Here is a 131,263-nt window from a genome sequence, read left to right as displayed (position 1 = left end):
TCCTGCAGCTCATGACTCTCACACTGTGAGTGACTTGTTCTGTTAGCATGATAAACACATGCTGGAGAGGAACAGCACTAATTATGACCCTGTCACCTTCATCAGCTCCCCACTAATTGTTTTGGCTTTTTTTAATCTCAGCGCTTGGAGATGAAACATGATGTTTGGTTCTGCAAAGGAGTTGAAAAGAAAAGAGAAGAAAGAATTGCATTTTAAAATAGAAGCATCAGGTAGATCTTTCTGTTGGATTTGAAATTCAAATGACAGAAATTATAACTTTTTTGTGTGTTATTAAAATAAGGCATGGGAGGTTTTCAGAGGACTTTTCTGGGACTGCCCAGATCGAGTCTCAGTCCACTGCTTCACCTTGGGTTGTGCTCTCAAGATGATCCCAGCCCAGGGCTCTCTGTGTCACAACACAATAAAACTTCCCTAAATCTCTCCAGGTGCTGCCAGACAGCTCAGAAACCTCCTCAGTGATAAATCTCTTCCTCATTTTTTGAGGATAAAGGGTGATATCTCCTTATTATGGGCTCTGTGGATCCTGGGAGAATAAGGATTAGGATTCAAGCCTGCAGGAAAAAAAAAAAAAAAAAAAAAAAAAAGCCAAACCCAAATGCATCTTTTGTCCCTCTAGCTCTCCAAAACAGCAAGTCAATGGAGCAGAATCTGGATTTTCTGCTGGGAATTGCTTGAGACTGATGAACAGATTTTTATGGACTCCATCAGACCTACACTCAAAATACTGAATATTTCACAAAATGAGAATCAGGTTTGGTTAGGGGCAAAAAAATCTTTCCAGGTGCTCCTTCATCCCCTCACAAGGAGCAGATTGTGTGGCTGCACCAAGACCAGAATTAAACCTGCCAGTGAGAGCCACTACTGATTTCCATGGCTCAGAAATGTTCTGACAATTAAGATTTGTGTCTCTGAAAACTCTCAGCCAAGCTTGCAGGATGCTGTTCCACCTGGGGAGAGCTCTTGAGATGGAGAAGGTTTTCAGCCACTTGAGAATGTTCTGTTTCCAGTATTCCCAAAGGGGGAGTGAGGCACAGCTCAGCCTGTGACAGCTCAGCTCTCATCACAGACCATCACACAAACTGGTTTTATTTTTTGTTTTACACTAGTTTCTAAAGGAATATTGGAGAAACCCATGGATCTCGCCCAGTGCTCCATCCTCTGTGCACTCACCTTTGGTAGGTGCTGAGTGTTGTTTTAGTGTCCAGATGTGCATCCCCACCTGCAAAGAGCAGCAAAAAAAATATCAGTGCAAGGCCAGGCTCTGCCCACCCCTGAGAAGTTTGGTGTGGAAAACAACTTAATTGGGGTGTCCAGGCTAGGTACAAACACATCCATGGAAAATCAGCCGAGGAAATGAAGCCAAATACATAAATATGAATGAAAGATAAAATTATGAACAGTCCAGGGTCTGATTTCCCACGGCTGCCCTGAGTAATTTCCACCAGCAGTTGTTTCAGCAGCCTGTGAGAGGAAATTGGCTGGGTGAGAGAGCTCAGGGTTGTTCCATTGTGCAGGTTTCTGTTCCACCACATGTTTATAACCAAGAGCAGATGCCCAGGTCTGCTGAGCTGGGCTGTGCAAGCAGCTCTTGCTGCCACTTCTGGAAACATTCCCCTGTCAGAGGAGGATGGAGGGCAGTGGGTGTGGAGAACAGGAGAAGCTGAGTCCTTTCCTATCCATCCTACACTCCACAGCCTGGGGATGAGGGGCACAAAGAAGGTGGTGAGTGAAATGTGGAGTCAGAGGATGGTTTGGGATGGAAGGACCTTAAACAAATCCAATTCCACCCCTTCCACTGGCCCAGGCTGCTCCACCCACCCAGCCTGGCTGTGCCAGACCAAGACTGGCTGGTCTGAGCTGCCCAAAGGAATCCCAGGCTGCTGACCAGGAGCCGGGAGCTGCTCTGGATGTGGAGGGAGCATCAGCTCCCCCCGAGCCGGGCGGGTGGGGAGGCAGAGTCATGAATAAACATGATTTGCTCTGCGACTGACGCACGGCAATCAAAGGCAAACTCGTTTAGAGTTTGAAATCCGGACTTTAATTGCCAGCCCACGTTTACCTGGCTGTGTAGGCAGGAGGGAGAACTCTTCACCCAGCTGCATGGGGATGCTGGCTCTTGGCAGGGGAGGGATTGCTGGGAGCTCTTCTTTTCATTTCCAGCTCAAAGCACAAGGACGGTCCTTCCTCTTGCTTGGCACACTGAGGTCATTAAATAAAGAAAAGACCCTTTACATCTGCAAAGTAATTAAACAGCAGCCATCCCCATGCAGAGGAGGGATGTCTATCTTGGTCATTTTATTTCTCAGCTTGAAAACATTCCGATTATCCAGGGTAATCCAGGAGTGGGGAAAGAAAACTCTCATTCGTGGGTTTCTGGCTAATCCAGCCCGAACTGGTACAATCACCAAAAGCAAAGTTCCAGCAGGGCATTTTCCAGGGATCAGGGAGTTGTTTGCACACAGCCTGCTTGGATGCAGCTGCAGTAAATGAGAAAAATGCTTTTGCTCTGCAATATTTTTAGTAAAATCGATCCTCGCTCTCGACAAAGATCAAAGAAATCGAATCTGTACGGGGAGACCCGGAGCCCTGTGGGCTCAGATTAATTCCACTCCCTCATCCCCATGGCTCTGGCAGCTCTCCATCCCATGGGAGAGCAGCCTGCTGAAGCTGCTCTGTAACCTCATTAACCAGCTGACAGCAGCCCAGTCCATATTTCTATAACTTCTTTTTCATTGCCCTTGGCGGCCAACGAGCCGAGCAAACCGACTGTCCCTGATTGATTTGCCAGGAATAATCCCATTATTGTGTCCCTGGCCAAACCCAGCACAGTGCCCTGGGCTGGGAAGCCATCTAGAGGAGCAGGAGATATTCTGTCATTTCAGGTGGGGGGGTTAATTCTGTTTTCACACCCACACTGGCAGGGATGTTTGGGTTTTTGGCCAAACTTTCTGCCCCTCTCTGGGCAGCACACCCTGCTGTTCTCTCAGGTGCCACTGACCTTCCTTCCCCCTCACTGGGCTTGGGCTGGCCAAGCTTTGGGACCAACATTAATTTCGAGGTCACAGATGAATGTCAGAGGTGTTGGTAAAATAAAATAACTCCTAATAGCTACTACAGTGAGTAAAAAAATCAACTTAAAAAAAAGCCTGATTAGTCACAACCTGGACTTCTGTTCTCTTTGGCTTCTTGCTGATGTTTAGACAAAACATCTGAGCTGCCTCTTCTCCCAGCTTGCTTCCCTCTCCCTGCTGGCTCCTGGCAGATTGCTGTGGATCAGTTCAGCTCCACAGGCAGCCTTGGGGAGGAGAGGGGAAGATTAATTGAAGACTTTATTTCTTCTCTTTTCATTTGATCAGCCAAGTGGGAGAGGTGGGCCGTGAATCAGAGCCCCCAGGCTGGGTTTGTGTCAGGTCCAGGGTGATTTTGGAGCAGGCAGAGCCCATCCATCTCAGCTCCTCTGCCATCCTGACCCAGGCAGGAGCAGCACAGGGGAAAGTGGCTCTGAGAGCAGAGGGGAGGGTCAGGAATGGCTCAGCAGGAGGGTGAGGATGGGGAACAGGTCTGGGGGAAGTTCTCCAAGGGGCAGCAGCAGCTGGAGCCAGACGAGCCAAACTCGGTGCCCAGACTGTGCTGGGAGCAGTAAATCAGCCAGAGAGAGCATCAGAGAAATGAGCTGTGCCTGCAGGAAAGCTGGAAAATCCCAGAGCTGGGAGTGACCACTCAGAGAAAGCTTTTCCTCCTCACCTCCTGACATGGAGCTTTATAAAACCACAATCAACCACAGTTCCACCAGCTCTGCCCTCCAGGCTGCTGCAGACCCAAAATCCCTTTAAAGCCCCCTCAGAGCCACAAGCATCACTCCTGGGTGCAGCAAAATACTAAATATTTGACAAAATGAGAATCAGGTTTGGTTAGGGGAAAAAAATCTTCCCAGATGCTTCCTCATCCCTCACAAGGAGCAGATTGAGCATCACTCCTGGGTGCAGCAAAATATTAAATATTTCACAAAATGAGAATCAGGTTTGGTTAGGGGAAAAAAAAAATCTTCCCAGATGCTTCTTCATCCCTCACAAGGGGCAGATTGAGCATCACTCCTGGGTGCAGCAGTGGCTTCCAAAATCCAGGGCTTTGCCCAGTGGAGCCTGAAAGCAGAAACCCCAAAACGTCCCCGTTCTGCCACAGGCAGTGCTTTTCTCACAAAGTTGGTGTTGGTTTCTGCTCCCACTGTTTTATCTCCATTCCAGAGCCTGGTGCAGCACAGGAAGCATCTCCTGTGTTTTCCTGCAGGTGGAGGGGCAGTGAGGAGCATGAGGAGCTGCCCTCTCCTTATTAATCTGCAATTAGTCACCAGCTCTTAACAAACCCCTGCCTGGGGCTGGAGCTCTCAGAGAACACTTCCCTCAAATGGAGGATCTCCTGCCTTCTGTGTCCACCCCAGTGGTGCTAAAGGTTTATTTGAAACAATTATTTTTGTTGGAGAGCCCAGACCAGCCAGGGTTAGCTCAGACTGACTGCAGCCCAGAGTAGACAACAATAAATTCTCCCCGTGGTGGTGAAGTGGCAGAGGACACGAGGAGGATGTGACTCACACATCACAGATTTCTCTAATTTCCCTTTAATATGTTGAAGAGTTTCATCTGTTTCCAAATGTTTCCCACTGCCATCATCCCATGAAATTTCTTTTTTAATTGGTGAAATCTTCATGATTTTTTCCCCCTCAGGTTCTCGTGCAAACACACAGATCCATGTACAACAAGGCTTTAGTTTCCTGTGATAATGGCCCAGAAAATTCTGTTTATAAGCTGACTAAATATTATTATCCCAGCTGAAAGGATGCCAGGAAGGGTCAGGTTGGAAGGGACCACCCGGTGCCACCTCCCTGCTCATCCCAGAGCACAGGATGGAGTCCAGATGGCTCTGGAATGTCTCCAGCGATGGAGATTTGATGGAAGCACTCCCCATGGCTGTGCCTGCTGCAGGAATGTACCTTTGGGACAGAACAACCCAGCCAAAGTCACGTTTGGAGCATCAGCAGCACCGTGAATTCCAAACTCGCACAAAGCAACGGCGCAGCTGGGACAGAAGGTTTGTTTGTTTATTGGGAGAGGAAGGAGTGGCTGGGATGGGATCTAAACATTCCAGGGGGGCTCTCAGAGGTGGGTTTGTGTGGAATAGAACATTGTGTGTTTAATAGAGCATTTGTGTGTTTAATAGAACATTTGTGTGTTTAATAGAATGTTTGTGCGTTTAATAGAACAATTGTGTGTTTAATAGAACAATTGTGTGTTTAATAGAGCATTTGTGTGTTTAATAGAGCATTTGTGTGTTTAATAGAATGTTTGTGCGTTTAATAGAATGTTTGTGCGTTTAATAGAACAATTGTGTGTTTAATAGAACAACTGTGTGTTTAATAGAGCATTTGTGTGTGGGACTGAAGATTTGTATATGGAATAGAACATTTGTGTGTGGAATAAAATATTTGTGTGTGGAATAGAACATTCCTGTGTTTAACAGAACATTCCTGTGTGGAATGGAACATTTGTGTGTTTAATAGAGCATTAGTGTATGGAATAGAATATTTGTGTGTGGGATAAAACATTCCTGTGTGGAATAGAACATCTGTGTGTTTAACAGAACATTCCTGTGTTTAACAGAACATTCCTGTGTGGAATAGAACATCTGTGTGTGGAATAGAACATTTGTGTGTGGGATAGAACATTCCTGTGTGTAATAGAACATTCCTGTGTGGGATAGAACATTCCTGTGTTTAACAGAACATTCCTGTGTGGAATAGAACATCTGTGTGTGGAATAGAACATTTGTGTGTGGGATAGAACATTCCTGTGTGTAATAGAACATTCCTGTGTGGGATAGAACATTCCTGTGTTTAACAGAACATTCCTGTGTTTAATAGAACATTTCTGTGTGGAACAGAACATCCTGCAAGCAGAGGGGAGTTGGTGCCTCTGTCACAGCAGTTCCCCACTCAATCTCCCGGTCTGGCACTGCTCCCACCCCAGAGCTCAGCCCCATCCCCATCCCCAGCTCTGATCAGGGCCTTTCCTTCTTCAAGGCTCTGTCAGGAGCTGCTCTCTTGGCAGTGAGTGGGGATTCTCCCCAGGATTGTCTCTCTCCCCATTTCCAGCTCTACCAACGGGACAGATTCTCTGCCTTGCTGCCGTGTCCAGGCTGGAAGAAAACAAACCCAGGACGCCCAGCCCGTGGAGAGGAGCCCAGAGGAGCTCCAGAAACACCAGCCTAATGGGCTGGAAACTGCAGACAGATGCTGCCAAGCTCCAGATAAAATCATTTCACATAAACAAGGGCTCTGCCACAAGGGCTCCAAATCCCACGCAGAGAGGACTTGAGAAGATTTTTTTTTTTTAAATCCTTTTCTGCTCAGTTGAACTCCTCCCAGGCACTCTGGTAGCAGTGACATGGAGACAAGCAAGTGTTTTATATCTTGGAAGCCACTCACATCCTCCCTCACCTCCCTGCTCTGTCCACAGAGCTCCAGCCCCATTACACAGACGATTTATGTCTGTGCTTCTCATCTTTAGGCTGCCAGCAACTTCGGGAGGGTTATTTGTCCTTAAGTACTTGTAATTCTTCCTCTGCAGGAGCATAATCAGTCATTATCAGCGGCGGTTTCAGGCTCTAATCATAAAGCTGTTATTTCTGCTTAATCCTAACCTTGCTAAGTATTAATTTGATGTTTAATCCCCCTGGTATCTGGCAGTATTGGCCTGTTATTATTGTTGTTATTGCTGTTGTTTATGTGACAGTGAAAAATCAGCACTGTAGGAGTCATATCCTTAATTATTTACCATTTATTTGCCAGATCTCAGTTGCTCTCTTGCCACCCTGAGTGTCTCAGGGCAGTGTCACTCCAAAGTGTGAAAGGCACAGGTGACACTTTCAAGGAGGAGGGGACAGGAACACCACACTCTGTTCTTTTAGTCCCTCCACCACCCTTTAAAAACAAACAAAAAAATAAAATAACAGCAAAGCATTTAAGCCTTCAAACACGAGGTGACAAAGGATCAAACGCTGCACACCTCACCTGGAGAGAAGTGACAGAGTGACAGAGACGCTGCAGGAACGATCAGCAGTGCCACAATTAACCAGTAAGGACCTGCTGGGATCAACGGGGTGATTTCACAAGTCCAGCCTGCAGGAGCTGGGTTTGCCCACGGGTCTGCCCTAAATCAGAGGCCCAAAGGCTCTTTTTGGAGCAGTGATGCTCTGGAGATGCTGCCCAGCTTGGCAAAGTGAGTGTGAGGGCAGAGCTGAGCCTGCAGAGGAACAAAAATCCACCCCCAGGGATTTTTTTGGGAGCTGCTGCTCCACCCCTGCCCCTCAGCATCCCCCCTGCTGCTGCTCAGGAATTCCAGCCCTCAGTGCCAGCCTGGCTCTCGTTTTCACGGCTGCAACAATAAAAAATAACCCAGGAAACGCACGTGGGGACCTTCACATTTATCTGTACAGTAAAACTGCACATTTATTTCACTGTAAATTACCTGAGGCTGAGGGAGAGCAGCCAAGGCAGGCAGAGCTGGGCTCTGCTCTCCCTGCTGGCAGCAATTCCTGGTTTCTCTGGCACAAAGAGGTGACAATTTTGATGCCACACGTGCCCAGCAGCACACCCCAGCTGTGGCACCAGAGCTGGGCAGGGAAACCAGAAAGCACCGAGTCCCTTTGCATGAATTATTGCAGCCTTTGTTCTGTGCCTTACATGGGAGGGAAGAAAAAGCCCTCCCTGCCAGCACTGCCTAAATTTCCAATGTATAACTCTGAAAGCTTAATCATATTCTTTTCACAAAGCTTTATGGTTTATATATATTTGGGTTTTTGTTACTCTTTTGTATTCACCCTTTTCGCTGTCAATTTAAGCTTAATATTATTAAAATTGCTCTGGCTCGCTCTGCTTAAAATTCGGCAGTTACAGGATTTTTTGGGAAGAAGAAGTGCTAAGTCAAACGCTTTCTCCTATTCCTTGTTTGTCTTTAATGACTCATTAGATCATCACCTCTGAAATGAGGAAGCAATAAACCGGCTCTGAGGAAAGCCTGGCAGGCAGCTTTGGAGGCTCAGGGCTGTGCTTTTGGGAGCTGGGCTTTTTTTGGGACACAAATGCCCTCCTGAGGAGATGTCAAAGGGCACAATGGGTTAAAAACATCATCCTGCTGCGGGAAAGGGCAGAATTCCGCTTTATTTGCAGGGTGAAGGGGATAAATCAGCACTAGAGCCTCTCCACCTTGCCCAAGAGGGATCAAATTTGACTTTTAAAGGGAGAATCGGGGAGCAGCAAAGCGCTGCAGGCGCAGAAATCCGTGAGAGCTGCGCCTTTTGGCCTCGTGGAAATGCCTTTATTATTATTATTATTATTATTATTATTATTATTATTATTATTATTATTATTATTATTATTATTATTATTATTTCTTATTTTATTTTTTTCCCAGGGGGCGGCCAGAGCAGCATCCCCGGAACAGCAGCTGCTGCTCTCTGCACGCCGGGCACGGAGAGGCTGCGGGGAACACGCCAAAAGCCAAAAACCTCCCAAAAAAACCTTTGTTCGCTGCCTCTCTGGGTTCCACAGCGATTGCCAAATCCTCCCGCGGTGACACACGATGAGGACAGGCAGCCCCGGACCCAGCAGGGGTGCCCAAAATCCCTCCTGCCCCCCAAAATCCCCGCGGGAAGGAGCCGCTCCCCGCAGTTTGGGAGCGCGGATCAAGAGCGGTGTTTTTCTTCGCCTGCAAACACTGACTCATCACCTCGCATATGAGAAAATAAAAAAGAAAATTTCCCCGGCGTTGGGGGAAATGGTGTTTTCTTCCACCTGCGAAGCGTCTCTGTGATGCTGAGAAATCCGAGCTTCGGGCTCAAACACAGGGACTTTGTCACAGCGCTGTGCTCGGGGTGATTTATTGGCAAATAAAAAAAAAAATATTTATTGCTTCTCAAAGCTTGAGCGAGTGAGTGAGGAGCGATATTGCTGATGTGGGGATGTTGTGCTTGGGGAGTTTGAAGCAGCCAAAAAATAAAAAATAAAATAAAAAAAAAATCCCAGTTGTGTGCTGCCCGCGGGTTCATCAGCGTTTAATGAGGCAGATCCGGCTGGAGGGATCGGGCTGAGTCACTGCCCCGAAACGCTGCCGAGTCAAACTGCTGGAAAAACCGAATTAATGATTAGAAACTTCAGCCAGTTCACTGTATGTGTGTTAGCGTGGCATCTCTGAGCTTTACTGCTACACTGAGAGGTGGAGAGAAGAGAGAAGAGAAGAGAAGAGAAGAGAAGAGAAGAGAAGAGAAGAGAAGAGAAGAGAAGAGAAGAGAAGAGAAGAGAAGAGAAGAGAAGAGAAGAGAAGAGAAGAGAAGAGAAGAGAAGAGAAGAGAAGAGAAGAGAAGAGAAGAGAAGAGAAGAGAAGAGAAGAGAAGAGAAGAGAAGAGAAGAGAAGAGAAGAGAAGAGAAGAGAAGAGAAGAGAAGAGAAGAGAAAGAATATTTGGGTTTCCAGGACCTCCTAAAATATGTGGCTATTTTTGAGTCACGATGGCAACTCTTTTAAACCAAGCACCTTTTAGCACAGCACAAAAACTCTGCTGGACCACAGGGGTGACACAATGCAGCAGGTCCCGAGGGCTCAAGATCCTGTTCTCCCATTCTGGCACTTTCTAAATTAAATCCCTTTTATTTATTTGTTTTATTTTATTTTTTTTTTTCCTTTTCCAGTAAGCAAGGGCTGCTTTGCAAATCTGAGCATTCTCGAGCTGCAGGAAGCTGTGATTCCCAAACTGCTGCAGAAATGAAACAGAAAGAGGAAAGTGGAATTTTTCTCTTTTTTTGAGCTTTAGGTGATCCTTCAGGGAAATATCGAGGCCGCTGCTTTAAAGGGCTGAGGAACTCCCCCTTGTGAATTTATAAATAAGGAAATAAATAAGAAATGTGGAGGAAATAAATAAGAAAGGCTGGTTTGGACCTTTTCTCCTCTAAACGTTGTGCCTTGCAGCATTGCTGCTGGTAAGCCCTGGCACGAGAGGGGTTATTTCTCTGTCAAGATGAATTAAAGATGTTTCACTTTCAGCCTGCAGAAATGCAGAGAATTCCAGGTGGGAAGGGAGTTCCTGGTGCTGAAGGAGGATTCTGGCTGTGAGGGGATGAGGGAGAGCTGCTTGGGCCTGGGCAATCTCTGAAGCGATTTTCTCTTTAACCCAATCTATATTTTCTAATGGCTTTTCATAACTTTGTAATTGCAGGCAGCGTATTTATTTCCATAAGTAGTGGCTGTAATTGCAGAGAATGAAAACGTGTAATTATTTAATTAGGATCCATAATGAGGCTGTGGGAGGGAGCTTGCAGGCAGATGTTTTTGGTGAGCAGCACTGGCCAAGACTTTGTGGAGGAAAGTCAGGATACAGGAGGATGCAAACAGGAGCTGGGCACAGGAAAAATGCTGCTGCTGGCTGGGGAAACCTTTATTTCTGTGCCAAAGGAGGAGCTGGGGTTTAGAAATGTCCCACTCGAATATCCCAGAGCAAAGACTGGCAGGAATATCCTGGAAACTTTTCCTGAGCTGGGCAATGACAGATTTCCAGACAATGCTGGCAGCTTAACTGCCCGGGGACAGCAGAGTTTTAATTTTATGGGGTGTTTAGCAGCCTCTAAAGACCACCCAGAGACCCGTAGGTCTTGGCAGGTGGATAATTTCTGGCAGGACAGTGATTTCAGCTCCATTTGATACCTTCTGAGCCAGAGCCCGGGCAGGGATGCGTCCCCAGGGAAGCACAGAGTGAAAAAAACCACACAGGAAAATCCTGCTGCCCCTGCGAGGATTTCAGTGAGCAGGGAGAGAAAAAAAATCCAACCCAGCACCAGTTTTACTGCTGGGGTGAAATCCTGGGAGAAACAGCTGGAGAGGAGAGGAGAGGAGAGGAGAGGAGAGGAGAGGAGAGGAGAGGAGAGGAGAGGAGAGGAGAGGAGAGGAGAGGAGAGGAGAGGAGAGGAGAGGAGAGGAGAGGAGAGGAGAGGAGAGGAGAGGAGAGGAGAGGAGAGGAGAGGAGAGGAGAGGAGAGGAGAGGAGAGGAGAGGAGAGGAGAGGAGAGGAGAGGAGAGGAGAGGAGAGGAGAGGAGAGGAGAGGAGAGGAGAGGAGAGGAGAGGAGAGGAGAGGAGAGGAGAGGAGAGGAGAGGAGAGGAGAGGAGAGGAGTTAATGGGGTGGAAGCTCTGTGCAGCAGGCTCAGGGCTCTGCAGGGACTCCTCGCCGCTGGATTTGCTGAGGCTGGAATGTTCCCTGCAGGAAGGTGGCACCTCAGGGCTGTCACACATCTCGTTCCCTCTCAGTGGGGATCGCTGGATTTCCCCTCTGGGGCCGCTCAGTACCTGAGAAACCGCAGAGAGCTGCAGGGCTGGGGGATTTTTGGCTCTGAAGAGGGAGGGGCTGGGCAGAGCAGCTCCTGCACACAGTGATGCTGCAGGGACCCGCCAGCCCTGGTGACATCAGCCGTGACTTCATCCGGTGAGTGGCCACCGAGTGTCACAGCCCGGAGCCCTGTCTGGGCTGGGTGTGAGGCCAGACTGCTCCAAAGTGCCACCCCAGCCTGACCCCCCTGCAGCTCAAAGCTCTGATTTCAAAGCAGGGAGGGAGGGGACAACAAAGCAGAAATGTCACCCAGCGTCCTGAAAAACCTTTTCCTTTTCCATTTCTGGGATTTGGGTCCTCAGCATCTTGCAAGGGCAAAGCTTCAGCTGACAAGTGACAAATAAACTGTTTGGAAATGGCAGAAAAAAGAGCATAAAATTAATTTGTCTTTAATAATTCTTCTTCTTTGACTTGTCTCCGAGAATAAATCTCTCAGGATATCTTTGTGCTGGAACATGATACAGAGAATGGAAACATTTCATCCCTGACATCCTTAACCTCTCTATTTATGGGGTGATGGATGAGAATCCAGGGCCCTCCTGGCTGTCCATGCTCTGCAGGAACACGAACAGAGGGACATCAAACCCCTGCCTCTCACCTGTGACACGGGGAAGGTGACAATGCCCAGCTCAGGGCGAGCACTGAGGTGTCCCCATCACAGTCAGGGCATCAGTGGGGTCAGGACATTTCTCCCATGTTGCATTTAGGGTGAATGAGCAGGAAAGGCCTTTGCAGGGTTTTACAAAGATGTTTATTTCAGCCACGCATGGATCCAGGGCTCGGGGAACAAAGGGGAAGGGGCTCAGAGGGTCCAGGCTGAAGCACATGGGATAAGCAGGGAGGGGAGAGCATCAGGCACCAACCAGGGGACGTGGGGTGGCACAAGGGTGAGGTTAGGGCAAGGGCCAACAGGGAAACAGAGTGGGAGTGACCGAAAGGCCGACAGACAGGGAAAGGGCACGGGGTTTGTTCTAATTGGGAACTGGTCTCCACACCCCCAGCTACTCTGGGGCAGGAGAGGAGCAGTGTGCCCATCCCCTGGCTCTGGGGGGGTTGGCACCATCCCTGCAGGGAATTGCCTCGGGATTGTCTCTGCTCCACACGGTGCCAGCTGCTTTTTACACAAATTATTGGATCAGGTTATAGCAGTGTCTCCATCCAATTCCTTCCAGGGAGAAATGAGTTTTCCTGAAATTGCCTTCTCAGCTCCATAATCATTAGCCAGCAAATTGCCTTGGGAGAGAGGCTGGAGCAGGGCAGGGGTGAGGGCTGCTCTGCATGGGGAGATGGAGCAGGAAAATCATCTCGGGGCTGTGCTGGGACCCCAGGGATGTCCCTGTGCTGGGCTCACCCCCCATGCTGTCCATACCCTGTTAAAGGCTGTGAACCCCCTTCCTAAAGAGAGGAATGTTGGATTTGTCTTTACAAGCTGTGGGTCTGCTGGTGAATAAAACCAGCACTGAGAGAGAAAAGAAACAATGGGATGGATTCCACTGATGGATGAATGGAAAAAGATATTTGCCTTTATAAACAAACTGTGGGTTTGATGATAAATGAAATTGGATATTGGAAGATGGAAGAAGCAATGGGGGAAAACTATGAATTGTATAAGAATTAAAAATTAAAAGGAAGGGTTGTACATTAGAGGGGAATCTCAGGTGTCAGGTGTTTGGGAAGTCTGTGCCTCTCAAGTACCTCAGCCCATGGGGAAAGAGAGAGGGAAATTGGGATAAAAGGAGGCTGCATCCTCCAAAAATTGGAGAGATCCCAGGAGAATGGCCCATGGCCTCTCCCTTTATTCGAATAAAGCAAAAGGACTCCTCTGTCTCCTTTCTGGACACAAACCTCTGGTGTTTGTGGATTAATTTTCCTGACAAGGAGGAAGCTTTGCTGCTGCTCCCCTCCCCAGCCGCACCCCCGCGGAATTTGGGGAGAGCTCTCCTCCCCGGCACCGCTCTCACTGCGGGCTGGATGCAAAAATTGATCTGCTCGGAATGGGTTTGGAAACCAGCAGGGCAGCACAGGCTGGGGGATGGTTTCTAGCCCGTTCCTGATGAATCCTTTTGGATCTGCCCCGGTTCCTCACTTCCCCTGCGAGGACCAGTCCTCGCCGCGTTTTGCTGCGGGGAAGGTGTTTGTGTTCTGCTGTGCTCACACCTCTGTTCCACTTTGCTTAACTCTGAAAACATTGAGTTTCTGGCAGGTTTTTGGAGGGGAGACCAGTCCAGCAGTGGCCCCGGGCTGGGAGGAGCAGCCTGGTGATCCCTCCCTGCTCGGTGCCCAGCAGAGGATGCTCGGGCTGGGCTCTGTGCCTGGGCTGCTCCTCCTTTCCCACTGGTGCTCCAGCACCATCTACAGTCCTGCCCAGGATGCTCCGGAGCCACAGGGTGCAGCACAGGCACAGGAAAGGGCCAGACGCCGAGCCAAGGTGTGATTTTGGGGTATTTCCAGATTTCTAAACTCTAAATGAGACAGGGGGCTTGGAGAAAAAAATCCAAACCAACCCAAAACCCTCTGTTCTCACAGCAGCTGCCCAGCCAGGGTGGGTTTGTGGCACAGCACACCTGGTGTTGCTCAGAGAGAGCACAAACCCCCACCTGAACCTGCAGGACAGGTCATGAAACATTCATGGGAGCTTCTTTTGTTAAATAGTGTTAAAAATTCATTGGTGCTTGGAGCACCAAGGCACCAGCTGTGTCTGTCAGGGATGGAGAAGTTAAGGGAAAAAAACCTTTATTCCATGGGACAGCTCTTCTAGTTTGTTCAGCTGCTCTTGTTTTGGGGGAGGAGGATGAGGGGAAGCAGCAGCCCGAGGGATTTCTGTTCCATCAGAGCTCTGCACTGGTAAGAAAATCCTCTCCTGCCCCAACACAGCCCAGCCAAGGGGTGGAAACTCCATTTTCAGCAACAAGAAACCACCTGGAGAATAGGGAGCAGGCTGAGAGCTGCTGCCTGGCCTCTGCTGCTCCTTGTGTGCCCCAGGCAGGTGAAATCCAGCCCCTGATTCCTGGGGGGATTCACAGAGCCATCGGGCCCCAGCAGCCCTCACCTGCCCTTCACGTGTCACAGCTTGGGCAAAAAGCAGCTCCAGGTTTTTCTCTGATTTTTTTCCCCCCACTTTAGGAAGTTCTGATCCCCAAAGGACTCGGAGGGCACTGCAGGCAGGGCCCCCTCAGCAGCTCCTGGGGCTTCTCATGTGGCAGGAACGGGAGGGGACAGGGGGGCAGCAGGTGGGAGATGGCCCTGGGGGCTGAGACAGCCCCACAGCTGCTGCCCTGGCTCGGTGCAGCCCCAGGGAGGGGCACAGGGACACCTGGAGCAGCAGGAGGAGGGGGGTTTGGGCACAGGGAGAGCCTTCAGCGCATGCACAGGAACCTGAGCTGGGCTCTGAGCTGCTGCCATGCCGAGCAGGGATCCCAAACCCAGCCCTGGCACCGAGCTCTGCCGGCTCTGCTCCTGTCCCGCAGCCCCAGCACGCAGAGGATGAGGAGGGGAGCAGCAGGCACACAGCCCTGCCCAGGGCACGGTGGGTGAGCTGCTGTGGCTTTGGGAGCAGGGTGGGCTCTGGGTGCTGGGCTCTGGGTGCTGAGCCCTGGCAGAATCCTGGGCTCAGCTCAGCTGATCCAAGCGAGCCCTGCAATCAGTGCAGGACCTGCCAGGGGCTTCACCAGGGGTTTGGGAGAGCTGTGAGAGACACACAGACACTCTGTGCCTCCCTTCCAGGTCCTGCTGGGGTGAACTTTGGGGCTGTCTGCACTGTCAGGAGGCTGCTGCTGCTGCTGGGGGTGGCCGTGCTGCTGGCAGGGATGGCAGCTGGGACGTGGCTGCTCGGTCAGTGCCCCTCCAGGACAGCCCTGCTGCCACTCAGAGAGGGATTTTGGGGTGCCAGCAGTGGGGTGGGGGGACAGGGGCTCCCTGCTCAGCCCTGGGGTGGGGCAGAGCTGTGCTCCCTGAGAGGCTCAGGCACCTCTTGCAGGGGGCAGGACTGTGCCCAGCTTTGGGCGTCTCTGGGCTGTGTGAGCCCACCCTCAGCAGCTTGTCTGTCTCCTGAAGTGAAGCACAGGAAGGAGCCCCAGGCAGAGCAGGATTTGGACACAGTCCCAGCATGTGATGATGGTGAGGAGGAGGAGCCCGTGGTCCGGGGGGCTCCCAGCACAGGTTTGCATCTTTGACTGATGTCACAGTGGTGGGAGAGGGGAGCCAGGCCTGGCAAGGGCAGGAAAGAGGCTCTTTAAAAATCACTGTCTGCTGCATTCTGCAGTTCTGCTTTTCTCTGAACCCCTCAGTGCTGCAGCTTCACTGCAGCAAAAACAACTTCTTCATGAGTCCTTTGCCTGTGCCCCTCTGACTGGGTTCATTTACAGTTTCTAACTCAAGTGTTTTTTTTCCTGGGGTTTGGGGTGGTTTTTTTCCTCTTTGGCTGTGCACAGAGGTTGGGAGCTCACAGGTTTTCTGCTTTAGTGTCTTTCAGGATCGACAGGGTGAATTCCTTGCTGCAAGCACGGGTGGAGGCACATCCTGGCTGGCTGCTGGTGTGCCACAGGCACTGGGACCCCTCCCTGGGCACCCTGCTCTGCCAGCAGCTCGGGTCCCTCAGGTGGGCACAGCACTGGTGCTATAAGCAGAGGGCAGTGAATAATAGCAGCAATGACTTCTTGGGTGAAATAAGCATTTTATTGAGAACTGAACCATATTTATAGAGTGGTTCACAAACTTAAAGTAGGACAGTAATTCACTGGACAATAGGAGAAAACATCTCCTGTCACAGACATCACAAACTGGGAAAATCCTCCCAGCCTGAGAAAAAGAACTCAGAACCTGAGAAAAGGCCTGGCTGAAATCTGCCTGAAATCTGAAATCTGGGCAGCTGCTGCTGCCCTTTCCAGGGGGATGGTCTTGGCAAAAGCAGCAGGGGGGGTTTGTCAGGGCAGCAGAGCTAGGCCACACCATCCATCCCCTGGGGAAACTGGGCTGGGCACCTGCAGGAATGGCTCCAGAAGGTCCTGGCAGCCAGAAGGTTCATTCCCAGCTGGCAGAGCAGGACTGTGACACCCCCTGGCAGGGTCCCACCCTGACCCTTCCCAGGACGTTTCCCGTGTGTCCCACAGCGTGACCCAGCAGGAGGGAGTGGAGCTGGCGGGTGTGCAGGTGAGCGCTGGGCAGCAGTTCCTGCAGGCGAGGCCCCGGCAGGAAGGCAGCCTGGAGGACATGTGGCAGGTCAGGTAAGGGCAGCCGTGGGGCCAGCAGGGTTTGCTGGAGCCTTTTGTGAGGCTGAGCCCCAGGGTGTGTGGCAGCTGTGCAGCAAACCCCCTTTGAGAGCTGCTGCAGCCGCCCTGGAGCTCCCCAGGGGTTTTGGATGGTGTTTGTTCTGACCAGAGCCTTGCTCCCCCACAGCAGCAGCTGCCAGTCTGGCCGAATCGTGGCTCTGCAGTGCTCAGGTGAGCGATTCCCTCCTCTCCTGAGTGCCCAGGATCTCTGCTGGATGCAGCTTCTCTCCCCCATTTCCCCGCTGCCCTCGCCCTGCAGCAGGAAGGGCTGGAGCTGGAGCCTCTTCCCCCGTTCCTTGCAGAGTGTGGGCTGCAGGCGGGGGCTGCCAGGGTGGTGGGGGGCACAGACGTGTCCCCCGGGCGCTGGCCCTGGCAGGTCAGTGTGTGCCAGGGCTCCCAGCACCGCTGTGGGGGCTCCGTGCTGGCCCCCGAGTGGATCCTCACGGCACCTCACTGCGTGCACAGGTACCCCGGGCTCCCTGCCCCTGCTCCCGGATCCCTGTGCCCATCCCGGGCTCCCTGTGCCCATCTTGGATCCCTGTGCCCATCCCTGGGTTCCCTGTCCCCATCTTGGATCCCTGTGCCCATCCAGGGCTCCCTGTGCCTATCCCGGGCTCCCTGTGCCCATCTTGGATCCTTGTGTCCATTCCCGGGCTCCCCCATGCCCATCCCCGTCTCTCTGTCCCCATCCCCGGCTCTTTGTCCCCATCCCCAGCTCTCTGTCCCCGTCCCCAGCTCTCTGCCCCCACCCCCGGCTCTCTGTCCCCGTCCCCGGCTCTCTGTCCCCATCCCCGGCTCTCCGTCCCCGTCCCCAGCTCTCTGCCCCCACCCCCGGCTCTCTGTCCCCGTCCCCGTCTCGCTCTCTGTCCCCATCCCCGGCTCTCCGTCCCCGTCCCCGGCTCTCCGTCCCCGTCCCCGGCCTCCGTCCCCGGCTCCCTGTCCCCATCCCCGTCTCTCTGTTCCCATCCCCGTCTCCCTTTCTCCATTTTGGGCTCTCTGTGCCCGTCCCCGGCTCTCTGTGCCCGTCCCCGGCTCTTTGTCCCCGGCCCCGGCTCTCTGTCCCCGCCCCCGGCTCTCTGTGCCCGTCCCCGGCTCTCTGTCCCCGCCCCCGGCTCTCTGTGCCCGTCCCCGGCTCTCTGTCCCCGCCCCCGGCTCTCTGTGCCCGTCCCCGGCTCTCTGTGCCCATCGCCGGCTCTCTGTCCCCGTCCCCGGCTCTCTGTCCCCATCCCCGGCTCCCTGTCCCCATCTCCGGCTCTCTGTCCCCGTCCCTGGCTCTCTGTCCCCGTCCCCGGCTCTTTGTCCCGATCCCCGGCTCTCTGTCCCCATTTCCGGCTCTCTGTCCCCGTCCCCGGCTCTTTGTCCCCGCCCCCGGCTCTCCGTCCCCGTCCCCGTCTCTCTGTCCCCATCTCCGGCTCTTTGTCCCCGCCCCCGGCTCCCTGTCCCTACCCCCGGCTCCCTGTCCCCATCTCCGGCTCTCTGTCCCCGTCCCCGGCTCCCTGTCCCCATCCCCGTCTCTCTGTTCCCATCCCCGTCTCCCTTTCTCCATTTTGGGCTCTCTGTGCCTGTCCCCGGCTCTCTGTGCCCATCCTCGGCTCTCTGTGCCCATCCCCGGCTCTCTGTGCCCATCCCCGGCTCTTTGTCCCCGCCCCTGGCTCTCTGTCCCCATCCCCGGCTCTCTGTGCCCATCTCCGGCTCTTTGTCCCCGCCCCCGGCTCTCTGTCCCCATCCCCGGCTCTTTGTCCCCGGCCCCGGCTCTCTGTCCCCATCCCCGGCTCCCTGTCCCCATCTCCGGCTCTCTGTCCCCGTCCCCGGCTCTTTGTCCCCGTCCCCGGCTCTTTGTCCCGATCCCCGGCTCTCTGTCCCCGTCCCGGCTCTCTGTCCCCGCCCCCGGCTCCCCGTCTCCATTTTGGGCTCCCTGTCCCCGCCCCCGGCTCCCTGTCCCTACCCCCGGCTCCCTGGCTGCTGGTTGCCCCGCACTCACTCAGTCCCGCCCCGCCGTGTCCCAGGCAGCCCCCAGCCCCAGCCTGGCAGGTTTTTGCGGGAATTGTCGCCCGCAGCTCGCTGGGGCCCGAGGCCGGGGTGCCGGTCCGAGAAATCATCGCGCACCCGCTCTACAACGACAGCAGCCTCGACTACGACATCGCCCTGATGAGGCTCCGAGTGCCCCTCAATTTCTCAGGTCAGGGGCTGTCCTGGTGTTTGTCCTGGTGTTTGTCCCGGTGTTTGTCCCCTCTGAGCTGTCCCCTCTGAGCTGTCCCCTCTGGGCTGTCCCTGTCGCCCAGGTGCCATCCGAGCCGCCTGCCTGCCGCCGCCCCCGCAGGACCTGCTGCAGGGCACGCCGTGCTGGGTGTCGGGCTGGGGCTCCACCACACCTGGCCAAGGTGAGCTCCCCCCTGAGCCTTTCCCCAGCCCTGTCCATCCCTTCCATCCCAAATGCTCGCCCTGCCTCCATCCCATCCCAGCCATACCTCATCCCTTAAGGCAGTGACACCTCCCCTGCTGTCCCCTCCTGTCCCCTCGGTGTCCCTGTCCCCAGCACAGATGGCCGGCACGCTGAAGGAGGCGCTGGTGCCCCTGATTGGCACCCGGAGGTGCAACAGCTCCTGTGTGTACAAGGGGGAGCTGACAGGCAGGATGCTGTGTGCAGGACACCTGCAGGGACGCGTGGACGCCTGCCAGGTGGGGCTGGGGCTGCCCTGAGCTTTGGGTGCTCCCCAGGCCGGGCTGGACGGGGTTTGGGGTGGTGGCACTGGGTGCAGCAGCCAGAGCAGCTGTGACTGTGCTGTCCCCACAGGGGGACAGTGGGGGGCCCCTGGTGTGCTGGGATGGATCCACGTGGCGCCTGGTGGGAGTTGTGAGCTGGGGCCAGGGCTGTGCTGAGCCCAACCACCCCGGGGTCTACACCAACGTGGCTCAGCTGCTGCCCTGGATCCAGCAGGTCACCCAGGTGAGCCCAGCTCTGTGCCCAGCCTGCATTTGTCCTCTTGAACTCCTTCCCTGCTGCACAAGCCTTTAGGACAACCTCTTTATTTATTTATTTTGTTTCCTTTTAAATTGATTTCGTTAGATGCACTAGAAATCAGGCAAGGGCACACTCCACACAGCAACGCTCTGCCCTTCCCACGAGTGAAGAACAGCCCAGGACTGGCTCCTCCTGCCTCACTGTAACCCAAACAGACTCCCAAACATGTTCAGTATAAATAGTTTATTAAAGAAAATAGCAAATTACAGTTCTGTGAACAATCAACAGAGAAGAGTTTTTCAAAACAGACATTTTTGGATCACTGTGTTTGAAGGGGCAGGGCATCCCATGAGATGCCAGTGTTCTGGGGAAAATAAAAACAGAAGGGTTCTGCAAGGACTGGGGTGACATGAAAGCCTCAGCCCCTGCACAAATGCCTGGAAATGGGAACAGGAGTGGGACAAAAGTGCCAGTGACAAGGAGACAACAGCAGACAACAGACTGAAACACTAAACTCTGACTGGAACTCCTCTAGTCACTACAGGGCAGGAAGGACTTTGCTCCACATGTGCAGCATCTTGGTCTCTGGGCTAAGCTCAGTGAATGCTCTGAGTTTTTCAATTCAAAGAAATGTACAATAATCCAAGTGTCAAGCCTTTTGTGACTTAAAGCTGTGAGTGCACCTTTCATTCCCTTTTTATACTGGTTTACATTTCTCTCATCATTCCTGAAGGACAGAAAACACAACACCAGAAAGACACCAGGGTTACACAACATAAAGGAACGAGCTGAACTGGCTTCTACAGACACTGAGAAGTTCTAAATCAGCTTGAAGATATTTTCCATGAGGAATAAGAGAATTTTCCTACTTGTGAGAAATCCTGTGCCCACATTCAGAACAGGATCTCCCTTCCCCACATATCTTTCTAAAGAATCTTCCCCTCAGGGGAAGCTGAGGTGGGAAAGTTTGGCACTTCTGGAGGGATATCAAAGCTCTCCAAGTCTGTGGGTTCCATGTGTGGTTTGAGGGACAGAGGAGGTCACAGAGGGGCTGCAGCTCCCCTGATGTAGAAGTGCATAGAGAAGTCCCAGCTGAGCACTGACAATGCCCCTGCAGAGCCTGAGCCCAGCCTGAGATGAGGTTACACAAACACTGAGCCAGGAAATGCTCCTTCCCCCCAGCCAAGCTCCAGGAAGCTCTTACTTGCATTATAAATAAAAAAAGGGGAATCTGTGGGAGGATAAGTTGAAAGGTCAGTACAGAAGGGAATCTCTCCTGATAAATTACAGCTGTGCTGATTACTGAGTGGAAATACCTGTGCCTGCCCAATGAGTTTGGGTGTTATAAATGTGGATCACCTGGCCACTGGTTACAGTTTGAGTCAGAGCTCAAACTAGACTGACAGCCTGCTGCAATTTGGGATGGAGTGTGCTGGGAGGAGGAAGGGACATGTGGTCCTGCAAGGGACAGACAGGGTTAGGCTCTCAGGTAAGGGACAGCCTGGGGTTTAGCCAGTTATGCAGAAGGAAGAAGGAAACTTGCAGAGAGGAGAGAAGGAGTCAGAGCTGTGTGGAGCTGCTTGTAAGAAAATGACTCAGAGTTGTCAGAGAGAAATACACTGAAAGAGGCATGAGAGGTTTCTAATAAAGGACTGGTGGTGAAGCCAGTCCAGCCCATCTCAACATAATTGCAACACTTACCCAACCCCAAAGTTTTTCAGACCAGTACAAATAAGAAAGGTGGAATAAAAAAAAATAAAATTTGCAGGTGTCAGTTTACACCTGCTGTGTCACAAAATGCAGGTGTGAAGTCACTTGATCTTGGCCAGTGCTGCTGCTCTCCTCTCTGTGTTCTGGAACAAAGCTCGGATCAGGCTCTTCACCTCAGCTGCTGAAAACTCCTTTGCCAGAGGCCCTTTGCCATCTGCCCACCTGGAGGGAGACAGGGAGAGCTTTATGTCACCAGCCTGCCCAGAAATGGCACCTCAAGCAAACCTCCAAAGAACCTGTGCCAGGACTGATCCTGACCCTTGTCAGCAGCTCCTGCCTTTCCTCTGAGCTCCAGGAGCTGATCCTGACCCTTGTCAGCAGCTCCTGCCTTTCCTCTGAGCTCCAGGAGCTGATCCTGACCCTTGTCAGCAGCTCCTGCTTCTCCTCTGAGCTCCAGGAGCTGATCCTGACCCTTGTCAGCAGCTCCTGCCTTTCCTCTGAGCTCCAGGAGCTGATCCTGACCCTTGTCAGCAGCTCCTGCTTCTCCTCTGAGCTCCAGGAGCTGATCCTGACCCTTGTCAGCAGCTCCTGCTTCTCCTCTGAGCTCCAGGAGCTGATCCTGACCCTTGTCAGCAGCTCCTGCTTCTCCTCTGAGCTCCAGGAGCTGATCCTGACCCTTGTCAGCAGCTCCTGCTTCTCCTCTGAGCTCCAGGAGCTGATCCTGACCCTTGTCAGCAGCTCCTGCTTCTCCTCTGAGCTCCAGGAGCTGATCCTGACCCTTGTCAGCAGCTCCTGCCTTTCCTCTGAGCTCCAGGAGCTGATCCTGACCCTTGTCAGCAGCTCCTGCTTCTCCTCTGAGCTCCAGGAGCTGATCCTGACCCTTGTCAGCAGCTCCTGCCTTTCCTCTGAGCTCCAGGAGCTGATCCTGACCCTTGTCAGCAGCTCCTGCTTCTCCTCTGAGCTCCAGGAGCTGATCCTGACCCTTGTCAGCAGCTCCTGCCTTTCCTCTGAGCTCCAGGAGCTGATCCTGACCCTTGTCAGCAGCTCCTGCTTCTCCTCTGAGCTCCAGGAGCTGATCCTGACCCTTGTCAGCAGCTCCTGCCAACTCCAGCTCCCTGGCACAGGTCTGGAGAAGCAGCTGGAAAGGAAAACACCTACTGATCCACAATTTCTTGGAGGTTGGCCTGCAGGATGATCATCAGCTCCTTGAATGTCATCCAGTTCTGCACATAGACTGGAACTTCCTCTTGGTACTTCTTATTTTTGTCTTCTTCAAGCAGAGGGGTGAAAACCTGGGGTCCTTCCTCCACCATGGTCCTGCAGAGTGAGTACAGCCTGTCTGCATCCTCTGCAGAGATGTCCTGGAGTGGGCAGAACACGAACAGAGCACAAGTGAGGTTTATTTTTGGAGTGCCAAGTGAAATGGAAAATTTGGATTATGAACATTTTTTGTGGACATGTGATTGTGATTTCTGTGTGAATGAAATGTGATTCACACATTCTGTGTGAAATGTGATTTTGGGGAGAGTTTCTGGAGGTGACAGATGCTGTCCCCAGCACCCCCCATGGCTGTTACCTCCAGGGCCACAATCCTGGTGACAATCTCTGCCAGGGCTGTGTTCAGTAAGGTGCCCATGGCCTTGCAGTACACGTTCACAGGGAGCACATCCTGCCACACCATGCCCAGCCTCCTCAGCTGGTGCAGCACCTGCAAGGCAACAGCTGAGTGTGACAGCAGACAGAGCCTGGCAAAGGCACCAGGTGAGTACAAATGGAGCAATCCTGCTAAAGACACAGCCAGGATAAAAAACCCCAAAGCATCACAAACAGCTTGTTGGCAGTTCCACAGCTGCCAGGGCTGGGATGGCACACTGCAGCCTCCCCAGGGTGCCTGCAGGCACTGGGATGTTCTCTCCCTTCCTTACCTGCTTTATGGCTTTGTTTGCTGCACGGTAATTCTCCTCATCATCCATGTTGGAAAAATTCCTGGCACTCGAGAGCCTCTCCAGGATTTCTCCCTTCTGCACTCGCATCTGGGCCAGAAAACACTCCACCCCTTCAGGAGCAAAACAAACAGAGAGAAGCAATTAAGCAATTACTAAATTTGCTCTGCCTATTTATGACTGTAAGTGCTGCAGAATGAACTTGCTATAATGTTTTATTTTTAATCAAATTTCCAGTCTCCAAACAATCTCCCAGAGCCAGTTTAAGCAGTGAGCTCTTGTGCAGCTTGTATTGCTACAACACTGCTGGAAAAAAGAGTAGCAGAATAAATTATCAACTTATCTCTGTAGAATAACTCATGAAAATATCAAAGGATTGAGCAGCAGATCTCAACACACAGTGCTACATCTTGCTGAACACTGAACTGTCCTTGGGAATAAGAAGGTTTCAAAGAGCCAAAACTTCCTAAATCAGAAAATGCTTTTGCCACTTGTCCAAACACCGCCAATGCAGCGCTCGCACTGAGGAGCAGCCACAGCTCCATGAAACCTGCCAGCAGCAGGTGCCAGGCTGAACTCCCAGTGCCCCACAGGCCCAGAGCAGCAGGGGAAGGTGGGGAGGTACCCAGCCTCCTGAAGGCAGGCACCAGGTCCACGAAGGTGACAGCCACGCTGCTCAGCACGCCGGCGCTGCTGTAGCGGAACTGGTGGCCCAGGGTCAGCAGGTGGTGGGCGATGTACATGCAGTTGTTGTGGTGGATGGCAGCCAGCTGGGGCAGCTTCTGCAGGTTCTCCCTGGCCCAGCAAGAAGGGAAAAGGAGAAATGGGTTTATTTACAGCTGGTTCTGTGGAAGAAATGGTTGTGTCTATCCTAGAGAAACGCACGGTCTGTCAGCACATGGTGCTGGCTGACATCTGAGTAAAAACATTTAAACTCTCCCCACCCCACAGGAACTGGCAAGAAAAGAGTCTGAAATGGCACTGAGGCATCTGTGTTATCCCACACTGTTCCCAGCCATGGACTTTCAAACAGGAATATGTTAGAGCAAAGTCACAGTGAGGAAAAGAAGCTCTCTGACAGGATTGTGAACTTTCCATCCTCACTGCTGCTCTCTTTTTCACAGGAAAAACATCATGAAAAATCTGTGCATCAGACCTGAGGTCAAAGTTACATGGCTGGAAATAAATACAGATGTGTGAGAACTGCACCCACACCCTTGATCATAAGGCTGACCTCACAGAAACTCCCAAGCAGCTGCTTTGCACAGGTATGGTTTAATAACAGAGTGAACAGCTGATTTCTGCTGATGGAGCCCCTGGCTGTAATGGACAAGTGGGACTGTTTCCCCAGCAGTATTCCCCCTCAGAACAGGAAATATGGACACACTCACCTGTGGTATGTGGGCACCACCTCACAGAAGAGCTGGAAGATGTCCCTGACACAGTTGAAGAGCTGCAAACAGCTACAAGAGAAAGAGGCCTCCTGTCAGCCTGGCATTAATGTCCTGCTCACTGCTGACCCCCAACCTGCCCACAACAAGGTTTTATGAGCAATGAAGCACTGGCACAAAGAGGGGATTGTCAGGATCAATGACAGCACTGTCAACACTCTGGAAAACTCACAAGGGCTGTGGTGCCTTGAGGTTCAGTGTGGAAGGGAGACTCTGAGAGCCCAGAACAAAGGGGACACTGTCCCTGCCCCTCCAGGTGTGCAGAACTCTCAGCCCCCTCTCTGCCCCTTGCTGTTACCTGAGCAACTCTCCTGCTCCAGGGCTGTGGGCTCTGCCTGCTAAAGTGAAGTTTATGTGGATCCTGTTTGTTTTTCCCCAAGAGCCCTGCCAGCTGCAGGGCTGCTGTTCTTTGCTTTCACCAGCACAAAGACACAAGAACACAGTGAGGCCAGCACTTGGTTTTGGGAAAGAGAGCTGGGTCTGATTTTTCTAAACACCTGAACTGCAAGGGCTGCTGAACCTGAAGGAAGAGCCTGCAGCAGTGTCAGTGTCCTGCCCAAACCCAGGGCTACATCCTCTAGCCAAAACAAGAGCAATGACTGAGTCTAGTTTTGAGTATTTTCTTTCCTTTAAAGTCTTTAAGCGCATTACCAACTGCTTGGTGCTGCTGGAGGCTGACACACAATCACTAAACAAATAAACATTGATTTGATAAATCATGCTAACTGCTGAATGCCAAAGAATTGCTACCAGAGGTCTGTGCTGGCTGTGGCCTCCAGCAGGGTGTGATAAGCCAGCTCCACGAGCTGCTGCACCGAGGAGCTGATGCGGCACGTGGGCAGGGACAGGGTGAGAGGGCTCAGCCTGCTCTCACTGCCCACATCCACCACCCCACTGGGCAGCTCTGAGGCTCTCTGCATCTTCAGCTGGTCTCCTGAGCCAGGATCAGGGAGCTCTGGGAGGGTGACTCTGGAATCAGGTGTGATCTAAGGGAAAACAAGAGAGGGTAACAGAATTTGGGGCTCTGAAAGGAGAATCTGCAAGATTAAAAAGCACTGAATTGGCAGAGATTTAAACACAACACTGCAGCACTATTAAAAAATATTTAGGTTGTTTTCCAGATGGATAAACTGTGTGAGGAACCCCCAGTCACCTTCACAGTGTTGTGTATTTCTGAGGTCATCAGGTTCCTGGCTGCCATGATCACATCCTGGCACTTCTTGTTGGCAAAGTGGGAATTGACATTGCAGGCGTATTTCAGCAAGGCAGTCGTGTCTTCCTTCAAAAACTGCATCTTCTTCAGGGCCTTCTCAAATTCCTCTGTGGATTTGATCACCTGAGGAGAGCAGATGTGTTGTATGTTAGCAGAGAACAGGGAACAAAGTAAAACTGGGTATAAAAGCCAAAAGCAAAGGATGAATGAGGTTTTGGACAACATTAAGCACTGGGCTCTGTGTTCAAACCTGAGGGGGTTTTTGGGACCCACCTCTTTGTACTGCTCCAGTTTGCTGCTGTTGGTTGGGATGGATTTCACCAGGCAGTTGTGGATGAGGCAGTCTGAGAGCTCCTCCCAGATGAGCTCCCCCAGCAGCTCTGCCAGGGTGACTCTGCCTTCCCCAGGCTGCTCCAGAGGCACACCTGCATTCCAGAGAAGAAAAATGGGATTTTAATACAGCTGCTTCCTGGGCCAGACTCTCCATCTGTTCAAAAGCTTGTCCTCCATTTTCCTTGCACATAATGCTGATTAACAATCAGATATTCTAGAAAAGAACAAGGTACTGATCACAACTAATTCCAAAACAGAGGAACTACCTACTTAGCAGGTATTTTTGCAGAACTTCAAAAACCAGCTTGATCTTGTCAAACACCTCCATAGGAGAGGCCTCATCCAAGGCAAGCTCCTGGGACCTGAACCTCAGGATGAACACATCTGGCTGCTCCTCTGAGACTGGCTCCAGAGATGGGTGCAAGATCAGCGGCCTCAGGATGTACTGCAGCAAAAAGTGGCCTGAGGAAAGGCAAAAACAGAGGTTTTCCAACAGCAGATTGCTCCAGTGAGCTCCAGCCCTGACTGTTCTAGATTTAGAGACTGCAAGAAGGGGAAGGAACAATCCCTTGATCAGCTCTATCTGGGACTTACTAATGAGGTAAAACTCTTCAAGCAGCAGGCTAGGAAACCACACAGTCATAGATCAAAAGTGCACTGAATTGTCAGCAAAGGAGAAATAATTCCAGGTAGATAACAGGATAAATATTTCCCTATTAATAAAAGCTACAGCCTTCACCTCAGTGGGAAACACAAGCCAGGAGAGGAAGAAGTTTTCCAGTGTCCTGCTGGAGTGAAGTGGATCTCACTATCCCTGTTAAAACAAGCCTGAACAATCCCCCTGAGCTGCTGGGGCTGGTTCTGGGGTCTGTCTTACCAAAATCTTTGAGTTTGTAGTGCAGCTCTCCCAGGACAGCCAAGGCCTGCAGCACAGCCTGCACGGGTGGCACAGCAGAGTCCTGGTCCTGGGCTGGCACCGTGTGCAAGTGCAGCTCCGAGAGCACCACGGCCTCCAGGCTGCTGCTCCCTGCACCAAAGCACAGCCAGGCTGTCACAGGGCCACAGCAGCAGCAAAGACCCAGCCCTCCCCAGAGCTAGAGCTCCCCCAGCCCCCTCAGCCCAACAGTTCTGCTGCATGTCCCACCTTGCAGGTGAAAACAGGCACCTCAGTGGGGCAGGAAGGGAGAAACAAACCCTGTGAGCACCTTTGGAAGGGGGAAGCTTCCACACTATGAGCTTCTGCCACTCCTGCCAGAGATGGTAGATGATGTTCTGTGTCTGCACTATGAGCTCCTTGCCCAGGGCCTTCAGGACCTTCAGCTCAAAGCCCTTTCGGGACTCCAGGGCCCTGAGGCTGCTCCGAGCCTGGCAGGGGAGAGCAAACAGTGAAAGCTGCCAGTGACACCCTGGAACTCACTCAGGCCACTGAGCAAGGGCTCACTGGTACCTTCTCCAGCTGCTGGGCTGCTGTCACATACTGCTCCTCCAGCAGGGCAGAGTGGAACTCCTTGAGAGCTGTATCAAACTGCAAAGGCCAAACACACACAGCTGTCACTGCAGCTCTGCCCTGGCACTGCACCCAAATGTGTGAGCTGCACACACTCATCCAAAACAGAATCCCACAAGAATGTCCCACACTGAGCAGCAGGGTTGTTTTGCTCCCCCTCTGTATTTGAATAGTTTAGGCTATGGTTTATAGCAGGTGCACCAGCCTATCAATTATTAGCTGTTTTATCAAACACTCTGGAACTCATCAAGGCTACTGAAACATAAACTGTGCTAAACTGGGGGAGAAGAAGCTGAAAAACAGAATGCCAAGATAAAGAAGGGCTGTGAAGCACAGGACTGTAACCAATCATATTTCCTCCAAGGTGCATGCAGAGCTTGTGGACAAGATAGAGGCACCAACCAAAAAATGCATGACAGCATGGACAGTAGTTTTAGAATGTACAGGTAGGGTACAAGGTAAACAATAAATTGATTTCTACATAATGCCATTGATTTGCTCAGAAGTCCTTTGTTCCTGCACCCCTCCTCACCTCCTGCAGCTTTCTCAGGACACTCAGGACCAGCGTGTCCTTCTCCAGCTGCTGCTTCAGCTCTGTGAACTCAGCACCAGCAACGTTTAGATCTTGCTGGACCTAAAATAACAACATGGTTCAGTTCACTGACAGCAGCTGTTAGCACACACATTTTCCTCTTTAAATTTCATTCATCATTTATTTCTGTTCGTAGAATAATTTGGTGAGGAGGGAAAAAACTCCATTCTTTTTATTCCTGTGTCACAGCCCCTGCCACAGCCAAGGCTGGTCCTTCTCTCTGAAGGACACTGTGACACTTTTCCACCCACACAAGAGTGACAACCCTTAATGACAGCTCTTAATGTACACCCTGGTGTCACCTCAAGACATTCTTGACAGCTGATTTATTAAAAGGACACACTCTGGGCAGTGCAAGAGCCTGGCCAGGGCTACACCCAAATCAAATCCAAGATCCAAGCTGGTCATGAGTTTTACACTTTTGTAAGTTTTGGTTCATCTACATAATGGGGACAATAATCCAACCACAGCCCCACACTGTGAAGTCCCAGCCCCCTTTCCCTTGCTGCTGTTTCTGTTTTTTGGGTACCAGTGTCCTTGATTCTCTATCCAGGAAGGGACTGTTTTGTCCAATCACCCTGTGAAGAGAAGTTACTAACACCTGACATGAACTTTCATAGTTACACATTAAGCAGCAGAGATTCTGAGAAATATTAAAGCTAAAACCCAAGGCAACATTATCACCCAGGAATCTTAATCACAAAGTCACAGAATCTCCTGAGCTGGAAGGGACCCCCAGGATCACCGAGTCCTGCCACAAGCCCCAAAATGCCCCCATGGAAGTGTTGTCCAGACACTCCCTGAGCTCTGGCAGGTTTGGGGCTGTGACCAAACACCCCATGATGAGATTTGGGATGAAATGGAGCAGAACGTCCCCCTGGAGTCACCTCGTTCTCGATGTGAGCCTTGAGCTGGTCGATGTTGTCGGCCAGCCCCTCCACCTGTGTCACCAGCTCCTCTGCACCCCGCATGCTGGGCAGGAAATCCACGTACTTCTTGTTGATCATGGTGCACACCTCTCCCTGAGGGCAGCAGGACAGCATCACCTCGGGGGCAGAGGGACAGGGCTGCTGGGATGGGGGGACAGAGCCTGGCAGGGCTGGGGAACCCCCCGAACAGGGCTGGGCACCCCGGGATGGAGCAGGGCTGGGGATTCCCCTGAACAGGGATGGAGCAGGGCTGGGCAATCCAGGATGGAGCAGGGCTGGGCACCCCCTGAACAGGGCTGGGCACTCCGAGACGAACCAGGGCTGGACACCCGGGCTAACCCAGGCTGGACACCCGGGGCTGACCCAGGCTGGACACCCGGGCTAACCCAGGCTGGACACCCGGGGCTGACCCAGGGCTGAACACCCAGGGCTGACCCGGGTCTGGACACCCGAGCTAACCCGGGGCTGGACACCCGGGCTGACCCAGGCTGGACACCCGGGCTGACCCAGGGCTGGACACCCGGGGCTGACCCAGGCTGGACACCCGGTCCAAACCAGGGCTGGACACCCGAGCTGACCCAGGGCTGGACACCCGGGCTGACCCGGGCTGACCCAGGGCTGGACACCCGGGCTGACCCAGGACTGGACACCCTGGCTGACCCAGGCTGGACACCCGGGGCTGACCCAGGCTGGACACCCGGTCCAAACCAGGGCTGGACACCCGGGCTGACCCAGGGCTGGACACCCGGGCTGACCCAGTGCTGGACACCCGGGCTGACCCAGGCTGGACACCCGAGCTGACCCAGGCTGGACACCCGGTCCAAACCAGGGCTGGACACCCGGGCTGACCCAGGCTGGACACTCAGTCCTGACCGGCTCCACGCAACGCCGGCCCCGCGTTTCTCCCCGCGCCCCCTCCGCTCCCCGTCCCTTGCCTTGAGCTCCTCGACGCGGCGGGACAGGCGCCCCACGCGGGCTCCCAGGTGCTCCTTGTCCAGCCGGCCCGAGTGCTCCAGCACGGCCGCCACCAGCGAGCCCTCCCGCGCCGCCATGGCTGCGCGCGCTACGGCGGCCGCGAGGGACACGGGGCCGCGCGCGGAGCGGGATGGGCGGGCCGCGGGTTCGAGACTGAGCGGGGACAGCCGAACACGGGGGGACGGGACCGTGGTTTTGGGGACACGGAGATGCCGTGGGGATCGGGGACCGTGGTTTTGGGGACACGGAGATGCCGTGGGGATCGGGGATCCCGCGGTTTTGGGGACACGGAGATGCCGTGGGGATCGGGGACCGTGGTTTTGGGGACACGGAGATGCCGTAGGGATCGGGGACCGTGGTTTTGGGGCACGGAGATGCCGTGGGGATCGGGGATCCCGCGGTTTTGGGGACACGGAGATGACAAGGGGGGTCGGAGACAGCGGTTTTGGGGACACGGAGACGCCGTTGGTGTCGGGGTCCCCACGGTTATGGGGACGCAGAGATACTGGGGCGCTTGGGGACCCCGTGGTTTTGGGGACACGGAGATGCCGAGGGGATCGGGGATCGCGGTTTAGGGGACACAGAGATTCTGGTGGAATGGGGGACCCCGCGGTTTTGGGGACATGGAGATGCCGAGGGTCTCTGCAGCTGCTGCAGGGGTTCATGACTGCAGGGGGACAGGGTGATGGTGGGGGGTTCAGTGGCTTCTGCAGGGTTCCGTGGGTGCTGGAGGTCTCCATGGATGCTGTGGGGTCTCCATTGCTGCTGGGAGGCTCTATGGATGCTGAGGGTGCTCCGTGGATGCTGTGGGGTCTCCATGGATGCTGTGGGGTCTCCATGGATGCTGTGGGTGCTCCGTGGATGCTGGAGGACCTGTGGATGCTGCTGTGTTCTGTGGCTGTGCAGGGATCGGCGGTCCTTGACTCCTGGGGGTCCCCGGCTGCTGCAGGACCCGAAGCTCAGCCCCACACATCCTCACAGCGCATCTCAGCCATCCGCGGCTGCCGGGGGAAGGAGGATCAGCCCCCGGCATCCGGTACCGCCGCAGCCCGGGCGGGTGGTGCCGCGTGGTGAGCAGCGCTCCCTCCCCACGTCCTGTGAGAGAGCGGGGACACAGGCAGCAGCGCCGAGCCATGGCCAGGGGACCCGTGCTGAGTGCCTGGGCACTGCTGGCCAGCCTGGCCGTGGCCAGCTGGGGGGTCCGAGGTGAGTCCGAGGTGTGGGGTCAGTGGCTGGACACGGATGTGCTGGGAAGGAGCCCCAAGGCTTGGTGAGGTTGTCCACCAGGGAAGGTTTGGGATGTCGATGGGGATAAAGGAATCAGGGTAACAAGGATGGGGGAGGCTGCTTTGCCCCGAGTTTTTTTGGGACAGCCTGATGTGATTCTGCATCCACATGAAGGAGCTCCGAGCTCTGCTCTCTCTGGATGCAGACTCTGCATTTTGTAGAATCGTGGAATGGTTTGGGTTGGAGGAGCTTAAAGCCCATCTTGTTCCACCCCCTGCCATAAGCAGGGACACCTTCCACAGTCCAGGTTGCTGCAAGTCCTGTCCAACCTGGCCTTGGACACTTCCATGGATGGGGCAGCCACATCTTCTTTGGGCACCCTGTGCCAGGGCTTCACCACCCTCACAGGGAATGATTTCTCCCCAGTATCTGGTCTAAACCTGCCCTGTGTCAGTATGAAGCCATTTGCTCAGTCCCTGTCTACTCCCCATCCTCCTTTGGACAGCTCATCCCCTGGTCACTGCCCCAAGGACCCCAGAGTTCAGGAATAAATAATGTAGAGAGCCCATACGATGCTGGTTGTCTTCTGTGCTGTCCATAACTCAGAGGCGAAGCCCTCTGCTCTCCTCTCCTTCCCCAGGGCAGGTACTGGTGAAGGAGTTCAGTGGGAAGGTGTTCCTGGAATGTGTGCGGGGCCAAGGCAGCAAGAACATCACGTGGTGGAAGGATGGGAGCACTGTGGGACACGAGGCACAGCTGGACCTCAGTGGGGTTTATGACGACCCCAGAGGCCTCTACGTGTGTGAGACTGGAGGCCAAAGGAAGAGCCTCCAGGTGCACTATCGCAGTGAGTGTCACTAACCTGCTTTTCACAGCCACAGCTGCTTGGAGTTTTCACCCAAGCCAAGTCCTGGGGGAATTTCCTCTCGTCTGGGAGTGTCTCCACTGGTTTGCTGCAGGTTCTTCTGTGTGTGGTGACAGCTCTGCAGCCTCATTTAGTGCCATGAGCTGCTCCAGCCCTTCTGGGTGTGGGTCACACAGCTTGTGGGTCACACAGCAGAGCCAGCTGCTCTCTGTTGGAGTCAGTTGTAGACAGGACTTAGACATGATAGAGCTATAGTAAGAATATTGCTTACATTTCATAGATAGAACAAGATAAATTGTATGTGTAGTTTTAAACATAATCTGGTGTGTTAAGAAACTAGAATTCTAATAGGTTAAGGAATGGTCTGAGTTTGCATCTTATCTTGTTGGAAAAATCCTATATAAGAGTTTGTACTCTTATATAGAGTTGGTGCTTATATAGAATTATATAGAGTTATATAGAGTTGGTGCTTATATAGAATTATATAGAATTATATAGAATTATATAGAATTATATAGAATTATATAGAATTATATAGAATTATGTAGAGTTATATAGAGTTGGTGCTTTTAGCCATTCTGGCTTCTAGCCGTTTGCTTATTGCTGCTGCTTTGCCATTGCTTTTTGCTATTGCTTGTCTGCTTGCCTGTTGAGACTGATGTGCTTTGTAATAAATAACCTTTTAACTATTAGCTGCTTTAGAAGATTACCCACTGAAGTAGGAGCTAAGTGCTCCAGAGTAGGAGCCTAAGGGCTCTGGAGTTTGGTGCCTTAGAGCACTGGAGGTCAAAGAGAGCCTGCACAGAGTGGCAGAGCTGGCTGGGCACTCTGGCTGTGGCCCTGCCCTCAGTGTGTGTGTCCTTTTGGGCTCTCAGTGTGCCAGAACTGCATCGAGGTGGACGCTCCCACCATCTCGGGCATCGTCATCGCCGACGTGCTGGCCACGCTGTTCCTGGCAGTGGCCGTGTACTGCGTCAGTGGCCACGACAGGAGCCACACATCCCGAGGTGAGAACCCTGCCAGCTGTGCCTGGCACCGCTGGGGGCTGTGTGTGGCACCCAGGGGCTGCAGGCAGCTCTTGGGTTTGTTTGTAAGTGTTCCCCACATTGCCCTTGGGTCCGCTGATCCCTGACCTTCTTTCTTCCTTCAGCTTCTGACAGGCAGAACCTGATTGCCAATGAGCTCTACCAGGTGAGTTTGGGGGCACCTCTGTGTGTGTGATCATCTTCAGCATCCCTGGGTGTGTGTGGGGACACCTTCAGCACCCCTGAGTGTGTGTGTGAACACCTTCAGCACCCCTGTGTGTGTGTGTGAGCATCTTCAGTACCCCTGTGTGTGTGTGTGTGTGAGCACCTTCAGCACCCCTGTGTGTGTGGGGACACCTTCAACACCTCACTGTGGAGAGAGCCTTGCCAAAGGCTGATCCATCTCGCCCTCCCAGGGCTGGGCAGGTGCACTTTTGGCTCATCTCTCCATTTTTCCCCCTGCCAGCCCCTGGGGGAGCGGGAGGATGGGCAGTACAGCCGGCTGGCCCCCACCCGTGCCCGCAAGTGAAGTGGGGAGACTCTGAGACTGACACTGCCTTCATCAGCCTGCTGGTTTTTCTTGGAGTTCCCTCCAGCATGGGCTGCCTGTAGCCCTGTGCTCATTCCTCTTGCACTTCTGTATTGCTGCCATTAAAGATGAGCCTGTCCCACAGCCTGCCTGCTCCACCTGTTGTGTCCTGGTCCTGGGGAAGGCACACCTGGGGTGGGATCTGGACTCTGGCAAGGCCAGGTCTCCACTCCCCAGCCCCCAGAAACTCAGAACTCAGAAACTGCTCATGTGGTCTGAGTCCCCAAAATGGGACACAGACACCAGACCCTTGGAAGGACAAAGGAATATTCCCCTGGTGCAGGGAAGCACAGAGGCAGAGCTGTTGCCACCTTGTGCTGATCCTGCTGAGACAAGGAGTGTGTGGGATGGCACTGGCTGGGGCAAACTTGTACATTGATGTACCCCAAAAATGGTGGTAGAAGCACTGGGGTGTAGCAGAATTTAGGGTGTTTTTTTTGAAGCAAAATTCAGTCCCTGTACACCCAGAGCACTCCAAGCTTCTCCCCACTGGGGAGCTGAGCAGTCCCTGCAGCAGCACTGACTCACAGGAGGTGAGAACAGGGCCCTGAGTGGTTTTGGAGCTGCTGGGGGCTGGTGCTGTGTGTATCTCACCATCTCTGAAGGGGCTGTTGTGGTAAATGAAGCCAGCTGTGCCTCTAAACCGCATCCTGGAGCTGCTGGGCTCTGCTGCAGCTGAGCCACCCCAGCCCTGCTCTGCTGCTGCTTCCTCTGCTCAGGGGCAGGAACGGGGGTGGCTTCGACCTGAAGCGGGCACCAAAACAACCCACAGCCCTCCTTCACCTCTGCCACTGCTGCTGGGCCGTTTTTGGGGGGTTTTACTGCCTGCAGATGAAGGTCAGGCTGGGAAGGTGAGAGCAGGACGAGGTCAGAGGCAAATCCCCCTGGGAAGAATCTGCTCCCAGCCCAGGGAACCACCAGGAGCAAGTGAGGGCAGCAATTAAACTGGAGGGGAAAGCAACAGGAGCAGAGAGAAGTGTGAGGGGGAAAAGACACCAAGAACCACCTGTGAGGCTGCAGTCCTTTAATGAGAAGGAAATCTCTTTGCCAATGTGCCCATTTCTGTTCCCTGATGGCAAGCCCAAGCACAGCCCAGGGTGGGACGGTGCATCCCCGTCCTGTGGCTTATCCCAAAATGCCAGAGGCTCAGCAGAGCTGCAGAGAGCTGGGAACAAGCTGGGCAGAAGCGTTCAGCCCCAGTGCTGCTGCTTCCAGCCCGTCACCCCCGGGAATCTCAGAAGCCCCTGGGCTCCAGGCCTGCATACACCTCCCGCTGGCCTTTGCGGATGGGCTGTGGGAACAGCAGAGAGCTCAGGTCAGGAATCCTCACAGGCTCAGCTGAGCCCACACAACACGTGGGGAAAAGCACAAGAGGGCAGGGGCAGAGCACAGGGAGCTGCCAGGACAAACCCCAGTGCAGCGCCAGGAACAGGGGCTGCACCCTCACCACCTTCTTCCTCACTGCCAGGAAAACCTGGAGCTCCTTTGAGGATGAATGAGCTGGCTGTGAGCCCCAGCCCCAGCCCTGTCCCTCCCCAGCCTGCAGGGATGGAAGGCTCAGCCCTCACCTCATAGTCCGGGTTTGGCACGGGGGGAGGACGCTGCGTCTTCTGACCTGGAACAGAGGCACAGACAGGGGGAATCCTTGGGGATTGCTGCCAGGCTGATCCCAGAGCCAGGCACACCATGGATCAACTCCCATGGCTCTATCCTGAGCTCTTGGAGAGGCAGCTCCTGGGTTCCTATGTGCAGGAAGGTTTGGCACAGCAGCCGCTCCCATCCCTGCACAAAGGCAGCCTGCAGGGCACAGGAGGGAAGCAGGAGCAGTGGTTGGAGCTGGTGGGAGCAGAGAGAAGCAGAAGCAGTGGCTGGAGCTGGTGGGGAGCAGAGGGAAGCAGGAGCAGTGGTTGGAAGTTATGGGGAGCAGAGAGAAGCAGGAGCAGTGGTTGGAAGTTATGGGGAGCAGAGAGAAGCAAGAGCAGTGGTTGGAAGTTATGGGGAGCAGAGAGAAGCAGGAGCAGTGGTTGGAGGTGATGGGGAGCAGAGAGAAGCAGGAGCAGTGGCTGGAAATTGTGGGGAGCAGAGGGAAGCAGGAGCAGTGGCTGGAGCTGTGGGGAGCAGAGAGCAGCAGGAGCAGTGGTTGGAAGTTGTGGGGAGCAGAGGGAAGCAGGAGCAGTGGCTGGAGGGGTGGGGAGCAGAGAGCAGCAGGAGCAGTGGTTGGAAGGTGGGGAGCAGAGGGAAGCAGGAGCAGTGGTTGGAGCTGTGGGGAGCAGTGGTTGGAGCTGTGGGGAGCAGAGAGCAGCAGGAGCAGTGGCTGGAAATTGTGGGGAGCAGAGAGAAGCAAGAGCAGTGGCTGGAGCTGTGGGGAGCAGAGAGCAGCAGGAGCAGTGGCTGGAGGTTGTGAGGAGCAGTGGTTGGAAATTGTGGGGAGCAGAGAGCAGCAGGAGCAGTGGTTGGAAGTTGTGGGGAGCAGAGAGCAGCAGGAGCAGTGGTTGGAAGTTATGAGGAGCAGAGAGAAGCAGGAGCAGTGGCTGGAGCTGGTGGGGAGCAGAGAGCAGCAGGAGCAGTGGTTGGAGCTGGTGGGGAGCATAGGGAAGCAGGAGCAGTGGCTGGAGGTGGTGGGGGGCAGAGGGCAGCAGGAGCAGTGTCTGGAGCTGGTGGGGGGCAGAGAGAAGCAGGAGCAGTGGTTGGAGGTGGTGGGGAGCAGAGAGAAGCAAGAGCAGTGGCTGGAGCTGTGGGGAGCAGAGAGCAGCAGGAGCAGTGGCTGGAGCAGTGGCTGGAAGCAGAGGATGCCGTGGCATGAGATTTTCACCGGGCGCCCGGAGGATTTCACGGGATGCCCGCAGCGCCTCTCACCTCGTGGCCGCCGCTCCCCAGCAGCGCTGGCTCGTCCCCTCCTGCCCTTGCTGCAGTAATAGACCAGGATCAGCACCCCCAGGGTGATGAGGAGGTCTGCAGTGATGATCCCTGCCACCGTCAGGGCGTCCAGCTCCTCGCAGTTGGCACACACTGCAGGGGGGAGGCACGGCAGGTGCTCAGAGCCCCAGGTGTGGCTCACCTGAGCGCTGGCACAGGGGAAAAGAGCAAACTGAGAGGAAAGGGGAGACCCCAAAAATGAGCTCCAGGGTTCTATCACTGCCCACACAGAGCAGGAACAGCCTGGGCAGCACCACATCCACCCACGCCAGTGCAGGAGTTCAGAATGCAAGGAATTCTCAAAACTATAAAGCAAAGCCTGGAAAAGAACACAGGATTTGAACTGAGGCCTTGGGAAAATCTTCCAAGCTTAGGTACTGCAAACTTAGGTAAATTTAAACTTTACAACAGAGACATATTAAGTAGAAAAAAGCTTAGTTATAAAGTTTAAGGTATAGAAAGAATAAAATAGTTGCAAAGGTGACAGAATAGGTTTGTGTGTCCCAACCTGATTGACTGAGAAAGGTCACACTGTAATTAAACAAAATTTCTTGGTATTGGATTAAAAACATAAATATCTTGTTGGCAGTATTTTATTGGTTAATAAGTCCTTAAAAAAATCTTGTAACCATAAGTCTCTTGACTTCTGGTCGTGCTCTCAACACCTGTAACAAAAACTCACATTTTCTGTAGAAAATAATAAAAACAAACCGTGCTTTTCAAGCAACCAGAAGTCCCATCTCTCTGCCTCGTTTGGAATAAGAAAGAATCCCAAGGAATGTGATAATGTGGAAGCAAAGAGCCCACAAGGAGCACTGAAAATCGAGAGTCAGTTCCCAAAATCTGTCCCTGGAACGGGCAGGGTGAGGGGCTGTGCTCACCTCTGGCATTCAGGTACAGGTGGCGCTTCTGGGTGCCCAGGGAGCAGCTCAGGTTGGCAGGAGTGCTGTCGTGGTCCTTTATAACCAACTTCCTCTCCTTGGTGCCCTCTGCTCTCCCTGACAGCTCCCATCGGATGTCCTCGTCCTCAAAGGGACACGTGATTGTCACCGTGGTGCCAGAGATCTCCACCAGGAACTCCCCTTGGGAAGGCACACCAGTGAGAGAGGGAACCAAGGGCAGAACTCAAATATTTCTACCCATTTTTTAGTCAGCTACAGTCTTAATATCCCGCTAAATACTAAAGAATGCTAAAGAAATTTTAATATCAAAATCCACTTACCCTCCAGCTCTTCATCTGCAAAAGAGAAAATAAGGAGTGTTAAAAAATCATCTCACCATTGCCTCACTGCTTGGTGCTGTTGGAAATACCCAACACTGGTGATAATTAATGACCAATTTTTCCCATCAGTAAGATCACTGTCAATTAATGAACAACAAATCTTTCCATCCTGTAATATTTTAAAAATTCCCATCTTTCTATTTGACTCTTAGTCCTCACTTTTGAGGCATATTTGGGGTTTTTAGCATGATAAATAATTAAGGGTGGCAGTAAAATTCACTTACCCTCCTGAGCTGTGATGCCAACTGCAAAAAAATGAATAAGAAATGTTAATTAATTGAGCTTCAGATATTTCACACCTTTCCTACTGCCAGGACATCCTTTCTGAACTCAGTGCTTGAAAGAGTTGTTTATAGCCCCACATTCATGCTGAAGGCATCAGAAGTGTGCTGGTGGTGAGACAGGATGTTGTTCTGAACTTGGGAGCCATTTTTAACACAGCCTAATGCAAAATGGAAACTTTAATCATTTTCCAGCCCAGTTCAGAAAAAAGGGTTGTTATTGCAAGATGCAAACCCCGAAATTCTGCTTTAGTATCATGGAGCAAACACTGCTGGAAAATCCTGGAAAGAATTTCTGTCCTCTGCAAGAGAACTCCTGGAGTTGATTTAATGAGCTGGTGTTGATTTAATGCTGTAAAACAGTTTATCTGTGTGGTTTTTCTGCCTTGTAGGAAACAACTTGCTCCATGAGAGGCTCTGGAGCTGTAATATCAAATAAAGAGTTTTTAGGAGGTGTGAATCAGATTTGTGATTTCCTTTAAAGATATTTGTCTTTTCTGCAAAAAGTAACGTAAATAAGTGATTGCAGATTGAATTCCACAGACAGCGGGCTTGGCTGGAGAGAAGGTGACCTGATGCTGTTTTATTTTACATAGATAAATTTAAATCTGAAAAAAAAAAATAAATTAACAGGCCACTGATAAACCGCGTTTTCTATCATCACAAAGATTGGTATTTGCAGCACTTTGGCGGAGTGGTTATTGTGTTAACAACTCAATGGATTACCTTGCACACCTGCCTCTCCTCGTTCCTGGGTTCTTTGGAGCCTTTACAGGTGCTCTGCACTTCACCCTAAACCATCGGGACATTCCACCACTCCCTGATACCCCACCGAGCCTGAAGGGACCCACCCAGCATCACGAAACGCTTTCAGAAAAGTGCAGGGATGAGGGATAAAACCGAAATTAAGAGTGCGGAACCTCACAGCTCACACTGCACCGAGGTTTGGGGACTCACTTGCACACAGCAGGAGCCCCAGCAGGGGCAGGGACTGCTCCAGCCTCATCCTCGTGTTCCTGCTCCTGCTGCTCCTCTCCACCACATCAGACCGGCATGGCTGTGGCAGGAAAAAACACGGTGGCTTTTCTAGAAAGAGGCCCCGGGTTGTTTTTTCCCAGAATTGCTGCCGAGCCAAGCGGGGCTGGGGCACTCACTCTTTCCAGAGCAGCCAAGGCAGACCCAGACACGTGAAATGAGCCCAGCTCAGGAAGTGCCGAGGCTCAAAAAGTTTTCAAGGGACGTCACCGCCAGCGAGGGGCGGCTGCTGTGCTCTGCACCAGCTCTGCAGGGCTCGGGACAGTCCTGGAGCTGCCCTGGGAGCAGCAGGAGAATCAGATTTGTCATCAGCAACTTCCCAACAGCTTCTCGAAGTGAGAGCTTGAGGGGTTCCAACTGTGGCCAACGACTTCACGTGGAATCACAGGAGGGTTTGGGTGGGAAGGGACCATAAAGCTCATCCCATCCCATCCCTGCCACAGCAGGGACACCTTCCACAGGGGCAGCCCTGTGCCAGGGCCTCATCACCTTCCAGGGAACAATTCCATCCCAAATTCCCATCCAGCCCTGTTCTCTGGCAGTTTGAGCCCATTCCCCCTTGTTCTATCCCACAGCTGCTGCCCCTCTCCATCCTCCCCGCAGGTCCCTTTCAGGCACTCAGGTTGGGATGAAGGAACCAGAAGCAGCACCCAGAACCGAGCTGGGCACAGAACCGAGCCTGGGCTCCCTGCTCTTATCCCCGCTCCAGGGCGCTCCTGGAGATGTCCCAGCAGCATTTTTGGGAGGTTCTCTGCTCGGGCTCTCCCGTGGAAGTGTCCTGGCCCCACTAGAGGGGGCTCCTGGCCCGGCCAGCGCCGCTCGCCGGGCACGGAACCTCCCAGCCGGGTTTGGGGCAGCCACAGAGCCCGGGGAACCCGGCCGGGGCATCCCGGGCTCTGCTGCCCGCAGGGATGGACACAGAGGGGCTGTTGCTGTGCCCCGCTTCCTTTACTGGGGTGCTCTCTTCCCCATTCCTTTTCCTTATTAATATTTCCAGAGAATTCTGAGTTGTGAGTGAGCTCGGAACACAGTCTGGTCTTTTCTTAAAAGCTGCTGTCCAGGTGTTTTGGAAGATGAAATTGAAAAGTCTGCAGGCAAAGGTGGGAACAGGGGCTGTTCCCAGCCCTGTGCAGAAACAGGATTAGGAAGTGGCAGCAAATTGGCTGCTAAACTTTAAACACAACCTGAACAAAGCCGGAGTGATAAATATTCACTGTGGCAAGGAAACAAAAGGAGGTGATATGTGGGAATAGAAACTGAGTGGAAATGTGGGGAAGCGATGAAGGGTTAACACGGGACCAAACCATTCCCGGGAAAATGGAGATTCTTGGTGTGCCGGCGCTGCGAGCAGGGATGTGCTGGCACACACAGGGTTCCCTGCGCTGTTCCGGGGACAACCCAAGGAGCTGACGGCCCCAGTGCTGTTTTTCCATCCCCAAATCGCTGAAGGGAGCCCCCCAAACACCCAGAGGTTCGGGCACCCTCCCCTTGCACCTCTGCAAAGGAAATCGGCACCGGCTGCCACTGAAAACAGCGACCTGGGATGGCTCCTTGGGACGGGATCGTGAACCGGGCACCAACACAGCCACGGCCGCTGATTTACGGCCCCCGAATACAAACATCCTCATTTTGCCGGCGCACGGGCTCAGATTGGTTTAACACTCTCATATTTGCCAGGTTCCTCCTGCGGAATATTTTGTGTCCCAGGGAATTTCTCACCTGTGGAGCGCCCCGGCGTTTCCCCTGCTGTGCTGGACCCATTTTCCACTTCATTTTTCCAAAACCTTCCCAAGCACCAGGCTCCCAATCCTTGGCTACAACCAAGAAAAGTTCAAATCATTTTAGGGTTGTTTGATGGGACGTTTCCATCCTCTGGATGAGGGCTCTCACTGCCAGTTTTGAGCTGCTTTTTTTAGGATTGTTCGCAGGTTTTTTGCCGAACAAATGGCCCTCATTCCTTGGAGCCACCTATGAACACCTCCAGGCAAATATTCTCTTACCTCCCACAAGAGGGGAGTGGTTTCGGGTGGCGGCTGGGAGGAGGAATGATTGCAACACAAAAGAGCAGGGGAATATGGGAGGACCAGAAATTAATCTCACCTTGGGAATCTCGCTGATTTACGCAGAACTGAGCGGGGCTGGGCACACCTTGGCAAGGAGCGAGCCTGACTCGGGCAGGCCGAGCGAGGAATCTGTCCCGTTGGGCTGGGAAGACTTTGAGAAACTCATTTTTGAGCCGGTGACCCAGAACCCGGAGCGGATTTGTGTCTGCAGCCCCGGATTTGTGTCCCCGATGCGCGGCCGCACCTGGCTGGGCGCTGCGCTCTTCCTTGGGGCGCAGCTCCGAGGTAAGGAAACCTGGCCTCGCTTCCCTCTTCTGATCCCCGAAATTATTCCTAAAACAGAGGTTTTCCCCCGTCATTGCTGCGATTTTTTTCTGCTCTGAAATGGCACGAAGTGGTTGAGTTTCTCCCCCAACAGGTTCGGGCGTATTCGAGCGAAGATCACCGATCTCCGCTGATCTCCTCAGCTCGGGTTTCAACGTCTTTTTCTCTCTTGCCAGCAATCCGAACTTTACTCCCAGCTTTTTTTTTTTTTTTTTTTTTTTTTTTTTTTTTGCTACCTTTGTTCCTAAACAGTCAAGGATTGTCCAGGAGCCCCGGCTTCAGATCCTTTACACAGCAAAGGTTTCCAGACTGACAGGAAACTCACTTGAATTTTGGTTTATACCAAAACACCTGGATTTTAAGTATAATATATCCTCATTTCCCAAATGCATCAGCCCACGGATGTAATCTGCCTTGAAAAAAAATGTATTTTACTCGTATTTCTCATTTAGTTCCTTTCAAGGAGTTTAAAATGAAAAGATTTGGCACCGAATCCATGTATGAGCAGCGTGATCTCTGCCAATGAGGTTTTTCACGTGTGAATACCTTCAATGTTTTGGCATTCCACGTGTTTTTCCCTTTGAGATAAGGAATTATTTGGAAGAAAGTATTTAGTCATAAATTACTTCCAAATACATCTTGATTATGAAGTTTACGATTTACAACCCGAGACAACCCTAGATAAGCTTTTTTTTTTTTTTTTTTTTTTTTCTTGAATCACACTGGGGTGAGTTAACTTCCTAATGTGACAGGATATTGATATTTTCTATTTCCTTCACCAGCAAACCATTCATTTTTCTTATTTCTTTCCTTTCTTTTCCTTGCTCTCCCTCCTGCTGCTTGTCCCACTTCGGGGAGCACTGAATGAGCGATGCTCACTTATTTTTATAAAGCAGCAGCCACGGTGGTTGTGGGGACATTCCTTGGAAAAACAAATCCACATTTACCTCAAGGATTTCCTCTAGAATTCTTCAGCCTGACTGAATTTACCTGCAGCTGCCCAGCTGGGCTACAAATCCCCTAAAACTGGCTCTGGATTTATCAGTAAGAGCAGTTTAAACGTGGCGTGCATGGGGCTGAGTGGAAAGCGCATAAAGGGGGAAATAGCAATTTTTGGGTGGGTTCCAGCCCGGTTTGGAAGGGTTTTACTGACGGAATGCGCCTGAGACACTCGGGCTATCACTTCCCGGCGCAGATAAGGCTCCCAGGGATCTGCACCGATAAGGAGCAGTGATGAGCTCACCGCACGCGGTGATTTTCCTGATTTTCCCCCCGCGCAGCGCTGTGGCTGGCGGCAGCCGTGGAAGTTCACACCGCCAAGGAGGTGGTGGCCGTGAACGGGACCAACCAGCGGCTGAGATGCACCTTTTCCAGCAGCAGCCCCGTGAGCCAGCAGCTGTCCGTGAGCTGGAACTTCCAGCCCGAGGACCTGAGCTCTCATGAGCTGGTGAGTGAGATCTTTGTGCTCCATCCCCCCCTGCCCCGACACCCAGCAGTGAGTGGGTACGGACACGCCCCAAACCCACAAGTACATTTGGGTTTTCGTCACTTGTAGTGGTTAATCCGAGCCTTGTTTATAGACCCTGCCTAAAAAACACTCTTGTGTTTAGTCTTGGGTGATCAGAGTTAAAATATTTGTGGCTTTACAAAGCTGGACCTGCTGACGTCACAGCCAAGGTGACATCCTGTACCTGACAAGACTTCAGGAATTTTGCAGGTCCCTTCCATTCGATGTTCTGTGATTTTTGTAGGTATTTTACTACCAGAAGGAGCCCTACAAACCCCCCTCGGGGAGGTTTAAGGACCGAGTCACCTGGGACGGGAACATTGAGCGTAACGACGTTTCCATCATGATCTGGAACCTGCAGCCCAGCGACAACGGGACCTTCACCTGCCAGGTGACAAACTGGCCAGATGTCTACGGCACCATCGGGGAGGTGCGGCTGCGGGTCGTGCAGAAAGGTGAGAGGCCAAGGAACGCCCCAGAGCTCGTGTGGGTTTAACCAGAGTGGCTGGTTACATCTGTCAGATGGGAAATCCGGGACAGTTATGGGAGAAAACCTGTTGTAAGTAGAAAGCACGAGAGAAAAAAGAGGAGCCTGAGGAAAGGTTTTATTCACAGACACAGGATCCTCCTGTGTGACTCTGTGCTTCATTCCTCTGTCCCTCCCCACGCAGTGACCTTCTCAGAGATCCATTTCCTGGCGGTGGCCATCGGGTCTGCCTCGGTGCTGATGGTCATCGTGGTGACAGCCGTGTTCATCTGCCGCCAGCGGCGCAGGACAGCGCGGGACAAGAGGCTGGAGGGGGCAGACACTGAGGGGTGAGGACAGCACGGAGGGAGGGGCTGCTGGGGGGCTTGATGAGTTTAACTGCACGGCCTTTCTGGATTATTGGCTCGGACCCTGCAGGGAGCATCTCCAATGCAAACCTGCCAGCCCAATTAGCGATAATCGGCTGCGTGCAGGCAGAGCAGAGCTCAGGATGGACAAGCTCTGGAGTTCTCATCTGGCTCCTGCCCTTCTCAGCAGCTCCTCGTGCAGAGGATGCAGCTGCCGTGGTGGTGGAGGGCAGGGGACCACCCTGTCCCCTGAGCTGTGGTCACCACACGTGTGGCACGCTCACCATCCCACCTTGGCTGTGCTGTCTGTGACTCTGGACCTCCTGCTGCTCAGCCTGATGCTGATTTCAGCTTTTTTTTTCCTCTTTTTTTTCCCCTCCCATCTTTATAACAGTAAAGAAAAGGAGAGCCTGAAGATGGGGGAAGAAAAGGAACCTGTTCCATTGGAAGATTAAAGGTTTTTGCTGGTGTGCACAATGCAGGTACCCATCCAAACCTTCTCTAATTAATACCTCAGTGTTCTGTGGACTCTGCAAGACAGATTCCCTCGGGTATTTCCCTGCTATTCACAGTCAGAACTGAGGCCACAGTCACACTTTGCTGTTGAGGATCCTTCAGAGACAGCTGAACAATCACAGCCTCTTAAATGTATGAGAGATTTCTCCACCCTGGTGTTGAGGAGCATTTGTAGAAAAGCCATTGTTGCTGCTTTCCATGTTATTCCTGCTTTGTAGATGAAGAGGAATGAATTACTTCCCTTTTGTCAGTTTTGAATCTGCTTTTTGATTACTTTAACCTTTATTGTTTTAAAATTGCAGCAGGAAGACTGGCACTGTTTCCATATTCACTGTCTTTGCTTAAACGTGTCAGCATAAATTTTACCCACAGTTTCTGAGGTCAGCAGCTGCTCCTATTATTTTGGTTTTTGACAATAACCCTGAGTAATGGATGTTTGTTCTTCTTCCAATCTTTCCTCTCAGGTGCTTCCAAAGCAGCTGGTAAGAGCTTGTAATTTGGGGTGTTAGAACAAAGCTGGATTACAGACGCCCCACGCTGCCTGTGTGGTTCCTCTGCTCAACCTGAAAGTCTTGCATGGAAAGAGGGTGGCTTTACATGAGTTGTGAGTTCCCTTCAGTGGAGCAAAGCAAGAGGATCTTGCCCCATGAACAAAGAACTTTCCTTCACCCTCTCACCTGTGAAATGTGAGCACAGCTTCTCTGGAAGATGGAAGTGCCAAGACTGACTGAACAGAGGGCTGGGAGGTGTTGGAGCAGATGCACTCCTGCACCTTAGAAACCACAACGTGCCTTTGTGTTGGGTTTTGTTCCCTGAGAATCCTCCCTGACATCCTGAGAAGGAAGACTGAGCAGTGAGGCCTCAGCTGCTCCAAGAAACGCCCTTGGAATCCCTTTTCTACATTAGATGGACAGTGTTAGAGCTGGGCAAGGTGTGCTGGTTGTTGTTAGGGATGACATTCACCAGCCAGCATGGTTTCCACATCCATCTCTTGCAGCTTTGGGGGAATGTGGGGGCTGAGGAGACTTTCCTGCCTGGGTTCAGCAGCTCCCCCCGTTCCCATTCCCACTCTCACTATCCCAGTGCTCCCCTCTGCTCCCCAAAACTGGAACCCATGGAGCCCTAGGGGTGTCTAAGCAGCCCCAAAACAACCCTGTTACAGTATTTACAAATCAAAGTTTGTCTGTAAACTGTTTTTATGGCTTTACAACCTGTGATGTGCCAGCCACGCTCCCTGGCTGTTACCTGCCTGTCTGTTTTCATTTTCACTCTCCTGTGTTGTAAATAAAGGCACCTTGCTGAGAGCTCTGCTGCTGTGGAGGGGGGATGTCACCTGGGAGCCCCTGGCACCTCTAATGAGCAGATTTACACTGTCCCCAAAATTGGATTTGTTACCTGGTGTGCAACAAACAGAAATTAAACACTTCAGGGAGATGTTGATTATTGATTCCAGAGGAGCCCAAGCCTGGGTGCTCGGTGGTGTCCCACAAATCCAGCACATCCCACTGGACTTTTACCACCGTTATTTATGCACAGAAATTCAGAGTTAGTAACTTTCCAAGTACAGCCCCTTTCTGACTGTGAGTTATTAATTCAGAGTTAGTAACTTTCCAAGTACAGCCCCTTTCTGACTGTGGATTATTAATTCCCATTACGTCACCTCAGCCAAATTCTACCCCAGCTCAGGGGCAGGCTCTTCACCTGGCCACGGTCTTATTGATCTGTAGCTGTGATTTTTGGCATTATAACCAAGATAGTTCAGCTCTAGTACATGTAAACCTCAGGTGTTTTGCCCAGTTAGCAACGTACACACAGACACATATCAACATCTTGATTTATTACATCCTTAAAACTTGTCACTTCCAGTGTGTCCTTGGATAAGGGATGCAGGGGTCTGTTCCCCTGATTGTGCTTGAAAAATCTACAAAGATCTTACAGCGAGGAACAGCCTGACTTAATACAATCCTGACACAATCCTCATTTTGTGGCAACACCCAAAAAAAAAAAAAAAAAAAAAAAAAGAAAAAGGGGCAGAGAGCGGGCTGGTAGTGGCAGGAGCGGCTCGGGGGATTTGGGAACACCGCCGACTTTTCGCCCGTCCCGGAGCCAGCACAGGGTCCCAGGTGTGCCCGGGTGTGCCCACCCAGGCGCCGCGGCCATTTCGGGGCTGCCCCGCCCTCACCTGCGCCAGGTGAGCGCCATGTTCCGGGGCTGAGCCCGGCCGGGATGCGGCGCCGAGGGGCGGCGGGGGCCGGCGGCCGCCTCCTGCTCCTCCTCCTCCCGCGGGGGGCTCTGCTGCTGCTCGGTAACGTGGTGGGATGGGATGGACGGGACGGGAGCGGCGCTGCCCGCGGTGCGTCCCGCGTGGGAACCGGGCCGGGAGCGCTCGGGATGCGGCTGCGGGAGCCGAGGATGGTCCCGGGGCGGTGGGAGGCTCGGGAACGGGGGTCCCGATCTGCTCGAAGCTTTGGGGGCAGTGGGAGGCTCAGGAAGGGGGGTCCCGGCTCTGGGGGCGGTGGGAGGCTCGGGAAGGGGGGTCCTGCCGTGCTCCATGCTTTGGGAGAGGTGGGAAGCTCGGAAAGGGGGGTCCCGCGGGGTTCCATGCTTTGGGAGAGGTGGGAGGCTCGGGAAGGGGGGTCCTGCCGTGCTCCATGCTTTGGGAGAGGTGGGAGGCTCGGGAAGAGCCGTCCGGGAGCGCTGGGAGCTCGGAGCTCGGTCTCCCCGGAGCCGTGGATGTGCCCGGACGGGGATCGGGGCAGAAGCGGCTGCACACACGCGGGAAACAAGAACTGAGAGCGCTTGGCGCGGTCAGGAGACTGAGACTGCTGTGCCGAGACTTTTGACCCCGGTGCGTGTGAAATTCAGGCGCCGTGGCCAAAGACGAAGAGCAGAATTGCTTTGAAGTGCCTCAAGCTGATACTTCTCAGCTCGTCAGGGACCCAGCTGATTCCATTTCTCTGCTCTTTGTCTCCACACATAAACATCTGTGGTGGCTCTGCCCAGGTGCCTTGTTTGGAGACGGTTCCAGTCCCACGGAGCATTGATCAGGGAAGTTTTCTTCTTTCCTGAGAATTTCAGTGTTGAGGAGGGAGTCGCTGCTTTAGTCTTTGAATTTTGGCTGGCCTACACGTCTCGGTATTTTTGGGACAATTTTGCACCTCACAGGTAACAAGAAATGAATCCCTGCCTTTTGTGCCTGTTCCATCAGGTGTCTGCAATGCTCTTTCCCTGGAAATTAAAGCCAGCCCGAAAGTCCGAGCTTTTGTGGGTGAGCAAGTGCTGCTGAAATGTTCCTTCAAATCCAGCTCCCCCATCACGGAGAACCTGCTGGTGGACTGGACCTACCGCCCCCTCACTGGGGGCCCGATGGAGAGAGTAGGTGGAGCAGGGCCAGGCCTCTGGGCACGCTGAAAATGGGAATTTTCCGTTTGCTTTGCCAGGCTCCTGCCTCACTTGGCGGTTTGGGAGTCTCGTTGTTGCCTTCTTCTCCCTGTAAAATTCCTTTGGTGCTCTCTGGGTGAAAAAAAATTCTAGATAAATACAAAATAGCATAATTGTGATAAAGTAGATAAATTTGGGGGTTTGTCACAAGCATTGTGCACTGCACAGAGCGACTGTAAAGATTCAGTTGGTAGATTTGTTTCTCATAAATAGGAAATACACTTCCTGACTTCTTAATGTGTCATTACTTCTTTATTTTCACAATGCAAAAAACAGTTCGCTCTGCTTTCTTCTGTGTGTTTTATTGCCACAATTACTGCCTTTCCCTCCTTGCAGATTTTTCACTACCAGTCCATGCCATACCCTACAGAAGCAGGGAAGTTCAAAGACAGGATATCCTGGGTTGGGAATGTTGCTAGAGGCGATGCTTCCATCGCTCTCCAAAGTCCAGCGCTCAGTGACTACGGCACTTTCATCTGCAGCGTGAAGAACCCTCCAGATGTTTATCACAACGTTCCCCAGACGGTGCTGCTGGTCACAGAGCGGGGTAAGGCTCCCTGCCCGTACTGTGGCCTCACCCCTGTGTCAGATTTGCTTCGTGGGATCTTGGGGCTCTGAGCATCACGTGGGAAATGCTCCCTGAACCTCCACGCTGGAGTTGGAGCAGAGGTTACCTCATCCCTGCTCTCTGAGCTCAGTACTTTGAGAGCTCCTGAGCTGATCTGGGGCAGGGGGAGCTGTGCTGATAACAGGAATCAAAAGTGTCCCTTTGTTCAGAAGTTTCAGCCTCCGCAAATTGCGGCAGAACAAGTTAAACATTGAGGAAACGCTGGCCTAAAAATAATCCCCACATCACAAGCACTGATTGTCAGTAATAATTTCCTCATCTGCCCTGCGTGCCAGCCCTGCCCCAAATTCCCAGCTCAGCCGTGCTGCAGGAACTGTGTCGTGCCCTGCCTTCCTCTGCAGCTCCCTCCCTCCCTGCCTGCCTGGGCTGGGCGTGGGGACAGGAGCCCCGCAGCTCTGGGGACAGGAGCCCCGCAGCTTTGGGGACAGGAGCCCCGCAGCTCTGGGGACAGGAGCCCCGCAGCTTTGGGGACAGGAGCCCCGCAGCTTTGGGGACAGGAGCCCCGCAGCTTTGGGGACAGATGCCCCGCAGCTTTGGGGACCAGCTTTGGGGACAGGAGCCCCGCAGCTTTGGGGACGAGAGCCCTGCAGATTTGGGGACCACAGCTTTGGGGACAGGAGCCCTGCAGCTTTGGGGACAGGAGCCCTGCAGATTTGGGGACCACAGCTTTGGGGACAGAAGCCCTGCAGCTTTGGGGACAGGAGCCCTGCAGATTTGGGGACCACAGATTTGGGGCCACAGCTTTGGGGACAGGAGCCCTGCAGCTTTGGGGACCACAGGTTTGGGAACAGGAGCCCTGCAGCTTTGGGGACAAGAGCCCTGCAGATTTGGGGACCACAGATTTGGGGCCACAGCTTTGGGGACAGGAGCCCTGCAGCTTTGGGGACCACAGGTTTGGGAGCAGGAGCCCCACAGATTTGGGGATCACAGGTCTGGGACAGGAGCCCTGCAGATTTGGGGCCACAGGTTTGGGGACAGGAGTCCTGCAGGTTTGGGGACTGTGGTTTTGGGCACAGGAGCCCCAGAGATTTGGGGACTGCAATTTTTGGCATAGGAGCCTCACAGGTTTGGGAACAGGAGCCCCACAGATTTGGGGACCACAGATTTGGGAACAGGGACCCCACAGATTCAGGGACTGCAGGTTTGGGGACAGGTGCCCCACAGATTTGGGGATTGCAGGTTTGGGAACAGGAGCCCTGCAGGTTTGAGGACTGCAGGTTTGGGGACAGGAGCCCCACAGATTTGGGGACTGCAGATGTTGGCACAGGCTGTTTCCAGCTCTTTGTTTCACGTGGAAGGGCCACCAAGCTGTGCCCTGGCTGAGCTTTGTCCCAGAGGCTCAGCCAAGCCCTGTCTCACTGTGTTTCAGGCCTGGCCTTCCAGCTGAGCTCAGCAGCTCTGCTGTCCATCCTGGTGTTCCTCCCTTCCATCCTCGTGGTCATTCTGCTGCTGGTGAGGATGGGGAGGAAATTCCGGGTGATGAAGGAGAAAGGAAAATGTGGCTACAAGAAATCCTCCATTGAGGTGTCTGATGAGTAAGTCCTGGCTGCAGGCTGGAGCCTGTATTTCCACTCTGGGGTGTTGGCACAGGCACAAGGGATGATTTCCCCACTGTCCTTCAGCATAAGCTGGTGTCTGATCTCACCCAGCAGGCAGAAAGCTTTGGAAAATCCCCATGCTGGAGCACAACCCAAGTGCTGCACGTTCCTTTTTTTTTTTTTTGCCATTCGTGTGAGGAACATCATGGAACTGAGAAGTTTAGGGTCAGACATGTTCCACTCCTGTAATGAGGTTGATTTGAGCCTGAGTCAGCAGGATGTTTTGCATGTGTGAGCTTTGTGTGCTGCATTTTGGGCTGAAGTCTCCATAACAGCAAAGTAAACCCAACAATGCTACTGAGCAGAAATGCCAGATACTGAAGGAGCCTTGGAGACTGAACTCTCTTCTGCCCAAATCCTTGCAGAATTATTTTTTTACTACTGAAGCCTTTTAATGTTTTCATTGGTGGTAGAAGATTTGCCAGCCAAAAAGCAACTTTTGTCTTAATCTTTGTGAAGTGCCACCTTCAAAATGAGGCATTTGGCAGCTTTAAGTCCTTTTGGCTTTGCTGTGCAGACTTAAAGGCTTTTCCTCACAACGAAAAACCTTCAGTTCCATGTGGTATAACCAGAATTCACAGTCCAGAGGAGGTACTGGGATGTCTGGGGGGAAAAGTCCAACCTGATCTCGTGCTTTTCCTGCAGGCCTGAGCACACGGGCACCGCTAGCTGCGGGGGGAAAATCAAGGAGTGGTGTCTGAACTGTGTGGTGAGTGAAAGTTGGGATTTTCACCAATTTTGGGTGCTCAGGGAAGGGGCTAAGAGCAGCAGGTAGAGGGTCCAAACACCTCTGGGTGTCCTCAAGCTGTGGGGAGTGAGAACTGCTGGCTGTACTGGTGGGGAAGCTGCCATGAGATCAATGATTTTCATTGGGCTTGATTGGAACCAAAGCCAACATTTTAAGATGATAAATCAGGGTTGAAGTTGCTGCTGTGGGGTTTATTTGGGGCTCTGCCTGAGCAGCTTGGGTTGGCAGTGCTGTGGTGGGGAAGGCAGGCTGTGACCCCCCCAGCCCTCTGTGTTTTTGCAGTTTTGTGGTGGTGGTGGAGACCTTCCTCCTCTGACCTCGCTTGCATCACAAAAGGACATTGCTAAACCCCCGCGGTTTGTTTGTTTGTTTGTTTCTGCTTTTTGTTTGCCGTGCTCTCTGAAGTGGTGGCTGCCTTCTCATCCTGCTGTTTCCCTTCCCACCCCAGCAGCAGCTCCTGCTCATCGGGTGCTCCTGCCCTGGTTTTGTGTGAGTGCTGAGTGCTGGAACCGGCACCACATTCCCGAGTAATGCCTCAATTCGAGAGGGCTTTCATTCCTTCAGTGTCCTGCAGAGCAGATTTACCTCAGGGGCACCTTTGCCTCTCATGCACGTAGCCAGGACGTGAGTTAGGGAGGATTTAAATAAATATGTGTTTCTGGATTCACTCTCCTAATACCAGTGATTCCAAATGTCCTGAATGTCCAAGCCTTCAGACAGGCGTGTGCTGATGGTTTCTATTAGATACAGGATGAAAAGCAGGCAATTACGTAAGTCGTACATAAAATATTTACAGTTCTGCATTAGGCAGAGCAGGCACAGAGCTGCAGGGCTGGGAAGGAGGTTTTGGAGAGGTGCAGGAAGCAGGAAATGCCTTGGGAGGTGCAAGGGCAACTCCAGGTGACGTTCTGGGAATCAGGGAGGTGCCAGGAGGAGAGAAGGGAAAGGATGGAGCCCCAGTTCGGTGAGAAAATGCTGTCGGGACATGGGAGATGTTAAAAGTTGAAAAATGTCCTCTCATCCTTTGGGAGGAGTGGAATTGGAATGATAAAATCCTGCTGCTTTCATGTGGAGTGTTTTGTCAGGTTTGATCCTCTGCTGTCTGATACTGAAATATTTATCTGATCAGGTCCCTGAGGACGCTGCCCTCTAACCAGTCTGCATTTTTGAGGTTTCTCTAATGTGCTTTCTCATGCTTCGTATGTGACCAAACAATTAAAATGGCAAAGCCAATGGAAAATCACTTTAGACTGGAAATGTCTGGAGTGTCAGTGAGATTTCCCTTGCAGAGCTGAGGTGTTTGGGTGAGCTCCCAGCTCAGAGCTGCAGAGCTGCTGTGGTTACAGCAACCGTGGGGTTCTGAAGGTGGGGGTTTGTCAGGCTGGAAAAAAAAATAAATTTGTGCTGCTCAGGGCTGTCTCTGCGTTTTTTGGTTCATCTTCAGCTGCTGCTTCTCTTAAAATACATTTCACGTGTGGTTTATAGTGTGGTGATTGTGTCTGGGAGAAGTCAAACAGGTGTAGCATATTTATATTTATATTTATATTTATATTTATATTTATATTTATATTTATATTTATATTTATATTTATATTTATATTTATATTTATATTTATATTTATATTTATATTTATATTTATATTTATATTTATTCTTATATTTATTCTTATATTTATATTTATTCTTATATTTATATTTATATTTATATTTATTCTTATTCTTATTCTTATATTTATATTTATATTTATATTTATATTTATATTTATATTTATTCTTATATTTATATTTATTCTTATATTTATATTTATTCTTATTCTTATTCTTATTCTTATTCTTATTCTTATTCTTATTCTTATTCTTATTCTTATTCTTATTCTTATTCTTATTCTTATTCTTATTCTTATATTTATTTTTATATTATTTATATTTATATTTAGAGTATTTATATTTACATTATTTATACAACTGTATAACTATATGTATAATATACTTGTTTTTGCAAGTCCCTGGCTTGTTCCAGCACAGCAGCAGTTTTTGGGAAGCATTTAGGTTCTTGCCAGAAGCCCAGCCAAGCTCAGGATTTGGCTGAGCTCATGACTTGATTCATTTCTTCACACATAATCTCAGTTTCTCTCCATGTTCCCCGTTTAGGACACGGATGAGGAAGATCCGTACTGATGGAAGACTGAAGCTGTGGAAAAAGACTAAAGTTACAAAAAGTCCTGCTTAGATCCTTCCAGAGGCTGCTGGGCAGGTTGAAGGATGTGCCCTGCTCTTGGTGGATTGGAAGAATAATGCTGGTGGGATAACTCACTTCTATTTAAGCACAAAATAACAGTTTTCTAAAAATCTTTCTAATTTATTGGTGAAAAGAAAATCTCTTGCCCTCGGATCTGTGGGGCCTCCAGAAGCCTCAGTGCCTGCAGTGCCAACGTGCCTTGGTTTTCCTGCAAACTGGTTTGGTTCATTGGTTTGATTTTTTGGTGACATCTCTCTTTTCCTGAGCCCTGGAAATCCAGTGTTTTGAAGGAAAGGCTGCTCCAGCTCTCTGGGCACTGGCAAGGTTTATTCTCAGGTTTTTTGGGACATACTGACTCACACCAGTTTGATGAAGTGAATCTGGCATTCTCTGTCTTGGAGTGAAGAGAACCTACTGCTTTTGAAGTATTTTTTAATTCAGCTGCATCACTGGGTACCTCTCCTTCTGCTTGTAGAAGTGAAGCCCAATTCATAAAAAACAATTCTTTAAAAATATTTTTAATCAGGAATGCAAATGGGGACTCTGTTTCTGGGGACACACAACCCCATCTACCTCAGCCATGGACTCAAGCACTGCCCAAAGGAATGTTCTGTTTGCAGTAGTTGTTTTCTTCCTCCCTTCTTCTAGGACCCATTTTAGGGAAATGGTTAATTGTGCAGCATTATTTCCCCTTGATGAAGGTATTTCCTCTTTCACCAGCCTTATCCAACCATGAGTAGCAGTGGAACTAATCCACTCAATCCCTAAAAAGCTGCTTTCTTTCTGTATCAGTCAAATATTCTCCTTTTACCAATGTGCTCCAAGTTTACTGTTGATTCTGCTGTGCAATTACCAATAAATTGCATTACTCCATTCTGGGCTGTGGCTCTCTTTATTTGGCTAAAACAGCTGAACTCATAAAACTGCCACCTGAGGTGTAAAAATTGTGGGTAAAGGTTTTTAGGGAGCAGATTTGACCCGAAGGGAGCAGGTACCAGGTGCCCCTTCAGCATCAGGTGTGGTGAAGCTCTCTCTGAGAAGCAGGGCAGCTGTAGATCTGTGCCTCCAGATAAATACATTTTTCCCCCATTTACTATTTAAAATGCTTGTGCTCCCTGGTGATACAGCATCTCTGTCAGCCAGAACTTTCCTGGGAAAGGCTGGTGGTGGGATCATGCAGCCCAGGGGAAGTGGCTTTGCTGTTCCACACTCACACAACTTCCCCTGGAAAACCAAAGGCTTTTTTTTGCTGCAAAACGCTGAATTTCAGCTGTGGCTCCTTGGCCATGAGAGTGCTGGATCCTGGCAAATATTCCTGATGTGAAGCTGAGCTGCCTCCTTGGAGCTGTGGGTGGAGCTGAGATTCCTCTTTCTCTGCCACCCATGTGGAAATTTCTTGGTGCACCAAACCCACTGAGGCTGGATGGAGAACAGGGGGGTACTGGGATGGAGAACAGTGAAATATTGGGATGGAGAACAGGGGGATGCAGGGCTGGAAAACAGTGAAATACTGGGATGGAGAACAGGGGGATGCAGGGATGGAGAACAGTGAAATACTGGGATGGAGAACAGAGGGATGCAGGGATGGAAACTGAAATACTGGGATGGAAAACAGGGGGATGCAGGGACGGAAACTGAAATACTGGGATGGAGAACAGGAGCTGCTCTGGTGTTTCCAGGAAAGAGGAAGGGTGAAAATTGCCTTTCAGCATGGCCAGGGGGGTTGCACCAGAGGAAGAGCAGAGGCTGGTGTGTGTTTCAGAAGGAGGCAGCTGCCCAGCTGTGCCAGGCAGGCTCAGGGGCCCTGGCAGCACCAGGGGCAGGCACAGCCACGTCACTCAGTGGGACAGGATCTGGGGTGCAGCAGGGACAGCTCTCCAAGCAGCTCTGCTCCCCAAAACCAAAGCAGGAGGGTGCACAGGGTGTGTGCCAGGAGTCTCTGTGTCCTGGACTGGTCACTGTGACTGGTCAGGCCGGTCCCTGACGCTGGCCAGAGCCCAGCTCATCCCTGTGAGGTGCCTGCTGAGGTGCCCCATCACCCCTCTCATGAGATGTTTCTGCAGCTGGTTTCCTCTCCCTGTTGCACATCCCAATTTCGTGTTCCTCTTTCTCTGGCGTGTGAAAGTAACCAGAGACAGACTCAGGCTGAGAGAGGGAACCAGAGCTGCACATGCAACCTCCAGATGATTTAGCAACGGATTCAGATCCGAGTCAGTCACTGAAGAGCCCTTCATGCAGACAGGCTGACTTCTCCAGGCCACACTAGGTGAGTATTTTTTTTGCTGTGATATTTACTTCTGGATGGTTTTTCCTTTGTTTTTGCTGAGAATAGAGCCAGGGGAGCAGCAGTGCTGGCAGCACAAGCGCAAAAACAGGGAAATGTGAAGGCCATGCAGTGTCTGTGCCCCTTTTCCCCCAGTCTGTTTGGGAAAGGCAATTTGGATGTGTCAGCACTGGCACACACAGAACAGCCTGGTGAGTGGGTGCTGGCTCCAGCTGGTGCCTCCCAGCACCCTCTCACTGCTGTGTGTCACAGGGAGAGACCCTGCAAAAAAATGTGTTCCCAGCTAGGACCTGAAATCCTTCTCAAAACCAGGGCAATAAATCCAGCAAGGACCTGGTGGCCAATGAGGCCCAGAGCCCCAGCAGTGCAGCTTTTGGAGGCTCTGGGTATAGAAATGTCAGATTTCTGCGCTCAGACAGGACAGGATTTTGAGCTGGCTGCTATTTTGGCTGCTGCACAGGGGTGGTCTGGGAGGGTGCAGCTCTGCAGGTTTTGGCAGTGCCTCTGGCAGAGCAGGGTGCTGTGCCTGCTGCCCTGAGCTGTGCTGGCCCTGGGGCTGAGCAGGAGCTGTGTTTGTAGGTCAGGCTGTGCAGAGAAGTGTGTCACAGCAGAGCTGCACAGAGCACAGCAAACCACACAAAAACCAACCCCAGAGGGGTCCTGTGCTTTGCTTTGAGAGGCAGATGGCAGAGAATTCCAGAAGGTTTGCTGCCACTTCTCAGGATGTTTTGTTTGTGGGAAGGCAGGGTGATGAAGGTACAAAGCTGTAGCGGTTTTCTCAGCCTAGAACTGATCCAAGGGTCCCCAGCAGCTGATTCTGGGCCTGGAATCTCTGTCTGAGGCTCTCATTTGCACAGTGGAGTGAAAAGAGAGAAGCCACCAAAATGCCAGAGATGATTCAGCTCTTGCCTTTCTATTTCTCTTTCATTTCTGCAGTATTGGAAAATAACTGCTGGCAATGGCAGCCTCCATTCCAGCTTCTCCTGAGGGTTTTCTGGGCAGGAGAACTGCTCTCAGGAACTATTTACCCTAAAATGAGTGAAAATCATGGAACAGGGACAGGGCAGCAGGGCACTGACTCTTGCCTTCCTTTGAGCACTGGCTGGCACATTCCTGGTGGTGCCAGGATAAACCTACGAAAGGATTTACATATCCAGAAAATACCCATCCTTTCATAAGCAGAAAGGAGGTGTCATCTTTATTCTGAGAGATGTGGAGCAGGTCAAGCTGAATCCAGAGCCCAGACATGGCACTCTCACCATGTGCAGCACCCAGGGGCAAGAATTTAAATCTGGAGCATAGGGTCTGTGTTCAAGCACCGAACTTCTCTGATTCTGTCATGTTAAAAACATCTGATTGCTCTGGGAGCAGAGTCAACACCTGCAAACATCTCTGCTCTCACATCTGCTCAGATGTGAGCGGCTCGACCCCCAAACCACCGGAAAGATCCGTGACTTAGCTGAACACACGAAGGGGTTCAGCCTTCACCCTCTCCCCCACGCTCTTCCTTTCCAGGCTCAGATATCAAGGTGATTCGTGGCTTAGGAGAAAATGCAAAGGGGCTCAGAGTTCCTCTGACCTTTAGCTGGCTGGCAGCCCTTGGTGTCCTGCCTCAGGGGACTCTGGAGCATGTGTCACCTCTGCTGTTCTTTTCAGATGGAGATGAAGGTGTTGCTGAGCCTGACCTTGCTGCTGACATGGCTGGGTAAGTTCTAAATTTTATTCCCCTCTTCTTTCCCCTCTGCCTTTGCTCTAAGACCCATCAGTGTCTCTCCTCCTGTGAGAAGCCCATGGAGCTGCTCCTCTCCTGGGTGCCAGTCCCTCCTCTGGCCCTGGTGTGCTGCATCTCCCCTTCCTGCAGATCTCCCCTATGTACAGGCTGCACTGGATGTGTCCTGTATTGAGGCTCCAAGGCTTTGAACGAAGCAGAACTGCTTCACCAAGTCTAAACACAGGGAGAGGTTTCAAAGGTATTGATTTTGGCTCTGCTCGAGGCAGGCAGCTCCCTTGGTCTTCTCCGCTGGCAAATATTTGTCATTTCCAGCTCCTCAGCTGGTCAAGACCAACAGAACTTGTTTGGGAAGCTGCAGCACTTTGCATTCATTATTCACAGGGTTTCAAACAAACACTTGGTGCTTGGCCAGGGCCCAGCCCTGGGTGGTTGTGGACGGGCTGAGCAGAGTGGCTCGGCCGCGAGGACGAGCCTACCTGTCTGAGCAGCTCCCCGCTGAATCAGCTCAGCAAACAGCAGCCAGAGCCTCAGGTCCCTTGCAGTGCCACTGCAGGCTGAGGCAGGTGGGGTTGAAGGGCTCCAGTGACAGTTTCTGCCCCACTCACTTCAGAGAATCCTTTAGTTCAGAGAAGACCTTTAACCCCTTCCTGCCTCACGCTCTGCAGCTGCAGTGCGGGTTGTCAGCTCTGCGCTCTTTGATGTTCCCTTGGTTTACTTTTTTTCCCACTGTCCAGCTTCTCTAGAAACCCCAAGCTGTGGTTATGTGGCCAGACAAGCACCAGCCTAAGTCTGGAGCCTATGAGCAAAGGGGAAGGAAGCCAAATGGGCAGTGAGGGAGGAACCGAAATTCGTGTGAAGCGCTCGAATTGCCCCTGGCCTGGTAGAGATGAGAGCAGCACAGGTTCTCCCAGGCAGTGAGTCACAGGCACAGCCCTGCAGGAGCTGCAGGCTCTGGCTCCGAGGCGTGGAGGGCAGGGGCTGTGCTTCCCAAGTCCCCTTCGGCTGGATCACAGGGCAGCAGCCCTTGGTGTGGCGGCGGGAGGATGTGCTGCCCCACATCCCGGGCACGCCACCAGCCGGGCTCTGCAGCGGTCAGGGCCGTGAGCCCCGGGCTTCCCCGGACAGAGGACAGCGATGGGGACAGGCAGGCTGGCCCTGGCCGTCCTCCCTGGGCTCATCCTGCTCTCCTTGTCCCCAGCAGAGCGCTGCAGCTGGGCTGCAGGGGTGTTCATGGAGCCCCAGCTCCGAGCTAGGGCTGGCGACTCCGTGCTGCTGCGCTGCCTCTTCCTGGACCCCGACAGCAAGGGAGGCACCCTGCTCAAGGTGGACTGGCTGCACAAGGCAGGAGCTGGCGCTCAGGTGGGTCGGGACAGGGGTGGCAGGGTAGGGGACACGGGGCTGGTGGCAGGGGAGGGACGGCGAGGCAGCCATAGGGAGGCCATGGGGAAGCAGCCATGGAGAAACTGGGGAAGCAGCCATGGAGAAACTGGGGAAGCAGCCATGGAGAGGCCGTAGGGAAGCAGCCATGGAGAGTCTGTAGGGAAGTAGCCATGGAGAAACTGGGGAAGCAGCCATGGAGAAACTGGGGAAGCAGCCATGGAGAAACTGGGGAAGCAGCCATGGAGAGGCTGTGGGGAAGCAGCCCTGGAGAAACTGGGGAAGCAGCCATGGAGAAACTGGGGAAGCAGCCATGGAGAAACTGGGGAAGCAGCCATGGAGAGGCTGTAGGGAAGCAGCCATGGAGAGTCTGTAGGGAAGTAGCCATGGAGAAACTGGGGAAGCAGCCATGGAGAAACTGGGGAAGCAGCCATGGAGAGGCTGTGGGGAAGCAGCCCTGGAGAAACTGGGGAAGCAGCCATGGAGAAACTGGGGAAGCAGCCATGGAGAAACTGGGGAAGCAGCCATGGAGAGGCTGTAGGGAAGCAGCCATGGAGAGTCTGTAGGGAAGTAGCCATGGAGAAACTGGGGAAGCAGCCATGGAGAGGATGTGGGGAAGTAGCCATGGAGAGGCCGTAGGGAAGCAGCCATGGAGAGGCTGTAGGGAAGCAGCTATGGAGAAACTGGGGAAGCAGCCATGGAGAGGATGTGGGGAAGCCCATCCACCTGTGGCCAGGCCATAAGGAGAGGAAGTTTCCATGAGAGGATAAAGGTGCAGGGGACCCGCAGCACCACTGCTGCATCCTGGGGCTCTCCCTGAGAGTTCCGGGCTCTGTGCGAGCAGCACAACCCACGGGGCAGGGAGAAGGTGTGAACTGAGAGCTCTTGAGCAGGCACAGGCACCTGACCTCCTCCAGGTGATGCTGTCTGTCTGTGCCCTGGCAGGAGGAGATGGTGTTTTATTACTACAGCAGCCACGGGGTCCCGGTGGGCCGCTTCAGGAGCCGGGTGCAGTGGCAGGGGGACGTGTCCCGCCGGGACGGCTCCATCCGCCTGCACGACCTGCGGCTCAACGACAGCGGCACCTACGAGTGCGAGCTGCGGCTGCTGGAGGACAGCAGCATCTTCAAGAGCCAGACGGAGCTGCTGGTCAGCTCGGGACCCCGAGGTGCGTGCGCTGCTCCCGCTGCCTCCCCCGCGGCTCCGGGGGTCCCTGCCCTGCCATCCCTGCCTCGGTGTGTCCCCAGCAGGAGGAGGAGGAGGAGCGGAGCGTCCCGAGGATGCTGCGCCCCTGAGAGACTCCGGGCTGTGGCCGGCCGTGGTGGGCTGTGGCTGTGTGGCCGTGGTGGTGGCGTTCCTGGCCGGGCTATGCGTGAGGAAGAGGTACCGACACTGATTCTGGGTTTATGGGGGTGAAGGAGCAGCCCTGTGCCTGGCCCAGCTCTGCCCTGCTGGTCTCAGGTGTGGGGGTTCAGCTCCGCAGGTGTTGGTGCCATCTAGTGTCACCCTGCCCCGGCCGGTGTCCCCTCGGCTCCCAAAGCTCCCGGGCTGGGCCAGCAGCAGGGACAGCCTGGCCCAGGCATTGCAGAGGGGCGTCGGTGTCCTGGGAGAGGGATGAGGGGACAGGAGTGGGTGATGCTTCTCCCGGAGGTGACACTGCTGCTGCTGCCTTCCCTCAAGGTTTGCAAACGTCACAGCCCTGGAGAGGATGGGGAAAAGCAGCAGCAAGAGCAAGGCAGAGGTGAGAGCTGAGGCTGGAGGGGTCGCTGGGGTTGGGTGTTGGGCTGGGGAGGTCGAGGGAGGGGATCCCACACTGCCCAGGCACGAGGGGCTGATCTCTGGCCAGCTCCAGCCATGGCTCTTGGTGCTTGCCCTGTGACTGGGCTCAGGCAACCCCTGTGTGTGTTCCAAACACCCTGACCCGCCCCTTACAGGAAGCAATTTACTCCTCAATCCCCGGAGCTGAGGTACCCAAGGCTGAGCAGGAAGCAAAGAAGAAGAGGAGAGCTGAGGAGACGTACATAACCATGGTGAGGAGCTGCAGCAGGAGTGGTGGGGCCCCCACATCACTGCCCCCTCACCAGGGCCTCACTCCCTGCCCCAGACCCCAGCACCCCGTGCCCCCAGCCCTCTCCAAACACACCCTGTACCCTGGTGAGGCTCTCACCTTGTCCCTTGCTCCCTGCAGCACCCATCTCACTGCCGGGACAACGGCGTCTACGTGGAGCTGGCCAAGAGGGCGATCCCGACAGAATGGATGGCAGAGGGGACACAGCGGGATGGACAGGGCCAGGAGCCCCACAGCAGGCCAGAGGAGGCATTCCCCCCACCTCCAGAGCAGCAGAAATAGCTGTGCTGTGGCACGGCAGACCTTTGTGTCCAAGACACCTTTGTCCCTCTGAGGACTGAGAGCTGGTGACACGTCACCGTGTGCCCCGTGCCAGGGCACTGCTGGGGCACAGCCCACCCCAGCTGTCTGCAGGGGACCAGGGGACATGTGTCCCTCTGGCTCTTGCCCCCTGGACTCTGGAGAGAACGGGCACAGCCTCACACTCCAGCTTTGATCCCGGCCCAGGATAAGAATCCCCAGGGGGGGAGATGCAGCGAGAGCCATCACGGCATTTTTCTGTAGATAATAAAACTCAGGGAGTCTTCCCTGGTGCCGTCTTCATTTCACCTCCTGCCTAAGCATGTGATGTCCAAGTGCTCCAAAATCTGCCTGGCCCAGAGCCTGGGATCCCCTGAACCCGTGTGCAGCCTCGCATGGAACACCCGCCAAAGCCAAACGGGACAAACAAGGGGTGCCTTGGCAGCAGGGTGGGGACTGAGGGGAGCAGGGTGGGGACTGAGGGGAGCAGGATGGGGACTGAGACCCCTGTGGGGTCTGTGTCCCCTGGCCGTGGGTGACGGGGGAGCCCAGCCACCCCTCCTGGGTCCCCTTGGCAGCGCTGGGCGGGCGCTGGCGCTGCTCCCGCTCCGTCCCGGGGTGCTGGGTGCTCTCCCTGCCGCGGGGCGCTATCTATAGATGTTTGACAGCTGCAGGTGCGCAGGGAGCCGGGACCCTCCACCTCCCACCGCTGCCGGCACACTGCAGCGCCGCGCTGCGCTCCTTGGTTCTCGTTGACACCCTGCTCTCTTTTCCCGCAGGCAGCCGAGGGATGGCATTTAGGATTAACCAGCCCCCGGAGCTGGGGCTGGGGGGTCGGGGGGTGGCACAGGGCCTCTGTAGGGTCGTGGCAGATGTAGTAGCAGAGCAGAGAGGGTTTTGCCTGTGCAGGGTGGGTGGGAAAGTGCTGTGTGTGCAGTGAGTGCTGCTGAGCAGAGTTGATGGAACACTCCCGTGCCTTCTCTCCCGGCTGTCCTGCCTCCCCTCCTGGCTCTGGCCAGGCAGCAGAGCCCCTCTGCACCCCTGCTGCCTCCCCCGAGCTCTGCTGCACAGGAACCGAGGTGTGCCCTGGCTCTGGGGTACAGCATCCCTCACCTCTGCCCAGTGATGCTGCCCCAGCAAACGCCTCCACCCCGTGTCCCGGGGCCTGAGCAGCTCTGTCACCACCTCTCTGCTCTCCAGGAGGTCATGCCTTGTCTTTCCTGCACCCCTGTCTGCAGCTGGAATCCAGGTTTGTTGCCCAGGGCCCAAAGGCTTCCGTGCCCAATGGTGCAAAGGGGACCAAAGACTTTCTCCAGCCCTGTTACCTGTGGGCAGAGCCTCCACACCCCAAGGCTGGCTGAGGAAAGGTTTAATCCTGGGAGAAGATGCTGCTGGAGAAGGGGAAGGAGCCTCCAGCAGTTTGGCAGCGATGGAGCTGTCTGGGAGCAGGCAGGTAACCTGGAGCACCTTTACCTGCTGCAGCCCACCTGGGGCATCCTGGCTGGGCTGCTGGGACCCCTCTGCTGCTCCCAGCCTGGAGCAGCCCCCCTGCTCTCTGCCTGGCTCCAGGAGGGCACTCCCAACCCTCCTGGGCCCCGCTGGGCTCTCCAGAACAGGAGGATGGTGTGAGCAGGGCTGGGCTCCAGCCTCCAGCAGGGCACAGGGGACACCCCTGCATGTCCCCACCGAACCTGGGGGCTGTGGGGGCGGCAGGACCCCACCGTGTGCCACAGAGCAGGGAGCCGGCACTGCCACAAGCTGTCGCCTGCAGTTCAGGGGAAAATTTTTCCGCCCTCCCACTCCGGCGGCTGCAATCCACCAACCACAGCATTTACTGCTTTTTTTCGCCCCATCACCGCTCCAGCCATATTGGGCTGTGGGGAGAAAGCGGCTCTAATGTTCTATGTCACCTGCAAATAACCCGGGCGTTCGAAAAAGCACCTCCACCACCTCCACAACCCACACCAACACCACGTCCTCTCCACACACAAAAGTCCGTCAAAATGAGCCCGGAAGCCTGGCTCCCGCAGCCCACCTTGCTCCTCACTGGCCTCACCTTGCTCCTCTCGCTGGGTAAGTGTCGGCTTGAGCCCCCCTTGCATGTGCCCACAGGGAGACACCCGTGTCGCTGGCCAGGAGCCCCCTGCCTGTGTGCCAGCCCCGGGGATGGGGATGGAGGTGGTCTGGCTCTGCAGAGTCACCAGCCAGGGTGACCTGCTTTTGGGCAGGATGGGGGGGCATGGCAGCGCTGCATCTCCTGCTAACAACGCCCTGCATCCTGCTGGGTGCGGAGCACAGAGCCCTTTGCACGCCGGGCAGCTGGGGACAGGGCTGGCGTGGGCACAAGGCGCTGCCAGGTGGGCTGTGCTGGCTTGTGGCTGTCCTTTGGGGCGCTGGCAGGTGGGCTGTGCTGCCCTGTGGCTGTCCTGTGCGTGCTGGCAGGGGTGCTGTGGCTGTCCCCGTGGCTGTCCCCGGGCTGGTGGCCGTTTTGGGGGCCGTGCTCCGTGCGTGCTGCCCGGCTGCTGTGTCAGCAGCTCCGCGGCCGCATCGATCGCGGCCGGGATGGCAGCGCTCCTTTGAAGTGCTGTCCTGGAGCTCCTGATGGGCTGCTGTTCCCTGAGGAGAGAGCCTGGGAAAGGAGGGTACAAAACCTTGTCAGGGCTGCTGGAGAGGCTGCTGTAACTGTACCCCCCAGCCTGGGTGCAGCATGACGGAGCGTTTGGGAGCCTGCGCAGCGCCGCAGGACACGGCCTGGATGCTCCCTGGGCTTTTGGGGGTTTCTCCCCCCACCTCTTTTTTCCCCAGGGCTTGGGAGTTTCTCCCCCCACCTCTTTTTTCCCCAGGGCTGAGTGCCTGGCCAGTGGTGAAGTTTGGACCCCCACACATGGCTGCTCCTAGGCCGTGGTGTCCCTGCTTGGGGTGACAGGTTTGCTGCTGGTGGCTTCATCTCAATGTAGAGCTCTGGGGAGCCCTGAGGACACAGGGCAAGGCCATGCCACCCACCTGCAGGCACACAGGCACCGTGTGAGGGGCACTCAGACAATGATTCCATGCAGGGATCCCCTCCAACCATTCGTGGCTCTTCTCTCCCATTCCTGCAAGGTTTTCTTGGAGGCATCCAAGGTGTTGGCTGCCACAGGGCAGCAAGGCTGTGACACTGGCTCGGGACACTTTTTCCTGCCTTGGGGGCTGTGACTCGTCCCTGTGCACCAGCTGTGCCCATCCCTGTGTCCCTGAGCCCTGTGGGAGCCCTCCCTGCACTGGGGCTGGATGCAGGTTGTTCCCCATGGCTGCCAGCACAGCAAGGAGCCGTCCCCAGGGCCTGGCCATACCGAGGGCACTGCTCTGCCCCCAGGGAGCTGCAGGGTGCTGCTGGTTCACACCTGGCAGCGGGACCTGGGGCTCAGCACGGCTGTACCTGCAGCCTGGGAAAGGCTCTTGTCCCTGGCTGCAGAGCCTGGCCCCTTTCCTGCCCTGCTTGCAGGCGGACGCGGCGGCCAGCGGAGCAGCCCTGACATGCAGCCAGCTTGGCCTCGGGAAGAAGGTTTGAGAGCAAACAGCAGCAGCCCAAGGGGAGAGGTGAGGTGATCATAAAAGCACCTGGTGGCAGTGCCACTGTGCCTGCCCTGTAGGGTGTCACGCCCCCCAGGACACTCTGGTTCCTCCCAGGGCTCTCTGTCCTCATGTCCCTGCGCTTCTCAGGGCTTGGCCTCGTGTTTGCAGCCAGCTTGGTTTCACAGGAGCCTGTTCCCCTCGTCCAGCCTGGGGACAGTGCTGGATGCAGGTGCTGGGTTTGGGTTCTGCTGAGAGGAGCTGCAGGGAAGGAGTGGAGGAGGCAGCAGGGCACAGACACCCCATCCCTGCCCACTCCCCAGCTGCAGCAGGTAATGCCCCTTTTTCTCAGCACGGCCAGGGAGCAGGGACTGGCCTTGTTCCCCCAGCAGCCATCGGGATTTTGCTCTGGTCATCCCCAGCTGGAGAATCCTTGCGTGGGCACTGCTGGCAGGAAAAAGCATCTGCATTCCCCCCGGAGCCCCCGGGGCCATCGCTGCCGTGGCTGTGTCCTGCTGGGGATGAAATGTGATGAGCTCAGCTTTAATGTGTGTGTGGCTGTGGCGCCGGCCCCGCGTGCTGATGCTGCAGCCTCTCACAGCATCGATCCCGGGCAGCACAGCCTCGGGGCACAGCCGGGAGCAGGGCTGGCTGCAGCCAGCAGCACCGCGGATGGCACAGGAGGGACACCAGCCCTGCCAGAGCAGGGACAACGCGCTTCTTGTCCGGCCAAGGGACAGTGCCAGGGCTGGGGCTGCTCCCCTTGTTCCTGCTGGGCAGGGAAATTCCAGTGCTGGCTGCATGCAGAGTGTGTGGGTGTGCCTGGAAGGCGATGCCAGGCCCCAGGGAGAGCTCTGTGCAGGCAGGGCAGCGTGGGGATGTGGGCTCAGCTGCCAGGGTGGCTGCCTGTGACACCCCCCAAATTCCTCTGCATTCGGCAGCACCCCCGAGACTGGGCATGGAGGTCATGGCCCCTGCCACCATCAATGCCTTGAATGGCTCCTCTGTGAAGCTCTCCTGCACCTTCAACTCCTGCTACAAGGTGGAGAACAAGCAGTTTTCCCTCAACTGGACGTACCAGGAGTGCAGTAACTGCTCTGAGGAGCTGGTGAGTCTGGCTGGGGATCGGCTGGGGGTCCTGGACCAGCTCAAAGGGTGCTGCTCAGGGCTCCTTACAGGGCAGCATGTGCAGGGAGGGGGTGCCTGGCTGGGAAATGAGCCCGTGAGATGCCAAACACCGCCTCACCCGCTGCCCCCACGGCTGCCCAGTTCCTGCAGTTCCGCACCAAGATCATGAACAAGCAGCTGGATCGCTTCGGGAACCGCGTGGAGTTCACCGGCAACCCCGCCAAGTACGACGTGTCCTTCACCCTCAAAAACGTGCAGCTGGAGGACGAGGGCACCTACAACTGCTACGTGCTGAACCCCCCAGACCGGCACCGGGGCCACGGCAAGATCAGCCTGAAGGTGCTCACCAAAGGTCAGTGGTCCCCTGTGCTGATGCAGGGCTTGTTCCCAGAGTCCTGCCCATTCCCAGCTGTTCCCTGAGCCGTGCCCTGTGTCCCCAGAGCCCCCCAAGCACGACTCGACGGTGGCCGTGATCGTGGGCGCCTCCGTGGGCGGCTTCCTGGCCGTGGTGATCCTGGTGCTGATGGTGGTGAAATGCGTGCGCCGGAAAAAGCAGCAGAGGCTCAACACGGACGACCAGAAGACAGAGGAGGAAGGGAAGACGGACGGCGAAGGCAACCCGGAGGAGGGCACCAAGTAACGCCCCCCTGCCCGCCCCTCCCTCCTGTCCCCTGTACAGCGTGACCCTCTTGATGTGCTTCCCAGAGCAAGGATTTGTCTCCCCAGAGCATCCCTCCTTCCATCCAAACACCCAACCCAGCCTGAGCAGGGCGCAGAGAGAAGGTCCCCGGAGCCTGGCTGTGCTGGGCAGGGCTGGGGAGGGGGGGCTGAAGCCCCTGAGGCTGAGCTGGGACCAGCCTGTCCCCTGCTCTGAGTGCCAGAGTTGTGAGGAGGTGCTGGGGACAGGCTGGGGAGGGTGAGGGGGGACTGTGCAGTCCCCACACATGGAGGGAGTGGAGCAGGGGGTGCCAGGAGGGGCAGAGGGGTCTGGGCAGCCCCGTGCCCCATTGCCTGCTCTCTGTCCCAGTAGAAAATGAAAGCAGGGGCCAGAAGTCTGCCCTTGGGGTCACAGCTCATCCCAAGGTGCTGCTGCTGTGCCTGGGCTACTGGCACTGGTGTTCCCATCCCAAGGGATCCCCATAGCTGCCAGTCTCCTCCTTGCAAGCTCATGCTCCTCAGGGACTGTCCCAGGCTGCTCAGAGGGCAGTGGCCAAGGCCATGAGCCCACCCAGTGTCTTGGAGCTTTGTGGTGTTTTGGAACCATTGACAGCTCTTGGTGTGCAAGGGTTGGACCCTTCTGCTCCAGGGCTGTTTTTGGGTCTGAGCATCTCAGCCCAGTGCTGAGCTGACTGCTCTGTGCTCGTTTCCTTCTTGGAGAGGGTGATGGGGGTGGAAAATGCCCTGCTGATGTGTCAAACTGAGGTGCTGGGGAGTGCTGGGGTGAGGCTTGGGGCAAAGAGCTGCTGAAAGGAAGAGGAGCTTTTGGGCACTTGCTGAGGGGGGAAGGACTGGGCACAGCAGCAGGCCCAGAGTTAGGACAGCTCTGTCAGCCTGGAGCAGCCCTGTGATGCTGAGACTGCCTCCTCCAGCCTCCCTGCAGAGCACTGCACACTGTAACTGCCATGGCAATGCACTGCCAGCGTGCCCAGCCCCGTGTGCCAGGTGAGCCAGGGGTTCAGGCAGGGAATGACCCAGGGCAGTGTCCCCTGTGGCACCAGACCTGAGCTCTTTTTCTCCCATGGCTGCCAGGAGGGGGACAGTGCACAGAGCCACAGGGGACACTGCCCAGGGCCGGGTGATGGAGGTCCCGTCACCCACAAGCAGCACTGCCAGGGGAGAGAGGACACCTTTGCAGTGTCCCTGTGCAGAGAAGGGACATGTCCCTGTGCGGGTGCCATCCTGGCAATGCCATCAGGCCCCAGGGACGGCGGGACAGCTGTGCCCTCCCTGCTCTGCCCTATCGCTTTCCACCCCGGCCCCACGTGCCCTGTCCATCCCACCGGACCCCGCTGAGCCCCACGCTGCTCCCCTCCCATCTGCAGCAGGAATGTGCCGTGTCCCACCCCTGCTCCCCACAGGGGACAGCTGTCCCTGGCTGTCCCACACCCGCACAGTGCCGGCGGTGCCGCAGGGCTGCCGCGCCGCCTCCTGCCAGGGCCTGGTGTCCCCGGCTCCTGGTGGGGCTGAGCCAGCACCTCGGGGGCACAGAGGCCTCGGGGTGTTGCACATGGCCAGTCTTGCATCTGCCTTTCATTTCTTTTCGTGCACTACCCTTGGATTGCAACTTGCCAATGCACCTGTCTGTACATAGCTGCGCACAGCAGAGAGCCGGCGAATCCACAAATACAGATCTGTACACAGGAGGGGCTGCTCTGGCTCGTGGTGTGGCCTTGGCTCTGCGCCTTCCCCTGGGCTTCTCGTGCCGAGCACGCTGCCGAGCGTGGGATGTTTTTATTGCTCTTTGTACAGTCAAACAAACAAAAGAACAACAAAACACCGACTTTGCCCTCGATGCTTTTGTGCCGCAGCCTGGAGGGGCAGGACAGGCCCCTCACCTGCTCTGCCTGGGGGGATGAGCCCGCTCCAGAGTGGAGCTTGGTCCTGCTGAGGTGCTTTGGGTGCCAGGGGAGCCCAGGGCACCCTGTGTGTTCAGAGCTCTGTCCCTGGGAGCTGCCACAGCCAGGGCAGTGCTGGGGCTGGGAGCGTGGCCAGTGCTGCCCCAACCTTCCCACAGGGGTGCTCCACACCCACTGTGGGGCCTCCAGGAGATGTGCCCTGTCAGATTCTCCACCTGTGCCTCTCAGAGAGCTGGGATTGATGGCTGCTCATGGCAGGTAAGGCTCGTCAGGCTCCAGCAGAGCCCAGACACACGCCGGGTGATGGACACCCGTAACCGGCTGTTCTCCCGCTCCAGCAATGCCGTGGGGATGCTCCAGAGCAGCACGACACAACTGGGGCACAGTTAATGGGCACATCCATCAATTCACCCACCGTGGAGACACGAGGGAAGCTCTGACAGCCGCCCTCCACCGGGCTGCCCTTCACTCCGGGCTGAGAGCGCCGGTGCATCCCAATTCCTCACACAAGCAAGGTCTGGCCACACTGCCCCAGGGCACTGCCACCAGCTCTTTGCACCTTCCAGCCCTGCCTTGCCCCCTCCCCTGCCCAGCAGCAGTGCCAGTGGGATGAGCTCTCCCAGTGTCCCTGTCCCGGTGCCCTGGACACTTCAGAGTGGGGTCAGCGCTGCGGAAAACATCCAGCTTCCCGTGGCACCTGTCCCTCCCTGAGGAAAGGCACCCAAATCACCTCCACTGTCCTGCTGACACAGTCCTGCAGCTCTGGGCTGCTGCTGGGGGGTGCAGCTGATTGATCCCTGGCCCGTGCAGAAAGAGCAGCTCCCCAGAGGAGGCCGTGGGGTTATCCCCACCCAGCTTTGGGGGGCCAAATGCAGCTGGAGGTAAAGGGGGTGGGGCATCCCTTGGCACTCTCAGGTTGCTTGTGAAAGTGTTGCTGGCAAAAAAGTTGAGGAGAGAGTGGGATCACAGAGGAGACCCCGGGGTGGGTCAACAAGGGTGAGTTCTCCTCAGTGCAGGGGAATGAGGGCAGTGACAGCAATGCCCCAGCACTGGGGCTTCACGGATTTCCCAGAACCATGGACATTCCTTGTTACAGAACGCAACCAATTCCTTGGGGCAGGTGGGATTACAGGTGTTAAAGAACAAGAGAGGGGGTGGGAGGTGGCAGGAACCTCTGTCTGATCCTGTGCAGAGTCACAGGGGGCTGTGGGGTGTCTCAGGGACAGTCCAGAGCCACAGTTCCTGCAGTGCTGCCCTGCTCCCGGGGCTGGGACGTAAACAGAGGGCACCTGGAAAAGGAAGAGCCTGGGGCAGGGAAGTCCGGGGCAGTGAGGGGTGTGAAGGGCAGCTCTGGGGGATCAGAACCGGGAGGGTTCAGCAAAGGTGGCCTCGGGCTGTGCCGGGTCGGGATCGAACTTTCTCCTGGGATACAGCAGGGTTGCCTCAGCGGCTCTTGCAGATGCTCTGCAGTGGCTGCCGGGGACACGGCCGCTCTTCCCCTGCGTGTTTCAAGGGCCCGTGGAAGGGGGTGAGGAGCCTGTGCGCTCCGGAGGGCAGCAGCTCCGCGGGCGGGGGCGAGCAGGCAGCGGCAGCGCAGGGAGAGGGGAAAGCACCGCTCCGAGGGAGAGCTGCAGGCAGCCGAGAGCTGGAATGACAAAAGCAGCCAGGTACTCACCCGCAGTCCGTGCCCGGCACCTCTCGCTCAGCTTCCAGCCCGGCGAGCGCGTCCCAGCCAGGACAGCGCTGCAGAGCCTGATCCCTGCGGTGCCTCCTGCCCGCTGCCAGCTGCCGGGATGCCAGCCCACCTCGTCTTTTAAAGGTCACAGCCAGAGGACCTTGCAGTAAATAAAAGGTGCTGATGGGAGGCTCCGTTCCAGCGTTGCCGCCTCCTCCTCCCCCTCCATCGGCAGGATGTGCTCCGGGTCCGGGAGCACAGCATAGTCTGGCTCGGGGAGGTTTGGGAGGAGGCTGGCACTGTCCTCCTGGGGCAGCCCCTGGCAGGATGCTCCAGGGCAGCCGGGGCCAGCGCTGCGCCTGCTGCGCTGAGCTGGGAGCTGCAGCCCGACTGCCCTGCTCAGCCCTACCTGGCCGGTACCCACGTGGAGGGAGGCAGGAGCCCTGCTCGGACAGCAGCAGCCTGGCGTTTTAACCCTTCCTGCTGCTCCAGTGCAAGGTGAGAAGGACTGAGGGTGCACAGGCGGCCACTGTGCCCCCGGCAGGCTGTGAGCCAGCTGGCAGCACCCCTGAGCCCTCCTTCCTGTCCCCCAGGGAGGTGACAGTGTCCGAGCACAGGGTGCTCGCCTTCCCTGAAACCAGACGCAGCAACCTGGTGCTGGGCTCAGCAGAACAAGTTTCCGCTGAGCCGCAGGAATCCCGGATCCCTCTCCGGACATCCGCGTCCTGCTGAAATCCCTGGGCCAGCTGCTGCCAGCGCCCTTCCCTGCCCCGGGCTGGGGACAGCAGAGCCTGGGCAGGCCCGCGGCAGTGGCAGATGTCTCACGGGATCAGCCGGCCGAGGAGAGCGGCCGGAGCTGCCAAGTGTGACAGCTCCATCAGGCGCTGGTGACAGCCAGCGCCCCGCTCCCAGCCCGGGGCTGCGGGCACAGCTGTGCCGGGCAGCGGGCACGGGATGCCAGGCTGTCACCCCTGCGGGGACGCCCAGCAGGGAGACGTGGCTGCAGGGCCGTGTCAGCACGGAAAAAGCTGGGTGCCCACCTGCCCGGTGCACCCGTTTGTGCAGGAGCTCAGTCTTATTTACTGGCCAGGTTTCCTAACTTTCCTGCCTCCAGAAGGATTTAAGGCTCTGCTGAGAAGATTCTCCGTGGCGGTTTAGCCAAATGCATCCCAGCTTGCATCCCGAATGCGAGCAAACTTGGCAGGCACTTGAACATCCCAGGAGGGGCTCCTCACACCTTCCCCAGCTCCAGGTTAGGAGTGCTGCTGGTCCAGGACCCCACTGCTGCAGATCCTGTGCCCTGGATGCTGGCCTCAAACTCACCTGTGCCTCTGGCCCCAGCAGCCAGCAGGCGCCCCTGCGGGGCTGACGGGCATCCCTGCAGCCCCTCGCATCTCTGCCTGCCCCCTCACAATTAGTGATGCTCCAGCAAACGCTGCGCCCCTCCTCCTGTCACCACACAGCGCCTGCGGCTCCGCTCCCCTCGCTGTATCCAGCAGGTTCCTGAATCCATCCTCTCCCTGAATCCATCCCCTCGCTGAATCCATCCCCTCCCTAAATCCCTCCCAGCCGCCCGCCAAGGCACCTTCTGCTGCATCAGCAGAGCCGCGCACGCCGCTCCCGCAGCGCCGGCTGCCAGCGCTGCCCTGCCCGCTCCTCCTGTATTTTTCCTGCCTCTCTTGCCAGCTCTGCAGCCCTAACGCCTCAACCCACAGGCACTGCTGGCATCCTTTCAGGCTCCCCTGGGATGCCCCCGTGCCCTGCAAAGCCTCCTGCTTTCTCTCCTCTCTGATGCTTCATGCTGCAAAGGGGGATGGATGGGGATGGGACCTTAACCTGCCCTGAAGGTGACAGACTGTGGCGCCTTAGACATGCAGGCAGCATCCCTGCGGGTGAGCTGCTCTCACACCCAAAACCCGATCAATCCAATTCGGGGAAGCCGTGCCTGATCCCTGGGGTGAGCTTTGCCAGGACGTGTGCCCTGTGTCACTGCAGCCCGGAGAGAAAGTCAGCGCCGTTCGTGCTCCAGGAGTGTGGCAGCACCTCCTCCCCTTCCCGCCAAGGCTGGTTTGGGATGCGTCACCTCCCGCAAGCGCTGTTTTCTAATGGACCTGGGCACGGAGGTGAAGCTCTGCCTGCCCGCACCACGCCCCGGGGGCTTCCATTAGGAGAGCTCCCAGCGCCGCCTTTGGGATGCGGCGTGCCGAGGGCAGGCCTAATGGATGCGACGGCGAGGGAAAGGTTGCTGAGACAAGAACTTTAGTGCAGCCAATTATCCCGGAACAAGAACACAGTGAGAAAAATCAGTTCTTCACAGAGTGTTCCGTTTGGCGCCGGGAGGGTCTCTCTGCAGCCGTCGGGGTCTGGCTTTGCATCCCACCTGTGTCTGCTGTCTGCCTCAGGGGTGGAGGGCAGGGACACTGGTGTCACACTGCTGAGGTGCCCCGAATGAGAGCTGAGCCCCAGCCTCGTCCTGTTTTGTTGTCCTGGGAAGCCACCAGCCGTAGTGGCACTTTGGCCTCTTCCCATACCAGCCCACTATTTCCAGGCCACCACAGAATCACTGAGGTTGGAAAAAACCTCTCACATCAAGTCCGACTATTAACCCAGCACTGCCAAGGCCATCACTAAGCCATGTCCCCACAGCCATAAGTTTTTTAACTCTTCCAGAGTTGGTGACTCCACCACTGCCCTGGGCAGCCTGTGCCAGACTGGACAACCCTTTCAATGAAGAAATCTTCCCTAATACCCAATCTTAACCTCCCCTGGCACAACTTGAGGCCGTTTCCTTTTGTCCTGTCGTTTGTTACCTGGGAGAAAAGCCCGACCCCCACCTGGCTCCACCCTCCTGTCAGGGAGTTGATGAGAACGACAAGGTCCCCTCGAGCCTCCTTTTCTCCAGTTTAAACCCACAGCTCCCTCGGCCTCTCCTCGTCCTTCTGATTCTCCAGCCCCTTCTCTGGACACACTCCAGCCCCTCAAGGTCCTTCTTTCGAGGGGCCCAAAACTGCACCCAGGATTTAGGATGCGGCTTCATCAGTGCCGAGCACAGGGGGACTGTCACTGCCCTGGTGCGGGGAGCGCTCCCCGATCCCCGGGCGGGCGGATGAGCGGGGCGGGAGCGCGGGGAGATGCGCGGGGGGACGCGGAGGAGCGCGGGGGGATGCGGAGGAGCGCGGAGGAGCGCGGAGGAGGGCTCAGCGCAGCCCCGCCCGGCGCGGCCCCGCCCGGCGCCGCTCGCCCTCGGCGGGGGCGGCCAGAGCCGGGCGCTGCGGGCGGCAGGGACCGCTGCGGGCAGCAGGGACCGCTCCGCTCCGCGCCCGCTGGCCCCGCGCTGCAGCCATGGCCCCGGGCTCGCCCGCCGCTCGCCACCGCGCCGCGCCGCTCCTGCTGGCCGCGCTCCTGGGTAAGGGGCGCGGGGGGCTGCGGGGACCCCCTCCGGGTACCGCCCGCGTCCTGTGTCCCCTCCACCCCGGCTCCCCCTGCCCCGGGGAGCCGCGGCAGCCCGAGGCGGGGGTCCCCGCTCCGCGCCAGCCCCGCACCCCGCCCGCCGCCCCGGGGATGCCGCCCGCGGGCGCTAACGCCGCTCTCCGCTCTGCAGACGGACGGTCCGGAGCGCCGGGGATAAGTCACTTGGCCAAGGTGACTTCGCAGCCGAGCCCCAGCTCCGAAGTCCCGGCTCCAGCCCCTGCCCTGCCCGCACCGGCGCTCCCGTCGCCAGCGCTTCTCTCTCCTGCGAGCACTGCGGCTGCACCCCGCTTTGCCCCGCTCCTGCGCTGCCCGGCCAGCGGGGACCGCGCTGCCTGCCTGCCCGGGACCGGGGGAGGCCATGCACTGCTTCAGCGCCAGCACGCCCGCCGACAGGTCATTGTCTTCCAGTCCGTTCGGTACAAAGACCGTTCGTTCGCATGTGCTTGTCCCCGCCGCGGGGACCGACCCGCGCTGCAGGGCCGCTGCTTGGAGCATGTGCCCAGCCCTGTGTCCAGGGATGCCCGAGATCCGCGGGCACAGGGTGCAGGGAGGGGCTGGCAGGCGTTTTCCCTCTCCACTGCACACCTGGGGCAGGCTCCAGCCGCCTGCATCAGCCTCACGCACCCACTGCACTCCTGCTCCCGTGGGTCACCCTCGTGTCAGCCTGGAACCGAGGGCTGGCAGTGCAGCGCTTGCTGCTGGGGCACTCCCGTGGGAGGCGTTTTAGAGGGCAAAGTGCTTAAGTTAAAGGATGCTGGAGACACAAAAAAGCATGTAAGTACCTGACCCCCTGCAAGATTTGGGTACCAGCACCTGAGCTGGCAGTGGGGTGATAGGAGAGACTCGGAGATGCTTGAGGCCACTCGGGGGTCTGGGTCCAGGGCGTGGAGGTGGGAACCTGGTCCCACAAGTCGCTCCGGTGGGCTGGGAGCTGGAGAGGGCGGCGGGCAGGGCAGGGCAGGGCAGGGCGGGTCTCCCTGTGTCCGTCGGTTCCGAGGATGCCGCGCTCCGCAGGATGTGGCAGCGGGTTCCTGGCTGTGCACGGAGCCACGCACAGCCCCTTCCTCAGCAGAGGAGAGCGCCGTGTGTCCTGTGCCAGAGCACACCGCACCTGGCTGCGGGCTGGCCAAGGCTCCTGCCTTTGAACCCCGCTGGAGAGGAGCCCGGCCAGCCTGCCAGGCACGGCTTGCTGCCTGCGACAGGATGTCACGCTGACTCTTATGGGCAGTGAAAGTTTTTCTAGAGCAGCTTTCCCACATGTGGCAATCCGGGGTGAGCACAGTCCCCCGCTCTGTGGGGGGATCTCCCTCTGCAAGAGCAAAGCGCCGGCAGCCAAGGCTTTTATAGCGGCTGCTCCCTGCCTCCCTGGGCTCTTCTTGGGGAACGCTGGTGCCTGCAGGCACGGGAGGGAGCGTGGAGCTCCCAGAGGACTGTCCCTGAAGGTCGGGGGTCTGGTGGTGCAAAGTGCAGCCGCTTTTGGAAGGTATGGAAAAGCAGAGCTGAGAGCTGATTGTGGCAGGGTCAGCCAGCGCTCCCCCAGCGTGCTTTCCTCGGTGCTTTATTTAGTGGTAACGTATCAGTTTTGTCTTTCTGAGGATGACAGCAGCAAGGTCAGCCTCGATTTACCCCACACATTCAATTCAGGTTACATTCTAAGGGTGGCAGACAGGTTTTCAAGTGTTACAAGCTGCAAGGAATCATCTTTCCTGTGAGTGAGTGTCCGCTTGCAGCACGCTGCAGCCTCAGACGGACCTGCAGAGCCAGGCATCCCTCTGCCAACTCCTGCTCCAGGGGGACAGCTCCTGTCCCCTGGGACACTCCTGCCTGTGAAGTCCCCTCTGTAGCACCCCCAGGGCTGCTCTAGGAGCCTGACAGCTCAGGAGATTCCATCTGCCGGGAGCCACTCCCTGAGGTTAGCTCCGGCCTCTCGAGCAGAATGAGGAGTGCTTCTGTGTAAAGTTAAATAACTCCTCGCCTGCAGTGCTTGCAATGCAGCACTGCAGCAGGGCCCGGAGCCCAGGATGCAGGGCTCTCGGGCTTGGCTCCGGCTGCGACGTGCCTGGGGAGTTGTTAGCACCGGCTTGTGTGGGAGAATAAATCAGCAGCTGAGGCGGCTGCAGAGAGAGGAGAATCCCAGGCTGAGGGCAGCATGTCCGAGTTAAGGTGTTGGGCCAGCTGGGGATTGGCTTGTAGCCATGGGAAAAGCTGTGTCCCCTGGATTGTGTGCCCAGGGAAAGCTCTGGGATGTCTGGAAAGGGGGAGGACAGTGCTTTGCTGGGCTGTGCCACATCTCAGCCGTGCCACATCACACAAACGGGACGGGGCCGTGGTGGGAGGGGATGGGGAGCGGGGCTGCTCCTCTGGCCACGACCAGAGCTGTCCCTGTGCTCCCAAAAAGGATCTGTGGGGACAGTGGTGGCCCAACCCAGCGCAGTGCCAGTCCCTGCAGCCCAGGAGTGTTCAGCTGCAGCTGGGCTCCTACCTGCTCCTCTCTCTCTGCTCGTGGGGAGGTGAGGAGCAGGAGAGCTGCATCCTGCAGTTTGAAGGTCATTTGGCAGCTCCTGGAGCAGGGTTGCCACTGCTGGGCGTGAGGGGGCTGCTCTGGAGGCCGGGCAGGGCTGGGGAGGGCGAGCGGGTGGCAGGCGGCCAGGACAGCCACGCTAATTACTGCTCCAGCTCCCGCCTGAAGAACAGAGCTCCGCTTCGCCTTGGCTTTTTTCTCCCCCTTTAAGGTCCAGCTGGAGGCCTGTGGATAACATGCAAATCAGGGCTCTCATCTGCACGCTTTATTCCTGGGGATATTCTGGTTCCCTTTGAACCCGTGCTGTCTCTGTGGGTGACCCAGCCCCAGTTCCTGCAGGAGCAGGTCCCCTCTGTCACCCAGCTGTCCTAGGGCTGGGGACAGGTGCCTTTGCTCCTGCCATGGCGGCCTGGTATGCCAGAGGGGATGAGGGGTGACAAAGCCTTGGCCTCACTCTCTCCTCCCCTCTCCCTGCCAGGTTTGCACATCTTGGCCATCGCCTTCGCCTTGGAGGTGTCGGTGGGGAAAACCAACACGGTGACAGCTCTGAATAACTCCAATGTCCTGCTGCCCTGCACCTTCTCCACCTGCATAGGCTTCCAGGACCTGGTCTTCACATGGTATTTCAACTCGACAGAGCTGGTGGGTGGCTCTCTGGGCTCTGCCTCTGCTTTCCTGGCAGGTCCTGCTGTGCTTCCCCAGTGCAGCTCAGCACTGAGGTTCTCGCAGTTCCCTTTCTCCTCGTGCCCTTCTCTCTGAGTGTCACCAGCTCTGGGGGGGGACAAGGCTGTGAAACGGGGTGACTCAAATACCCCAGAACATCGTGCTTTTGGCACAAAGCTCTTCTAGATTTGCTGCTGCCCACAGGCTCATTTGTTTTCATAAATTGGCTGTTCAGGTGCAAATCTGCACTTAGGGCAAAATATGGTTCATTTCCTCCTCCTTCGCTTGCTCTGCGATATGAAAGGTTCTGTATAGATTTGCTTCCTGCTGGGAATATTTGACTCCTCAATCCCTCAGCAGGAGATCTGGTTTGGAGCAGTTCTGGCCAGCAAAGGAGCTCGTTTTCTCTGGGGACTCCCATTCTTGGCATGGTCTTTTCCATCACTTCAAGGCAGGTCGGATCTGCTGCATCAGATTCCCCTCCATGAAAGCCCTTCCTGCTTTAATGGGATGTAATGGGACATTTGGTGGGAGTGTCTGTGTGTGCAGAGCTGAGTCTGGGCACCATCAGGAGAGCGTGACCACTTCCCTCACCCAGCTGCTCCCGCCCCCCTGCCCCTGCAGATTTACCACGGCAAGATCAAGAACAAAGGCACGGAGCCCACCCGCATCTGGCACAACCCGCGGGTGGAGTTCGTGGGCTCCACCACCAAGAAGGACAACAACATCTCCATCGTGCTGAACAGCGTGGAGTTCAGCGATGCCGGCAAGTACACCTGCCACGTCAAGAACCCCAAGGAGAAGAACGCCCAGCACAACGCCACCATCTTCCTCACCGTGGTCCATAAGAGTGAGTGCTGGCCAGGGCTCTGGGGTGCCACTGGGTTGGTGGAAGTGCCAACACACGGGGACAAGCTCTGTGGTGGTGGGTGAAGCCTCGAGTGGAGGAGGTTATGGGTTTTTGGGTGGGATGTGCAGCTGCCTCCGAGCCCCCCTCAGCACCTTCTCTCCCACAGTGGTGGAGACAGACAACACCCTGACGCTCATCATCGTGGGCGTGGTGGGGGGGCTCATCGGCCTCCTCATCCTCTTCATGCTCATCAAGAGGGTGGTCCTGTTCATCATCAAGAAGACACAGGATGGGAAGTGAGTGCGGGGGGTGCTGCTGTGGGTCGCGGGGAGCGGGGCCGGGGTCGGAGGGAGCTGTCAGCTGCCCGTGCGCTCTCCCTGTGCAGGAAGGAGTGTCTGGTGAGCTCGTCAGGGAACGACAACACCGAGAACGGCCTGGCCGGCTCCAAGGCGGAACAAAAAGCACCACCAAAGGCATGAGCGGAGCAGCGGCGCCCCGCGCCCGCCTCGCCCCGCCGCGGGAGCCCGGGCACGGGACGAGCCTTCTTCCCCTTTTGTTTTCTTTCCGAACTGCCAGCGCTTGAGACATGTTTCTATTACACACGTGCCTGCAACCTGCACTGCTTCTCGGACAAGGCTGCGGCTGCCGGGGGGACTGGGAGCTTCTCGCGGACTCGGGCTGGGAGGCTGCTGGGGCAGGCAGGGCAGGGCCGGGGGTGGGTGGGTGCCCGGGGCCGGGTGCTGGGCACCGGGGGTCCCGGCGTGCCCGGAGGGTGGGGTGGCACGCTGGGTGCTGAGCTGAGGTGGCTGGGAGCCGCCTGCTGCACCCAGAAGGTTTCTGGAGCAGGGCGGGGATGCTCAGGGCTGGCCGTGCAGATGGGGTGGCGCAGGAGGAAGCAGGGCTGTAATAAGTACACCGGAGAACCGAATCGGTGACGGGCCCCTGGCTGTGCCTCGGTGCCTCCCACAGCAGGGCTGGGGCGGCTGGCCGTGTCCCAGGGCCACTGCTGGCCCGTGATGAGGTGAGGTCCCTCATTTCACCCTTTGTCCCCACGCTGGGCCATCCCTGGGAGCAGGGGGGCTTCATCCCGGGGGCGTTCCCTGGCTTTGTGCTGCCCCCTCCCCTCTCTCTGAAGCTCGGCACTCGGAGCGGCGATGCTTTTGATGCTGGTGCCAAGGCTGAACTCGTTTTGTGTGATTTTGTGTGAGATTCCAGGGGAAAGCAGCCAATTGCACTTCCCTTGGCCGTGGTCATGCAGGGAGGGAGCACAGCCAAGCAAGGGGAGCAGGGCCAGGGCTGTGCCATTGGCCAGCTGGGCAACCCTGGGCAAGTTGCTCTGCCTCTCCATGCCTCAGTTTCCCCATCTGTAAAATGGGGACAATAATACTGCTCTACCTCACGGGGTGGGTGTGAGGTTTCCTTGGCTTTGATGGTGAAGTGCTCGGGGATGAGGGGTGCTGCAGAAAGCCAGGGGGTCTTTGTGAGTGGACTTGCAAGGATGTGAGACACAAAGTCAGCCAGCTACAACTGAGGTTGACAATCTCCTCTCAAATGTCATTTGTTCCCTATTTCTCCAATTAGCCGGTGTCTGACAGGCTGCAGGACAGGCAGCTCCCCTGTCCCCACAGTAAATTGGGATTCACAGCTGAGCCATGATTTGCTGTGGGGGCTTGTGCCCTGGCAGAGGGGCTGGAGTGGGAGGTAGGTGAGGATTTGGTGGCCAAGGTGAACAAGGAAAGGCTGGGTGCTGCTTTGTCTGGAGATGCTGGTGCACAGCAGAATGGTCACCCCAGGCTGGGCTTGGGGGCACCCACTGGAGCAGGGCAGTGTGCTCGGGACAGGGGACAGGGACTGGCACCTGGCAGGTTCCCTTGGCAAGCGGGAGTCAGGACCTTGATCTCCTCTCTGAGGGTCTGTGGGACCCTCAGGCCAATCACTTCACCTCTCTGTGCTTCAGTGTCCCCACCTGTGAGCTGGGGACGGTGAATCTGAGCCAGCTCTCTGGAGGTGTGAGGTGCCCTGCACGGCTCTGCCACAACCCCGGGGAGGAAGGTGTGACACTGCCACCGCCACCTGTGAGAGCCTGAGACCTCCCAGTCACCCCGAGAGACCCCAGCCCGTCCTTGGGGGAGGAAGGAGGCGAGGAAGGGTTTTTTAAAGAACTATTTTTAGCTGTCCTAACCTGTTGGCCTTTTTTAGCCGGCGTGGTGGACGCGGCTCCACTTGCTGCCGGATATGCAATGCTGCACTATGCATGGATTACTCCTCTGGCTTGATGGGAAAAGTCCACACAAGCAGTTTTGGGAATGTAACTCCGTGTGCACACAGCTGCTCCGGGGGAGCAGGGCTTGTGCCAGCACCAGCAGGGTCCCTGCTGTCACCGGGGCTTGGGGGGCTTTTGGGGCTTTTTGGGGAGGGGGTGTGTGCTGCCACAGACACGTGTGTGTCCAAGCAAACGTAAATCTGCGTGGGAGGAACCTGCGTGTAAGCACAGGGGCTGTGTGATGACTTACAGCACATCTTTGCACTGTAGAGGTTTAGTTAGCTTTGCCTTGAATGAAATAAAATTACTGTTTACTAGAGAAACTCGCCGTGGTTTGGGGTTGCTCTGGGACTGGGAGGGGCTGTGGGGGACTGGGTGAAAACAACTCTGTGAGGAAGCAGGACAAAGGGTCGGGAGGCTTTGTGAAAAACAAAATTCCTTTCCTTTAATGGGAATAGGGTAGGGGGAGAGCTCTAGAGCACAAACAACTTTTCTCTCTGTACAACAGGAGTGAGCTGTCAGCAGCTTGGCCCCTCGAGAGCCATCTTGCCACAGCGGGGTCAGCACAGGGTAATAAGTTAATCTTTGTCCGGAAGGGAGCTTGAGCCAGCGAGATTCCTTCACTCTGAGTCACCCTTTGCCTCCTTGGCTGGGCTCTGGCGCCCTAAATCACAGCTGCCAGCGAGGGTTTGGGAGCCTCTGCTCGTGTCCCACGGCTGGAGATCCGTGTCCCTGCTGCTGCCAGAGCACGGGCAGAGGGATGGCAAGGGAGGCTCGGGGCGAGGAGCGACCTGTTCCGGCAGGTCTCAGAGCTCTGACTGTGAGGGGAGAGAGGCACAGAGGGAATTGAAAGCCCTGAGAGGGCAGCCAAAAGCAAGAGGGTCGCAGCTGTGTCCTTAGGGAGGCAGCCCAGCCGCAGGGAGCTGCCTGTCCCCTGGGGCACACGGCACTGACCCTGCGCACGGCCGAGATCCAGTCCAGGTAGGCTCGGACGCTGGTGTAGACTCCAGGTGTGCTGGGGGTGCCGCAGCCCTGGCCCCAGCTGACGATGCCCACGACCTGCCAGTGCCCACCCGAGTACAGCAGGGGCCCGCCGCTGTCCCCCTGCCAAGGACAGACCTCAGCAGGGCCCCGCAGGGTGGCGGCGCTCACAGCCCTTCCCAAAACAGCCCTTCCCTCAAAGGAGCCGTGCCACGGGTGGGTACAGACCCCCCCAGCCCTGCTGCAGCCCGCACACCTGGCAGGTGTCCACGCCGCCCTGGGGCAGGCCAGCGCACAGCATCCTGTCGGTGACATCGCCGTGGTAGGCGGCCAGGTTGCAGCTCCGCGCGTCGATGAGCTCCACCTCGGCCTGCTGCAGGCGCTCTGACAGCTTCCCTGCGTGACACACGGCCTCTCAGAGGGACCCTGCTCCTGCCAGCAGCGCGGGGGGGGGCCCTGCCTTGTCCCTGTCACCCCCACGCTGTGCCACTCACCGTGCTCCTCTGTGTAGCCCCAGCCGATCACCCACAGGGGTGTGCCCGGCACCAGCTCCTCATCAAAATAGGGCAGGCAGATGGGCTTGGTGCTGTCTGGAGAGGAGATGTGATGGGGGGGCTCACAGAAAAAGGGCTCAGACTGGCTGGGGACAGCCACCAGCTGGGCACCCTCTCCCTGCTCCAACACTGCCACAGCAAGCCCCACCATCCCCACGCTCAGTGCCACCAGGGGACACTTGTGGCTGCCACCCCGAGCAGGGCTTTGCCAGCCTCACCTGAGTCGTGCACGGGCGAGCGCAGCTTCACCAGGGCGATGTCGTTGTCCTTGGGGGACGCAGGTGTCACCTCTGCCAGGAACACCTTCTCCACGGCCAAGGTGGCAGCGCCCGACAGGAGGTCGGAGCCGGCTTTGACACGCCAGCTCTGGATGATGGGGTTGTTCCTGTGCCCACACAGCGCTGTCACCCCCTGTCCCCCCCGCGGGGACAGGCACAGAGCTCTGTGCACACCGTGACTCACAGGACACTGAAGCAGCACACGCTCAGGGCCGGCGGGGAGGTGCCACTCACTTGAAGCAGTGCGCGGCCGTCAGCACCCAGCCGGGCCCGATGATGCTGCCCCCGCAGATGTGCTCCTTCCTGTACTGCAGGCTGACCTGCCAGGGCCACGCCTCGATGGCAGCCGGGCTGCCCCCCAGCACCCGCGGCGTCCCGCACGCTCTGCCCGCAGCCTAGGATGTAGGGCAGGAAGAAATAGGAATGCCCTGTAGATAGGATTGCCTAGCAAAAGATGCTAAGAATATAGAAACTGTAGGTGAGATTAAAATGAAAGCAGTGTTTCCTTGAGTGGCTGGAGAGCAGCAATGTGGATGCCTGAAGGTCTTCTCCCTTGGTTAAGATAATGCCAGCTGCTGCAAACATACCAAAGAGCCAGCAGAGACCCCCTCCTGGCATGACAGGAAGGGTCTAAGATAAGGTTTAGAGATAAGAAAACAGTAAAACATGGTAATGTAGCAATTCCTACAGGTTGTATGTAAACGTTAGAGAATTTGTATCTTGTACTAGATTGGTTAGTGGAAGATTAGTATATTCAACATAGAAGGAGATTTAAGACTTTGTAAAAGGAGACCATGCTCTCTTGCTCTTACATCCTCGGACACCCTCTCGCTCCCTTGCTCTTGTCCCTGCACCCCTCACCCTTGCTTTCACCCCCTTTGTTATCTCACTCCTCTGGGCCTGTTTGAGCTGCATCTGGCAGCTCCCAGCTGAGCCCTTTTCACCCACGCCCGATGTAATAAACTGCAAACCTCAAGACCAGAATATAGAGAACACCTGAGTTTGTCCTGATCACCAACACGAGGGACAGAGCAAACCAAGCCCCCCGGGACAGCAGTGTGACCAGGGTGCCTCACCCCACAGTGCTGCTGTCACCCCTCCAGCCATCCCCTGCCTGCTCCAGCCCCCCCGGGATAATTAGTTTAATCAGGGTAATTCAGTGGTAAAAGTAAACCCATGCAGGCAGCTGGGTAAGCCTCCCTCAGGTGTTTCATTTCTGGGAGGTTTGTGCTGGCCTAACGAGGTTAGCAGTAATTAAACCCATCTTTCCTCGTGCAAACACTGTGGAATGGGCCTGGGATGGAGCCACACCCCCACGGGGCCGTGCCAGGAGTGAGCACCTGGAGCAGGACGAGCCCCCAGTGCCCACAAGGTCCAGGCACCATCACGGTACTTACTGGAACAGAAGAGTGACACAACCAACCCCGAGAGGCATTTCCTGCAAGAGGGAGGAAAGGAGCTGGATGTGGCTGCTCTGCCAGGCACCGCAGGCAGCTCAGGGGGCACACAGCCCCCACTCACCTGCCTGGCTCGAGCACCTGGAGGCTCCCGTTGCTCAGCACGAGCTCGCGGGGAGGCAGCGGCTGCCCCTCGCTCACCTCCACCCCCTGGAACACTGGGGTGCTGGAAGAAATGGGGGGACAGGGCTTCAGGTGTGGGAGCACAGGCACTGGTGCCTCAGCACCTCGGGAGCCTGGATCCCACAGGAAAATGGGACAGGGATGTGACAGCCCTGGAGGGCTGGACACAGCCCAGGAGCAGCTGAAGGAGGGGAGAGTGTTGCTGCTATGGCTCTGGGAGAACTGAGGGGTTTCCTTGCTGTTGTGACATCTGGGACCTGTGTTCACAGCTTCAATCACTGACTTTTTGGGCCCAGAAAATGCCAGGTTTGACTAAGCCTGGGCTCCTGCAGTGGCTCAAACACCAGAACCCATCTTAAAAGGGAAGTGCAGAGCCCTGAGCCTCCCTCCCCGGGTGAGCTGTGCTGGCAGGGAGACCCTGGGCTGCAGGTACAGGGGATGGAGGCAGGGCAGGGGCAGGGCAGGGTGCCCATGGGCTGTGGCAGAGCAGGGCACAGCACTCTGCTCTCACAGGAGGCTGCCAGGGCTCTGAGCCAGCTCCTGGGGACTCACAGAGTGCTCTGCGTGCTGGGCATGGACTGAAACCATTAGTGCAGAGCTCTGAGTGCCTCACAGATAAGCAGAGCCCCGCTCCAGAAGAGCTTTTAAGGAAGAGGGAAGGTGAAGCAGGGCGAAGCAGCCCAGTACCTGCTGTAGCCCATCTCCTCACAGGCAGCTCTGGCCAGCGCTGGTGTGAAGTGGTCGTGGCACACAGAGGCCCAGGCTCCAGTGTGGCTGTTGAGCACCTGCAGGATGGATCTGTCTTTGGAAACACGGGCTGGGGGCACACACAAAGTCAGCTTTGGCGCGGGGTGGCCGCAGCAGCCCAGCCCCCGGAGCCCTGGGGGGAGTCCTGCACTCACCCCTGGCTGGTGGCCCCTCGGGGACCCACTGGGGACAGTTGGCCTCGTCCTCGCCCTGCAGACAGTCCAGCTGCTCGTCACACACCTGCTTCAGCGGCACCAGCTTCAGGGGCTTGCAGAACAGGTAGTGGTGGTCCAGGTAAATCTTCACTGCAGGCAGAGGGGGGCTCAGTGCACAGCTCCAGCTCCTGGGCAGGCTCAGGAGATCAGCCAGGAGCTGGGGCTGTGCTTGCTGAGCCGTGGGGGAGACAGAGATCAGGAGCTGTACCCAGGAACCCGATGGCCACCAGGCAGGCGAGGGTGAGCAGCACGGCCAGGACGAGGATCCCGACCCGCTTGAAGGACTCCTGCTGCCTGGAGGATTTGGGTCTCGTGCAGGGACCTGCAAGACAGAGGAGAGTGGCCCTGCATGGCCGGGCTCAGCTGGCACCGCTCAGCTCCCCCAGCTCCCCGCCGAGTTACCTCTGCCGTCGAGCCGCTCCGAGGCCGAGTCCTGCAAACCAGAGAGGAAAACCAGCTGTGAGCTGAAATGCAGGCAAAAGGCAGCTGGCAGGAAGGAAGGTCGGTTGTGGGGAGGGTAGTTGGACCCGTGGTGAGCTCACAGCCCAGGGAGGGCAGCAGGGATGAGCAGGGAAACTGCCCCCACCTTCACCTGAGGTGACTTTAGAGCTGCTGGGACTGAGGGTGGCTGGTCCTGTTGTGACAACGCCCAGCTCTGGGGGTCACCCAGGGTCACCTGCTGCCTTGTTCCCATAGACACCACCTGTGCAATTCCAGTAACCGGCTCTCAATGGTACAAAGTTACTGTCATTTACACACCGGAGGCTTAAAAACCTCGCAGGTGTTACGAAAGAGGCGCTTTCTGCTGTGCAGAGCAGCCCTGAGTCAAAATCCACACGCCTGCGGGGCTGTGGCACAGGGAGGGGGCTGGAACGGGGGCTGTGCCCTCAGCAGGGTCAGGAGAGGGGTGGCACAGCCCCAGTGCTGCAGGAGCAACCAGCCCGAGCCAGGGGAACCAGCGCTCCCAGGGCGGGGAGGGAGGGAGGGAGGGCTGTGCCGCTGCTAAGACACGGGGTAAACACAGCCAGGGCTGCAGTGGGGATGACTCAGGCACCGATCCGCTTGAGCGCCTCAGAATTATCCTCCTGTAATAGTCTTTGTGGGAGAAACCCCCGGCGATGGGAGGGCAGGTGCTGTGAGCCCAGAGCCCCTTCGGGAGGGTTCAGGTGGGCACTGGCAGGTGTCTGGTTTGTGTTCTCCAGCCGTGCCACAGAGCTGCTGTTTGGAAAGGTGCTCCTGCTCCACTGAGACTGGTCCCTTCCGTGCCCTGCCAGCCCCAGTGAGCTCTTCTCTTTTGTTGTTGCTTCTGGACTCTGTCACCGCAGGTAAGATGAGATTTTGCATGAACAGAGGTAAGGAAGGTTAAACCTGCTGTGATAAACCCTGTGCACAATCCAGGAGGGTTTGGGCTTTGGAAGCCTTTGCTCGAACTGCTGAATTCAAGAGCAGCAGAGATCTGGAGATGATGGTGTTTGTCACATCAGACGAGAGCAGAGGTCCTTGTGCCATCCCAGGACTTGGCAGAGCAGGGTGGGGGCACTGGGGACGTGGCACAGCTGAAGGGGGCTGTGTGCCAAGGTCAGAGGAGAGGTGAGCCCTCCCTGCCCGGGTCACTGTGCCAGGGCAAGTTTAGCCATGCACACACGCTCTTCCAGCAGGGTTTACAGCAAGTGCCAAGCCATTATCCCCGGGGTAGCTCACAAAGGCAGGCTGGTTCGTGAGGCAGGAAGTGTTGCCTCCCTGCTGTGTCCCTGCAGCAGGGCTGGGGCTGCTGGTTTTGGAACAAGAAGTGACCTGTGCAGGGGAGGACTGGATCCTGCCTGGTGCCGCGTGGCTGTGTCCCAGCACGTTGGTGTCTGGCTCTCTGAGGAAATGCACAGCCTTTCTCCCAAAGCCAGGCTCAGCTGGCACCCATGCCAAATTCCCCACCCCTGGCCGGGCTCTGCTCAGCTCCTGGGGTGCAGAGCCTGTTTCCTGGTGGCAGGGAGGCGCTGGGAGCAGGAGGGCAGGGTGGGAAGGGGAACCTGGGACCTGCATCTCCCACCTCTCCTGAGCTGCTTCTCTGCAGAGAAGGGAAGAATTCCCGGAGGCCTGGGAGTTTTGTAACCAAGATGTGCCAGCACAGGCAGCCCAGGGCACGTGGGGCCGGTCCTTCCTCATGCTGACCTCCTGTGTCACCGCGGGCACCGGCGGGATAATGGGATCATAACGGTTCCCTGGGAACGGTCCCAGTCCTGACGGATCCTCCAGGCCCCAGTGCAGCAGCACTGCTGCCCCTCTGTCCCCACACTGGCCAGATTGTCCCCATCATGTCACCCTCTGCTGGGCTCCTTTCCAAGGCATGGATGCAGGTGAGATGGGTGATTATTGGTTTTTTGGGGGTTCTTTCTTCAGTCCATCAACCTCTTCTGTCTTAAAGGGGTTCAGAGCTTGGAGCTGCCTCTCCACAGCTCCTCTCAAACCCACACTGCAAGCAAGAGCTGTGCTGGTTAAATCCAAGGCCGTGGCTGCTCCTGTGTGGAGTGGAGGCACCTGATTTCCTGCAGAGCTCAATGCTGCCGTGACTAATTGAGCTCCCTTGCTGTGTTCTTCTTGGGGCACTTCATGTCACCATGGCCACTCCAGGCTCCAGCTGTGCCAGTGCCAGCACAAGAGTCGTGGAGCTCTTCACCCCTTCCAACGGGGAATCCATGCTGGGTGTGCTGAGCTGGGCTTCATCCCTCGCTCAGGAGCAGGTGGGACATTCCTTCCCCAAACCAAATCAAACCAAACTCAACCAAATCAAACCAAACCAAACCAAGCCCCACAGGGTGATCAGATTCCGAGGGTGACTCCTGGGCTGTGGGGATTTAACCCGTGGGTGTGTGTGGGCATGGCAGGGAGTGAGTTCCCCACCCTGGAGGGGTTCCTGTCCCTGTGTGCTGCTGCTGGGGGGTTTTGCAGTGCCTGGCGAGCTTGGTCATACATGTCTGCCCTCCTGGAGGAGTGTGTCCCTCCCAGGGAGGGACTGCATGCCAGGCTGGGGTTTGGTGGCCGTGGCTTTTCCTGTGCAGGGCGCTGCAGGTGTGTCCCCTGTGCTGAGCAGAGGCACCAGCAGTGCCGTGCTGGGGGCTGGGAGGGCCTGGCTCTCACCCAGGTGATGCCCAGGAGTGGGATAAGACCCTTCAGAAGTTCCTGTTCCCCTTGGCATGGGAACACTGCCTTGCTTGTCTGCTCCAGGGCCGGGAGAGGGAAAGGCAACCCCAGAAATACAGGAGTGAGAGCTCGCAGGGATACCCAAGCACCGTATCCAGCCACGGAGGGATGTGAGGAACAGGGTGAAAACCCTTCCTGCGCTGCTGCCAGGGCCGGGGAGCAGCAGGTCCTCGGTCCTGGGCTGCCCCATCTCCTCAGAACCGCTCCGGGCTGGAGCGCAGCCGGGCACGGGCTGTGCGGGGGGCTGGTGCCCATCCCGCAGAGCTGTCAGTGACTCACCATGTCCATCCAGCTCCGGCGCCGTCCCTCCGCCTGCGGAAACCCTGCGAGTGCCCCGGTGCGGGACCCGGGAGCCCGGAGCTGGCCGGCGATGCTCCCGCAGCCCGCTGCCTGCGCGCTGTGCCCACGCCGCGCTCGCACTGGGGCAGCACCGCCCCGGCCCTCCTTAAAACCCACAAGGGCAGTTGTGAAACAGGAATTATGGTTTGTATTGTAATACAACACCGGTCTATCAGCAGCACCATCACCTGCGGTAATCTCCCGAGCATCACTGGGGGTGACTCACCTGCGGGGCTGCTGTCACCAAACAGCTTATCAGAAGTGAACGGACTGATTTTTCCTGCTCCTCCTGATGATAAGAGGATCCACTGCCATCCCGCTCTTTGGCTGGCTCTTCCGCGTTGCTCTGGGTTGTTGTCAAACCGAGGTTCGAGTAGGTGGAGGAGGAAAGGAGGAGAGTTTGTGCTCTGGGTCACTCGGTCTGTGTGTCCCCGCCAGCCCCGGGTCACGGCGGGCAGTGTTGGGGGAAGTTCAAGGGAAGGGAAGTGGGTGCCCGTGGAAGGTTACCCCAGGCTGCAAGGGGGGCACCATGGGGTGACCTCGGGGATGCTGGGGGTCATGGATCTGTGATTATCCAGGAATAATCAATCCCTGTGGGATGGAGGGATTTGCCTTAGCCTGGCAGGATGAGAGGGAGGGAGGCCCAGGGAGCGGGCTGGGGTCGGGGAGGCTGCTGGCTGCCCTCTGCTCGCTCATGCTGGAGCTGCTGGGTGTGCAGGATGTGCCGAGCAGCTAATTACCCCCTTCTCCTGTGGTAACCCAGCTTTCCCAATGGTCCTGCTGCTGCCAGGTGTGTGGCTGTGCCAGCGGGAGACTGCAGAGCACCCACCTCAGGGAGCTGTGCCATCACTGAGCCAGCTCAGCCCGCCAGCAGGGATCCTGCCCGCTCCCTCAGCCTGGCCAGGGATCCACCTGCGGCTCTGCAGGTGAGGGGCACCCTCCCCCAACTCACACCGAGGATCCAGCTCCCCTGGGAGGTGTGGGCATCTCGTCTGGCTGCGTCCTCAGCCCTAGTGGTCCGTGTGATGCCCAGAGAACATGGGTGTAGGATCCAGCTAGAGGCTGTCTGTGCTACTGGGGCAGATTTCAGCTTGTAGAATGTTGCTGCAGCAGTGGGAGCTGGGCAGAGCTTGGGTCCCTGGTGCACCTGGCAGGTCCTGGCAGCCTCCCCAGAGCATCCCAGTGCCAGCCCTGCTGCCGTGGAAGGGAGAGCAGCCCAGGAGCGCTGGCACGGCAGGAGCAGCTCCTTCTCCTTTGAGGATCCGAGGGCTCTGAGGAAGCAGCTCAGATTTGCAGAGGTTGTGTCACAGCCCCGGGGCTTTGCTTCCTGGAGTGCGGCTGCATTTACAGCCAGTCGCCCTTCCCTGCTCTCAGAGCCTGGCATGACACAGGTTTCCGGGCATCACTGGGGTCAGGCAGAGGTCAGGCCGGGCTGACCCAGGGCTCTGGGTGACCACCAGCATCCCCGAGCCGCACGGACACACCCCCACCCCTGTCCTCTCCACTCCTGTCACGGAGCGCTCCCAGCCACTGGGGGCTGCAATTCCCGCTGTCCCCTCGCTGTTCTGCTGGCTCTGCCCCCTGCAGCCCCCAGGCATCGCCCTGCTCTGCTCTGCCCTGCCGGGCAGGCTCAGGGCTCAGCTCCCGCCCTGCCACCACTGTCACTGATGTGGGGCACGGCAGGGTGGGAGGCTGTGCCTGGCAAAGCAGCACGAAGCAGGGAGGAATTCTGCCCCTGGATGCCCAGTTTTCAGCTGTGAAGGGTTGTACCTGTTTGTCACCTTTCCCTGCAGCCACAGGAGGTGGTTTTCCCTCTTTCTATAAAGAGGAGTTGATTCCCAAGTGACACTCTGGTTTGGGACTTTGAGAGGGTGATCAAAGAGAGCTGTGAGTGCATCATTTTGGGACATGTCTGGCTGGGGCAGCTGGTGAGGGTCACCCCTGTCCTTTCCTGTACCCTGGGGTCCTGCCTGAGTCCCCAAGCCTGAGTTCTGTGTGGGCCTCTGCCACCTTCCTGGCTGCTGGTCTTTGCCAGGAGGTGGCAAGTGGAGGAAATGGCAGCTTGGGCACCTTGCCAGAGCTGGGCACACCTGTGTCCTGACTGTCCCTGCCCCTCGGGCTCCCAGTACTCCCAGTTCAGCCTTTCCCAGCAGTGGGAGGGCAGAGCTGCCCACGCAGGCGGGCTGGGCACGGCGATGTGCCGTCTGTCGTGTCTGCTGCAGCTCCTCTGCTTTCTCCCTGCGAACCAGTTGGACCAGTGGGCCAGGACTGGTGCCCAGCCTCGCTGCTGTGTCACCAGGAGACGAGGGGACAGGCAGGACGTGCCAGGCTCCAGCACAGACAGGGCTCTGCAGCAGCAGCCTCCAGCCTGGGATAAGGAGAGCAGCTCCCGTGGCACAGCAGCAGGACATGGACCCCCGGACAGGTGAGTGGGTGGCTTTCCCCCCCTCACAGGGCAGAGGTGGGATGTTCATGGCACGGACAATGCTTTGCTGACCTTCTTCCTCCCCTCTGCCCGGTGAGCTGGGGTTGGGGCTCACTGCTGCTCGGAGCCATCCCTGGGATTTGGGCACCTCTGCTCCCGAGGGTGCCGGGGCAGGGGCAGGGCCTGGGCACGACGCCGTCGCCTCCCACGGGCAGTGGGCGTGGGGACGGGGCAGTTTCGGCAGCCGGCTGATTCAGGGAGGCTGTTGCACCACGTTCCTCCGTCCCCGCAGCTCCTGCCGTGACTCACGGCTGCTGCAGCTCCCCGACCTCGCCCACACCGGGGGTCCCGGCGCTCCCGCTCGCCCCTGCCCCAGCAGAAACTTTGGCCGCCCACGTATCGTGATCCGTGCCAGGAAGAGAAAGGAAGGGCAGGGCGGGGCGGGGCAGGTCCTGTGCCCGATCCCCGGGAGCTGGTGGCCGATGCGCTGCGGCCCCCGGCTGTTTGCGCGCCCCAGCAGGTGGAGCGAGTGCCGCGGGCTGCAGGGCGCGCTGAGCCCTGGCTCGCTGTGTAAACACCGTGACCACAGGGGAAATGTTCTCACTCCGCTGGCATCTGCCTAAATTTAGCTGCTCCTAGGTCACCCCTTCCCGCTGTCTCCTGGCTCCCGGTGCCGCAGTGAATCCCGTCCCTGCGCGCTCCGCTGGCCGCGCTGCGGGGCAGAGCCCGAACCCCCTCCTGGCACAGCCACAGCAGAGCTGCCAGAGCGGGAATCGATGCTCAGTGGCTGTGCTGGGCACTTTGGTGTCCTGGCAATGCCGGCAGCATTGCTCGGGGCTGGGTTTTGCCAGAGCCCGCGGCACGGAGGGGAGGGATGGGGCGGTGAGAGCCCGCGCTGCCCCGTTCTGTTCCGAACCCGCCTGGAGCTGGCGGCAGCCGCTGCTCGTGCTGACAAAAACATCCTCTAGAGGGAACTGCCAGCCCAGAGATTGTTCCAGTGCCGCCAGGAAAGGAGCATCACCCCACGAGGGCGTGAGTGGGACCAGGAGTGGAGATACCGCATGGTCAGGGCGGCCGCCTCCCTTCCCAGTGACCGTCCCGCCTGCCAGCTCACCTGGGGACAGCGCTGGGCTGCGGCACGAGGCTCTGGGGGCAGCAAAAACCTGCGTGCCACAGTCCTGGCAGAGTCCTGGCACTCCGGCAGCCCTGCCGGGCGCAGTCCCTCCCCACCGTGGGGACAGCACAGGCTGGAGAGCGGTACCCCGGCTCCCAGGTGTCCTGTTCCCTGCAGGGGACAATCGGGACCCCTCTGCAGAGCCCCTCGTCCCTCTGCTTTCCAGGACAAGAGCCCATCAAGGTGATCGGGGTTGTCTTGGGCATCGGGCTGGCCCTGCTGATCCTGGCGAGTTTTGGCTACACCTTCATCCGCTGGTACCGGAGGAGCCACTCCCTGCGCCGTGAGTGCGGGCAGGGGTCAGGGGACAGGGCAGGGGACAGGAGGACAGGGCAGGGGGACAAGGCAGGGGACAGGTCAGGGGACAGCGGGACAGGGCAGGGGACAGGGGGACAAGGCAGGGGACAGGGGACAGGGCAGGGGACAGGGGGACAGAGGGACAGCGGGACAGGGCAGGGGACAGGAGGACAGGGCAGGGGACCCTCAGAGCACAGAGCTGGAGGGACTGGGTGTGGGGAATCCCGGTGCAGGGGGCTCTGGGACAAGCTGGAGGCACTCAGCGGTGAGGAGGGGATGCACAGAGATGTCCTGCTGCTGTCCTGCCTGTCCCCACCCTGCCACACACACTCACAGCAAAGCAAAGGATGGTTCATGGCAGCACCTGGCTCTGACACCTCTCCCTCCTCTTCCTCCTGCCTCCCCAGGGCCTGACTTTGTCTTCAACCTCTACCACTCACGGTGAGTGATGCCATGGGGGCAGCAGGGCCAGGCTGGCAGCGCTCTGTGCAGTGCCAAGGTGTCACATCCCCTTCCCAGTCCCCAGCCCACCCAGTTCTGTTGTTGGCAGGGCGCTGGCAGGGGCTGGAGGGGGACAGGGCAGCTTGGTGACCTCTCTGCTCTCCCTGCAGCGGGCTGGGGTCGGTGGCACTGGAGCTGGTGCCACCATTCAGCATCAGTGGCTCGCTGGGCACCTCGGGCAGTGGCTACGAGCCCTTCCACAGCCAGGGGCCGTGAGGTGAGAGCTGGGCTGGTCAGCAGGTAGGACATCCCCCTGTCCCCCCCTGCCCCCCAGTGCTGTGCCTCAGAGCCTCTGTGCTGCCCCTGGGCATCACAGCTTTCCTCAGGATAGTCCCAAGGTTTTTTCCAGCAAAGTCCTGCCTGTGGCTGTGGGGCTTCAGAGGCTTTCCCTGAGCTCTGGTTTTGGTTTCTCCCCTCACAGGTTTTGGTTTGTGTTTCCTTCCCTGATGTCCCTGGGATGGGGCAGAGGATGGGGCTGGAGCCTGGCTGCTCTTGCAGAGCTTCCTCTTGCTGCTTCTTACTCACAGCCCAGCACCAACAAAAAAAGCAACCAAAACTGGCCAGGGGGAATTCCTCCATTTTCACTTCTGTAAGAAACAGCCCCTGAATTTGTTGGATTTCAACTGAAATGGCAAAGGTGCAGTTTCTGCTGCTAAAAAAGCTTCACAGAATCGTTGGGGTTGGAAGGGGCCACTGGACACCACCTGGTCCAAGGTCACCTGGAGCAGGTGACACAGGAACTCACCCAGGTGGCTTTGGAATGTCTCCAGAGAGGGAAACTCCAGGAATCCCCTGGGCATCTCCTTCAGCTGCAGCTCTCTCTGCAGCCAGGGGTGCACAGCAGGTGCCTGGGCCAGCACTGGTGCAGCCCCCCCTTTGCTTGGGATGGAGGCAGAGGATGGAGCCTTATCCCAGGATTCCTCATCACTGCTCCTGGAGAAAACAGCCACGTTCCCCAGGGCTCAGAGACCTCCCAGCCTCCTGCACAGCAGAGACCTGGCACCAGACAGGGAGCCAGCTGAGGAGGAGGCCCAGGAGCCCCAGAACTGGGTGACTGGATTTGTGCAACTGTGGAAAACGCTGTGAGAAATGGGAAATCTTTCTCAGACCTCCTCCTCCTCCTCCTCCATTCAATATCTGCACCCACAAGGAGGTTGGTTCTCCACACTGCCAGCAAGGAAACTCCTCAGAAATCCCCTGTGGAGTTTCTCCTGGAATTTTTTGTGCCAATTGCCTTTGGTCTCAGCAGAACAAGTGGCTGTGGAAGTGCCTGGAGCACAGGAGCAGCCATGGGGAGATTCTGTGGCCACAGAGAGGAATCCTGCTTGGCCAGCAGGGGTGGTGAGGCACGAGGTGCCTTGGGACCATTTCTTTGAGAGTTTGTCTCAGAAAAAAACCAAATTAAAACTCATGAGAGCCACGTGCCTGTGTGTAGGGAAAGCAGTGGGGACAGAGTGGGATTTCCAGAGTCAGAGGGACCATCTGTGCTCTCGGCTGTCAAAGCTGAACTCTGTGGTCTGTGGCTTTCTCCTGGCTGACAGGAGACATCTGCCTGCTCATGGAGAGGGGGAAGTGCCACCTCCTGGGGCCTGGGAGCCCTTCGTGGTGAGCAGGACCCAGCAGAGCCCTGCATGACACAGGATCCGGCCGTGGCGCCTGACGTCAGCAGCACTTAATGAAAAACAAGAAAAAAAAAAAAAAAAGCCGTGCTTTTGATGACTCTGTTTTCCAGAGGAAGTTGAAAAAAAATTAGAAAGCAAGCAAAAAGTTCTAACCCCCAAAATACACAGAGGCAGAAGAGCAGGAAGAAGAGCAGGAAGAAGAGCAGAAGGGCTGGAGGGGGCTCGGAGTGCCCTCCACATCCCTGTGGGATGCAGGGATGGATCTCACGTGTGAGCAGGGCCATGTGAGATGTGAGAGAAGGAAACACAGCAAGGATCAGCCCCCTCCTCCTGCCTGCGCTGGAAAAGCTGAAAATAAACCCAAAACCCTTCACCTGAAAACCGAGGAGGGTTTCTGCCAGCAGTTTTACTTCCCACCATGAAGGTTCCTGGAAAAGGAGTGACTTTTGGGAAAACTGGGGCCTGGAAGGTGACCCAGGATGAGCTGTTTGGTCTCATCCTGTTTCCATTCTGATGACAACTGTTCACAGCATCACAGAATCAATTAGTTTGGAAAAGATCTCTGAGATCATCGAGCCCAGCCTATGACTGAGCACCACGCTGCTGAGCAGAGCCCTGACTGTTGTGTTTCCTCCACCCCCGGGTCTGACCTGTCCTGCTCCTGTTGATGTCCCTGGGATGAGAATCCCTGTGGCATCACTGTGAGCAGCCCAGCTCCTTTTCCCAGCTGCTCTGGGGATTGCTCCCAAAACTTCCCCAGGGAGAAGCACCCAGGAACTCAGGTGTGTGAGGAGCTCTTGGAGAGCTGGCATGGTTCTCCTTTTTCCCAGCTGTGATGTGGAAACACTCTTCCCTACGTGAGGCAAAGGCACATTGCCTCTTGCTGATGAGGAATGTCCAAATCTGGAAACAGAAAGCTCAGCTTGTCCTTAGGAGAGGATGAACAGACAAATGGACCAAACAAATAACACCACATCCTTTCTGTATTTACAAATGAAATGCAATAAATAACGTCTGTGTCCAACACAGACCATAGTGTGGGTCGGACTGCCCTGGCTCATGCTGGGCTCCTAGGTGCATCCCATATCCTGCCCTGGGGCTCTCCCAGAGGGGCTGGATGCTGAAGGGTCACTGTAGGGTCAGGAAAGTCTCTGTGTCCGTCCCTGTGGGGTCAGGCAGGGCAGGAGCCGTGCTGCCAGCAGCAGGGTGCTGATGTCAGGCTGACATCTGCTTTCAGTGTCTGTGTTGCGAAAGGCTGGGATGGCATCAGAGTGAGGACATCAGAGTGAGGACATCTGCAGGAGGAGCCCAGCTGGCCCAGGAAAGGGGGAAGTGGAAGCACAGGAGTACCCCAGGCCACGAGGGTGGCCCTGCACCCATGCTGGGCTGCTGAGGAGGGCAGACAAGGCAGAGGTGCCCTGTGTGTGTCCTTGGTGGCCCCAGGAGGTTGGGATGAGCCCCCAGCACAGCACATCCCTGTCTCCCAAAAAAGGGGGCTGCCCACAGCAGGACTGGGGCCAAAGCAGCCCCAGCAGTGGCTGGGCTGGCGCTCCTGGCACCAAGAACACTCAGGGGTAGCTTATCCAGTGGCAGACGAGGTAGTTGGGTCAGAGCAGGGCTGGTGGCCCCTGGGGGACGGGTCACAGGCGGCTGTCCTTGCTGTCCCCGCTGAGCTGGCTCAGGGGTTTGATGGGGGGTGTGATCCAGCTGCAGCTGAGGCTGGAGATGAGCGGCAGTGTCCCCAGGAAGGCAGTGCTGTTCAGGTCAAAGGGAGTCTTCAGATCAGGGCTGGCTTTGCAGGTCAGTGGAGCACCTGGAGCTGCCCAGCTCAGCAGAGTGGGAGCTTGGGGCTGGCTGGAGAAGTCCCAGGCAGGGGCTCCCCATGGAGCAAGGTCCCGTGTGAGGAGATGCTGGGGAGAGGACTGCTTCAAATAGCCCTTGGACACAGCCAGCTCGGAGCACTGCATGTCCAGCACAGTGTCAGTGCCCTGCAAGGACCCTGCACAGCCCGAGAGGGACAATCCCTGACCCAGAGCCTGCTCTGGCCCCACAGTGCCCTTAGACTGCTGCAGGTACCCCCTGAACTGCACATCCTCCTGGCTGGCAGCAGGGGAGAGCTCAGGCTGCCCTGGGCTGGCATTGCTGCTGCCAGAGGAGCAGCCAGGGGCAGGGCAGGGGCTCTCCAAGCCCACCCCGCTGTCCTCAGCCCTGGGCAGCTGCTGCCTGTAGCCCTGGGGCTCGGGGCACACAGAGCAGCTCAGGGAGGAGGAGGAGGAGGGGATGTGCAGGCAGATGCCGCTGTCAGTGCTGGTGCCGCTGCTGTCTCTGCTCCCCGTGGGCTCCAGCAGGCACTGCTGCTCCTTGGGCCGTGCTGGGAGCGTCCAGCCCTGCTCCAGGGGCGGCTGGGCTGTGCTGGTGCTGCTGTCAGGGCTCCTGTCCAGCCAGGGCTCCTTGTGGCACAGGAAGAGCTGCTGGATGGGGTCTGTATCCAGGCTGCTCGAGGATGGGGGCTCGTGCTCCACCCAGAGCGAGCTCTGCTTCATGAAGGACTTCTGGAGGGAGAGAAAGAGGGGAGTGAGCTGTGCTTCATCCCTGGTTGGTGCCTGCTGGAAGAGTCGGGCTGAAGTTTCTCTGATCTGCCTCACGACCATCATGACAGACTGAGAGCCCAGGGCCCACCACTCGCTCTGGACCTGAGTTCTGGCCTGGCCCAGGTGGATGCTTGCCCAGGACTGTTTGTAGGTGTGCTTGGAGCTTGCCAAGGACTTTTTCTTGGTGTGTCTGGTGCTTGCCCAGGACTGTTTGTAGCTGTGCCTGGTGCTGCCATGGTGCTGCTCTCAGCAGGGCGCTGCTTATAGCGCCTGTTCCAGCACCTGTTCCTTGGAGCAATGATCTCCACATACAATAGTCCATGAATCTCCCACCTTTTGGCCAGAGGCCACTCGCTTTGGAAAAGGACTATAAAAAGTGACTTTCCTAAGAAGACTCTGAGATCTCTTTCTCCCCATTTGAAGACGCTTCTATCGTCGGACGACCGCGAGGATGCGTCCGTCTGTTGGTAGCTACATCCCATCCTTTCTTCTCTCTCTCCTTTTTACTTTGTTTCCTTTACCTCTCTCTCTCTCTCTCTCTCTCTTTCTATCACATAACCAAATTGTTGACACATAGTAAACTGCTTTACTGCTTTCTGCTGAACAAAACCCGAGTCTCTTGCTTTTTGTCTTTTGCACCCTGGGGTTGAACGAACCATCACGACTCCCACTCGGGCTGAGTGGATCATGACATTTCTCTCCCAGCAGGGTCTCCCAAGCCTGCACCCTTGCTCTGGCCCCAAAGGGTGGCATGGCACTGTCCCTGCCTTACCAGGACAGACGGAGTCCTCACGGGTTTCCTGATGTAGGTGTGTGCCCCCAGGAGGCCCAGCAACAGCAGGATGATGAAGGAGGAGCTGAGGATGGCGGGGAGAAGCTCTGCACTCCCTGCGAGAGAGGAGGCGACCAGGTGAGGGGGAGAGGGGGATAGGCTGCCCTGGCGTGGACCCCCACACTCCCAGGGCTGGGAGGCTGGCAGGGGGGGCTGCACCCCATGATTCCCCCTTCCCTGAGTGCCACTTACTGTCCCTGTGGCCGGTGGTGACACACTGCTCGTCGCTGAGTGTGGCAGGGACGGGCCTGTTGGCCATGCTGGGCTCCACACTCAGGCAGTACTCTGTGGCCCAGAACAGCTCCTCGATGGTGAACTCTGTGCTGTTCTTCACCACTGTGAGCTGCAACAAACAGCACAGGCTGGCACCTGAGAGCCCCCGGTTCCTGCTCCCCTCCCTCCTCCTCCTCCTCTGCTGTCCCCTGGGGAAAGTCCCCAGGGTGTGCTGTGATGATGATCTGTTGTAACCCAAAACCAGGGGTAGAAGGAATGCTATAACTCTTTCTAGGTTCCTATATCATTGGCAGGAAAGCCATAAGGGCCTCTGTCCTCCCTGATCTCTCCTGTTACCCTAACTCCGTGTCCACATCCTATTGGCTTCTTTCCAAGTCCCCTCCCTGACCTTTTCCCTAGAAAGTCCGTTAGCTGAGACCCTAACCCTCTTTGTCCCCTGGAGTCATCATGCAATAAACAAGATCCCTGAGAAAGACAAAGAGCCTCTTTTGGATTCCTTCGTTTATCTAATGTAGTACACTTTAGCTCCCTCAGAGTACGTAGCTAGGAGGGAGTTAAAGGGTGTTACAGTGATCCACAGTCCCCACAAGAGCTGGAAAACTCTGCCATAAAACACACAGAGAAAGCTCTCAGTGCTGCTGCGGCTGTGGGAAAGCTCAGCATTCACTCCTCCAGAAAACAGTGCTTTAACAATCTGGTTTTCACTCGAGCAGCACCGTGTGGGACAGGTGGGGACAGCACGGGAACAGGAGCTCCTCTCACCGTGTGGTTGTCCCGTGTCCTCCTGACGTACACGCGGTACCGGGCCATCGCCTTCTGGAAGTCGCTGTACTCCAGGGAGACGTTCCCAGGGAGGAGCAGCTGCAGCCGCACCTGGATGGAGTTGCCCACCACGGAGAGGCTCTGGCCCGCCAGGTGCAGGCCAGCTGGAAGAAAGTCAGTGCCAACAGCAGGTCAGGGCTGGCTCCTGCTCACAGCAATCAGAGCTCTCAGCCCCTGCAGCACAGACTGAGCTGGGACTGTCCCACCCACCCTCAGCTTGTCCCATCTCCCTGCGCAGCCTCCAGGAAGGCGTGGAGGGAAATGACCCCTGCTCTCATTCATCCCACAGCTCTTTCCAAGCAGTTTGGCACCCAGCTGCAGCGCAGGGTGGAGGCAGACCCCGACCCACCTTCCTGTGGGGAGAAGGCGCTGCTCCTTTGCCAGGGGGACGTGAGGTTGCCGGACACGGCCCTGACCTGCGCGAAGTAGCGCCGCTCGGGGTCCGGGGTGTAGCGGGTGAGGTCACAGGAGAGCTCCGAGGTGTTCCTGCACTCTGGGATGGCTGCCCAGGGAATACTCAGGCCATAGCTGAGGGGAGAAGCACAGGGGTGAGCAGAGAGCTGGAATCGGCCAGGGCAGGGCAGGACCCGGTGTTGCCCCCGGTGTTACTCACACTTTGAGCTGCACGTCGTAGCTGGTGTTGCTGGGGCCCCCGTGCCCTGGCTCCCACCTCAGCAGGTGTTGTGCCAGCTCCGTGGTGAAGCGCACACGCCGGGGGCTCGCCAGCCCCTCCTCACCTGGGGGGCACACGGGGGGCTCAGCTGGGGCTGCTCAGCCCTGTCCTGCCAGCCCCACAGTGATTCACCAAAATAAGAGTGTTGGTCTAATACCAATACTCAACTGTGACAAAAGACTCTAACAATTTAAAGTTAGAAAGTGTATGTTTACTCAGAGCTGGGGAATCCTCTAATACTGCCAAATCACAGGTGATCACAAAAATCTATTGATTGGCAAAGGATTCAAACAAATACATATTCATAATAACAGCCCCACTTCCTATGGTAATTAGCTTGAATAGCTATTAAGCATTGATTGACTTCTTAAATTAAGTCTGGGGTCGTTTTTGTGGGGAAGGGTCTTAAAAGGAGGAAGTAAGGCGAGTCTTCCTCACCCTAAATTCTTGACTTTTTCTGTCAATGACAATACAAATGGTTTCTGGGATAGTCAATTTTTTCAAAGAATGGGTTTCTGGTGGCATTGTCCATGTTCCTTTGGATCTGCTCACTAGTTTCATCTTTTCCCGTTGTAAGCACAGCTGAGCAAACATAAAATGACAGGCAATCAATTATTTAAGTTTCAGATAACTATTCCCTTCTAACTTTTAATTATTTTCAGCGAGGTAACTAAAACCCTAATTTTCTAAGATTTGTGTTTCAACAGGAGCCTGGGCACAGCCTCCTGCAGCATCACCCGGGGTGGGTGACGTAACAGCACCCGAAACCTGCAAGGTTCTGAAACTTGCCCAGATTTCTTTTCCCAACTTCCAGGACTTGCTCAGCCCCCTCTTCTCCTTCCTCTTTCTTTGGGGACAGCTCAGCTGGGGCTTCTCAGCGTTTTTCTGCCTCAAGAACAGAGCTGTATTTGCATCCCCCATCCCTGCCGTTTGCCACCAGCTCTGTTTGGACTCGGCTTTCCTGTTTTGCTCATCTGCCTGGGTGAAACCAGAGTTTTTCACACCTCCTGCCTCATCTCGGTGTGGTCACCTGGCAGAAAAGCCCCGCTGATAACATCTGCCCCCTTTCCCTTGCAGGTTTCCCCGGCAGCTGCTGCCTGCTGGCAAACACCCAGCACCGTCCCCCGCACCGTGTCCCCTCACCAGCGGGGACAAGCCAGGCTGCCGCCCCTCGCTGAGCCTTTGGGCTCCCACCCAGCAGCGAAAGGCAAGCAGTGAGCCAGGAGCCCTGCTCCAAAACGCTGATCCCAGGGCTGAGCATCCCTCAAAGCCATCCAGGCTGAGCCTCCAATCTCATCCCAAGGAACCCACCCTGAGCCCCAGCCAGCAGGGAGATGAAAAGCACAGCACAGACTCACCGTGTGCCAGGCAGGCGAGCAGCAGCGCCAGGCACAGCGCCGGGGCGGTGGCACAGGGGACCATGGCCACTCAGCATCCTCCGTGGCAGCAGGGCGAGCGCGGGCCGGGCTGTGCCCCGCCGGCAGCTCAGCTCTCGTTTTTCCCCCAGGGGCTGCTCAGTGACTTTCCTGGCGCTGTTCGAACGCCTCCGAGACGTCACTGAGCCAGCCCCTGGGGGAAAAACGAGAGCTGAGCTGCCGGCGGGGCACAGCCCGGCCCGCGCTCGCCCTGCTGCCACGGAGGATGCTGAGTGGCCATGGTCCCCTGTGCCACCGCCCCGGCGCTGTGCCTGCGCTGCTGCTCGCCTGCCTGGCACACGGTGAGTCTGTGCTGTGATTTTCATCTCCCTGCTGGCTGGGGCTCAGGGTGGGTTCCTTGGGATGAGATTGGAGGCTCAGCCTGGATGGCTTTGAGGGATGCTCAGCCTGGGATCAGCGTTTTGGAGCAGGGCTCCTGGCTCACTGCTTGCCTTTCGCTGCTGGGTGGGAGCCCAAAGGCTCAGCGAGGGGCGGCAGCCTGGCTTGTCCCCGCTGGTGAGGGGACACGGTGCTGGGGGGACACGTGCTGGGTGTTTGCCAGCAGGCAGCAGCTGCCGGGGAAACCTGCAAGGGAAAGGGGGCAGATGTTATCAGCGGGGCTTTTCTGCCAGGTGACCACACCGAGATGAGGCAGGAGGTGTGAAAAACTCTGGTTTCACCCAGGCAGATGAGCAAAACAGGAAAGCCGAGTCCAAACAGAGCTGGTGGCAAACGGCAGGGATGGGGGATGCAAATACAGCTCTGTTCTTGAGGCAGAAAAACGCTGAGAAGCCCCAGCTGAGCTGTCCCCAAAGAAAGAGGAAGGAGAAGAGGGGGCTGAGCAAGTCCTGGAAGTTGGGAAAAGAAATCTGGGCAAGTTTCAGAACCTTGCAGGTTTCGGGTGCTGTTACGTCACCCACCCCAGGGTGATGCTGCAGGAGGCTGTGCCCAGGCTCCTGTTGAAACACAAATCTTAGAAAATTAGGGTTTTAGTTACCTCGCTGAAAATAATTAAAAGTTAGAAGGGAATAGTTATCTGAAACTTAAATAATTGATTGCCTGTCATTTTATGTTTGCTCAGCTGTGCTTACAACGGGAAAAGATGAAACTAGTGAGCAGATCCAAAGGAACATGGACAATGCCACCAGAAACCCATTCTTTGAAAAAATTGACTATCCCCAGAAACCATTTGTATTGTCATTGACAGAAAAAGTCAAGAATTTAGGGTGAGGAAGACTCGCCTTACTTCCTCCTTTTAAGACCCTTCCCCACAAAAACGACCCCAGACTTAATTTAAGAAGTCAATCAATGCTTAATAGCTATTCAAGCTAATTACCATAGGAAGTGGGGCTGTTATTATGAATATGTATTTGTTTGAATCCTTTGCCAATCAATAGATTTTTGTGATCACCTGTGATTTGGCAGTATTAGAGGATTCCCCAGCTCTGAATAACATACACTTTCTAACTTTAAATTGTTAGAGTCTTTTGTCACAGTTGAGTATCGGTATTAGACCAACACTCTTATTTTGGTGAATCACTGTGGGGCTGGCAGGACAGGGCTGAGCAGCCCCAGCTGAGCCCCCCGTGTGCCCCCCAGGTGAGGAGGGGCTGGCGAGCCCCCGGCGTGTGCGCTTCACCACGGAGCTGGCACAACACCTGCTGAGGTGGGAGCCAGGGCACGGGGGCCCCAGCAACACCAGCTACGACGTGCAGCTCAAAGTGTGAGTAACACCGGGGGCAACACCGGGTCCTGCCCTGCCCTGGCTGATTCCAGCTCTCTGCTCACCCCCTGTGCTTCTCCCCTCAGCTATGGCCTGAGTATTCCCTGGGCAGCCATCCCAGAGTGCAGGAACACCTCGGAGCTCTCCTGTGACCTCACCCGCTACACCCCGGACCCCGAGCGGCGCTACTTCGCGCAGGTCAGGGCCGTGTCCGGCAACCTCACGTCCCCTGGCAAAGGAGCAGCGCCTTCTCCCCACAGGAAGGTGGGTCGGGGTCTGCCTCCACCCTGCGCTGCAGCTGGGTGCCAAACTGCTTGGAAAGAGCTGTGGGATGAATGAGAGCAGGGGTCATTTCCCTCCACGCCTTCCTGGAGGCTGCGCAGGGAGATGGGACAAGCTGAGGGTGGGTGGGACAGTCCCAGCTCAGTCTGTGCTGCAGGGCTGAGAGCTGTGATTGCTGTGAGCAGGAACCAGCCCTGACCTGCTGTTGGCACTGACTTTCTTCCAGCTGGCCTGCACCTGGCGGGCCAGAGCCTCTCCGTGGTGGGCAACTCCATCCAGGTGCGGCTGCAGCTGCTCCTCCCTGGGAACGTCTCCCTGGAGTACAGCGACTTCCAGAAGGCGATGGCCCGGTACCGCGTGTACGTCAGGAGGACACGGGACAACCACACGGTGAGAGGAGCTCCTGTTCCCGTGCTGTCCCCACCTGTCCCACACGGTGCTGCTCGAGTGAAAACCAGATTGTTAAAGCGCTGTTTTCTGGAGGAGTGAATGCTGAGCTTTCCCACAGCCGCAGCAGCACTGAGAGCTTTCTCTGTGTGTTTTATGGCAGAGTTTTCCAGCTCTTGTGGGGACTGTGGATCACTGTAACACTCTTTAACTCCCTCCTAGCTACTTACTCTGAGGGGCTAACATTAGATAAACGAAGGAATCCAAAAGAGGCTCTTTGTCTTTCTCAGGGATCTTGTTTATTGCATGATGACTCCAGGGGACAAAGAGGGTTAGGGTCTCAGCTAACGGAGTTTTCTAGGGAAAAGGTCAGGGAGGGGACTTGGAAAGAAGCCAATAGGATGTGGACACGGAGTTAGGGTAACAGGAGAGATCAGGGAGGACAGAGGCCCTTATGGCTTTCCTGCCAATGATATAGGAACCTAGAAAGAGTTATAGCATTCCTTCTACCCCTGGTTTTGGGTTACAACAGATCATCATCGCAGCACACCCTGGGGACTTTCCCCAGGGGACAGCAGGAGGAGGAGGAGGGAGGGGAGCAGGAGCCGGGGGCTCTCAGGTGCCAGCCTGTGCTGTTTGTTGCAGCTCACAGTGGTGAAGAACAGCACAGAGTTCACCATCGAGGAGCTGTTCTGGGCCACAGAGTACTGCCTGAGTGTGGAGCCCAGCATGGCCAACAGGCCCGTCCCTGCCACACTCAGCGACGAGCAGTGTGTCACCACCGGCCACAGGGACAGTAAGTGGCACTCAGGGAAGGGGGAATCATGGGGTGCAGCCCCCCCTGCCAGCCTCCCAGCCCTGGGAGTGTGGGGGTCCACGCCAGGGCAGCCTATCCCCCTCTCCCCCTCACCTGGTCGCCTCCTCTCTCGCAGGGAGTGCAGAGCTTCTCCCCGCCATCCTCAGCTCCTCCTTGATCATCCTGCTGTTGCTGGGCCTCCTGGGGGCACACACCTACATCAGGAAACCCGTGAGGACACCGTCTGTCCTGGTAAGGCAGGGACAGTGCCATGCCACCCTTTGGGGCCAGAGCAAGGGTGCAGGCTTGGGAGACCCTGCTGGGAGAGAAATGTCACGATCCACACCCGAGTGGGAGTCGTGATGGTTCGTTCAACCCCAGGGTGCAAAAGACAAAAAGCAAGAGACTCGGGTTTTGTTCAGCAGAAAGCAGTAAAGCAGTTTACTATGTGTCAACAATTTGGTTATGTGATAGAAAGAGAGAGAGAGAGAGAGAGAGGTAAAGGAAACAAAGTAAAAAGGAGAGAGAGAAAAAGGATGGGATGTAGCTACCAACAGACAGGAGCATCCTCGCGGTCGTCCGACGATAGAAGCGTCTTCAAATGGGGAGAAAGAGATCTCAGAGTCTCCTTAGGAAAGTCACTTTTTATAGTCCTTTTCCAAAGCGAGTGGCCTCTGGCCAAAAGGTGGGAGATTCATGGACTATTGTATGTGGAGATCATTGCTCCAAGGAACAGGTGCTGGAACAGGCGCTATAAGCAGCGCCCTGCTGAGAGCAGCACCATGGCAGCACCAGGCACAGCTACAAACAGTGCTGGGCAAGCACCAGACACACCAAGAAAAAGTCCTTGGCAAGCACCAGCACACCTACAAACAGTCCTGGGCAAGCATCCACCTGGGCCAGGCCAGAACTCAGGTCCAGAGCGAGTGGTGGGTCCTGGGCTCTCAGTCTGATGATGGTCGTGAGGCAGATCAGAGAATCTTCAGCCCGACTCTTCCAGCAGGCACCAACCAGGGATGAAGCACAGCTCACTCCCCTCTTTCTCTCCCTCCAGAAGTCCTTCATGAAGCAGAGCTCGCTCTGGGTGGAGCACGAGCCCCCATCCTCGAGCAGCCTGGATACAGACCCCATCCAGCAGCTCTTCCTGTGCCACAAGGAGCCCTGGCTGGACAGGAGCCCTGACAGCAGCACCAGCACAGCCCAGCCGCCCCTGGAGCAGGGCTGGACGCTCCCAGCACGGCCCAAGGAGCAGCAGTGCCTGCTGGAGCCCACGGGGAGCAGAGACAGCAGCGGCACCAGCACTGACAGCGGCATCTGCCTGCACATCCCCTCCTCCTCCTCCTCCCTGAGCTGCTCTGTGTGCCCCGAGCCCCAGGGCTACAGGCAGCAGCTGCCCAGGGCTGAGGACAGCGGGGTGGGCTTGGAGAGCCCCTGCCCTGCCCCTGGCTGCTCCTCTGGCAGCAGCAATGCCAGCCCAGGGCAGCCTGAGCTCTCCCCTGCTGCCAGCCAGGAGGATGTGCAGTTCAGGGGGTACCTGCAGCAGTCTAAGGGCACTGTGGGGCCAGAGCAGGCTCTGGGTCAGGGATTGTCCCTCTCGGGCTGTGCAGGGTCCTTGCAGGGCACTGACACTGTGCTGGACATGCAGTGCTCCGAGCTGGCTGTGTCCAAGGGCTATTTGAAGCAGTCCTCTCCCCAGCATCTCCTCACACGGGACCTTGCTCCATGGGGAGCCCCTGCCTGGGACTTCTCCAGCCAGCCCCAAGCTCCCACTCTGCTGAGCTGGGCAGCTCCAGGTGCTCCACTGACCTGCAAAGCCAGCCCTGATCTGAAGACTCCCTTTGACCTGAACAGCACTGCCTTCCTGGGGACACTGCCGCTCGTCTCCAGCCTCAGCTGCAGCTGGATCACACCCCCCATCAAACCCCTGAGCCAGCTCAGCGGGGACAGCAAGGACAGCCGCCTGTGACCCGTCCCCCAGGGGCCACCAGCCCTGCTCTGACCCAACTACCTCGACTGCCACTGGATAAGCTACCCCTGAGTGTTCTTGGTGCCAGGAGCGCCAGCCCAGCCACTGCTGGGGCTGCTTTGGCCCCAGTCCTGCTGTGGGCAGCCCCCTTTTTTGGGAGACAGGGATGTGCTGTGCTGGGGGCTCATCCCAACCTCCTGGGGCCACCAAGGACACACACAGGGCACCTCTGCCTTGTCTGCCCTCCTCAGCAGCCCAGCATGGGTGCAGGGCCACCCTCGTGGCCTGGGGTACTCCTGTGCTTCACTTCCCCCTTTCCTGGGCCAGCTGGGCTCCTCCTGCAGATGTCCTCACTCTGATGTCCTCACTCTGATGCCATCCCAGCCTTTCGCAACACAGACACTGAAAGCAGATGTCAGCCTGGACATCATCAGCACCCTGCTGCTGGCAGAAGCACGAGCTCTCCCCCTGCCTGACCCCACAGGGACGGACACAGAGACTTTCCTGACCCTACAGTGACCCTTCAGCATCCAGCCCCTCTGGGAGAGCCCCAGGGCAGGATATGGGATGCACCTAGGAGCCCAGCATGAGCCAGGGCAGTCCGACCCACACTATGGTCTGTGTTGGACACAGACGTTATTTATTGCATTTCATTTGTAAATACAGAAAGGATGTGGTGTTATTTGTTTGGTCCATTTGTCTGTTCATCCTCTCCTAAGGACAAGCTGAGCTTTCTGTTTCCAGATTTGGACATTCCTCATCAGCAAGAGGCAATGTGCCTTTGCCTCACGTAGGGAAGAGTGTTTCCACATCACAGCTGGGAAAAAGGAGAACCATGCCAGCTCTCCAAGAGCTCCTCACACACCTGAGTTCCTGGGTGCTTCTCCCTGGGGAAGTTTTGGGAGCAATCCCCAGAGCAGCTGGGAAAAGGAGCTGGGCTGCTCACAGTGATGCCACAGGGATTCTCATCCCAGGGACATCAACAGGAGCAGGACAGGTCAGACCCGGGGGTGGAGGAAACACAACAGTCAGGGCTCTGCTCAGCAGCGTGGTGCTCAGTCATAGGCTGGGCTCGATGATCTCAGAGATCTTTTCCAAACTAATTGATTCTGTGATGCTGTGAACAGTTGTCATCAGAATGGAAACAGGATGAGACCAAACAGCTCATCCTGGGTCACCTTCCAGGCCCCAGTTTTCCCAAAAGTCACTCCTTTTCCAGGAACCTTCATGGTGGGAAGTAAAACTGCTGGCAGAAACCCTCCTCGGTTTTCAGGTGAAGGGTTTTGGGTTTATTTTCAGCTTTTCCAGCGCAGGCAGGAGGAGGGGGCTGATCCTTGCTGTGTTTCCTTCTCTCACATCTCACATGGCCCTGCTCACACGTGAGATCCATCCCTGCATCCCACAGGGATGTGGAGGGCACTCCGAGCCCCCTCCAGCCCTTCTGCTCTTCTTTGCTCTTCTTCCTGCTCTTCTGCCTCTGTGTATTTTGGGGGTTAGAACTTTTTGCTTGCTTTCTAATTTTTTTTCAACTTCCTCTGGAAAACAGAGTCATCAAAAGCACGGCTTTTTTTTTTTTTTTCTTGTTTTTCATTAAGTGCTGCTGACGTCAGGCGCCACGGCCGGATCCTGTGTCATGCAGGGCTCTGCTGGGTCCTGCTCACCACGAAGGGCTCCCAGGCCCCAGGAGGTGGCACTTCCCCCTCTCCATGAGCAGGCAGATGTCTCCTGTCAGCCAGGAGAAAGCCACAGACCACAGAGTTCAGCTTTGACAGCTGAGAGCACAGATGGTCCCTCTGACTCTGGAAATCCCACTCTGTCCCCACTGCTTTCCCTACACACAGGCACGTGGCTCTCATGAGTTTTAATTTGGTTTTTTTCTGAGACAAACTCTCAAAGAATGGTCCCAAGGCACCTCGTGCCTCACCACCCTGCTGGCCAAGCAGGATTCCTCTCTGTGGCCACAGAATCTCCCCATGGCTGCTCCTGTGCTCCAGGCACTTCCACAGCCACTTGTTCTGCTGAGACCAAAGGCAATTGGCACAAAAAATTCCAGGAGAAACTCCACAGGGGATTTCTGAGGAGTTTCCTTGCTGGCAGTGTGGAGAACCAACCTCCTTGTGGGTGCAGATATTGAATGGAGGAGGAGGAGGAGGAGGTCTGAGAAAGATTTCCCATTTCTCACAGCGTTTTCCACAGTTGCACAAATCCAGTCACCCAGTTCTGGGGCTCCTGGGCCTCCTCCTCAGCTGGCTCCCTGTCTGGTGCCAGGTCTCTGCTGTGCAGGAGGCTGGGAGGTCTCTGAGCCCTGGGGAACGTGGCTGTTTTCTCCAGGAGCAGTGCTGAGGAATCCTGGGATAAGGCTCCATCCTCTCCTCCATCCCAAGCAAAGTGGGGGCTGCACCAGTGCTGGCCCAGGCACCTCTGTGCACCCCTGGCTGCAGAGAGAGCTGCAGCTGGAGGAGATGCCCAGGGGATTCCTGGAGTTTCCCTCTCTGGAGACATTCCAAAGCCACCTGGGTGAGTTCCTGTGTCACCTGCTCCAGGTGACCTTGGACCAGATGGTGTCCAGTGGCCCCTTCCAACCCCAACGATTCTGTGAAGCTTTTTTAGCAGCAGAAACTGCACCTTTGCCATTTCAGTTGAAATCCAACAAATTCAGGGGCTGTTTCTTACAGAAGTGAAAATGGAGGAATTCCCCCTGGCCAGTTTTGGTTGCTTTTTTGTTGGTGCTGGGCTGTGAGTAAGAAGCAGCAAGAGGAAGCTCTGCAAGAGCAACCAGGCTCCAGCCCCATCCTCTGCCCCATCCCAGGGACATCAGGGAAGGAAACACAAACCAAAACCTGTGAGGGGAGAAACCAAAACCAGAGCTCAGGGAAAGCCTCTGAAGCCCCACAGCTACAGGCAGGACTTTTGCTGGAAAAACCTTGGGACTGTCCTGAGGAAAGCTGTGATGCCCAGGGGCAGCACAGAGGCTCTGAGGCGCAGCACTGGGGGGCAGGGGGGGACAGGGGGATGTCCTACCTGCTGACCAGCCCAGCTCTCACCTCACGGCCCCTGGCTGTGGAAGGGCTCGTAACCACTGCCCGAGGTGCCCAGCGAGCCACTGATGCTGAATGGTGGCACCAGCTCCAGTGCCACCGACCCCAGCCCGCTGCAGGGAGAGCAGAGAGGTCACCAAGCTGCCCTGTCCCCCTCCAGCCCCTGCCAGCGCCCTGCCAACAACAGAACTGGGTGGACTGGGGACTGGGAAGGGGATGTGACACCTTGGCACTGCACAGAGCGCTGCCAGCCTGGCCCTGCTGCCCCCATGGCATCACTCACCGTGAGTGGTAGAGGTTGAAGACAAAGTCAGGCCCTGGGGAGGCAGGAGGAAGAGGAGGGAGAGGTGTCAGAGCCAGGTGCTGCCATGAACCATCCTTTGCTTTGCTGTGAGTGTGTGTGGCAGGGTGGGGACAGGCAGGACAGCAGCAGGACATCTCTGTGCATCCCCTCCTCACTGCTGAGTGCCTCCAGCTTGTCCCAGAGCCCCCTGCACCAGGGTTCCCCACACCCAGTCCCTCCAGCTCTGTGCTCTGAGGGCCCCTGCCCTGTCCTCCTGTCCCCTGCCCTGTCCCGCTGTCCCTCTGTCCCCCTGTCCCCTGCCCTGTCCCCTGTCCCCTGCCTTGTCCCCCTGTCCCCTGCCCTGTCCCGCTGTCCCCTGACCTGTCCCCTGCCTTGTCCCCCTGCCCTGTCCCCTGTCCCCTGCCCTGTCCCCTGTCCCCTGCCTGCACTCACGGCGCAGGGAGTGGCTCCTCCGGTACCAGCGGATGAAGGTGTAGCCAAAACTCGCCAGGATCAGCAGGGCCAGCCCGATGCCCAAGACAACCCCGATCACCTTGATGGGCTCTTGTCCTGGAAAGCAGAGGGACGAGGGGCTCTGCAGAGGGGTCCCGATTGTCCCCTGCAGGGAACAGGACACCTGGGAGCCGGGGTACCGCTCTCCAGCCTGTGCTGTCCCCACGGTGGGGAGGGACTGCGCCCGGCAGGGCTGCCGGAGTGCCAGGACTCTGCCAGGACTGTGGCACGCAGGTTTTTGCTGCCCCCAGAGCCTCGTGCCGCAGCCCAGCGCTGTCCCCAGGTGAGCTGGCAGGCGGGACGGTCACTGGGAAGGGAGGCGGCCGCCCTGACCATGCGGTATCTCCACTCCTGGTCCCGATCACGCCCTCGTGGGGTGATGCTCCTTTCCTGGCGGCACTGGAACAATCTCTGGGCTGGCAGTTCCCTCTAGAGGATGTTTTTGTCAGCACGAGCAGCGGCTGCCGCCAGCTCCAGGCGGGTTCGGGACAGAACGGGGCAGCGCGGGCTCTCACCGCCCATCCCTCCCCTCCGTGCCGCGGGCTCTGGCAAAACCCAGCCCCGAGCAATGCTGCCGGCATTGCCAGGACACCAAAGTGCCCAGCACAGCCACTGAGCATCGATTCCCGCTCTGGCAGCTCTGCTGTGGCTGTGCCAGGAGGGCAGGGGGTTCGGGCTCTGCCCCGCAGCGCGGCCAGCGGAGCGCGCAGGGACGGGATTCACTGCGGCACCGGGAGCCAGGAGACAGCGGGAAGGGGTGGCCTAGGAGCAGCTAAATTTAGGCAGATGCCAGCGGAGTGAGAACATTTCCCCTGTGGTCACGGTGTTTACACAGCGAGCCAGGGCTCAGCGCGCCCTGCAGCCCGCGGCACTCGCTCCACCTGCTGGGACGCGCAAACAGCCGGGGGCCGCAGCGCATCGGCCACCAGCTCCCGGGGATCGGGCACAGGACCTGCCCCGCCCCGCCCTGCCCTTCCTTTCTCTTCCTGGCACGGATCACGATACGTGGGCGGCCAAAGTTTCTGCTGGGGCAGGGGCGAGCGGGAGCGCCGGGACCCCCGGTGTGGGCGAGGTCGGGGAGCTGCAGCAGCCGTGAGTCACGGCAGGAGCTGCGGGGACGGAGGAACGTGGTGCAACAGCCTCCCTGAATCAGCCGGCTGCCGAAACTGCCCCGTCCCCACGCCCACTGCCCGTGGGAGGCGACGGCGTCGTGCCCAGGCCCTGCCCCTGCCCCGGCACCCTCGGGAGCAGAGGTGCCCAAATCCCAGGGATGGCTCCGAGCAGCAGTGAGCCCCAACCCCAGCTCACCGGGCAGAGGAGGAAGAAGGTCAGCAAAGCATTGTCCGTGCCATGAACATCCCACATCTGCCCTGTGAGGGGAGAAAGCCACCCACTCACCTGTCCGGGGGTCCATGTCCTGCTGCTGTGCCACGGGAGCTGCTCTCCTTATCCCAGGCTGGAGGCTGCTGCTGCAGAGCCCTGTCTGTGCTGGAGCCTGGCACGTCCTGCCTGTCCCCTCGTCTCCTGGTGACACAGCAGCGAGGCTGGGCACCAGTCCTGGCCCACTGGTCCAACTGGTTCGCAGGGAGAAAGCAGAGGAGCTGCAGCAGACACGACAGACGGCACATCGCCGTGCCCAGCCCGCCTGCGTGGGCAGCTCTGCCCTCCCACTGCTGGGAAAGGCTGAACTGGGAGTACTGGGAGCCCGAGGGGCAGGGACAGTCAGGACACAGGTGTGCCCAGCTCTGGCAAGGTGCCCAAGCTGCCATTTCCTCCTCTTGCCACCTCCTGGCAAAGACCAGCAGCCAGGAAGGTGGCAGAGGCCCACACAGAACCCAGGCTTGGGGACTCAGGCAGGACCCCAGGGTACAGGAAAGGACAGGGGTGACCCTCACCAGCTGCCCCAGCCAGACATGTCCCAAAATGATGCACTCACAGCTCTCTTTGATCACCTTCCAAAGTCCCAAACTAGAGTGTCACTTGGGAATCAACTCCTCTTTATAGAAAGAGGGAAAACCACCTCCTGTGGCTGCAGGGAAAGGTGACAAACAGGTACAACCCTTCACAGGTGAAAACTGGGCATCCAGGGGCAGAATTCCTCCCTGCTTCGTGCTGCTTTGCCAGGCACAGCCTCCCACCCTGCCGTGCCCCACATCAGTGACAGTGGTGGCAGGGCAGGAGCCGAGCCCTGAGCCTGCCCGGCAGGGCAGAGCAGAGCAGGGCGATGCCTGGGGGCTGCAGGGGGCAGAGCCAGCAGAACAGCGAGGGGACAGCGGGAATTGCAGCCCCCAGTGGCTGGGAGCGCTCCGTGACAGGAGTGGAGAGGACAGGGGTGGGGGTGTGTCCGTGCGGCTCGGGGATGCTGGTGGTCACCCAGAGCCCTGGGTCAGCCCGGCCTGACCTCTGCCTGACCCCAGTGATGCCCGGAAACCTGTGTCATGCCAGGCTCTGAGAGCAGGGAAGGGCGACTGGCTGTAAATGCAGCCGCACTCCAGGAAGCAAAGCCCCGGGGCTGTGACACAACCTCTGCAAATCTGAGCTGCTTCCTCAGAGCCCTCGGATCCTCAAAGGAGAAGGAGCTGCTCCTGCCGTGCCAGCGCTCCTGGGCTGCTCTCCCTTCCACGGCAGCCGGGCTGGCACTGGGATGCTCTGGGGAGGTTGCCAGGACCCAGGTGCACCAGGGACCCAAGCTCTGCCCAGCTCCCACTGCTGCAGCAACATTCTACAAGCTGAAATCTGCCCCAGTAGCACAGACAGCCTCTAGCTGGATCCTACACCCACGTTCTCTGGGCATCACACGGACCACGAGGGCTGAGGATGCAGCCAGATGAGATCCCCACACCTCCCAGGGGAGTTGGATCCTCGGTGTGAGTTGGGGGAGGGTGCCCCTCACCTGCAGAGCCGCAGGTGGATCCCTGGCCAGGCTGAGGGAGCGGGCAGGATCCCTGCTGGCGGGCTGAGCTGGCTCAGTGATGGCACAGCTCCCTGAGGTGGGTGCTCTGCAGTCTCCCGCTGGCACAGCCACACACCTGGCAGCAGCAGGACCATTGGGAAAGCTGGGTTACCACAGGAGAAGGGGGTAATTAGCTGCTCGGCACATCCTGCACACCCAGCAGCTCCAGCATGAGCGAGCAGAGGGCAGCCAGCAGCCTCCCCAACCCCAGCCCGCTCCCTGGGCCTCCCTCCCCTCTCATCCTGCCAGGCTAAGGCAAATCCCTCCATCCCACAGGGATTGATTATTCCTGGATAATCACAGATCCATGACCCCCAGCATCCCCGAGGTCACCCCATGGTGCCCCCCTTGCAGCCTGGGGTAACTCCACGGGCGCCCACTTCCCTTCCCTTGAACTTCCCCCAGCACTGCCCGCCGTGACCCGGGGCTGGCGGGGACACACAGACCGAGTGACCCAGAGCACAAACTCTCCTCCTTTCCTCCTCCACCTACTCGAACCTCGGTTTGACAACAACCCAGAGCAACGCGGAAGAGCCAGCCAAAGAGCGGGATGGCAGTGGATCCTCTTATCATCAGGAGGAGCAGGAAAAATCAGTCCGTTCACTTCTGATAAGCTGTTTGGTGACAGCAGCCCCGCAGGTGAGTCACCCCCAGTGATGCTCGGGAGATTACCGCAGGTGATGGTGCTGCTGATAGACCGGTGTTGTATTACAATACAAACCATAATTCCTGTTTCACAACTGCCCTTGTGGGTTTTAAGGAGGGCCGGGGCGGTGCTGCCCCAGTGCGAGCGCGGCGTGGGCACAGCGCAGGCAGCGGGCTGCGGGAGCATCGCCGGCCGGCTCCGGGCTCCCGGGTCCCGCACCGGGGCACTCGCAGGGTTTCCGCAGGAGGAGGGACCGCGCCGGAGCTGGATGGACATGGTGAGTCACTGACAGCTCTGCGGGATGGGCACCAGCCCCCCGCACACCCCGTGCCCGGCTGCGCTCCAGCCCGGAGTGGTTCTGAGGGGATGGGGCAGCCCAGGCCCGAGGAGCTGCTGCTCCCCGGCCCTGGCAGCAGCTCAGGAAGGGTTTTCACCCTGTTCCTCACATCCCTCCGTGGCTGGATACGGTGCTTGGGTATCCCTGCGAGCTCTCACTCCCGTATTTCTGGGGTTGCCTTTCCCTCTCCCGGCCCTGGAGCAGACAAGCAAGGCAGTGTTCCCATGCCAAGGGGAACAGGAACTTCTGAAGGGTCTTATCCCACTCCTGGGCATCACCTGGGTGAGAGCCAGGCCCTCCCAGCCCCCAGCACGGCACTGCTGGTGCCTCTGCTCAGCACAGGGGACACACCTGCAGCGCCCTGCGCAGGAAAAGCCACGGCCACCAAACCCCAGCCTGGCATGCAGTCCCTCCCTGGGAGGGACACACTCCTCCAGGAGGGCAGACACGTATGACCAAGCTCGCCAGGCACTGCAAAACCCCCCAGCAGCAGCACACAGGGACAGGAACCCCTCCAGGGTGGGGAACTCACTCCCTGCCATGCCCACACACACCCACGGGTTAAATCCCCACAGCCCAGGAGTCACCCTCGGAATCTGATCACCCTGTGAAGCTTGGTTTGGTTGCATTTGGTTTGGTTTGGTTTGGTTTGGTTTGATTTGATTTGGCTGCGTTTGATTTGGTTGGGTTTGATTTGGTTGGGTTTGATTTGGTTTGGCTTGGTTTGGTTTGGCTTGGTTTGGTTGAATTTGATTTGGTTTGGCTTGGTTGGGTTTGGGGAAGGAATGTCCCACCGGCTCCTGAGGGAGGGATGAAGCCCAGCTCAGCACACCCAGCATGGATTCCCCGTTGGAAGGGGTGAAGAGCTCCACGGCTCTTGTGCTGGCACTGGCACAGCTGGAGCCTGGAGTGGCCATGGTGACATGAAGTGCCCCAAGAAGAACACAGCAAGGGAGCTCAATTAGTCACGGCAGCATTGAGCTCTGCAGGAAATCAGGTGCCTCCACTCCACACAGGAGCAGCCACGGCCTTGGATTTAACCAGCACAGCTCTTGCTCGCAGTGTGGGTTTGAGAGGAGCTGTGGAGAGGCAGCTCCAAGCTCTGAACCCCTTTAAAACAGAAGAGGTTGATGGACTGAAGAAAGAACCCCCAAAAAACCAATAATCACCCATCTCACCTGCATCCATGCCTTGGAAAGGAGCCCAGCAGAGGGTGACATGATGGGGACAATCTGGCCAGTGTGGGGACAGAGGGGCAGCAGTGCTGCTGCACTGGGGCCTGGAGGATCCGTCAGGACTGGGACCGTTCCCAGGGAACCGTTATGATCCCATTATCCCGCCGGTGCCCGCGGTGACACAGGAGGTCAGCATGAGGAAGGACCGGCCCCACGTGCCCTGGGCTGCCTGTGCTGGCACATCTTGGTTACAAAACTCCCAGGCCTCCGGGAATTCTTCCCTTCTCTGCAGAGAAGCAGCTCAGGAGAGGTGGGAGATGCAGGTCCCAGGTTCCCCTTCCCACCCTGCCCTCCTGCTCCCAGCGCCTCCCTGCCACCAGGAAACAGGCTCTGCACCCCAGGAGCTGAGCAGAGCCCGGCCAGGGGTGGGGAATTTGGCACAAGCTGCCCACTTGGCATGGGTGCCAGCCGAGCCTGGCTTTGGGAGAAAGGCTGTGCATTTCCTCAGAGAGCCAGACACCAACGTGCTGGGACACAGCCACATGGCACCAGGCAGGATCCAGTCCTCCCCTGCACAGGTCACTTCTTGTTCCAAAACCAGCAGCCCCAGCCCTGCTGCAGGGACACAGCAGGGAGGCAACACTTCCTGCCTCACGAACCAGCCTGCCTTTGTGAGCTACCCCGGGGATAATGGCTTGGCACTTGCTGTAAAACCCTGCTGGAAGAGCGTGTGTGCATGGCTAAACTTGCCCTGGCACAGTGACCCGGGCAGGGAGGGCTCACCTCTCCTCTGACCTTGGCACACAGCCCCCTTCAGCTGTGCCACGTCCCCAGTGCCCCCACCCTGCTCTGCCAAGTCCTGGGATGGCACAGGACCTCTGCTCTCGTCTGATGTGACAAACACCATCATCTCCAGATCTCTGCTGCTCTTGAATTCAGCAGTTGGAGCAAAGGCTTCCAAAGCCCAAACCCTCCTGGATTGTGCACAGGGTTTATCACAGCAGGTTTAACCTTCCTTACCTCTGTTCATGCAAAAATCTCATCTTACCTGCGGTGACAGAGTCCAGAAGCAACAACAAAAGAGAAGAGCTCACTGGGGCTGGCAGGGCACGGAAGGGACCAGTCTCAGTGGAGCAGGAGCACCTTTCCAAACAGCAGCTCTGTGGCACGGCTGGAGAACACAAACCAGACACCTGCCAGTGCCCACCTGAACCCTCCCGAAGGGGCTCTGGGCTCACAGCACCTGCCCTCCCATCGCCGGGGGTTTCTCCCACAAAGACTATTACAGGAGGATAATTCTGAGGCGCTCAAGCGGATCGGTGCCTGAGTCATCCCCACTGCAGCCCTGGCTGTGTTTACCCCGTGTCTTAGCAGCGGCACAGCCCTCCCTCCCTCCCCGCCCTGGGAGCGCTGGTTCCCCTGGCTCGGGCTGGTTGCTCCTGCAGCACTGGGGCTGTGCCACCCCTCTCCTGACCCTGCTGAGGGCACAGCCCCCGTTCCAGCCCCCTCCCTGGGCCACAGCCCCGCAGGCGTGTGGATTTTGACTCAGGATTTCTCTGCACAGCAGAAAGCGCCTCTTTCGTAACACCTGCGAGGTTTTAAGCCTCCGGTGTGTAAATGACAGTAACTTTGTACCATTGAGAGCCGGTTACTGGAATTGCACAGGTGGTGTCTATGGGAACAAGGCAGCAGGTGACCCTGGGTGACCCCAGAGCTGGGCGTTGTCACAACAGGACCAGCCACCCTCAGTCCCAGCAGCTCTAAAGTCACCTCAGGTGAAGGTGGGGGCAGTTTCCCTGCTCATCCCTGCTGCCCTCCCTGGGCTGTGAGCTCACCACGGGTCCAACTACCCTCCCCACAACCGACCTTCCTTCCTGCCAGCTGCCTTTTGCCTGCATTTCAGCTCACAGCTGGTTTTCCTCTCTGGTTTGCAGGACTCGGCCTCGGAGCGGCTCGACGGCAGAGGTAACTCGGCGGGGAGCTGGGGGAGCTGAGCGGGCCAGCTGAGCCCGGCCATGCAGGGCCACTCTCCTCTGTCTTGCAGGTCCCTGCACGAGACCCAAATCCTCCAGGCAGCAGGAGTCCTTCAAGCGGGTCGGGATCCTCGTCCTGGCCGTGCTGCTCACCCTCGCCTGCCTGGTGGCCATCGGGTTCCTGGGTACAGCTCCTGATCTCTGTCTCCCCCACGGCTCAGCAAGCACAGCCCCAGCTCCTGGCTGATCTCCTGAGCCTGCCCAGGAGCTGGAGCTGTGCACTGAGCCCCCCTCTGCCTGCAGTGAAGATTTACCTGGACCACCACTACCTGTTCTGCAAGCCCCTGAAGCTGGTGCCGCTGAAGCAGGTGTGTGACGGCAGCTGGACTGTCTGCAGGGCGAGGACGAGGCCAACTGTCCCCAGTGGGTCCCCGAGGGGCCACCAGCCAGGGGTGAGTGCAGGACTCCCCCCAGGGCTCCGGGGGCTGGGCTGCTGCGGCCACCCCGCGCCAAAGCTGACTTTGTGTGTGCCCCCAGCCCGTGTTTCCAAAGACAGATCCATCCTGCAGGTGCTCAACAGCCACACTGGAGCCTGGGCCTCTGTGTGCCACGACCACTTCACACCAGTGCTGGCCAGAGCTGCCTGTGAGGAGATGGGCTACAGCAGGTACTGGGCTGCTTCGCCCTGCTTCACCTTCCCTCTTCCTTAAAAGCTCTTCTGGAGCGGGGCTCTGCTTATCTGTGAGGCACTCAGAGCTCTGCACTAATGGTTTCAGTCCATGCCCAGCACGCAGAGCACTCTGTGAGTCCCCAGGAGCTGGCTCAGAGCCCTGGCAGCCTCCTGTGAGAGCAGAGTGCTGTGCCCTGCTCTGCCACAGCCCATGGGCACCCTGCCCTGCCCCTGCCCTGCCTCCATCCCCTACCTGCAGCCCAGGGTCTCCCTGCCAGCACAGCTCACCTGGGGAGGGAGGCTCAGGGCTCTGCACTTCCCTTTTAAGATGGGTTCTGGTGTTTGAGCGACTGCAGGAGCCCAGGCTTAGTCAAACCTGGCATTTTCTGGGCCCAAAAAGTCAGTGATTGAAGCTGTGAACACAGGTCCCAGATGTCACAACAGCAAGGAAACCCCTGTTCTCCCAGAGCCATAGCAGCAACACTCTCCCCTCCTTCAGCTGCTCCTGGGCTGTGTCCAGCCCTCCAGGGCTGTCACATCCCTGTCCCATTTTCCTGTGGGATCCAGGCTCCCGAGGTGCTGAGGCACCAGTGCCTGTGCTCCCACACCTGAAGCCCTGTCCCCCCATTTCTTCCAGCACCCCAGCGTTCCAGGGGGTGGAGGTGAGCGAGGGGCAGCCGCTGCCTCCCCGCGAGCTCGTGCTGAGCAACGGGAGCCTCCAGGTGCTCGAGCCAGGCAGGTGAGTGGGGGCTGTGTGCCCCCTGAGCTGCCTGTGGTGCCTGGCAGAGCAGCCACATCCAGCTCCTTTCCTCCCTCTTGCAGGAAATGCCTCTCGGGGTTGGTTGTGTCACTCTTCTGTTCCAGTAAGTACCGTGATGGTGCCTGGACCTTGTGGCACTGGGGGCTCGTCCTGCTCCAGGTGCTCACTCCTGGCACGGCCCCGTGGGGTGTGGCTCCATCCCAGCCCATTCCACAGTGTTTGCACGAGGAAAGATGGGTTTAATTACTGCTAACCTCGTTAGGCCAGCACAAACCTCCCAGAAATGAAACACCTGAGGGAGGCTTACCCAGCTGCCTGCATGGGTTTACTTTTACCACTGAATTACCCTGATTAAACTAATTATCCCGGGGGGGCTGGAGCAGGCAGGGGATGGCTGGAGGGGTGACAGCAGCACTGTGGGGTGAGGCACCCTGGTCACACTGCTGTCCCGGGGGGCTTGGTTTGCTCTGTCCCTCGTGTTGGTGATCAGGACAAACTCAGGTGTTCTCTTATTCTGGTCTTGAGGTTTGCAGTTTATTACATCGGGGTGGGTGAAAAGGGCTCAGCTGGGAGCTGCCAGATGCAGCTCAAACAGGCCCAGAGGAGTAAGATAACAAAGGGGGTGAAAGCAAGGGTGAGGGGTGCAGGGACAAGAGCAAGAGCGAGAGGATGTCCGAGGATGTCAGAGCAAGAGAGCATGGTCTCCTTTTACAAAGTCTTAAATCTCCTTCTATGTTGAATATACTAATCTTCCACTAACCAATCTAGTACAAGATACAAATTCTCTAACGTTTACATACAACCTGTAGGAATTGCTACATTACCATGTTTTACTGTTTTCTTATCTCTAAACCTTATCTTAGACCCTTCCTGTCATGCCAGGAGGGGGTCTCTGCTGGCTCTTTGGTATGTTTGCAGCAGCTGGCATTATCTTAACCAAGGGAGAAGACCTTCAGGCATCCACATTGCTGGTCTCCAGCCACTCAAGGAAACACTGCTTTCATTTTAATCTCACCTACAGTTTCTATATTCTTAGCATCTTTTGCTAGGCAATCCTATCTACAGGGCATTCCTATTTCTTCCTGCCCTACATCCTAGGTTGTGGGCAGAGCGTGCGGACGCCGCGGGTGCTGGGGGGCAGCCCGCTGCCATCGAGGCGTGGCCCTGGCAGGTCAGCCTGCAGTACAGGAAGGAGCACATCTGCGGGGGCAGCATCATCGGGCCCGGCTGGGTGCTGACGGCCGCGCACTGCTTCAAGTGAGTGGCACCTCCCCGCCGGCCCTGAGCGTGTGCTGCTGCAGTGTCCTGTGAGTCACGGTGTGCACAGAGCTCTGTGCCTGTCCCCGCGGGGGGACAGGGGGTGACAGCGCTGTGTGGGCACAGGAACAACCCCATCATCCAGAGCTGGCGTGTCAAAGCCGGCTCCGACCTCCTGTCGGGCGCTGCCACCTTGGCCGTGGAGAAGGTGTTCCTGGCAGAGGTGACACCTGCGTCCCCCAAGGACAACGACATCGCCCTGGTGAAGCTGCGCTCGCCCGTGCACGACTCAGGTGAGGCTGGCAAAGCCCTGCTCGGGGTGGCAGCCACAAGTGTCCCCTGGTGGCACTGAGCGTGGGGATGGTGGTGCTTGCTGTGGCAGTGTTGGAGCAGGGAGAGGGTGCCCAGCTGGTGGCTGTCCCCAGCCAGTCTGGCCCTTTTCTGTGAGCCCCCCCATCACATCTCCTCTCCAGACAGCACCAAGCCCATCTGCCTGCCCTATTTTGATGAGGAGCTGGTGCCGGGCACACCCCTGTGGGTGATCGGCTGGGGCTACACAGAGGAGCACGGTGAGTGGCACAGCGTGGGGGTGACAGGGACAAGGCAGGGCCCCCCCCCCGCGCTGCTGGCAGGAGCAGGGTCCCTCTGAGAGGCCGTGTGTCACGCAGGGAAGCTGTCAGAGCGCCTGCAGCAGGCCGAGGTGGAGCTCATCGACGCGCGGAGCTGCAACCTGGCCGCCTACCACGGCGATGTCACCGACAGGATGCTGTGCGCTGGCCTGCCCCAGGGCGGCGTGGACACCTGCCAGGTGTGCGGGCTGCAGCAGGGCTGGGGGGGTCTGTACCCACCCGTGGCACGGCTCCTTTGAGGGAAGGGCTGTTTTGGGAAGGGCTGTGAGCGCTGCCACCCTGCGGGGCCGTGCTGAGGTCTGTCCTTGGCAGGGGGACAGCGGAGGGCCCCTGCTGTACTCGGGTGGGCACTGGCAGGTCGTGGGCATCGTCAGCTGGGGCCAGGGCTGCGGCACCCCCAGCACACCTGGAGTCTACACCAGCGTCCGAGCCTACCTGGACTGGATCTCGGCCGTGCGCAGGGTCAGTGCCGTGTGCCCCAGGGGACGGCAGCTCCCTGCGGCTGGGCTGCCTCCCTAAGGACACAGCTGCGTCCCTCTTGCTTTTGGCTGCCCTCTCAGGGCTTTCAATTCCCTCTGTGCCTCTCTCCCCCACAGTCAGAGCTCTGAGACCTGCCGGAACAGGTCGCTCCTCGCCCCGAGCCTCCCTTGCCATCCCTCTGCCCGTGCTCTGGCAGCAGCAGGGACACGGATCTCCAGCCGTGGGACATGAGCAGAGGCTCCCAAACCCTCGCTGGCAGCTGTGATTTAGGGCGCCAGAGCCCAGCCAAGGAGGCAGAGGGTGACTCAGAGTGAAGGAATCTCGCTGGCTCAAGCTCCCTTCCGGACAAAGATTAACTTATTACCCTGTGCTGACCCCGCTGTGGCAAGATGGCTCTCGAGGGGCCAAGCTGCTGACAGCTCACTCCTGTTGTACAGAGAGAAAAGTTGTTTGTGCTCTAGAGCTCTCCCCCTACCCTATTCCCATTAAAGGAAAGGAATTTTGTTTTTCACAAAGCCTCCCGACCCTTTGTCCTGCTTCCTCACAGAGTTGTTTTCACCCAGTCCCCCACAGCCCCTCCCAGTCCCAGAGCAACCCCAAACCACGGCGAGTTTCTCTAGTAAACAGTAATTTTATTTCATTCAAGGCAAAGCTAACTAAACCTCTACAGTGCAAAGATGTGCTGTAAGTCATCACACAGCCCCTGTGCTTACACGCAGGTTCCTCCCACGCAGATTTACGTTTGCTTGGACACACACGTGTCTGTGGCAGCACACACCCCCTCCCCAAAAAGCCCCAAAAGCCCCCCAAGCCCCGGTGACAGCAGGGACCCTGCTGGTGCTGGCACAAGCCCTGCTCCCCCGGAGCAGCTGTGTGCACACGGAGTTACATTCCCAAAACTGCTTGTGTGGACTTTTCCCATCAAGCCAGAGGAGTAATCCATGCATAGTGCAGCATTGCATATCCGGCAGCAAGTGGAGCCGCGTCCACCACGCCGGCTAAAAAAGGCCAACAGGTTAGGACAGCTAAAAATAGTTCTTTAAAAAACCCTTCCTCGCCTCCTTCCTCCCCCAAGGACGGGCTGGGGTCTCTCGGGGTGACTGGGAGGTCTCAGGCTCTCACAGGTGGCGGTGGCAGTGTCACACCTTCCTCCCCGGGGTTGTGGCAGAGCCGTGCAGGGCACCTCACACCTCCGAGAGCTGGCTCAGATTCACCGTCCCCAGCTCACAGGTGGGGACACTGAAGCACAGAGAGGTGAAGTGATTGGCCTGAGGGTCCCACAGACCCTCAGAGAGGAGATCAAGGTCCTGACTCCCGCTTGCCAAGGGAACCTGCCAGGTGCCAGTCCCTGTCCCCTGTCCCGAGCACACTGCCCTGCTCCAGTGGGTGCCCCCAAGCCCAGCCTGGGGTGACCATTCTGCTGTGCACCAGCATCTCCAGACAAAGCAGCACCCAGCCTTTCCTTGTTCACCTTGGCCACCAAATCCTCACCTACCTCCCACTCCAGCCCCTCTGCCAGGGCACAAGCCCCCACAGCAAATCATGGCTCAGCTGTGAATCCCAATTTACTGTGGGGACAGGGGAGCTGCCTGTCCTGCAGCCTGTCAGACACCGGCTAATTGGAGAAATAGGGAACAAATGACATTTGAGAGGAGATTGTCAACCTCAGTTGTAGCTGGCTGACTTTGTCTCACATCCTTGCAAGTCCGCTCACAAAGACCCCCTGGCTTTCTGCAGCACCTCTCATCCCCGAGCACTTCACCATCAAAGCCAAGGAAACCTCACACCCACCCCGTGAGGTAGAGCAGTATTATTGTCCCCATTTTACAGATGGGGAAACTGAGGCATGGAGAGGCAGAGCAACTTGCCCAGGGTTGCCCAGCTGGCCAATGGCACAGCCCTGGCCCTGCTCCCCTTGCTTGGCTGTGCTCCCTCCCTGCATGACCACGGCCAAGGGAAGTGCAATTGGCTGCTTTCCCCTGGAATCTCACACAAAATCACACAAAACGAGTTCAGCCTTGGCACCAGCATCAAAAGCATCGCCGCTCCGAGTGCCGAGCTTCAGAGAGAGGGGAGGGGGCAGCACAAAGCCAGGGAACGCCCCCGGGATGAAGCCCCCCTGCTCCCAGGGATGGCCCAGCGTGGGGACAAAGGGTGAAATGAGGGACCTCACCTCATCACGGGCCAGCAGTGGCCCTGGGACACGGCCAGCCGCCCCAGCCCTGCTGTGGGAGGCACCGAGGCACAGCCAGGGGCCCGTCACCGATTCGGTTCTCCGGTGTGCTTATTACAGCCCTGCTTCCTCCTGCGCCACCCCATCTGCACGGCCAGCCCTGAGCATCCCCGCCCTGCTCCAGAAACCTTCTGGGTGCAGCAGGCGGCTCCCAGCCACCTCAGCTCAGCACCCAGCGTGCCACCCCACCCTCCGGGCACGCCGGGACCCCCGGTGCCCAGCACCCGGCCCCGGGCACCCACCCACCCCCGGCCCTGCCCTGCCTGCCCCAGCAGCCTCCCAGCCCGAGTCCGCGAGAAGCTCCCAGTCCCCCCGGCAGCCGCAGCCTTGTCCGAGAAGCAGTGCAGGTTGCAGGCACGTGTGTAATAGAAACATGTCTCAAGCGCTGGCAGTTCGGAAAGAAAACAAAAGGGGAAGAAGGCTCGTCCCGTGCCCGGGCTCCCGCGGCGGGGCGAGGCGGGCGCGGGGCGCCGCTGCTCCGCTCATGCCTTTGGTGGTGCTTTTTGTTCCGCCTTGGAGCCGGCCAGGCCGTTCTCGGTGTTGTCGTTCCCTGACGAGCTCACCAGACACTCTTCCTGCACAGGGAGAGCGCACGGGCAGCTGACAGCTCCCTCCGACCCCGGCCCCGCTCCCCGCGACCCACAGCAGCACCCCCGCACTCACTTCCCATCCTGTGTCTTCTTGATGATGAACAGGACCACCCTCTTGATGAGCATGAAGAGGATGAGGAGGCCGATGAGCCCCCCCACCACGCCCACGATGATGAGCGTCAGGGTGTTGTCTGTCTCCACCACTGTGGGAGAGAAGGTGCTGAGGGGGGCTCGGAGGCAGCTGCACATCCCACCCCAAAAACCCATAACCTCCTCCACTCGAGGCTTCACCCACCACCACAGAGCTTGTCCCCGTGTGTTGGCACTTCCACCAGCCCGGTGGCACCCCAGAGCCCTGGCCAGCACTCACTCTTATGGACCACGGTGAGGAAGATGGTGGCATTGTGCTGGGCGTTCTTCTCCTTGGGGTTCTTGACGTGGCAGGTGTACTTGCCGGCATCGCTGAACTCCACGCTGTTCAGCACGATGGAGATGTTGTTGTCCTTCTTGGTGGTGGAGCCCACAAACTCCACCCGCGGGTTGTGCCAGATGCGGGTGGGCTCCGTGCCTTTGTTCTTGATCTTGCCGTGGTAAATCTGCAGGGGCAGGGGGGCGGGAGCAGCTGGGTGAGGGAAGGGTCACGCTCTCCTGATGGTGCCCAGACTCAGCTCTGCACACACAGACACTCCCACCAAATGTCCCATTACATCCCATTAAAGCAGGAAGGGCTTTCATGGAGGGGAATCTGATGCAGCAGATCCGACCTGCCTTGAAGTGATGGAAAAGACCATGCCAAGAATGGGAGTCCCCAGAGAAAACGAGCTCCTTTGCTGGCCAGAACTGCTCCAAACCAGCTGTCCTGCTGAGGGATTGAGGAGTCAAATATTCCCAGCAGGAAGCAAATCTATACAGAACCTTTCATATCGCAGAGCAAGCGAAGGAGGAGGAAATGAACCATATTTTGCCCTAAGTGCAGATTTGCACCTGAACAGCCAATTTATGAAAACAAATGAGCCTGTGGGCAGCAGCAAATCTAGAAGAGTTTTGTGCCAAAAGCACGATGTTCTGGGGTATTTGAGTCACCCCGTTTCACAGCCTTGTCCCCCCCAGAGCTGGTGACACTCAGAGAGAAGGGCACGAGGAGAAAGGGAACTGCGAGAACCTCAGTGCTGAGCTGCACTGGGGAAGCACAGCAGGACCTGCCAGGAAAGCAGAGGCAGAGCCCAGAGAGCCACCCACCAGCTCTGTTGAGTTGAAATACCATGTGAAGACCAGGTCCTGGAAGCCTATGCAGGTGGAGAAGGTGCAGGGCAGCAGGACATTGGAGTTATTCAGAGCTGTCACTGTGTTGGTTTTCCCCACCGACACCTCCAAGGCGAAGGCGATGGCCAAGATGTGCAAACCTGGCAGGGAGAGGGGAGGAGAGAGTGAGGCCAAGGCTTTGTCACCCCTCATCCCCTCTGGCATACCAGGCCGCCATGGCAGGAGCAAAGGCACCTGTCCCCAGCCCTAGGACAGCTGGGTGACAGAGGGGACCTGCTCCTGCAGGAACTGGGGCTGGGTCACCCACAGAGACAGCACGGGTTCAAAGGGAACCAGAATATCCCCAGGAATAAAGCGTGCAGATGAGAGCCCTGATTTGCATGTTATCCACAGGCCTCCAGCTGGACCTTAAAGGGGGAGAAAAAAGCCAAGGCGAAGCGGAGCTCTGTTCTTTAGGCGGGAGCTGGAGCAGTAATTAGCGTGGCTGTCCTGGCCGCCTGCCACCCGCTCGCCCTCCCCAGCCCTGCCCGGCCTCCAGAGCAGCCCCCTCACTCCCAGCAGTGGCAACCCTGCTCCAGGAGCTGCCAAATGACCTTCAAACTGCAGGATGCAGCTCTCCTGCTCCTCACCTCCCCACGAGCAGAGAGAGAGGAGCAGGTAGGAGCCCAGCTGCAGCTGAACACTCCTGGGCTGCAGGGACTGGCACTGCACTGGGTTGGGCCACCACTGTCCCCACAGATCCTTTTTGGGAGCACAGGGACAGCTCTGGTCGTGGCCAGAGGAGCAGCCCCGCTCCCCATCCCCTCCCACCACGGCCCCGTCCCGTTTGTGTGATGTGGCACGGCTGAGATGTGGCACAGCCAGCAAAGCACTGTCCTCCCCCTTTCCAGACATCCCAGAGCTTTCCCTGGGCACACAATCCAGGGGACACAGCTTTTCCCATGGCTACAAGCCAATCCCCAGCTGCCCCAACACCTTAACTCGGACATGCTGCCCTCAGCCTGGGATTCTCCTCTCTCTGCAGCCGCCTCAGCTGCTGATTTATTCTCCCACACAAGCCGGTGCTAACAACTCCCCAGGCACGTCGCAGCCGGAGCCAAGCCCGAGAGCCCTGCATCCTGGGCTCCGGGCCCTGCTGCAGTGCTGCATTGCAAGCACTGCAGGCGAGGAGTTATTTAACTTTACACAGAAGCACTCCTCATTCTGCTCGAGAGGCCGGAGCTAACCTCAGGGAGTGGCTCCCGGCAGATGGAATCTCCTGAGCTGTCAGGCTCCTAGAGCAGCCCTGGGGGTGCTACAGAGGGGACTTCACAGGCAGGAGTGTCCCAGGGGACAGGAGCTGTCCCCCTGGAGCAGGAGTTGGCAGAGGGATGCCTGGCTCTGCAGGTCCGTCTGAGGCTGCAGCGTGCTGCAAGCGGACACTCACTCACAGGAAAGATGATTCCTTGCAGCTTGTAACACTTGAAAACCTGTCTGCCACCCTTAGAATGTAACCTGAATTGAATGTGTGGGGTAAATCGAGGCTGACCTTGCTGCTGTCATCCTCAGAAAGACAAAACTGATACGTTACCACTAAATAAAGCACCGAGGAAAGCACGCTGGGGGAGCGCTGGCTGACCCTGCCACAATCAGCTCTCAGCTCTGCTTTTCCATACCTTCCAAAGCGGCTGCACTTTGCACCACCAGACCCCCACCTTCAGGGACAGTCCTCTGGGAGCTCCACGCTCCCTCCCGTGCCTGCAGGCACCAGCGTTCCCCAAGAAGAGCCCAGGGAGGCAGGGAGCAGCCGCTATAAAAGCCTTGGCTGCCGGCGCTTTGCTCTTGCAGAGGGAGATCCCCCCACAGAGCGGGGGACTGTGCTCACCCCGGATTGCCACATGTGGGAAAGCTGCTCTAGAAAAACTTTCACTGCCCATAGGTCAGCGTGACATCCTGTCGCAGGCAGCAAGCCGTGCCTGGCAGGCTGGCCGGGCTCCTCTCCAGCGGGGTTCAAAGGCAGGAGCCTTGGCCAGCCCGCAGCCAGGTGCGGTGTGCTCTGGCACAGGACACACGGCGCTCTCCTCTGCTGAGGAAGGGGCTGTGCGTGGCTCCGTGCACAGCCAGGAACCCGCTGCCACATCCTGCGGAGCGCGGCATCCTCGGAACCGACGGACACAGGGAGACCCGCCCCCTGCCCTGCCCTGCCCGCCGCCCTCTCCAGCTCCCAGCCCACCGGAGCGACTTGTGGGACCAGGTTCCCACCTCCACGCCCTGGACCCAGACCCCGAGTGGCCTCAAGCATCTCCGAGTCTCTCCTATCACCCCACTGCCAGCTCAGGTGCTGGTACCCAAATCTTGCAGGGGGTCAGGTACTTACATGCTTTTTTGTGTCTCCAGCATCCTTTAACTTAAGCACTTTGCCCTCTAAAACGCCTCCCACGGGAGTGCCCCAGCAGCAAGCGCTGCACTGCCAGCCCTCGGTTCCAGGCTGACACGAGGGTGACCCACGGGAGCAGGAGTGCAGTGGGTGCGTGAGGCTGATGCAGGTGGCTGGAGCCTGCCCCAGGTGTGCAGTGGAGAGGGAAAACGCCTGCCAGCCCCTCCCTGCACCCTGTGCCCGCGGATCTCGGGCATCCCTGGACACAGGGCTGGGCACATGCTCCAAGCAGCGGCCCTGCAGCGCGGGTCGGTCCCCGCGGCGGGGACAAGCACATGCGAACGAACGGTCTTTGTACCGAACGGACTGGAAGACAATGACCTGTCGGCGGGCGTGCTGGCGCTGAAGCAGTGCATGGCCTCCCCCGGTCCCGGGCAGGCAGGCAGCGCGGTCCCCGCTGGCCGGGCAGCGCAGGAGCGGGGCAAAGCGGGGTGCAGCCGCAGTGCTCGCAGGAGAGAGAAGCGCTGGCGACGGGAGCGCCGGTGCGGGCAGGGCAGGGGCTGGAGCCGGGACTTCGGAGCTGGGGCTCGGCTGCGAAGTCACCTTGGCCAAGTGACTTATCCCCGGCGCTCCGGACCGTCCGTCTGCAGAGCGGAGAGCGGCGTTAGCGCCCGCGGGCGGCATCCCCGGGGCGGCGGGCGGGGTGCGGGGCTGGCGCGGAGCGGGGACCCCCGCCTCGGGCTGCCGCGGCTCCCCGGGGCAGGGGGAGCCGGGGTGGAGGGGACACAGGACGCGGGCGGTACCCGGAGGGGGTCCCCGCAGCCCCCCGCGCCCCTTACCCAGGAGCGCGGCCAGCAGGAGCGGCGCGGCGCGGTGGCGAGCGGCGGGCGAGCCCGGGGCCATGGCTGCAGCGCGGGGCCAGCGGGCGCGGAGCGGAGCGGTCCCTGCTGCCCGCAGCGGTCCCTGCCGCCCGCAGCGCCCGGCTCTGGCCGCCCCCGCCGAGGGCGAGCGGCGCCGGGCGGGGCCGCGCCGGGCGGGGCTGCGCTGAGCGCTCCTCCGCGCTCCGCGCTCCTCCGCGCTCCTCCGCATCCCCCCGCGCTCCTCCGCGTCCCCCCGCGCATCTCCCCGCGCTCCCGCCCCGCTCATCCGCCCGCCCGGGGATCGGGGAGCGCTCCCCGCACCAGGGCAGTGACAGTCCCCCTGTGCTCGGCACTGATGAAGCCGCATCCTAATCCTGGGTGCAGTTTTGGGCCCCTCGAAAGAAGGACCTTGAGGGGCTGGAGTGTGTCCAGAGAAGGGGCTGGAGAATCAGAAGGACGAGGAGAGGCCGAGGGAGCTGTGGGTTTAAACTGGAGAAAAGGAGGCTCGAGGGGACCTTGTCGTTCTCATCAACTCCCTGACAGGAGGGTGGAGCCAGGTGGGGGTCGGGCTTTTCTCCCAGGTAACAAAGACAGGACAAAAGGAAACGGCCTCAAGTTGTGCCAGGGGAGGTTAAGATTGGGTATTAGGGAAGATTTCTTCATTGAAAGGGTTGTCCAGTCTGGCACAGGCTGCCCAGGGCAGTGGTGGAGTCACCAACTCTGGAAGAGTTAAAAACTTATGGCTGTGGGGACATGGCTTAGTGATGGCCTTGGCAGTGCTGGGTTAATAGTCGGACTTGATGTGAGAGGTTTTTTCCAACCTCAGTGATTCTGTGGTGGCCTGGAAATAGTGGGCTGGTATGGGAAGAGGCCAAAGTGCCACTACGGCGGTGGCTTCCCAGGACAACAAAACAGGACGAGGCTGGGGCTCAGCTCTCATTCGGGGCACCTCAGCAGTGTGACACCAGTGTCCCTGCCCTCCACCCCTGAGGCAGACAGCAGACACAGGTGGGATGCAAAGCCAGACCCCGACGGCTGCAGAGAGACCCTCCCGGCGCCAAACGGAACACTCTGTGAAGAACTGATTTTTCTCACTGTGTTCTTGTTCCGGGATAATTGGCTGCACTAAAGTTCTTGTCTCAGCAACCTTTCCCTCGCCGTCGCATCCATTAGGCCTGCCCTCGGCACGCCGCATCCCAAAGGCGGCGCTGGGGCTCTCCTAATGGAAGCCCCCGGGGCGTGGTGCGGGCAGGCAGAGCTTCACCTCCGTGCCCAGGTCCATTAGAAAACAGCGCTTGCGGGAGGTGACGCATCCCAAACCAGCCTTGGCGGGAAGGGGAGGAGGTGCTGCCACACTCCTGGAGCACGAACGGCGCTGACTTTCTCTCCGGGCTGCAGTGACACAGGGCACACGTCCTGGCAAAGCTCACCCCAGGGATCAGGCACGGCTTCCCCGAATTGGATTGATCGGTTTTGGGTGTAGAGCAGCTCACCCGCAGGGATGCTGCCTGCATGTCTAAGGCGCCACAGTCTGTCACCTTCAGGGCAGGTTAAGGTCCCATCCCCATCCATCCCCCTTTGCAGCATGAAGCATCAGAGAGGAGAGAAAGCAGGAGGCTTTGCAGGGCACGGGGGCATCCCAGGGGAGCCTGAAAGGATGCCAGCAGTGCCTGTGGGTTGAGGCGTTAGGGCTGCAGAGCTGGCAAGAGAGGCAGGAAAAATACAGGAGGAGCGGGCAGGGCAGCGCTGGCAGCCGGCGCTGCGGGAGCGGCGTGCGCGGCTCTGCTGATGCAGCAGAAGGTGCCTTGGCGGCGGCTGGGAGGGATTTAGGGAGGGGATGGATTCAGCGAGGGGATGGATTCAGGGAGAGGATGGATTCAGGAACCTGCTGGATACAGCGAGGGGAGCGGAGCCGCAGGCGCTGTGTGGTGACAGGAGGAGGGGCGCAGCGTTTGCTGGAGCATCACTAATTGTGAGGGGGCAGGCAGAGATGCGAGGGGCTGCAGGGATGCCCGTCAGCCCCGCAGGGGCGCCTGCTGGCTGCTGGGGCCAGAGGCACAGGTGAGTTTGAGGCCAGCATCCAGGGCACAGGATCTGCAGCAGTGGGGTCCTGGACCAGCAGCACTCCTAACCTGGAGCTGGGGAAGGTGTGAGGAGCCCCTCCTGGGATGTTCAAGTGCCTGCCAAGTTTGCTCGCATTCGGGATGCAAGCTGGGAGCATTTGGCTAAACCGCCACGGAGAATCTTCTCAGCAGAGCCTTAAATCCTTCCAGCAGGAAAGTTAGGAAACCTGGCCAGTAAATAAGACTGAGCTCCTGCACAAACGGGTGCACCGGGCAGGTGGGCACCCAGCTTTTTCCGTGCTGACACGGCCCTGCAGCCACGTCTCCCTGCTGGGCGTCCCCGCAGGGGTGACAGCCTGGCATCCCGTGCCCGCTGCCCGCACAGCTGTGCCCGCAGCCCCGGGCTGGGAGCGGGGCGCTGGCTGTCACCAGCGCCTGATGGAGCTGTCACACTTGGCAGCTCCGGCCGCTCTCCTCGGCCGGCTGATCCCGTGAGACATCTGCCACTGCCGCGGGCCTGCCCAGGCTCTGCTGTCCCCAGCCCGGGGCAGGGAAGGGCGCTGGCAGCAGCTGGCCCAGGGATTTCAGCAGGACGCGGATGTCCGGAGAGGGATCCGGGATTCCTGCGGCTCAGCGGAAACTTGTTCTGCTGAGCCCAGCACCAGGTGCTGCGTCTGGTTTCAGGGAAGGCGAGCACCCTGTGCTCGGACACTGTCACCTCCCTGGGGGACAGGAAGGAGGGCTCAGGGGTGCTGCCAGCTGGCTCACAGCCTGCCGGGGGCACAGTGGCCGCCTGTGCACCCTCAGTCCTTCTCACCTTGCACTGGAGCAGCAGGAAGGGTTAAAACGCCAGGCTGCTGCTGTCCGAGCAGGGCTCCTGCCTCCCTCCACGTGGGTACCGGCCAGGTAGGGCTGAGCAGGGCAGTCGGGCTGCAGCTCCCAGCTCAGCGCAGCAGGCGCAGCGCTGGCCCCGGCTGCCCTGGAGCATCCTGCCAGGGGCTGCCCCAGGAGGACAGTGCCAGCCTCCTCCCAAACCTCCCCGAGCCAGACTATGCTGTGCGTCTCCCGGACCCGGAGCACATCCTGCCGTGGAGGGGGAGGAGGAGGCGGCAACGCTGGAACGGAGCCTCCCATCAGCACCTTTTATTTACTGCAAGGTCCTCTGGCTGTGACCTTTAAAAGACGAGGTGGGCTGGCATCCCGGCAGCTGGCAGCGGGCAGGAGGCACCGCAGGGATCAGGCTCTGCAGCGCTGTCCTGGCTGGGACGCGCTCGCCGGGCTGGAAGCTGAGCGAGAGGTGCCGGGCACGGACTGCGGGTGAGTACCTGGCTGCTTTTGTCATTCCAGCTCTCGGCTGCCTGCAGCTCTCCCTCGGAGCGGTGCTTTCCCCTCTCCCTGCGCTGCCGCTGCCTGCTCGCCCCCGCCCGCGGAGCTGCTGCCCTCCGGAGCGCACAGGCTCCTCACCCCCTTCCACGGGCCCTTGAAACACGCAGGGGAAGAGCGGCCGTGTCCCCGGCAGCCACTGCAGAGCATCTGCAAGAGCCGCTGAGGCAACCCTGCTGTATCCCAGGAGAAAGTTCGATCCCGACCCGGCACAGCCCGAGGCCACCTTTGCTGAACCCTCCCGGTTCTGATCCCCCAGAGCTGCCCT

General features: G+C 57.3%; 16 protein-coding genes and 1 long non-coding RNA gene across 22 annotated transcripts; 10 read left to right on the top strand and 7 right to left on the bottom strand.

Annotated features, from left to right (window-relative positions):
* The first annotated feature begins 18,645 nt into the window (after positions 1-18,645).
* Positions 18,646-19,941, top strand: TMPRSS5 (transmembrane serine protease 5). The gene is made up of 5 exons (XM_056509640.1): positions 18,646-18,890; positions 18,994-19,092; positions 19,248-19,390; positions 19,506-19,658; positions 19,779-19,941. The coding sequence occupies exons 1-5, from the start codon at positions 18,860-18,862 to the stop codon at positions 19,785-19,787; spliced, it is 435 nt and encodes a 144-aa protein (XP_056365615.1). The 5' UTR covers positions 18,646-18,859; the 3' UTR covers positions 19,788-19,941.
* On the bottom strand, positions 19,902-30,428 carry ZW10 (zw10 kinetochore protein). The gene is made up of 16 exons (XM_056509639.1): positions 30,287-30,428; positions 29,310-29,444; positions 28,363-28,464; positions 27,771-27,848; positions 27,529-27,688; positions 27,201-27,350; positions 26,594-26,785; positions 26,264-26,415; positions 25,931-26,113; positions 25,528-25,763; positions 24,718-24,789; positions 23,952-24,121; positions 23,309-23,439; positions 22,960-23,091; positions 22,542-22,744; positions 19,902-21,605 (listed from the first exon to the last, which is right to left on the bottom strand). The coding sequence occupies exons 1-16, from the start codon at positions 30,401-30,403 to the stop codon at positions 21,485-21,487; spliced, it is 2,334 nt and encodes a 777-aa protein (XP_056365614.1). The 5' UTR covers positions 30,404-30,428; the 3' UTR covers positions 19,902-21,484.
* A 949-nt stretch (positions 30,429-31,377) lies between these two features.
* On the top strand, positions 31,378-34,116 carry LOC130262470 (T-cell surface glycoprotein CD3 gamma chain-like). The gene is made up of 5 exons (XM_056509637.1): positions 31,378-31,532; positions 32,194-32,400; positions 33,294-33,425; positions 33,569-33,609; positions 33,910-34,116. The coding sequence occupies exons 1-5, from the start codon at positions 31,460-31,462 to the stop codon at positions 33,970-33,972; spliced, it is 516 nt and encodes a 171-aa protein (XP_056365612.1). The 5' UTR covers positions 31,378-31,459; the 3' UTR covers positions 33,973-34,116.
* Positions 34,117-35,041: 925 nt separating this feature from the next.
* On the bottom strand, positions 35,042-39,753 carry LOC130262469 (T-cell surface glycoprotein CD3 epsilon chain). 2 transcript variants are annotated; one of them, XM_056509636.1, is made up of 8 exons: positions 39,668-39,753; positions 39,469-39,568; positions 38,455-38,475; positions 38,171-38,185; positions 37,830-38,030; positions 36,889-37,041; positions 35,601-35,647; positions 35,042-35,323 (listed from the first exon to the last, which is right to left on the bottom strand). In XM_056509636.1, exons 2-8 carry the CDS (start codon positions 39,515-39,517, stop codon positions 35,267-35,269), a joined length of 543 nt encoding a protein of 180 aa, XP_056365611.1. In that variant the 5' UTR covers positions 39,518-39,568; positions 39,668-39,753; the 3' UTR covers positions 35,042-35,266. The 2 variants fall into 2 exon arrangements, with proteins under 2 accessions (XP_056365611.1, XP_056365610.1); XM_056509635.1 differs by lacking the exon at positions 39,668-39,753 and having other exon boundaries at positions 39,469-39,659.
* Positions 39,754-41,571: 1,818 nt separating this feature from the next.
* Positions 41,572-46,094, top strand: MPZL2 (myelin protein zero like 2). Its single transcript, XM_056509634.1, has 6 exons — positions 41,572-41,894; positions 43,214-43,380; positions 43,685-43,895; positions 44,112-44,256; positions 44,669-44,756; positions 45,255-46,094. Exons 1-5 carry the CDS (start codon positions 41,621-41,623, stop codon positions 44,727-44,729), a joined length of 858 nt encoding a protein of 285 aa, XP_056365609.1. The 5' UTR covers positions 41,572-41,620; the 3' UTR covers positions 44,730-44,756; positions 45,255-46,094.
* An 802-nt stretch (positions 46,095-46,896) lies between these two features.
* On the top strand, positions 46,897-54,317 carry MPZL3 (myelin protein zero like 3). The gene is made up of 6 exons (XM_056509633.1): positions 46,897-47,095; positions 47,999-48,165; positions 48,568-48,778; positions 50,229-50,394; positions 51,103-51,166; positions 53,357-54,317. The coding sequence occupies exons 1-6, from the start codon at positions 47,017-47,019 to the stop codon at positions 53,381-53,383; spliced, it is 714 nt and encodes a 237-aa protein (XP_056365608.1). The 5' UTR covers positions 46,897-47,016; the 3' UTR covers positions 53,384-54,317.
* A 1,231-nt stretch (positions 54,318-55,548) lies between these two features.
* Positions 55,549-61,513, top strand: LOC130262466 (junctional adhesion molecule-like). Of its 4 annotated transcripts, none has more exons than XM_056509632.1 (8): positions 55,549-55,710; positions 57,385-57,433; positions 58,662-58,819; positions 59,783-60,005; positions 60,088-60,220; positions 60,518-60,578; positions 60,772-60,867; positions 61,026-61,513. In XM_056509632.1, the coding sequence occupies exons 2-8, from the start codon at positions 57,385-57,387 to the stop codon at positions 61,185-61,187; spliced, it is 882 nt and encodes a 293-aa protein (XP_056365607.1). In that variant the 5' UTR covers positions 55,549-55,710; the 3' UTR covers positions 61,188-61,513. The 4 variants fall into 4 exon arrangements, with proteins under 4 accessions (XP_056365607.1, XP_056365606.1, XP_056365604.1 ...); XM_056509631.1 differs by having other exon boundaries at positions 58,659-58,819; XM_056509629.1 differs by having other exon boundaries at positions 55,552-55,710; positions 60,085-60,220.
* Positions 61,514-62,716: 1,203 nt separating this feature from the next.
* On the top strand, positions 62,717-68,385 carry SCN2B (sodium voltage-gated channel beta subunit 2). Its single transcript, XM_056509627.1, has 4 exons — positions 62,717-63,278; positions 65,699-65,865; positions 66,027-66,237; positions 66,326-68,385. Exons 1-4 carry the CDS (start codon positions 62,882-62,884, stop codon positions 66,523-66,525), a joined length of 975 nt encoding a protein of 324 aa, XP_056365602.1. The 5' UTR covers positions 62,717-62,881; the 3' UTR covers positions 66,526-68,385.
* Positions 68,386-73,381: 4,996 nt separating this feature from the next.
* LOC130262462 (sodium channel subunit beta-4-like) lies at positions 73,382-80,227 on the top strand. The gene is made up of 5 exons (XM_056509624.1): positions 73,382-73,542; positions 76,607-76,770; positions 77,416-77,641; positions 77,808-77,937; positions 78,027-80,227. Exons 1-5 carry the CDS (start codon positions 73,479-73,481, stop codon positions 78,118-78,120), a joined length of 678 nt encoding a protein of 225 aa, XP_056365599.1. The 5' UTR covers positions 73,382-73,478; the 3' UTR covers positions 78,121-80,227.
* A 63-nt stretch (positions 80,228-80,290) lies between these two features.
* On the bottom strand, positions 80,291-88,247 carry LOC130262461 (transmembrane protease serine 4-like). The gene is given in 15 exon segments (XM_056509623.1): positions 80,291-80,722; positions 80,859-81,008; positions 81,142-81,281; positions 81,380-81,475; positions 81,658-81,824; positions 81,952-82,091; positions 82,093-82,112; positions 83,115-83,155; positions 83,239-83,340; positions 83,985-84,114; positions 84,200-84,349; positions 84,468-84,581; positions 84,662-84,692; positions 87,734-87,793; positions 87,796-88,247. Coding segments are annotated over 15 exon segments (1,560 nt in total). The 5' UTR covers positions 88,003-88,247; the 3' UTR covers positions 80,291-80,710.
* Positions 85,255-94,002, top strand: SMIM35 (small integral membrane protein 35). Of its 2 annotated transcripts, none has more exons than XM_056509625.1 (6): positions 85,255-85,584; positions 90,043-90,218; positions 91,559-91,675; positions 92,097-92,130; positions 92,301-92,407; positions 92,612-94,002. In XM_056509625.1, the coding sequence occupies exons 2-5, from the start codon at positions 90,203-90,205 to the stop codon at positions 92,404-92,406; spliced, it is 273 nt and encodes a 90-aa protein (XP_056365600.1). In that variant the 5' UTR covers positions 85,255-85,584; positions 90,043-90,202; the 3' UTR covers position 92,407; positions 92,612-94,002. The 2 variants fall into 2 exon arrangements, with proteins under 2 accessions (XP_056365600.1, XP_056365601.1); XM_056509626.1 differs by having other exon boundaries at positions 92,301-92,430.
* Positions 94,003-94,777: 775 nt separating this feature from the next.
* On the bottom strand, positions 94,778-100,447 carry LOC130262460 (interleukin-10 receptor subunit alpha-like). Its single transcript, XM_056509622.1, has 7 exons — positions 100,323-100,447; positions 98,905-99,028; positions 98,641-98,819; positions 98,232-98,395; positions 97,428-97,578; positions 97,176-97,291; positions 94,778-96,364 (listed from the first exon to the last, which is right to left on the bottom strand). Exons 1-7 carry the CDS (start codon positions 100,384-100,386, stop codon positions 95,453-95,455), a joined length of 1,710 nt encoding a protein of 569 aa, XP_056365597.1. The 5' UTR covers positions 100,387-100,447; the 3' UTR covers positions 94,778-95,452.
* A 158-nt stretch (positions 100,448-100,605) lies between these two features.
* IL10RA (interleukin 10 receptor subunit alpha) lies at positions 100,606-105,828 on the top strand. Its single transcript, XM_056509492.1, is given in 8 exon segments — positions 100,606-100,681; positions 101,979-102,102; positions 102,189-102,328; positions 102,331-102,366; positions 102,611-102,774; positions 103,417-103,567; positions 103,704-103,819; positions 104,622-105,828. Coding segments are annotated over 8 exon segments (1,719 nt in total). The 3' UTR covers positions 105,534-105,828.
* Positions 105,829-108,610: 2,782 nt separating this feature from the next.
* On the bottom strand, positions 108,611-109,856 carry LOC130262459 (uncharacterized). Its single transcript, XR_008842122.1, has 3 exons — positions 109,308-109,856; positions 108,855-108,888; positions 108,611-108,684 (listed from the first exon to the last, which is right to left on the bottom strand). It is a non-coding gene; the product is annotated as an uncharacterized LOC130262459 (long non-coding RNA).
* Positions 109,857-112,715: 2,859 nt separating this feature from the next.
* On the top strand, positions 112,716-120,795 carry TMPRSS4 (transmembrane serine protease 4). Its single transcript, XM_056509621.1, is given in 15 exon segments — positions 112,716-113,243; positions 116,413-116,443; positions 116,523-116,636; positions 116,755-116,832; positions 116,835-116,903; positions 116,989-117,118; positions 117,759-117,860; positions 117,944-117,984; positions 118,980-119,018; positions 119,021-119,138; positions 119,265-119,431; positions 119,612-119,707; positions 119,807-119,946; positions 120,080-120,229; positions 120,364-120,795. Coding segments are annotated over 15 exon segments (1,554 nt in total). The 5' UTR covers positions 112,716-112,976; the 3' UTR covers positions 120,376-120,795.
* A 636-nt stretch (positions 120,796-121,431) lies between these two features.
* LOC130262398 (sodium channel subunit beta-4-like) lies at positions 121,432-124,409 on the bottom strand. Its single transcript, XM_056509491.1, has 4 exons — positions 124,332-124,409; positions 123,441-123,666; positions 123,144-123,273; positions 121,432-121,486 (listed from the first exon to the last, which is right to left on the bottom strand). Exons 1-4 carry the CDS (start codon positions 124,332-124,334, stop codon positions 121,432-121,434), a joined length of 414 nt encoding a protein of 137 aa, XP_056365466.1. The 5' UTR covers positions 124,335-124,409.
* On the bottom strand, positions 124,395-127,697 carry LOC130262457 (uncharacterized). The gene is made up of 3 exons (XM_056509619.1): positions 127,529-127,697; positions 126,690-127,333; positions 124,395-124,473 (listed from the first exon to the last, which is right to left on the bottom strand). Exons 1-3 carry the CDS (start codon positions 127,590-127,592, stop codon positions 124,411-124,413), a joined length of 771 nt encoding a protein of 256 aa, XP_056365594.1. The 5' UTR covers positions 127,593-127,697; the 3' UTR covers positions 124,395-124,410.
* Positions 127,698-131,263: the final 3,566 nt, after the last annotated feature.

Source organism: Oenanthe melanoleuca, chromosome 24 (genome assembly GCF_029582105.1).
Source record: "Oenanthe melanoleuca isolate GR-GAL-2019-014 chromosome 24, OMel1.0, whole genome shotgun sequence".
Lineage (NCBI taxonomy): Eukaryota > Metazoa > Chordata > Aves > Passeriformes > Muscicapidae > Oenanthe > Oenanthe melanoleuca.
The sequence above is the reverse complement of the archived record's forward strand: the minus strand, read 5'-3'. Positions and strand labels throughout refer to the sequence as shown.

Bases quoted from the DNA above. Each gene is read 5' to 3' on its own strand.
- LOC130262462 (XM_056509624.1), top strand. From the start codon at position 73,479: ATGGCCCCGGGCTCGCCCGCCGCTCGCCACCGCGCCGCGCCGCTCCTG. The intron at 76,771-77,415 runs GTGGGTGGCTCT...CTGCCCCTGCAG, and splicing joins ATTTCAACTCGACAGAGCTG to ATTTACCACGGCAAGATCAA. The intron at 77,642-77,807 runs GTGAGTGCTGGC...TCTCTCCCACAG, and splicing joins CCTCACCGTGGTCCATAAGA to TGGTGGAGACAGACAACACC.
- LOC130262460 (XM_056509622.1), bottom strand. From the start codon at position 100,386: ATGGTCCCCTGTGCCACCGCCCCGGCGCTGTGCCTGGCGCTGCTGCTC. The intron at 99,029-100,322 runs GTGAGTCTGTGC...TGTGCCCCCCAG, and splicing joins GCTCGCCTGCCTGGCACACG to GTGAGGAGGGGCTGGCGAGC. The intron at 98,396-98,640 runs GTGGGTCGGGGT...ACTTTCTTCCAG, and splicing joins CGCCTTCTCCCCACAGGAAG to CTGGCCTGCACCTGGCGGGC.
- LOC130262466 (XM_056509628.1), top strand. From the start codon at position 57,385: ATGGAGATGAAGGTGTTGCTGAGCCTGACCTTGCTGCTGACATGGCTG. The intron at 60,006-60,084 runs GTGCGTGCGCTG...GTGTGTCCCCAG, and splicing joins GGTCAGCTCGGGACCCCGAG to CAGGAGGAGGAGGAGGAGCG. The intron at 60,868-61,025 runs GTGAGGAGCTGC...TGCTCCCTGCAG, and splicing joins AGGAGACGTACATAACCATG to CACCCATCTCACTGCCGGGA.
- TMPRSS5 (XM_056509640.1), top strand. From the start codon at position 18,860: ATGAGGCTCCGAGTGCCCCTCAATTTCTCAG. The intron at 18,891-18,993 runs GTCAGGGGCTGT...CCTGTCGCCCAG, and splicing joins AGTGCCCCTCAATTTCTCAG to GTGCCATCCGAGCCGCCTGC. The intron at 19,391-19,505 runs GTGGGGCTGGGG...CTGTCCCCACAG, and splicing joins GACGCGTGGACGCCTGCCAG to GGGGACAGTGGGGGGCCCCT.
- MPZL2 (XM_056509634.1), top strand. From the start codon at position 41,621: ATGGGAGGACCAGAAATTAATCTCACCTTGGGAATCTCGCTGATTTAC. The intron at 41,895-43,213 runs GTAAGGAAACCT...CCCCCCGCGCAG, and splicing joins CCTTGGGGCGCAGCTCCGAG to CGCTGTGGCTGGCGGCAGCC. The intron at 44,257-44,668 runs GTGAGGACAGCA...TCTTTATAACAG, and splicing joins GAGGGGGCAGACACTGAGGG to TAAAGAAAAGGAGAGCCTGA.
- SMIM35 (XM_056509625.1), top strand. The intron at 91,676-92,096 runs GTGAGTGCGGGC...CTGCCTCCCCAG, and splicing joins GAGGAGCCACTCCCTGCGCC to GGCCTGACTTTGTCTTCAAC. The intron at 92,131-92,300 runs GTGAGTGATGCC...CTCTCCCTGCAG, and splicing joins TTCAACCTCTACCACTCACG to CGGGCTGGGGTCGGTGGCAC.
- SCN2B (XM_056509627.1), top strand. From the start codon at position 62,882: ATGTCCCCACCGAACCTGGGGGCTGTGGGGGCGGCAGGACCCCACCGT. The intron at 63,279-65,698 runs GTAAGTGTCGGC...TGCATTCGGCAG, and splicing joins CACCTTGCTCCTCTCGCTGG to CACCCCCGAGACTGGGCATG. The intron at 65,866-66,026 runs GTGAGTCTGGCT...ACGGCTGCCCAG, and splicing joins GTAACTGCTCTGAGGAGCTG to TTCCTGCAGTTCCGCACCAA.
- LOC130262398 (XM_056509491.1), bottom strand. The intron at 123,274-123,440 runs GTGAGTGCTGGC...TCTCTCCCACAG, and splicing joins CCTCACCGTGGTCCATAAGA to TGGTGGAGACAGACAACACC. The intron at 121,487-123,143 runs GTGAGTGCGGGG...TCTGTGCTTCAG, and splicing joins AAGAAGACACAGGATGGGAA to TGTCCCCACCTGTGAGCTGG.
- ZW10 (XM_056509639.1), bottom strand. From the start codon at position 30,403: ATGGCGGCGCGGGAGGGCTCGCTGGTGGCGGCCGTGCTGGAGCACTCG. The intron at 27,689-27,770 runs GTACCAGTGAGC...CTCCCCTGCCAG, and splicing joins CAGCCCAGCAGCTGGAGAAG to GCTCGGAGCAGCCTCAGGGC. The intron at 26,416-26,593 runs GTAGGTAGTTCC...TCTGGAATGCAG, and splicing joins TCTGCAAAAATACCTGCTAA to GTGTGCCTCTGGAGCAGCCT.
- LOC130262470 (XM_056509637.1), top strand. From the start codon at position 31,460: ATGGCCAGGGGACCCGTGCTGAGTGCCTGGGCACTGCTGGCCAGCCTG. The intron at 32,401-33,293 runs GTGAGTGTCACT...TTGGGCTCTCAG, and splicing joins CCTCCAGGTGCACTATCGCA to TGTGCCAGAACTGCATCGAG. The intron at 33,426-33,568 runs GTGAGAACCCTG...TTCTTCCTTCAG, and splicing joins CAGGAGCCACACATCCCGAG to CTTCTGACAGGCAGAACCTG.
- LOC130262457 (XM_056509619.1), bottom strand. From the start codon at position 127,592: ATGGCCCCGGGCTCGCCCGCCGCTCGCCACCGCGCCGCGCCGCTCCTG. The intron at 127,334-127,528 runs GTAAGGGGCGCG...TCCGCTCTGCAG, and splicing joins CCTGCTGGCCGCGCTCCTGG to ACGGACGGTCCGGAGCGCCG. The intron at 124,474-126,689 runs GTAAGTACCTGA...TCTCCCTGCCAG, and splicing joins CTGGAGACACAAAAAAGCAT to GTTTGCACATCTTGGCCATC.
- LOC130262469 (XM_056509636.1), bottom strand. From the start codon at position 39,517: ATGAGGCTGGAGCAGTCCCTGCCCCTGCTGGGGCTCCTGCTGTGTGCA. The intron at 38,476-39,468 runs GTGAGTCCCCAA...ATTTTTTTGCAG, and splicing joins GGGGCTCCTGCTGTGTGCAA to TTGGCATCACAGCTCAGGAG. The intron at 35,648-36,888 runs GTGAGAGGCGCT...CCTCTGTTCCAG, and splicing joins TGGGGAGCGGCGGCCACGAG to GTCAGAAGACGCAGCGTCCT.
- MPZL3 (XM_056509633.1), top strand. From the start codon at position 47,017: ATGCGGCGCCGAGGGGCGGCGGGGGCCGGCGGCCGCCTCCTGCTCCTC. The intron at 48,779-50,228 runs GTAAGGCTCCCT...ACTGTGTTTCAG, and splicing joins GCTGCTGGTCACAGAGCGGG to GCCTGGCCTTCCAGCTGAGC. The intron at 51,167-53,356 runs GTGAGTGAAAGT...TTCCCCGTTTAG, and splicing joins AGTGGTGTCTGAACTGTGTG to GACACGGATGAGGAAGATCC.